Source organism: Phalacrocorax aristotelis, chromosome 10 (assembly GCF_949628215.1).
Source record: "Phalacrocorax aristotelis chromosome 10, bGulAri2.1, whole genome shotgun sequence".
In the NCBI taxonomy this organism is placed as follows: Eukaryota; Metazoa; Chordata; class Aves; order Suliformes; family Phalacrocoracidae; genus Phalacrocorax; species Phalacrocorax aristotelis.
This window is the reverse complement of record NC_134285.1, coordinates 4,599,308-4,707,043: the sequence shown is the minus strand read 5'-3', so window position 1 is coordinate 4,707,043 and position 107,736 is coordinate 4,599,308. Positions and strand designations below refer to the sequence as shown.

The following is a 107,736-nucleotide window of genomic DNA, read 5'->3' as shown; positions in this document are numbered from 1 at the left end:
AATAACCCCCATCCCCAAAGCCCCCAGCTTGCAGCCAGGGGCACTGGCAAGGGACACCTGAAGTGAACCATCAGTCCCAAAATAGATCTGTCTCAGAGGGCAAAAGGCAAATTGAATAAAAAATAAGTTACTATTTTTGAAGCCTGAATCCAGTTGTTATGGCAACCAAAGCCTCGCACATCGTGCTTGGGAATGGCTCCAGCCCCAGCGCTGCCTCCAAACCCTGCGGCCGGAGAATTGCAGGCAGATGGGAGCTGCTTGATGGTGGGGCGCGGAGATGTCCGTGCTCACACCACCCGTACCCTGCCGGGATGTGTCCCCTCCCCACATGGCAATTCCCCTTGAGTCCTTCTTTTCTTTCCTCCTCCATCCCTTGTTCTCTCCCCACCTTCTTGCAAAGATCTGAGCAACTGTAATGATGTTAGGAGAGCTTCCAAAATCCAGAGGGACCCTGAATGAAGTTACATTTTTGTAATGTCGCCAAAACAGGGAGGGCTTGCAGAGTTTTCCTTTAGAGGAGGAAGGGGTCATGAAGCCCACAGATGCTTCCTCCCCAAAATATGCAGGCCCAAACCCTGCAGGAGTCCCATAGCTGGAGACACCTCTGTGCATCGTCCCACTCCCAATAACAGGTCCCCGTGAGATCCTGGCTGTGATCAGTGTGAATATTCATGCATTTGGGTGCTACGGTGGTGGCACTGGGCTCTACCTGGCTGTAATCATGTTTCCCCAGAGAGGAAAGTTTTCCTGCACATGAAGCTGCTGGAGCCAGAAAAAATTTGAGATTAAAATCTGCCACCTCTTAGGAAAAACCTCCTCACAAGAGAGGAAACTTTGTATGGGTAGAAGGAGTTATGGGACACATGGTTGGGTTGGCAGCAGCTGTAGTGGAGGCAGGGGTGAGCATGGGGGGCAGCGTGGGGGGCAGGACCAGTTCGGGGTGGCCATGGGCCGTGGCAGGGTGGGCACAAAGCAGCAGGGTACTAGGGCAGGGCTGATTGGGTTTAAGTCATTTGGAGGAGGCTCCTCACCAGCAGCTGGAGGATGATTAAACTTGGGGGAGCCCAGAGGGTCCCTTGTATATCGAGGTGCCACCAGGCTGGTGAAGGAAGGTGGCTCCATCACTCCTCACCACTGCACATACATCACTCACAAACCCTCCCAGATCAGCCGGCTCCAGAGGGACGAACCCCAGCACCCTGCACGGCTCACTTCCCCCAGACCAACTCTTTTCAGGACCAAGACCTTGATTTTGATCAATTTTTTAGACTTTCCTAGTTCAGTTGCCCCTTTTTGCCTGCAATTTATATCATCTCCTGACAAGCCGCTCCCTGGATCCAGCAGCCTGTGACTCCCTGTGCTCTGAAATTGTCTCCTGCCCACGCCTGGCTGTCCTGCGAGCTGGGGACCCCCAAAGGCCGGTGCACCCCCGGCCACGACAAGGCCATTACACTCAGGCGTGAGCTCCCTGGAACAGCCTGCGCCCAGGGGCAGAGCCTAGGGTCCCCCGCTGTCCCATCCGCTGAGCCTTGGGGACCTCCCGTGGTACGAAGCAGAACTGCAGAGGCGCCGGGCGGGCGGGGACCGCAACCCTGTGAGGACAGTGACAGCTACGTGGGCGTCACGGCCAAGGCTGGGAACAGTGGAGACACGTCTCGACTAAGAACCCCCTCCCAGCCCCCGACCACTGCGGGCCCTGCTTAGCTTTAAAACACCGCTACCCGCCCCGCCCCCCAGCCCTTTTCCCAACCGAGTTCGGCGCCACTCCCGGAGCGCATGCGCGGCCCCTCCCACCGCGCGGGGCGGGCTCGTGCGCGGCGCCGGCGGTACGGTGGCCGGGAGGAGGGCGGGGCGGCGCAGGCGCGGGCCCGCTCCGCCTCCCGCGGCGTAAACAAGGGGCCGGCGGGGATGAGGAGGCCGCGGGTGCGCGGCGGGGGCCGCGGCTGTCGGGGCTGAGGTTTGCTGCCTGCTGGAGGTGTGTTCCAGTCCCACTCCCCTGTGTCCCGTCCCGTTCCGCCCCCCCCGCCGGACGGGGGTGGCGAGGCCCGTCCCGCCATGAACTTGGCCAGTCAGAGCGGCGACGCCGGCAGCGGCCATCTGCTCTTCGCCAACTTCAACCAGGACAACACGTAAGGGGGCGGCGCCTGGCCTGAGGAGGGGGGAGAACTCGGCCTGAGTGGGAGTCAGGTCTAAGGGGGAAGAGGGGGAGCCCGGCCTGAGTGGGGGTCCGGCCTAAGGAGGGGGCGGGGAGCCCGGGAGCCCGGCCTGAAGAAGGGTCAAGGAGTGGGCAGGGAGCCCGGCCTAAGCGGGGGGTGGTCTGGCCTAAGGGTGAGGGGAGGGGTCCGGCCTAAGGCGGGGGGAGGCCGGCCTGAAGGGAAGGGGGGGTCGGCCTGAGCGGGGGGAGCCTGGCCTAAGGCGGGGGCGGCCTGGACATGGGCAGTGGGCCCGTGCGAGGGCCACGGCCCTGAGGAGGCCTGGGTGGGGGGGGGTGGCGTGGCGGGGACCCCCACTTCTCTCTGCCCCTCTACAGCCTCTGCCCTCGCTGCTGCAGGGGGCGGGCTGGGGTCCCACTCACCCCTGCAGTGAGGAGAGCTGGGAATAGCTTCCCTCTCCCCTCTCGCTTGTGTGTGGATCTGCAGAGTGCAGGGCCGCCCTCACAGGGGCATGCAGCAGAGGGCTAATGGGCTGCTTGAGATGTGGTTGCAGCACGTTGCCTTCTCCCTCCACCAGGTTGTTGCCCTGGGGAGCTTTTTCTTCTTGTACTTGCAAGGTATTGCTCACTGTTGCTTTGGGAAAGGGAGAGAGGGCTCTTTCTGCTTCTTGATGATGTCCAGCCTTTAGGAGAGACTAAGATAATGTGAAGACTGAAGTCTTCCCGGTGCTGCAAATACTTTGTCCGAAAGCTTGTTATAGCTATCTTTTCATACAGCCTTTTCGTTTTCACCTGTTGTCTGTGTTGAAGCAGTGTGTCTTAGGCTTAAAGGTATTTTTATGAGCCCATGCTGCTTTTGATTTTGAAAAAGGCCTTTCCCACATAGTCCTCAAAATCACAATTACTTGCATTTCAGCTGTAGAAAGGGTCAGATAGTTCATGCTGCACATCTTGCAGTTATTTAATGGTTGTAGCATATTTAGATCAATGAATGGATATTAGTTTTTATATGGGGTATTAAAAAAGCAATATTTTTCAATTTAAGAAATCCCTAGTAGTTGGAATTAGAGCACTAAAGATCCTTTAAAGAAGGATTCGACTGTCTTAAATGCCTGAGAGATGAAACTGGGGCCAATAACTGAAAGAACTTGTACTTGAGAAAGGAGTTCTGTTTCAGGAAGTGAGTAAGAGGAAATGATCTCAGGTTGACATCACAGAGCATAATCCATGTGTGTAGTGGTATTTTTTTCTTTTAATGACTTATTTGTTCGTTTTGCAAGAAACGATGTCTTGCCCTCACAAGAGATCTCTGACTGTCTTCAGCATATACTGTAGCGTATGGGAATTGGGAAGACAATAAAATTATGGTGACTGCCAAGATTGAGGAGAAAGGTCACATTGCAGAAGGAAATACTCTGTTTGCTTTTGTGGCTTTTTTGGGGGTGAAGAGAGGGACAAGTGGAGCTGCATAGGCTTGAGACAAGAGACTTTCACAGTAAATAACTTTCTAAATGTGTGGGGGAGAGCAGCAGTCTTCTATGTATTTGTAAGTAAATCATTATCCGTATATCGATTCCAGCCAAAGACTTTTGCAACTGCTTTTCATGTTTTCCCATTGAGTACCATATAGATCTTGTGCTCCCATTGTGCATATAAAACATGCCTGTGTTTTGCTCAGATACCATCCATTTTTATCGCTAGATAAACCAAGTCATAATAACTAGGAAATCTATCACCTCTTTCTTTTGCAGTTTATAAAGACGATAAACCTTATACCTAAGGTTATAAAGTAGCTTAACTTAAAAACAAATATATGTAAGGTTTTAAACTGTGCTGTCCAACTTGGTGATCTAAAAGCTTTACTATTTCTCGTTCCTTAAAGCAACTGCCTGTTTTCTGTTGTACCTTAGCTTTGTGGAGAGCTGGATAAATTTAAAAGATCATCAAGCTATGACAAAAAACACTTATTCTGAAGAAGAGAGCTGCAGGTTTGACTTGAGGAAAAAAAACAAGACAGAAGTAAGAAGAAAGCAAATGTAATATAGCCTTATCTAGGTGGTCTTCAGCTTGTACACCTTGAAATCTTTCTTCAAGGAAGAGTAAAGCGGAATTCCTTTTTAACTTTGAGTTTATGGGAGGCATGTGAAAGGGACAAGTGGCTAATGATTTCTTCCTTGCTAATCCTCAACTGTGCATGCTACTCTGCTACTTTTCCCATTTCTGACAAGGGAATTTTGGTGGTGATTAGATTTATCTTTTTATGTGAGACAGACCTGGCCTATATATCTTTGTAATTCAGAGGCTTGGAATACAAAGCCTTTCTTGTCATCTTGGCATATTTTTGCATTTTCAGTTATCCATTATAGAAATTACATAAATAGAAAAAATCTCCTGTTGGTACTTTTTTTTTGTCTCGAATTTATGAGAATAATAGGCCACTTTCAGATAAATTAGATGATGTGAAATAAGTATCCCTTATTTCTAATAGCGTCTCAAAATAAATCTCTCCAAGAAAAATAGTAAGTATAGAACAATAAGTCTTGCAGATGTTTTTGCAAGCAGCTTACTAAAACACTTGTCTGATGTGGTAAGTGACCCAGAAAACCAAGTTGCATTCTAGTTTTTAAACTGAGTAGAACTTAGTGGTTGTGTAAGTTACTTATCAAATAAACTTTAAGAAAAATCACAGGTAGAAAAAAAAGTTAGTTTCTTGTTTGAATGGAGAAACAAGAAGTCAGCTCTCTGGGTTTATTAGTATACTATTCTAGATATCTAGATCGTTACCACTTACTGCATGAGAAGAGCTGAAAAGAACTTATTAGGAATGAATTACACTTTCCCGTGCTGGGCCTCAGAAAACTTGCTTATTTTCAACTTATATTACCAGTAACTGGAGTAATTTTCCAGACAGACAAGGTAAACAAACGCATGTTCTTTCAGCCAGTATATGAAAGACAGTTTTGTTTATGTCTTCCCAGTCAGTAGAGCTCGCATCATGCTTTAAGGTGTGCTTCAGTAATTAGAAAAATTGCTGACAGGCAAAACTGGAAAATAAATGACCTGGGTGCATTGTCGTTATTACATTTTAAGCTTTTACCTTGAACTTAACAAGGTGCCAGTCCCACTCATGCTCAAAGGTGTCCTGCTTACCTAGACAGCAAGAGCCAATTGCCCTGTATTAGGAAAAGATGGTACTTGTTGCTAGTAAAAATAGGTATTGGGTTAACTTTTCCTAGGCTTTATGAAGGATCAGTAGTTAATTTTTGTCTGCTGTAGGAAGGTGACAAGCTTCGTGGTGCTTTTAGTCTTGGGAAGTTGGATTGCTGGTAGTTAGAAAATGCTGTCAACATAGAAGTTGCTGTTGCAATCCCTGGTGACTAAAGCCGATATCCTCTATCTTTTAGTTGGGTTTTTTTCCAGACTTAACTTTTTTAAATGTTCATTCATGGATGTTGTACGTAGTGACAGTGTCTCTTGGAATAGTATCTACGTTACTGCAAGTGTCGTCTTGCTTCTTTATTCCTTATTGCCCTAAGCTTTATTTACATGAGAGTTTTGAATTACTGGCTGGGACTGGAACTCTGCCTGAAAACACTCCACCTACAATGCAGCAGAAGTGGTTGGTTTGTGGGTTCTCTTTGATATAATATGTTTTCATTAAGTTAAAACATGGAGAAGGTAATTTTCAGAAGATGTTAGTGTGCCTGTGTTGGACCTGGCCCTTTTCCCTAGTGAATCAATCATTGCGCAACTTAGCATGACTGGCATTCTCTGATTGGGGGGGCAGAAGCTCCAGCCTGCAGATAATATTGAAGTAACCGATTGGAATTCAGGTATTCCAGCAAAACCGTGCAGTGGAAGCTTGTAGCTGACCTCGGTGCTAGGTATGTTTTAGTAATTAGAAATCTTTAACAATATTTATTTGGTAAGAAGTACCACTTAAATCTGAGTGCTGTATTACTTCTGGGAAAACTACTAGAACTGAGCACGGATACATTTATGAAATTAAACTCATCTCACAAACTCAGACAAGCTTTAAAACCCATAAGGGAAATGCATAATAATAGAAGTATGTAAGTTTTTACCCAAAGCATAACTTCAAGATCTCGAAGTTTGCATGTATTTATAAAATAGGTAAAATTTTGTCTTTAACTTGTAACACAAATATTCCCAGAGAAATTCTTTTGGAAGAACTTAAAAATTAACTTCTATGGTCTTCAGATTCAATTTATTTAAAAACAAAACCAAACAAATCACCACCCAAAGAACCTACTTTTGAAATAATGCAAGTTGACAGACTGTAGAGAAGTCTTAGTCACCTTTTTAAAAATAAGTAATCAAGTGACAACACTTGGAAACAAATTAGTTGCTGTAGTTTTGAAAACAGACTCCTGATGAAACGACAAAACAAAGCCTTGCATCTGGATTTCTAATGAAAACACTGGTGCATACCTTATTTGCAAGGTCGTCTTTAGTCTCAGCTTTCATTTATGTATGGTGTTATGTGTGACAGGTGTCTGTTCATGTATCTCTCTTTTTTTTTTTGTTTAACTCTGTCCTTTTTTCCCCAAATAAATAAGTTAGCTTCTATGTTCTGAGCAAATGCTTGTAGTTCTAAAGTTGTGTGGCTTGCTTCGTGTTGCAGAAGCTGTATTATAATTCCTTTACCATGTGATGTTTGTATCTCTGTAGTAAATTATCTGCGGTGAGAGGAACAAGGGTTAGGTGCTGAGCATTCGCTCCTCTGCCTTTGTCTTTCCTAGGCTCAGGTGTCGTTCACCTGTGATCCTTGAGGACAAGAGAACTCTTTATTCCAACGAGGTTTTAAAGCTAAACCAAAAAAAATAAAAGGAAAGAAAGAGCAATCGCATAGCTCTCATGCTCAGGGAGGATAGCTGAGAGAAGCAGTCATATGTAGCGTTACTTGCTGTTGTTGCAGTGGAGCTAGCAGCTGATGTGGGCCTGCGTTGATGAACCTGGACCAGAGGAACGGTTCCTCAGTGTGTGACAGTTTGGTTGGGAATTTGGCCTATGAGTAGTTATATTTACTTGGATTGTGACGTTCCTGATGTCCCAGCCAATTGCTGCATGTTAGGTGGTGAGCAAGAGTGGGCTCCTTTTGCTGTAGCAGATTTAAGTTTGTGTTTTATTTTAGTATAAGAACAATGGGAAAAATGTCCTGTGGGTTGTTAGTCTTACTGACAGATCTGTTGAACATACAAGTTTTGTATTTAGCTCTTGTCCAAATAATGACATTCTTGACCTTTCTTTTAAGACATGTCTGTGAGACATTACAACTTCAGTTTTGGCAGACATTTGGGAGGGGGAAATAAAGCAAGTTTCTTTAGTGATTCTCTTCTTGTATCATTTCATTGATTTTTTTAATTTTATTTTATTATTATTTCCCCCCCCCCTCTTATTTTCCTCCTTTTCATCATAAGCCTTTGTTCACAAGATGTTTTGTCTTTGGGAACTTAAATTGGTTTTGAAATGAGGTGGAGCATTAGTATAATGCTAAAATGAAAGTAGAGTTAATTAACCAGTTATTTAAAATAGTAATGACTTCTGGAGTTGTGTTTATACTGCAGCTGCAATTGATTTTAATCTGAGAGAGCTGCCCTTAGGAGGTTCTTTCTGATTAATGTAGAATATTTCTGATTAATAGTTAAGGTCCCCTATGATACGGAAAGGGAAAAACTGGTTTTCTTCCTTCTGTATGTGTAGTAAAGAAGCAAAAGAGAACCTGTAAGACTCTAACCCATCTGAAAAAACTTGTTTCTAAAGAGCCAGAGAGATTGAACCAGCTGATTTCCCACTTGAGGTGAGTGCACTTACAGTGAATGTCAGCATCTTGAAATGAGTGTGTGAAACATCTCGCAACACTGCTTGCTTGATGAGGTTAGTTTTAATTATTTATGACAGCTGCTCTTGAAAATACTCTTAAGATTTTATGTAGTCTTGGGTTAGAGTACAGTATTATCTTTGGAAAAAGTGGGTAAACGCACTTTCATAAATCATGGTTATATTGGTAATCTTGTACTGAGCAGACAACCTTGATGAAGAAATAGCTCAAAGCCTACAATCTAAGGTGTGTAATAGAAGCTACACATAATAGAGCTAAAAAAACCACCTGTGTGTAGCATAATGTTAGAAGAAAAAAGGCAATTTTTGGATATTGATTTTATTTTCAATTTCAGTCTCTCATCGGCTTCTGAAAATTGGTGATAATAAAGGGTAACAACCATATTGTAAAAGGAGCTTCTGATAAACTGCAGTAGCTTCTTGTTGGCCGCTGTCTATTTGAGCGATAGCCGAATGGCTTATTGATCATATTTCTTCTCCATATGCTTGCACATTTTTTTGGAGGTGAGGTAATTTTGGCTAGATACTTGTTTTGTGGGATTTGGTCATTTAGATAGCTATCAGGTGTCTTAGGGGCTTAACTGTAATATCGGTGTGGGGGAAGATGGGGGATTTAAATCATTATGATTATGCTGGTATAACTCAGCCTAGTGAGTTCTCTTATTACATTTAAAAAGCCTTTTTCCAATAGTTTCGTAAGCAGTAATTTGAGAGTACATTTTAGAAAAACCAAACAAACCCAGACCTTCCAAAACCGAGAGTGTTCTTCTAGAAGAAAAATGGGTTGCTTTGCAGTTATGCTTGTATACTGAAATGGGTTTAATTATACCGACCCGAGCTGTTCTGTGTAAGCAAATGACTTGTGACTTCAGCACCTTGATCCTGAAAGAAATAACAAAAAGCAGTTGCCATGGGTGGAAAGGTCTGTTCTGTGCTTCTTCATTTTGGGTCTACTTGGTCTAATGATTTTTATCATGTATACAACTTGCTTTCACCATTGTCTAAAGCTTATTTAAATGAGGTATAGGTAGTCAGTAGGACAAGAAAAATGGTCTTGCTTACTGATTTCAGTGATAGTAAAACAGTGATACAGCAATATTCTGTATTTAAAGCTGTAAGTACAATACAGGAATCAATTCCACCTAGTAGTACACTCACAAATAGCTGTGATGTGGAATCCTCCGAGAAGAAATCATTCTGTGTCTTTTGTAGATCGTTTATATTGCAAGGAGTCTTGTGACCATTTATTTTTAACTCAGTTGAGTGCTTGTTTACCTTGTGAAGTGACAGTTTTAATGTAATTCTTTGTTAAACTTTCTTTTGAGGGAAGCAGTATATTATCTAAGAAAAGCTAACTCATAACTTTTTTTTCTAAATCAGTTTCATATTTTTTCACAGAATTTGGATTGTCATTGAGTTGTCCAAAAGTAATTGAGGAAAAACACTGAAGCGTCCTTGACTAACCAGATATAGTCTGCTGAACATACTGATTTTGTCTGAAGTAAAATTAAACTCGGTATTTCTAAGGTGACTTAGAGGAGCAGCAACAAAACTTTGTTTTATAGATGCTTCTCTGTCTCTAAGCCTAGTATGCTTTTTTTAATATCTTGGTTATTGAATGTGGAGAGGCTTATATCTCTTGCCTGGGTGGTGCATATTTTAATTTGAAGGTTTAAACTTTCTCAAATACAATTTCTTAACCAGACTGTGCAGGTTGAATTCTTTCTTTTCTAGAAGAGAAGGTCATACCATCATACAGAAGTTGATTTTTATAGCTTGGGATCTTAATTTCAGAGGGTGAGCCATTTGAGGGGTAATTTTTAATCTTTTGGGTACCTTGAAGTTTAAAAAGGGCTCACTTTGGAGCCATGAGAGGAAAATACAGAAAGAGCAAGAAATACAGGAATCTGTATTATATTCTACATGCAGAACTAATTGTTGTTGCATCTGAATTACAGAGAATCATCTTGCTGAGTTCAGGAGGGCATTTTGGCAGGCTGACAGCAGGGTTGGGTTTGAGCCTTATATTGAATGACTTGCCACAGTTCGGCATATCGAAATACATTTTATTGGAATTTAATTCATTTTTTCTCCATGTGTCCTGGCAGTAAGAAACATATGAACTATAAGCATACTAATACACTTCTACACAACTGTATTGACTGTTAATTTTCTGTGGCCTAAAATCATCCTCTGCACGGGGAGGGGAAAATAAGAATGTGCCATTGTCTGCTGCCTTGATGTGTAAAGACCTGCAAGACAAGCCTAAAGGTTTTTCTAGCTTAAAATTTAAGACCTGCCTTTGACTCTGACTGGAAAAGCAATTAAATGGACTGTGAGCTAAGTGTGAAAGTTGAGTAATGGAGGAAAGAAGGGTTTGTAGTTGTTTTTTTTAAATGTTCTTCTATTGTTAAAATCTGTTTAACATCAGTGACCGGCGTTTCTAAGAGGGCGCCCTTGATCAAAGATTCGGCATGAGTATTTGTAAGACTGAGATCTAACAATGTTCTTTGGAGGTGCTAGAATACCATCAAATAAAACCGGAGAAAATTAGAGTTGGCAGTCTTTAATTCCTTTTTATTTTTTTTTTTTTAATATGAAAGCTCTTTTGGGGTGGTTGGGGAAGGTTGCAGTATAAAGAGCAAAAATCCCCAGACAGCACAGTTTAAAAGGTCTTGGAGGTCACCTCTAATGATGAGGCAATGATGTAATTGGTTTGCATTACACTATTCAAGTCATCATCTTTCCTCCACACTAAAGCTTTTAGTTTGTGTGGAGAAATCATGAGTATGAACTAGGCAGTAGGCTTGCATTAAGCTGTGAACTCTCATTGCATAAAATGTGAAGCAGGATTCTACACCTGGGGTAATTCTGAAGCTATTTGGCCTTTTCAGAGTTGACTAAGCTATCTGTGTCGATTGTGGCTCCTTTGGTCAAGCTGTGTATTGCTCTTCTTACTGAGCTAACCCAACTGGAGTTTTAGAATAGGATAAGAATCTGTCCAAGGGTAGTCAAGGCTGACTTTGTTTATGTTCCTGACCTGCTTGTTTCTTTTTCAGATCCCTTGCAGTTGGCAGTAAATCAGGCTACAAATTCTTCTCTCTTTCTTCTGTGGACAAATTAGAGCAGATCTATGAATGCAGTGAGTATCTTTTTTCCTGTTTCATTTTTTTTTTTTGTCCCATCAGTTGGCTTAATCTGGGAAGAATAAGACATGTTTCATTTTTTTATATGAAATGTAAAGTTTGTTTGAAATTGGCATAAGAGGAACCTTAAGTGTATGATGAAATGCCACACAAATACAGTTTTACCCTGCCAGCAATCAATTGTTTTGTATGTCAGTGTTCTGTATTTAAATTTAGCTGGTATCTTGTGAAATTTGGTAATAGCTATGAGGAGAACTCTGCTTTTCTAATTTTATGTCCAATGGCCAGGTTATGTAGCAGCTGGGCATAAAAAAAGTTTACTGGTTTGATAGAGTCTCTTTTGGGTCTTTATACTGGCTATTGGGGCAGGCAACCACTAACACACATTTATCAGATAAGAAAACAAAGCCTTGATTCATCTTTCAGTCTAACATTTGCTCTTAGAAAAATACTTTTTAATGTGATAGCTTCAGGTTTACTTATCCAAATGGGTGAATAATCCAAATTCCCATAACTTCTCAGTACTGGTCACAGTTGAGTAGAATATGAGGTTGCATGGTGGGAGGCTTGGGGGAGAAGTGGTATTCCCAGTTTTGCCAGTGGTTCATAGACTTCCCTTTTTTGAGGTGCTAACAAGTAAACTATGAATGCTATGCATGAGTATCCTTGCTTTCTTGTAAACTCCATGTGAGCAGATGGTACCAACAGCTATGATGTCAGCATTTATAGTAGGATGCCGGTGTACTATGCTCCACAACAGAGTTGTCTTCAGACTCCATTCCCTAAGTGACCTGACCCTCTGGCATCTTAAATTTGAAAATGGTGTGTGATTCAGATCACCTATTGTCTGTGGTGGCAGCCTGATTCTGTATACAGTCAATGGAGAGAAGTGTGAGGTTGAAATTAGGCACCTGTGGTCAGGTTAAATTGTGTTGCAGCTCCGTCTGCCTCTTTGAGTCATGGTCTGGTTGTACTGGTTAATCGGTGGCTTGAATTCCATTTTATGCCGTTGAGTTTAGGTACCTGACCTCTGTAGTATGTTAGGCACTTACAGTATCTGGCCTCATATCACCCCGGGAGACTCGGTGAAGATGACTCCTCCTAAATGGGACACTGAATAAACATACTGAGAGAGACTGAACTAAGCTTTGCAGGACTGCTTCTAGGTAGTCCTTTAAAGAAAAAGTACAGATTGGATAAAGCACCTTGCTCAAAAATGGTGCAATAAACTGATAAAGCAGCTGGGATTAGAATTGAGACTTGCTGATTCCAGTCTTGTCTTCAAACTGTGCTGGGATGCCTATATTGGCTCAACCTCTTTGATATTTTAAGTTTTCTTCCATGAGTGTTAAGTCCATAAATACAGAGCACAGAATGTGAGGTAGCATTTAGTAGAAAATTTGATGTTGTGACCTCTGCTCAGTGGGCATACAATGTCTGCAGCAGACCTAAATATTTGAGATCTCTATTTTTTGTATGCAGTTAAATAATTTTCAGTCTTGGGCTTGCAAACCATGCCCATTTAAAACTTGATGGGGGGGTGGAGAGCTCCTATCTATTGGGTACCTCCTTTCTGCAAGGAAAAGTATCTTGAGGCCTCCCAAACATGTGCCTCCTGCCTCCCAATTTAGTTTAAGTGGGTCTAAAGACTTTATGTTGTTTTGAGTGAACACTTTTAAGGACCACTCCCTCTCACTGTAAGATTGATCTGCCAGTTCTTGTGTAGGTGTCTAAAGCAAACTAGAAAATGCTCCAGCTGTCTTGTGTTTGAGAGAACAACTGAAAAGAATGGGAGGTTACTTTGTCTGCTCCCATCACTGGCTTCTACTGTGACCCTGTACAAATTCCCAAGCTCGCTGCTCAGTTGATATCCACACACACCCCACACACCACCACCCCCCGGTAAAAATGAGGACTAGATTGGAGGGTGCTTTAAGGCTTAGTGAATGCTTAAACATACATGTTCTTGGATTAAAAACAGAATAAAAGCACAGCTGATCATAATCTAGCTGGTTCTAACCAGCTCTTGTCTGTGGTGCTACAAGCTTGTGTTTATGAAACTGTAATCTCATTATGTATTTGCTTGTTCTTCCCTCACTGCTGATACTTGAATCATTTTGCAGTGGTTCTTGTTATTAATGTATTTTGAATCTGAGTTTCTGGTAATGCTCACTTGTGTAAAGGAGAAAATACAAATAGGGAAAGAAAATTTAACAGCATTGCTATGGGACTTAACTAGTGCTTCTAAACATATGGTTAATTCAGGTCAGCTGGATGTAGGATGGGCAGTATAGCCTGGTACTCTACTTGAGTGGTTGCTCATTAGGAAGCATATATGACTAGGCAGCTGTGAAGAGATTTTTATCATTTCTTCCTGTTAGGGGAAGACAAAAGAACAGAGATACATCCTCTGTTTTTAAAGTGAATTTAATTAAAAGCCCATCACAAAGCCTTTCTCTACAGGTAACTGTATTATAGTAAGTCTTTTTACAGTGAGACTGAAGGATTGTCTGTACATTTTAAGCATTTTCCTTCTGTCTGTGACTGTTCAGTTCTTGATAGTGCTCTTCCCTGTGTGCCTTCCCTGCTGCCTACACTTCCCATCAGTGCAATAGGACAGCACTTCTTCCAGCTGAATCTCTTCTGCTGTTCCTCTGAAACACCAGTTCTCCTGCCTGTCTGGAAGAGTAACAAATCCCAGAAGCTGTGTCTTAACACAGTTGTCCCTGAATGGGGAAAGAGGCTGTGCTTTTTGGGTCTCTGTGCGCTGGTCTTCTGATTCTTGCAAAAGGATGCTGTTACTATGAAGGATGCCAGGTGTAGATGGAAAGCTGATAACCTGTGCTGTAAAATATTTGAGAATCTTTTAGGTTACTAGTGTGGTTCAAGGAATATGGACATCTGCATTTGAAAGTCTATGCATAGATTTATTAAAGTGGATTTTTGTATTTCTTTTTCATGTGTTGTGTGTCGCATCAGGAAAATGGAGAACAATTTCTTGGCAACAAAGCGATTGCTAAAATGCATTATCCCTGTTGCAGAAGTGAGGAAATTGACTTTACAAAGCCTCTGTGAGCTGTTTTGTCTTCTCTGGAAAAGTACCGTATTAAACACAAGATATAGATAAAAGTTGATTATGTTGCATGAAACACTGAAAACATTTAGTATAAACGTGCTCTGTTTCTATAAGGAGGCTATTTCTCTCAGAAGAATGTAGACCACTGAATATTTTCTGTTCTTTTTCTTGAAATAACTACCCAGAAAAAGCACTTTCAAAGCAGATATGTCACGCTGTGATGACATTGTCATATGCTGCGAATGTTGGACAGACCTTTTTTCAGGGAATTTCTGTCATTGGTGATAAGAACACTGCCAATTAGTTAATGTGTCTTGGCCTAAACAGAAGTCTTTAGAAACAAGCTGCTTTTTTTTTTTTTTACTGGTAATTTTATGCTTTGAAATGTGTTAAGCATTGAGCTAATCCAGATACTGACTTCTGAAAAGTTTGGTTGTTTCAATGAATCAAGGCCAAAGACTCAAGTTGCTTGTCTTGATTCAGTTCTGTAACAGAAGGGCAGATGTAGCCGATAGCTGTGGGAGAGCTGCAGAGAGTGGTAAAACTCTCCATCTTTCTCCTGCTGTAAAAATTATATCCACTATGTCTCTGGGGCTTTTGGAGGGGAGCTTCAGGGAGTGGGAGGGGGAAGCATACGTGCCAGGGCAACTGGTGGTGGGGCTTGGACTCCAGCCAGCTTGGTTCAATACTGTACTATCATCAAATGCATCAGTGGCTGAAGCAATCTTAGAGCAAATGAGTTTACCAGTTTGAGTACAGTAAGTTTTATTTCTTCATGGAGAGGTGTGCAGAAACTCACATCAAAAACCCTTCCATGCATAGTACAGCTTTAAAAACAAAGCAAAAACCACACCCAAAAATAAAACCAAAACCCCAAAACCCCTTTGCTTTCCTAGATTTTGGTATAGTTAAGAGAAGATTGAAAGATTCTGGAATTAGACAATTTGCTATTTTTTGTATCTTTGGGTTTTTTTTTCTGTGGGATCTTGGGCAGGGAGGAGTAGATGCTGTGTTCTGAAGCACAAACTTGCATGACACTTGCGCAGGGGGAAATATTTCTAAATACTTGGTAAATCAGCATTCACTGCATAGATTTTCTGCTTTAAAAACCTGTCATGCATCCCACCTTGACTCTGAGCTGCTGTGGCAGAATGTTTGTGGTGTTAGACTGTATTTTTCTTAGACAGTATTTCCTGTTGATGTGCATAATTATTCTTCCCTGAATTCTTCTGTATTTTGCCCTTGTTATTGTGATTCCTCAGCTGACACAGAAGATGTGTGCATTGTGGAGAGGCTGTTCTCCAGTAGTCTGGTGGCCATAGTTAGCCTTAAAGCTCCACGCAAGCTGAAAGTTTGTCACTTTAAGAAGGGGACAGAGATATGCAACTACAGTTACTCCAACACCATCTTGGCTGTCAAACTCAATAGACAGGTGAGTAGTAGTTTTGGCTAGGTGAAAATGAGGGAAAGGGTTGTGCATCTCATCCTGGCACTTTCTCTGCAGATTGATATCTCTGCCTTTGGTGACAGAATTGCTATTTGAAATTAATGTGTACTTTTTCCAACAGTAGCTTCTATATGGCATCTCATTACTCACATTTGGTAAAGTAGTTTTGGTTCTATGTTAATATATTTACTGAGGAAAATGCCCTGAGTAAGCTGGGCAAGCTTTGAGTAGCAGGTTGGACTAGAGACCTCCTGAGGTCCCTCTGTGTGAATCATCCTGTGATGCTAAATGTGAAAGTATGTGAAACCAGCAATTTCTGTTCAGGTCTAAACTTAAAGTTGTTATCTATTTACTTTTTGGTTTTTTTTAATACCATTTGCTGAATTCTTTTTAAAAACATTAAAATAAAAATCACTGAACAAGTGAAATTTTTAAATGCATGAAACCATAGTTGCCCTATTATTGAATCATTGTATTTGTAGAACAGGCTAATAGACTTCTCTGTCTTCAGGCAGTTCATTCAAAGTAGAGGGAATAGCTTCTGAAGGAGAAAATTTTAGTGTCCATCCCTGCCCCCTAAAAATCAGGCATGGGAGGATGGGATTCCTGTTTAAAAGCATAAGGAAAATAGTGGCTAATTTGATTTCTGGCACAGTGAGGTAGCATTAAATGAGTAACATCTTGTGAGCCATCCAGATGTAGTCTACAAAAGTGTAAATGAGATGTTGAACTTAATCAAAGTTTAAAAAAAAAAAAAGCCCCTTGCAAATGATCATGAGTAAGTATAGGCTCTATAAATGGTTTTAAGTCTTGTATGTTTTTTCTGTTTCGCCAAAGGAGAAAATTATTTCCACATGTGAATTGGCCTCTTGAGGGGGGGAAATACATACGGGAAGGTACAGAGTAAGAATTAAATAGCTTTAAATGAAGGTTTCTGGCTTGCTGACTTAAACTAGTAATGTAAATCACTTTCATTTAAATCAATTTGCGCTAGCATGGTTGAGAGAAGTCAAGTGCACCGGTCAGTTCAAGTGACCGAGTATAGTATTGCGCTGTTGAAGCCTTGTCAAGAGGTGTATCTTGTGTATCTTCTATCAGACTCTTATTTCTTCCCATCAGGTGGGTACAACCTTTTCTTGACTGGAAGGTACCTACTGCATTTTTTGATACAATTTTTTTAGGATTGATAAATTAATATAAACTCCAGTTTGATGTCAGCATTTTGTCCTCTTTCCCCCTGTCTAGAGGCTGATAGTATGTCTGGAAGAGTCTCTTTATATACACAACATACGAGACATGAAGGTATTACATACAATCAGGGAGACGCCTCCCAATCCCGCAGGTATGTATGTTGTTAGAAGCTAGCTTAACTCTGAAAAGTGCATTCTGTGTTAACACATGACATTTCCTACAGGGAACTGTAGCATTGTTAATTCCACTTACAAGTAAAATAAACAAATGCATAAATGTTGTCTTAAAGCCTACCCGTTTAAGCCAGGTGAGGTTTTTGAGAACAAATAGCAGACTCTGCCGTAAACTGCATCTTACTAGTATTGTAGTCTCCGAGCGGATGTGTTGAAATGTTAGAAAGAAGCGGTAGAGATAAAAACTGGATTTTGCCAGCACTTGGTATAATTAAAGGCTTTGTCAGGCTAATGATTTAGGAGTCATGGCAGACGTGGGAAGTTCCACTGCTTAATCGGTTATTGGAGCTCTATTGGTATTCTTCCTTTTCTACTTTATATTAAACTTTAACTTACATTAAATAGTTGAATATGTTGCAGGTTGACTCTGAGATTACTCATCCTGGTTCTGTTTCTGTTGATACCTTGTGAGGATAACCTGAGTTGTCTTTGTAACATTCAAACACAGAATCGGAAGGTTTTGCTGCATAAGTCTTGGAATTTGCCTCTTTCTAATTCTGTTCCTGCTTCTCTTCTAGGGTTGTGTGCTTTATCAATAAACAATGATAACTGCTACCTGGCCTATCCAGGCAGTGCAACTATTGGAGAAGTGCAAGTCTTTGACACCATCAATCTGGTAAGCATCTTTGTGAATGCTGTTTCCACTTCTAAAGATGCAGTTTTTGGAAGTGACTTAACTTGCTCAGAGAGGATTACTAGACACTCAGGTTCCTCTGCGTCAGTTTGCAGTATCTCATATAGCTAGGCTTCACAGAACGTCTGCAAACAAAATACAGATGCTAATATTAGATTTGATGAGTCGAGTTGGGCAAATTGGTGGAGCAAAGTAAAGTAATTTCTATTTGAATTGTCTTTTAAGTATCCTTCTACTGCTTGTACTCTCTATGCGCATGCCTCAGTGACAATTTTATGTACTTTTACTTAGCAGTTACTGAAACAAATATTGAAGCTGTTGTCCAGAAAGTAAGACCCATATTTGCCTTGAATGCTCTTAAATATGCAGTCTTTGGCTGCAAACATGTAGCTTTTAACCTGTACTGTACTAAGGCTATATTTTATTGATTCACCCCTGCAGAGAGCTGCTAATATGATCCCAGCTCATGATAGTCCCTTGGCTGCTTTGGCATTTGATGCGAGTGGCACTAAACTTGCCACTGCATCAGAAAAGGTAAGGTGGCGTTTTATTGACCTGACTTGATATTGACAAATGAAATTTGTTTCTAAGCATTTTAAATAAGTTTAAGCATGCACAATTCCACGTGCAAGTGCCAAAAAAGAAGGCTTACAGTTATAATGGTAAATCTAAGTTAAGAACTGTTAATGATATTGGACACAATTTCCATGCTGTGAAATGTTGGCTAATAAGGTTATTTAAATAAATACATTTTAATCTGGCTGTGATCAGGGCAATCCTCTAAGTGTTTCTCCCTTTAGTGCAGGATACTTATTAGAAATTAGTTGTCTTGCTTTGATGCTGTCTTCCTAATGAAAACAAGACAGTTAAAGTCAGAGAGAAGCAGCTTGCCAGTCTCTTGTGCACACAATGACAAATGGTCCATGTAAACTGTGTAAACTGGAAGGTCTGAAGCCTCTGCTCTTTGGGTAGTATGCTTAGAACCTAAAGGTGTAACTGATTGTATCTGATAAAGGCACAAAGACATCCAGAGGACTGTACTTGTGGTACTTGTCTAGTGTGGTCATTTTCATGATCAAATACAGTAAGAAGGGCTGTTCTTCATGCATAGCTTGTTCTCTACATTAGTAGCTCCCACCTCTTGTTGTTTCTCTACTCCTCAAACACATCCTACGAACAAGCTCCATAAATATTTCACGCTAGTATGTGATAGGCGTTAACAGCAAAATGGTTTGCTGCTTGTAGCTGTACTCTGCTCACTGGAGCTAATATACAATGAACAAATTTGAAGTGAAAAATTTTTTCTTTTTTTCTTTATAGGGGACAGTAATAAGAGTGTTTTCCATTCCAGAGGGACAGAAACTCTTTGAATTCCGAAGGGGAGTGAAGAGGTAAAGTTCAACTGGGCTAATTATCCAAAGCTCATTCCTTACGGTAGATCTCCCGTATGTTCTGCAATTGAGCTGGCATCCTGATTTTTGCCTGTTTTCATCTTCGTTCATCCCTGCTTGTACGCTTATAACAGTTTCAGCTTGAATGTCTTCCAATTTCACTCCTTTGGACTTGACTATTCTACGGATCAATCCTGTCAGAATTGTACTCCCTCTTGCCTTTTAAAAATTTATTGGCAAGGGAAGTTGTTTAAAGTGGGTCACCTTTTGTAGGATATATTGTATTCTTATGACAATTGGAGGCAGCACATCTAATACTCTTGCTCTCTTCTAAATCCTTCTAGTGCTCAGATCACTGATAGCCATTGTGAAATGGTACTGTGATTTGTGGTAGCAGTAACACTGTAGTTCTGCTGTACTCTATACAGAGGCAAGGCTAAATTCAGATTGTTACTAATTGACCCCCGTATCGGGTATACGTCAGAGTTGAACATCATTAATAGGGATCTTCTTCCTGAAGTACTTTAAGGAAGTACCAAATAATTCAGCATTATTATTATGAAAGTGTTTGCAAAGCACTAGTGACTAATAAATCTACTTAATTATTAATAAAGCCAAATACTTTGGCTTAATTGCAAGTCACCTGCAATCACTGACAGGAGCAGAGCAGGTGAGTCTACCATACAGCCACTGTTCCTCCCAGCTCTTGCAGAACAGTTTGTGTGAACATTATGGAGCTCCTCAGTGGTGAATGTGTAGAAAGACTCCTACCTACCAAAATGGTGAAGTAAGTCTCATTTAAGTAAATCCCCATGAGTTAGTTAAGGCTAGCTTTCTTCTTACACCAATCAGTACAGTACTAAATGTCAAAAATAATGTTTCATTGTTTTTCTTTTCTTTCTTTTTCCCATAGGTGTGTGAGCATCTGTTCATTGGCTTTCAGCATGGATGGCATGTTTCTGTCTGCGTCCAGTAACACAGAGACGGTGCATATCTTCAAACTTGAGACTGTGAAAGAAAAGTAGGTTTCAGAGGTGCCTTCGAGATATTCCGCCCCTCCTTCCCTCCCCCCCCCTCCCCCTCCCCGCCCAAGGAAGAGGCTTTAAAATTATACTCAACAAGATGAGTTCTCTAAAGTGTGGACAGACTTCTTTTGAACACTTCTGTAAGATAAAGGGCATAAGAAGTCACTTACGAATCAGCAACTGTAGCTGAGCTGTGTACTATTCTCCTAGTGAATAGAAAAGGTATTTCTGCAGAAGATGAATTGGCCGTCCTTGGCGGAGGAATGCAGAGCGGTTTTAACATTTTTCCATTATATTTGTGTTTCCCCTCTGCTGACATCCATGCGGGAAGAGCTGTCTCAGCAATGCCTTCCAGCTGCCTATGGGGCTTTAAAAGGCACCAAGTTGTAAATGTTCCTGTTTATGATTTGAGAGGACAGTCTTACTTAATTTCTGTGGAAGTTGTTGGAAACGATGATTTGCTTAGTGATAAACAAATGAATAAAATCTTGAAGTGTAGCACTTCCCAGTAGATACTGCTCTTGTATAATGAACCTTACAAATTGCAGTTTTATAAGCAGAAGTATCAGTTTACAATCAAACATGCTTAAATAACAGCCGAGGGTATTGTAGGACACACTGTGCCCTGTAGCATAAATGGAGTGCATTAGAGTTCTCAAGGGTGTTATTTCTGAAGAGAAACAAATAGCTGCTTAATGTATTTAAAAACAAAAAGATGCTTCAAAGTGTTTACACACCTCTCTCTAATGTGAAGGCACAGTCAATCCTTTTTTTCCCTTTTGACTTGTAGACCTCAGGAAGAGCCTACAACCTGGACAGGTTACTTTGGAAAAGTGCTGATGGCCTCGACAAGCTATCTGCCCTCTCAAGTAACAGAAATGTTCAACCAGGGTAGAGCCTTTGCTACAGTCCGTCTGCCATTCTGTGGGCACAAAAACATCTGTGCACTTGCCACGTGAGTAAAGAAACTGGGCCTGAATTCACCACCCTGCTGGGCTGCCATGTTGGGCTATGGAGATGCTGACACTGTAGAACATCAGCTCATCTCCAGCGGAACTGTAGTACGCAGAGCAGTGGATCCCCTGTAATCGTTTCAAAGCCTCTTCCAATTAAAGAGCAATGTGTTAGAGCTAACACCTCACAGTCCTGTGAGGGGAGGAGAGAAAGGCATAATATTTGGATGAGAATAGACTATTTCTAAGAGTTGTTTAAAGATGTCTCTTAATTTTGAAAGAAGACTGTTGAGAACAGACCCACGGGTTTACGGCATTTGCTTCCATTAGTGCTGGGGGAGTGGCACCCTGTTGTATTGGTGAACTGCAAAATTAGGCAATCCAGACTAACCATTACAGAAGTCTTTGAAATCAAGTTCATAATATTCTTGTCTATAAAACAGCATAGCATTCATTAAAGTTAATTTTGAGGACTAAATCTAATCTTTATTCTGTCCTCACTGAAGGCAGGTCCCACTGACACGGCTACTGAAGCAATAAGCTGAGTGGTACCAAACTTTTTTTGGGGGGGAGGGGGAAGGGCTGTAGTTTTTATGCTAAATAGACTTCATGTCTACTCGCTTCTCCGATCTCAAAGCACCCTTTAAGCAACAATTAAGCCTTGTAATGTTTCTGAAATAAGTAAATGCTTCCCGTTAGAATATTTGTATCTGGAGTTGCACAAAGCTCGGTAACAGGATGGTAACTTCTGAAGCTGTTTTATTGGCTTATATGTAAGTTGCTTGATTCCTGTGGCATCCCGTTAGCCCAAAATGTGGTTATGCCTTACTTCCTTTTACACACAGTTCTTTCCTAGGTGCTCTGCCTGTTAACAATGTTCCCTGTCTAGAAGCCAGTGTGTGGAAAATAATGGCATAAAATCATGTGAGGGGAGGAGAGCATGCTGATATGAAACTTAAGTTCTTATTAATCTGTTGCTCTCCCCATAACCTTTCCAGAATCCAGAAGATCCCCCGTTTATTGGTGGGAGCTGCTGATGGATATCTCTACATGTACAACCTAGACCCCCAAGAAGGAGGAGAGTGCACACTAATGAAGCAGCACAAGTAAGTCCACATTAGATGAGGTCTGTTGTGTTTTATTTTTTCACAAGAACGAGTTTGTTCTTAGACCTAGCGCTGTTCTGCAAAAGTTTAACTTAGAGCAGCTCATTTCTTCAAACTAATCTTTTTTTCCAGACCTCTGACATGAATGAGTAACTTCAGAATCCCCCTGCACCTTCCTGGCATCTACTACACTAAGCACCGCTTTACCAGCAGAAACTTAACACTGTCCGATTGCAGTGAAGGATCAATTGCTGTTAGCTGCAATCTTGTTTCCTCTTACTTGGCAGTTTGACTTGAGATACTTAAATGAGAACTTGAAACATCCAACACCATCCGCTTTGTCAATAAATGAAGCGGTTACAGAGATGAGGAAGAGATGTTACTCTGACTTCTCAGAGGGGAATCTGGCCTGTGAATGTCTGTATTTTCTCTCTACCAGTGTCCTTATTAAACTTCCTTGCATATAGGCCAGCCAACTAAAGTTCTGTAGCAGGACTGTAGAACACTTCAGGAAAATGTGACAAGGCATTGTTATTTTTTAATAAGGTTTGGCAGGAAGAGGTAGAGTAATGTAGTCAGATTACATAAATGATCAATCATAAAATCAAACAACTCATAATGATAATTCAGGTTTGCAGCTTTCGTCAAGCCATAATACTGTCCAGAAATCATACCTTTATATGAACATTTTAAGGTCTGACCTCTGGTTTTACTTGCAGATGAAGTGAAGTCTCAGAGGGAAGTTTTTATCAAGTTCTTAATCTCTGAAATGCTCTACTACCCTCACTAGAGGGTTTTTCTAGCATACGTGTATGGAGCAACTGCTTCTGTTGTCTTGAGCTCTGTCCACAATCTGTAATATTGCTGATTGGAATGGCTATTGTTTTTTTTAATCATGCACTCTCTTGTTTTGAGTCTTTTCTTCATAGCATCAGCTACTAGGATTTAGATTCTGATGCCATGTCAGAGGCAAGCGTGTCGCTGATGTGTTTCCAGTGTTACATACGATGTGTTGTCAGATGCCTTCCTGACAGTCCTCTGGAATGGAGGGAACAAGTTCCTCCTGTTGCATGTGTATGTGTATTATTCTTGCATGTCTAATGAGGTACTCTTCTGTAGCTGTCAACTAAGGCTGTATTATGCCCAGGCAGATCACCTCTCCCGCTAACCTCTCTCTGCTTGGTAGGCTCGACGGCAGTATGGAGCCAGCCAACGAAATTCTAGAGTCTGCATCCCACGACCGGCCGTTGGTAGCGCAGACATACAGTGCCGCTGTGACTAAAGGTACATACGTGCCTTCCTCACCCACAAGGCATGGTAAGGAGAAGGCTGGAAATGGGGCAGAGAGCACCTCTGCGTATTGCTTCATTCTAGATGGCTGCGTGAGCTCGTCTACTTCAACACTGAGCTTTTCATAACTGCGGGTGTGATGTGGAGCACTGGTGAGCAGTGGGAAAAGAGCGCTTGTGATCTACAGTAGCCTCCTATAGATGGATCACTCATCTTTGCTACTTTCTGAGTAGATCTTTGTCTCAAATTGTGGTTGATTACTGTAGTGATAGTTGCATTACTTGCCCAGTGGTTCTTGAGGTGCCCTAACACAATTATTTCATGGAGGAGTTCTGCATCCAGACCTCATGCAAAGCATCTGAATTACAGCATGTTGTCATCCTCCTCCTCCCCCCCCCTTTTTTAAACAAGGTTGATAAGTGCTCCTATTGTCCCTTTATGGGAACAGTGACCTCTTAGCCTGATTTGCTGCTCTGTTAAATTGAGAGGATGAGAATTTGGTTAATTCTGTAGCTCACTGAGTGGAGCTTCTACCACCCCTGTATGGCACTTGGGTTGGTGCTTCAGCTGCAGAGGAAGAGCAGTCTGCATGTATAGCATCAGTACTGCCATTGCAGCTGTAATGCATGGGTGGAGATTAAGAAAAACATCCACCTGCCCGAAGCACAGGTATGCATTGCGCACATGCAGAGTAGTTTAATTTTTATCATAAATTGCTCTTGGCTTGGAGAAACATGGTCATAATAAAAGCAAACGTAGGGTGGTGGTGAAACTGTCGCAAGTCATGTCTGGTACTTCAGCTTTTATCATTCACTTTGGGTCCAAGCCTTAGTTTGTGCTGCTGATCCCCCCCCCCCAACTACTTGTTCCTTTCTCTCCAGCCTATACGGATGACCTGGGTGCCGTGGGTGGAGTTTGCCTGGAAGATGAAACTAACTCACTTAGATTGGATGAAGACAGTGAGCACCCTCCCATGATCCTTCGGACAGACTGAACTTTGACCTGTGAACTCACTCCTGAAGCAGAGAACACTGGCTTGATGTTTCTAGAGGAATCTCGTGTTATGCTGCTATGAACTTCGACATGAGTTGGGAGAGAGGATGAGACTCTTACAGTTTTAAGTCGTAGCTGTAGTTCTAATTCTATACAATTGGAAAAATATATGGTTTTCAATTCAGTGGCTTTTAATCTTGCTTATCTATTCTAGCTGTGTTTATTTTTTTGTTGCCAAAACCTGCTGTTTGTGCAGCCCTCAGAGCCTATTAGCTTTGCATGCGTTCATGTGCCAAGCAAGCATAGGAGGGGGAGAGAGAGAAGCCACTTTATAACAAACCCAAGTTTGTATTTTTTTTATATATGTATATAATATTTAGCTGATATAAGGAAGGAGTAGAGAAGTGGTTCTGGAAGCTGAGACTAGTTCTGCACTGACAAAGGTCCAAATGGTTTCCTGTGCATGGGCTTGCAGGCATACCTAGTGACTGACATGCAACCTTTCAAATGCAACGGCCTGTGTTTTTTGGGTTCTCCCTCCCCTTTCCTGGACCATTTTGTTAATTAAAATTCCTTCTGAATGTTGTGTATTTGTGGGACTGTTCTGTTTGTTGGGATGGAAAACTGGAACTGTTTCCCTGCATAAGGATATAGAACATAGAAAGTGCCTTTACAGGGAAGAAAAGGAATTGCTGCAGGAGGAAAGCTAGAATGAAGGAGGAATTGCTAGAGACTCTTGTTTGTACACCTGTAATACTTGGGCGTCTGTAGCCCATACTGGCTGATAAGCTTGTGGGTTTTCTTTTAGAGAAGACTTGGAATGCACTTTCTTTCTCTCCTGTAGATTGTCTTATTTCCTTGGCAGGGTAGCAATAACCTTTTTTTATACTTCAAGTTATCTAAAGCAAGGATTCTGTCAGGCTGGATGGAAGTCCCTGTAGATTATGGCAGCCCTGCTCTTTAAACAGCCTTAAGGTTTTCAGCTGGAAGGCGTAGCTCTCAGTTCTTGCTTTTCTCTTCAGCCTAGGGCTGAGTGTATTGCTCTAATAATGAAGGTTCATTACTTTGTTTTTTTCCAGATACTGATGTAAATATAAATGATTTTGAAAGATTGTCTTCTGGGTTCTCTTCTGCTGGAGAACAGTGCTTTAATTTTTCTACTTTTTAAATTTTTTTTTTTATTTCCCGTTTCATCAGAGTACCTCTTGTGATACACTCCAAGGACTGGTTGTCTCTTTGGCAGTTTTGGAATAAATCCTTAACTGCCCTGACCCAGGCTAGGGCTTTCCAAGGCTGAGCAGTGCTGCAGACTATTTTTAGGGTTGTAATGTGCCTTCTCTTAAGTCTTGGATAACGGTTAGCGAGCAAGTGATTAGCAAAGTACTTGGTGAGTATTACTTTCCTTTGCCAAAATGAGCCTGCTTTGCCTTTTGTGTAGCAATGTGGGTTGCTTCTTTTTCCCTCTACTGACTGCTTGCAAAGGAATAAAAATGGACAAGGAAATTGCAGATCTTGAGAGGAGGACAGAAGCCAAGTACTCCAGCTACATGTGAACTCCCTACCACAACTAGACAGTGATGTGTTTTGGGGATTTGGTAGTGTTAACAAGTCTTCTCAAGCAATAGCAGGCAGGGGTCTTTGTCCCCAGAGCCCTCAGAGGGCAGGTGGGCTTCCCCTTCCTCTAAAAGTGACGGAAGATGGTGGCAGCCCTGCCAAGAGAGCTCCCTGTATCAGTGAGGCTAGTGTTAGTCCATGTATGTGGAAGATGTTCTTATACAAGCACATGTGGAAGAGAAGTGATCAGGCTTGTTTGTTCACTGAAAACCCTTGACTGTCCTAAGTAGTTGGCTGGAGTGGCTTGTGGTATCCTCTCCAGAACCCACCACATTCAAAACAAACCACTGAGCTGTGCTGAAATCTCACTTAGTCTCTTTAAGCTCTGGCTCACAACTAAATTCCGTGGTCTGGAGTTTTTTTCATGACTGCAAGTGCTATCAGCTTTGTGGAGCTCATAACTGCAGAGTAAAATACAAGTCCTGAAGTAAATACAAGCTCAGTGAGCTTTGCTGGCAAACTGAACTGCCCAGGAGCTGTCAGATGTCTGCTTGTTCCAGACTAAAGCTGGTAACATTCCTGATAATGTACTTGGAGACTTGGCATAGACTCCACAAGTAGAATTAGCAGTAAACACGCGTAAGCAACACAGGTCTGCTAAGCACACGGGTTTTACAACTAGAGTGTAACAAAGGCCGTGTTATGTAGTAAGATATAGCCTTTAATGTAATTACTAACTTCTAAAAATTGAGGACATTTATCGTACTAATTTTACCCCCTTAACTTTTACACCTTATCTTCCATAGGTGAGCTGGAAATCCTATATTCACTGTATTTGTGTCTTCCATATTCTGTAGTATGCTCCTACTCCTGAGCCACAGACTGACTGCTGAATCTCAAGTAGAAGCTGGAAGCCAGTTAAAGTACCTGTCTTGTGGTGCTGTTTTAACTGGAAAAATCCTTTTAGTGAGCAAGAGTATTAGTACCATGGGGCTAGTGACTGGCATGGAGCTAGTAGGCTGGAGCAGATGGCTTCTGGTCCCCACTGATAGTGTATTTAAGAGTAGTGACAGTAGTTTGTCTTAAGTTCATTGTATGGAGATATAAACTTTCTCAGATAAAATGACTAATTTTCCTCTGATGGCCTCGGGCCCTCGGTAACCACCCTGTTGTGGTATGCTACCAAAGTTAGAAGCCTTTCAGGTTGGGGCTTGATCCCAATGACACAAAGACTTTTTTTTTTTTTCCTTAAACATACCAGAAATGCTGTTGGCAGCTGCATCCTCACCTGAGTATGGAGCGTATGGTCGCACTGTTAAGCTCTGTGGATCAGGTGGTGTCTAAACGTTTCTGTTCTGGTGGTCTACCGGCCCTGGATTCCCCAGGGTAAGCCAAGGAGGCTCTGGCCCTGTGCTGTGGCCATGGGCTTCTAGCCAGGTGACATGGGAATGCATATACAGGAGGAACACCCTCTTATTTTGGACTGGCCTTCCTTGGCAGGACAGTGTTTGTTCTGTGACAGTGCGCCTCTCTCTAGGTACAGACTGCGCTTCTTGATAGCTTTTTTTTTTTTTTAACTCCATAGAGGGTTGGGGACAGACATAGACAACAGAAACAACCAAAGCTGTGGAAGGGGGAGTGCTATAAACTTGGAATCCTAAACTCAGGTCTTAGATTGCAGTGGGATCTGTTCCCAGTGAGTACCATAGGGAAGGAGCTATTTCTCTTGATGTGCAAATAGGTAGCGAGTGTATGTACCCCGCTGCTGTCTCGACATTTGTCTGTTTACCCTACTTTACTTTGTGTTTCTAGTTCTGAGGCAGAAAGCTGTTATCTGCTCTGGACTCTTCTCATGTCACTGTTTCCAAAACAAAAGTGATAGATACAAATCTAGCAGTGAAAAGCACTGGGCCTGGCAGAGGAGGAGGAAGTAAAAAGCATAAAGAGGTTAATAAAAGCTGTTTTTTCTGAGGCCCTGTTCAGCAAGACATTTGTGCGAGTGCTCCCTCTGCGATCAGATGTGTGCATGTACCTCGCCGCTTTAGGTCCTGCGTGAGTAAGTTCCTTGAGCCTGTTTTCTACAGAGGGTGGGCGTCGAGGTGGTGGCTTTTCAAGTCCTCCTGAATGCTCATAAATAGCCGATGAAGGCTCTTAATGCAGTGACAGGTGTCTCCACGGAGGAAATGTGCATCTGACCTATGCGTAATAGTAAAAAAGGAGGAATGAGCTGAAGAGCCACCAGCTTGGCGAGCAGGTTAGCTTAGAGCCCTGAGAGGCCGATCAGCAGAGCGCTCTTTGTTACATCCCATACTGTGCTTTCTGGGCTCTAATAATGGCATTAGCACCAAAGCAGCAGTAAGACGTTAGAATTTCTTTCCTTGTAGGTGGCTGAGCTATTCAGTATAGCACTCGTGTGTGCAGATGCTCTGTTGCCGCTTGCAGAGCAACAGGAGTCTGTCCGAAGCATTGGTGGGGATTAATCACTGCAGAGACTCAGATTTTTATTCTGTGCTCCAGCTGTCCTGGCTAATGGTCGCCTCGATTTAACCTGTTAACATCTGAGAGCAAGGCAGAGTGCTTCTCCACATGTGCAGAGCGGGCCTTTGTTTTTCTGGAATCTGTGCCATGAAAGGCTTGCAATGAAGAAAGCATGGCTCTGACTGTAAATAAATCCTCTCGGATTCCAGTTGCACAACCAAAGGAATTCAGCAAATTCCTATTTTTTTTCCTAACTGTAACATGCCTTCATTTTAACACACTTCAAATTGGCAAGTCTCATCTTACACTGCCTTGAAATAACAGACAAGAAGTCTTTATTCCCATTTGCAAATAGCTACGGTTGTGCTTGTTACAGATGTTTCAGTGCTGTGGCTTTGACCCTGCGGCTGCAGCAATCTGTACGCTGACTCCCCCTGCGCTGCCTTTGCATGCGTCCGACTCGTTTCTCAGGAGCGGGGAGTTGTTCCTGAACCTGTAGCTCTGGGTTTCTATGGGGTGTCGACTCAACCCTTTGCCTACCTGGATCTATTTCCTCTTGCATTTGCTTCCTCACGTGGAAAAAAAAAAAAACCCTGCATCCTGCAGTGCTCACTTAATCTGTTCGATATCTGTGTCGATAAGTGGAAACCTCTGTCTTAACATTCCACCTCACCAAGTGTCTGGCTCTCACTGCTAGCCCATCGCTCTTTGTAATTTTATAACTGCCTAAGAAATTAAATCGGTGTTGTGATAAGTATTCTGTGTCCTCTTCCTTTTGTTTGCTGCTTGGAGATAGGGCTGGATAAGATCAGGGTGACGCTACGTGTGTTCTGTACTCTGTGGCCCAAACCAAACCGCCAGCAGAAGCAAGCCCTCTGTCCTGGCTGTGCTTGGAGCTGCTCTCGAAAGGCACCACCAGCTTGGGTTTTGCAGGGATGGGAAAGAACAAGATGAGTTTTTCCTGGCAAATTTTGCTTGCAAATGTAATTTTACCCTCTTGTTCCTCCTTAAAGTTGCTCTTTTCAGGACTTGCACTTGTGTTTTCTCTCCTGCTCGTAAGGTGAGTTTAGATAACTTCCTTTATTCTTTCTTTTATGGGATGCATCTGAAGTGGCGCTTTCAAATACGCATCACACTCGCTGTGCTGTCACTCTGAGGTTGTTGCTTCTCACCTTCAAGCTCAGGAGGAAGACTTGGAGCGAGCCCATGTGGATAGGTGAGGAGGCATCTGCTTCTGTATGTGTCATTCCTTTTGCAAAGCCACAATAAACCCTTTAATAAGTGTGGACAAGAGGAGAAAAAGCCTTTCTGCTCTTGCTAGCAATGGTGGAGCATGCGATGACGGGACTCTCCTTGTTCTGTGTGACTGTTTCATAGCGAGGCCTCAGCTGTGAAGCTGCAGACGTCTCCTCCTGATCTAGCTCTGGAGGGCAATGCTGCCCTGTCCGCGCTGTTTGTGCACCTGCACGTGCTTCAGGCGAAATAGGTTATGTTAACTCAGATGAGTGTTTCTAAACTGTTCTTTCAGCAGCTGGTGACATTTCCAGTCTTCTGCCTGGAGCAAGCTGAGGATCTGAGAGAAGCTGCTGGTGGATTCAGTACGCGGCACCAACTTCCAGCTGCAGCGGCGATGCCAACTCAGCTGTCCCCCGCGCCCCTGGCGGATGCGGTCACTGGATCCACTGATGTTTCGGGAGGTCTGGCTGCGCCCCTGCTCCTGCCTGAGGAGAGCAGAGCATGGAAAGCATGGGAAAAATCGTCGAACCCAGCCCTGAACTAGGCAGCTGCAGTTGCATTCACATTGGCAGTCTTGCATCTCTGCTGCTACTGAATCTGGCCCATTACGCCTGAATTCCCAGGGAAGGGACTGAGAAATCTCATCTCCAATTACTTATCTTATTACAAGGGTAGACAGGGACTCGTGCTGGTTTTCCTTCCTGGTGCGCTTTGTCTTGGTGTAGCGAGTAGGCTTTTGGGCTGCAGTTGTCCACCAAGTGACCAGGTACTGAGACCCTGTGCTATTTTTTCTCACTTGTCACGTGGGACTTGAGCCGAAGATTAAGTAATTCAGAGCAAGAGCACAATTCTGGTGTAACCAGCCCAACTTCACCGGCCGTGGCTGTGCTGAGCATGCTGCCAGGAGCTGGAGGTACCGGGCTCATGCCGACTTCAGCCTTGCTGCTTTGCATGAAACCTCTGATGCAGCATCACTATTTTTTAGAGCAAGCAGGTAGAAAGCAGATGCTGGGGTGGTGCTGGGGGAGCAGCAGGCAGAGGTGAGCACCACCCCTGCTCGGGAGCAACTTGTCCCACTGCAGCATCTGCTCCTGGCTAGCTGCTCGCCCCTCCCTGAGTGTGCACACCTTGCATGTGCCACATCTAACCTGGGCCAGCACAGGGGTTGGCAAAGGTTTTGAGTGTGGTTCTGCTAGGCCCTTGGCAGTGACTTCTTCAGCTAATTAATGGTGTGGTGTGAGCTAATGAGGGCTTTCTGCCCAACTTCCTGGAGCTGAAGAAATCTGATGCTTGCTGTTCTAGCACCTTGGTATGTGTTTGGTGTTTCATTTTTTTAGCAATAAGTTGTATTAAGTTACAGGTTATAATAAAGGATTTGGAGATTGTGAAGTCCGGGTATGTCCATAAAATTGGCTAGAGCCTTTTTGACAGTATTTTGATGCTCTGGATGCTATTTTAAATGAAGGCCCTGGGAGAGGGAGGCTTGTGGTTGCACAGGTCAGGGGCGATGCTGGGAAGTACAGTGTGACACAGGAACAGACCTACCTTGTCCGTGTGGTGGGTGCAGACTGTCACCTTTGGGTGCCAGCGTGGCATGTACCTGCTTAGCATCCCCTGCTGAAGGGCGCGGGGTGCCCTACCTGCAGGCAGCACCCTTGTCGCTGCCTTCCCCTCCTACCCCTTTGGGGCAGGCGAGTGGTGCTCCTGGCACTTCACCATCTGTTTCCGCGGCAGGATCAGGGCTGGAGCTTATTTTTATCTGTGGAGGGCAGTCGGAACGACGTCCCAGCGGGAGCCCGGGCCTCTGCCTGTGAAGGGGGGGCTGGGGGGAGCCGCGCTCTGCCCCCCGCAGCCGCTAGATGGTGGTGCGGGACCCCTGCGCCTTCCCCGGCTGCATCCCAGCCCGCTTCCCCTGCAACATCCATCTTCTTTCCTCCCTTCCCCGGCTGCATCCCAGCCTTTTCCCCCCGCCCCCGGAGCATCCTTTCTCCTTCCCCGGCTGCATCCCTGCTCCTTCCCTTGTTTCCCCTCGGAGCACCCCTCTGCCCGCTTCTGCAGCAGAGCTCTGCAGCACCTTCAGTGCATGCTCAGGGCACCTTCTCTGCACTGGTGCTCCCTGAGTTGGAGCAGAACAAGACAGGAAAGAAAGAAAAATGGGTCTGTGTGCGCCCTCACCCAGCCAAAGCTGCTCGAGGAGGCAGAGGGCTCTTGGCTGCTCCGTGTGCCACCAGCATCCTGCCTGGGCAAGCTGCTGGGAGGCTGAGAAGCTTATCAGCGGCCGTGCCAGGCTGGGGGACCATGGTGGGGCCAGGACGTAGCAAAGCGGAGCTGGTTTTAGCTGTGTCTTTAAGCCACTGACTGCACCTATTCTGCCACATTTCCCTAAGCAAATCCTATCGCAGCTTTTGAAATTGGGCCCAAAAACTGAGCCCTGGCAGGAGGGGACAAAGCTGTGGGCTTCACCTGGCTCCACAAGCTCTGCTGTTGTCTGAAGTCTGCAGCAGGTCTGCTTTGTAGAGAAATACAAACCCTGTGCTGTGCCCCTGCCTGTGCCCCATCGGGGTACGCGGGTCGCTGCTCCAGGTGCCCATGGGGCCCCCCCAGCCCTTCAGCGCCCTGTGCTTGCTCTGTATGGGCATCAAGCACAGCGAAATCGCAGAAGGCATCTCTCTTCACCCGAAAACAATTTTGAAAATGAAAGCAGGGCTGCAGAGACGGGAGATGTTATCTCACTCACTTTTTTTTTTTTTTTTTTTTAACGTTTCAGATAGGAAACAGCCTTTCAAGTCTCCCAGGACGAAAGGCAATTTGCATTTCAAGAGGTCAGGATATAGCTATTTCTTTTTACCATCTGAAATTAGTTATTAAAAGTCTATTTGGAAACAAAACAACGCACGCATGGAAAGATGGCCTCTGCAGGCTCAAATTAACTGCTCCTGTCATCCCTGATTTCACTGGCTGCTGCTGGAGGATGCTGAATCAAGGAGGTACGGGCGCTGCCGGAGATGCAAACAGTGCAAAACCATGAGCTCCTCTGTACACTGGAGCTGCTCTGGCCATAGGGACCTGCAGGACTGGGGGGGGACAGGGGTGCCCCCGGGAATCAGGGGGCTTTGCACCCCGCTGCTGTGCACAAGCTTGGCTCTAGGAAGGGTGCTGTGGCAAGGATAATTCACTAACCATCTCCCTGTGAACCCTGCCTCCCTGCTTGCTGCCAGCTCCTGTGCTTGCCTGGGAGTGGGACCTCAGCCCGGCCCCGGCAATCTAATTCTGCCTAATAAAAAGCCTCTGGCAGCCCCGAGCAGCCCCCAAGCTTGGCTGGGGCTGGGGTTTGCTGGGTGCTGCTCGCTTTGTTTCCTCAGCTGCCTCCTCTGCCCTCCCCAAGCTCACCGCTGCCACTTATTTATATTGGAGTTTGCATTAGCAGGTGCACTCTGGGATATTCAATTACCTATAAAGAGCTGTAGCAACGCAAGCCTTTGCTGGAGCGATCAAGGGGGTCGGGTGGTTGTTTTTTTGTTTTTTTTTCTTGGTTTTGGGTGTTGGGTTTTTTTTAACTTGCTTTTAAGAGACGTGGGGATGGCTGAAGTAGTGGCATTGAATTAAAAAAAATTAAAAGTCGAGTAAAGAGGGGGAGAAATAAATAAATAATCCTGTTTATGAAATGAAATGGCCGGGTAGAAAAATGATCTCCGGGAAGAAAGCAGCTCCCAGGGCTATTTTTAGCTCTTCTGTTTCTTTTTCTCCCCCCGCCCTCCCCAGCGCAGGCTGGGGGTTTGGTGTATGTCAGTCCCGCTGTTCTCCCTCAGCTCTTGAGTGCCAGGTGATGCTTTTTTTAAAAAAAATTTGTTTGGTTTTTTTTTTTTTTTGCATGTCATTTATAGCAAGGAGGTGGGGGAAGGGAGGCAGCAGGCAGGGGCGGCTGCACCGGCATCGCCCTCAGCCCTGGCTGGGAAAACTGGGGGGCAAGTTGGTAGGGGGAGGGGTGAAGGGGGGGTGGGGGCCATGCCTCTCCTGCAGGACCTGTGTCAGCAGCAGGGTTATCCCAGAGCCAGGCTTGGGCCCTCCCTTTTGCTCCTCAGCAGCTTCAGGGGCTGTTGTAACCCCACAAACTCCCCTTTGCCCAGACCCTGGGTGGCTGCAGTTGCTGCGCTCGCTGCAGCTCTGGGGCAGGAGCCGTGTTTAGTGCCTTTTCATCCTTGATAAGCCCCACGCTGCTGCATCAACTAGGGCTGGAGGAGCCTTGGAGATCCAGCGAGTCCTTCTCCTCCCCCTGGGCACCATCGCTCCTCAACCCCTCCCAGCAAAGCTTTCCCCCGTGGCCCTCGAAGGCGCGCGGTGCTGCAGCCTTCCCCAGGCATCCCTCCCTACCCCATATCCTTCCTTGGCCCCCGATCTTCCATCACATCCCTCCTGGATGGTGCTGCTGCCCAAAGACCCCTCTCCCCACATCTCCTCTGCTGCCAGCTCCCTCTGAGCGAACATCCGCATGGGCTCCCATCTTTGTGCCTCTATGGAAGAAATACATAATTCTTTTATTATTCAATTAGGAATTTAACACACAATCAGGTGATCACTTTAAGAGGATTTCCTATAAGGCAGGATTTAAATAACGGGGCTACGAGTAATATATTCCCTTAACTGGTTTATTCCTTTATCAGATTTTTTTTTTCCCCTAAGCGCTTTAATGCATTTACTTTCCCATTGTCGACACTTTTCTCCGCACTCTTCCTCCCTCCCCAAGCTTATGCAAATCCCCCATAAGGCGTTTAACGCGCCGTGTGTGTCAATAGTGCCGAAATCTTCGCGACGGCATTAGGCTTCATGCATGCCCCGGCTGATTAAGAGGGGTGGTGGGGCCAACCCGGCTGCCCAAGCCCCCTTTCAGCCCACGCTGCGGGGCTGGAGAAGGGGCCCCCAGGCTGGGAGCTGCATTTTTCTAGAGAAAAGGCTGGAGCTGAAAGTAGCTCTTTTCTTTTGCAGGGTGAAACGTGAATAGGGAGCACAGGGCTGACCTGTCTGACACTGTTTGCTGCCCTGTCGCTCAGCTTTCGGGGCGCTGGGGGTTGTGTGGAGGTGTTAAACTGGTGAGGGGGAACGTCTGCGGGTGGGATGTGAGTGGAGGAGGAAGAGGAGGGTGGAAAATAACCTATAAGCCAATCTCAGCATCAATTTTCTTGCATGTTACCTGCTCCCTTGGCACCGGCTGCATCGCCCTTAGGTGCCCACACGCCTTTCAGAGCCCTATAGGAATGGCTTTGCACATCGCAGTCAGGAAAAGCAGATCTTTTTCCCCACTAATTGTGCTGCTGAGGGCTTAAGTCCGCTCAGCCCGTGGCTCTGCCCACTGCCATGGCACTGGGTGATGCTGCCTGACCTCCCTTGCACCGCCGGGTTGCTTTCCAAGGAGGTAGCGCCTTGCCAGCAGGCCTGGCTTACCGGCCTCTGGGGCTTGTTTTCGGGGGGTTTAAGAGTGTTCATGGCCATGGGTGGTCCTGACTGGCACTGACTCTGGGGGATGCAATCTCCCTGCTCACCTTGGTGGAGCGTTCACTCTGAAACCTACAGACAACTGCTTGGACACTGGAAAAAGGGAAGCACAGGGAGGAGGGTGGCATGTGGTAGCATGATGGGAGTAGCCAAGGGGCTGAGTTGCCTGTGGTTTCCCTGTTGCCAGAGGGGCTCTGGTTTTGTACTGCTGGAGAGGCCCTTTGTGAGCCCAGCATGGGGGGGAGGGAACCCATCCAAGGGTGACTGTCACCATTTTCTCCTTCCAGAGAAAAACCTCTTCTCTCAACCTGGCTCTTTAAATAGACCCGTGAGTGGGAGTGAGCTGAACCGGCCCTTCCCGGCTGTTGTTTCCTCTGCACCCACCACTGATTGTCTCCTTTTTTATCCTGTCCTGCCGGTCTGCCTGTGCGTGCAGCAATTATGCAAAGTTGCAATCAAGGAGCTGAATTAGCAGCTCATCTTGGATTAATTAGCGATGGATGCAAATCTCTTCCAACAAACGCGGGGTGGGGGGGTGGTGCGTGTAGTGCAAAGTGCAAAGGCTGTGGGTATCCTCCCTGGGATCCTCCAGTTCTCCCAGTTGGTTTAACTGATTTGGGGGTGGGAGGGATGCACAGAGTAACCCCTTGCAGGAGAATCAGGGCATCCACATAGAAGAAGTTGGTCCTTGTGGTCCTTGGCCCCAAAGCTGATGCTCAGCTCAGCTCCTACACCTTCTTGGAGCATTTAAACCCAGGGCTTTGGGCTTAGAGCAACTCCTTCTCCCACCCCAATCCTGTTGCAAAGCCTAGGGAAAACCCAGTTAATTCCTGCGACCCCCAGTGCCGAGCTCCTGCCACCACCAGGGATTTCTGTTCGCCTGCAATCGGATTGCGACAAACCCCTCTAGTTGCACTGAACAAATTCCCTGGCTACTCTCTGCTTCTTGCAGGCCTTGATAATCCCCCAAATGTGACTCCAGCCAAGGCAACAACATCCCTGTTTAATCCCCCCTGTCTCTGTGCAAAGCTGGCTCTGCCGAGGATGCTCCCGGTGCTGGCACGGCAGGCTCGGCTGGCATTGGGAGCAGACCCTGGGGAAGGATGAGAAGGCTGTGACGCTATTTAAAGGAGTTTTCCCAAGAGGGAATTGCAGGCTTGGGAACAGCCTCCCCTTCCATGAAGTGGAAGAGATGGATGCGCAGTGCTCTGGGAGCACTGCGCGGGGGCTGGGGGGGGCACAGTTGTTTCATCCCTTTCCCTGGTCCCCCCAACTCAGCAGTCACAGCTACAGTGTGACCCACTCTGGTGCAGAAGGGACACAGCATTGGGCACAGAAAGCCCAGGGCACCCTGGCAGGGTGAGCACAGTTAGGTTAAGGAGCTGGCGTTTGCCGCTCCTAAACCAAGGGACAGCTTGTGGCCGTGTCCACAGGGATGGGGACAGCAGGAAGAGCTGCTTCCTGCGGTCCCCAAAGGAGTAAATCCATGGGTTTTGGCAGCGCAGTGGGATGCATACACCTGAAAGGTCTCTCCTTCCTCTCACCTCTGCAAAAGCAATGATTAATAAAACCTGACTCGGCTGGAAGGGCAAAGAAAAAAAAAGCAATACAGGGGATTTCTGGAGACCGTCCTAATCCGACATTTCTGAGACAAATGAATCAGCAGTGTCTTATTCTGCCCGGCGGGATTAATCAGTTTTCGACCAGGCTCCAGGAAAGCGAGGTGAGGCTCTGAATAGCAAGGAGCTGTGGCGAGGCAGCCGCAGGGTGTTAGCTGGTTCACAGAGCAGAGCAAATCCCTCCTCATAAACCGGCAAATGCTGCCGGGATGCACCCGCTCGTGGAGGGAGCCGCCGGACAGCGGGGAGAGGCAGGAAAAGGGGAGAAGGCAAAAATACCTCGAAAAAGCTGTGGTGTGGGTGAGGGCTGCTCTGTGGCCCGTGTTATTGGATGTGGGGGTGCAGGGGGAGGCCCCAGGATGGGGCTGTGTGTGCAGGATGTACCTCCTGCGATGGGGACTGGGGGGTCTGGGCCAGCTTCATCCTGTCGCACTCGGAGCATCGTGCCTGGCAGGTTTTCCTGACTGTCAAAGTGGGTCAAGCAGAAACCCAAGGAGCACCCAAGCTCACCAACCTCAAGCCAGCTACATCAAAGCTGAATTATGCAGGGCTAGCTTAAAAAATTGAAGAACCCAGGGAGCACCCAGCTCAACTTAGGAAGAGCCCAGCTCTTTGGGCCCCCTCCCCATGCCCCCATCAGGCAGAGGCAGCTCAGCCTGCCCATGCTTCGAGGGGCACTTTGGGAAGGTGGAGGGTGTTGTTTGGGTCTAACACTGCCCTTGGGGATGGGGAAGGAAGAGAGAAAGCACTGGGAGAAGTTCATCCTGATGGATTCATCTCCCCGTGGTCCCCCATATCCCTCTAAGCAGTAGCAGTTTTTTCTGGTACCCCAGCACACCGTGTTGTACCCATAGCAGAAATAGGGAACCCCCCCTTGTCCTCCCAGGTGGGGATCAAGAGGTCATGTAATTATTAGACAGGACAGTAAAATTCAGGGGCTTGTTATTTGCCGCGAGGTGTTTGGTTGCAGCATCTCCCCACGGCTCAGGGAGCACCAAGTGCATTTGGGGGCCGAGATGCTCCCCTGAGCTCAGTCACTTTTACTGGACGCCCCCCCTCCCGCCCCCGGCTCATAGGGAGAATCCCTGCAGAAGGCAGTGAGTAATGCTGCCTGGCGAGCGCCGAGGCAGCGGGGCCTCGCCGGGGAGCTGTGAAAAGGCGAGTGCACATATGCCTCATCTTGTCCTGCTCTTTTCGTAGCTCACTCACGCTGCCTGGGTGCCAACTAGCATCAGGTGCAGCCGGGGAAACCCCGCCACAGTCACCCCCTTTTCTTAAATTTCAAGGTACCTGGCAGGGATCTGATGTAGGGCAAGGGGACACACTCCAAGAGGAGTGAGGTGCTTTTTGATTTTTACAGTGTCTTGCTGAAAACCTGACACTATCAAATCAGAGCTGAACAAACCCAGCCAAAACAAGCAGCCTGAAAAATGCCCCCCTTGCACTAGTGCGCTGAGTTTTGCAGGTGCTCAGCCAAGGTGGGAGCAGGGAAAGCTGAGCCCCGGCTCTGGGCAGGGCTTGGAGCAGCAGCCTGGTTTGCTCTGAGCCAAATTCAGGCTATTTCAGCCAAGGAGAAATGATGGAAATTTCCACCTGCCCTGTTCTCCTCCCTGTGATGAATTTGCAGGAGCCCCTGATCCCGGCAGAAGGGCGGCTGAGGAGGCACAGCCAGTTTTGTTTCTCATTTGCTCTGGTGTGAGCGGCAGCAGTACATCCCACCGGCCCCACGCGCTGATTTATACAATGCAACACTTATTGACTGCGAGAAGATTGTAATTCACAGCCCGGCACGTTGCAGCCACGGTGTGCGAGCAGGGACGATGCCTCTCCTCCTGGCCGCTGCTGCCATCCTCCCACACGCCGGGTGGGGAGAGCCCAGCAAGGACTGGTCCCCCAGGGCTCCCACCCTGCTTAGTGGGAGGGGGCACCCACTGTCCCCCCCACCCCATGCCTTGATGCAAGACAACCTGATAGCATCAAATCCCCGTGATGGCGCCTGCAGCCTTGGCCAGCCCACCCAGCTCGGGAGGGGTGGGGACAGCCTCGGTGTCCCTGCCTGGAGCACCCTCCTTGGGCACATGTCCTGTCCCTGGACAGATGTCCCCCCACCTCACACCGTTGGTTCCCTTCCTTCTCTGCTTCCACCCCCTTGGTTATGCGGGGGAGCAGAGGCCCCCCTACTTGCTTCCCCAAAAAGCTGAGGGGGGAGATTACTGTGTTCTGGTAGCCAGAGCTGCAATCCCTCCCTCCCTCCATCCATCCATCCATCCATCCCTCCATCCATCCATCCATCCATCCTTCCTTCCTTCTGGCCATCCATCTATTCTTCCATCTGTCCATCTATCCGTCCATCCACCCTATCTCTACACCCCTCCATCCATCCATAGCACAGCTCACGCTGACCCTGTCGGCTCTCTTATGCCGAAACCGTTCGCAGGGTGGGAAGGATGCTGTCCCTGCAAAGCTCACGTCCTAAAGGGAATTACCGCGGGTCCCTTTCTAATTAATCTCTTTGCAGTCAGCTCCAGGCCTCCGAAAACCCCACAAGCATCTATGGGAGGTACCTATAGGCAGTACCTATAGGCAGTACTTATAGACAGGTATATGAATATGGACTGTTCACTAGAGAATCCTTTCCTGTTGCCCCCGGGGCTCCCCCAGCTCTCGCCCGGCGGCCCGGGGGAGGCGGGGGGGCTCGGGGTGCCCCGGCTTCAGGTGCTCCCCGCCGGGGGGGGAACCCGGGGGGGGCGGAGGAGGAGTGAAGGGGAGGCGGGAGGATGCGGGAGGGCGGGAGGCAGGGCCGGGGCCGCCTCTTGCTCCTCGCTCGCAGCCGCCGCACTCGCTGCCGGCCTCCCCCCGCCCCCCTCCCCCGGAGGAGGCTCCGGCATGGCGGGGCCGGGGGCCGGCGGCCGCCGGTGCTGAGCGGGGCCGATGCCGCAGAACCGCCGCGGCGGAGGGAGGTAAGAGCAGCCGCCGACCTGTTGTGCACGGCCGGGACCGCCTGTGTGCGGGGGGCGAGGTGCGGGGAAATCCCCCCTCCCCGAACCCCCTGCCCTCCCCGGCTCCCGAGCATCCTCCCCCGGGCGCGGCCGGGCTTCCTCCCAGCTCCCTCCGGCGAGGAGCGGCTCCTTCAGCCCGAGGACGGGGATTAGGGAATTCTCCCCGTTTATTGCAACTTCGCCGCTTGCAAGATGTCGGGGGACCCTTTCGCCAGAGCAAAAAGGGCTTCTTTGCCCTGACGGGGAGGGTCTGCCGTGCCCCGGGGACCGCGGCACCGGGGTGCAGCGGGGCTGGGGTCCCCTGCTCTGCCCAGCCCCGGGAGTTCCCTGCCCCTGGGTGAGACCTCCCACCCCTGGTGTGATGGAGGACCCCCCCCTTCCTCTCCCACCCCTGGTGTGATGGAGGACCCCACCCCCTTCCTCTCCCACCCCTGGTGTGATGGAGGACCCCCCCTTCCCCTCCCAACCAGCGTCCAGAGGGGCGGCAAGGCCCGAGTCCCCTCCCGTGTAGACGGGTGTAAATCCAAAGGGAGGGGAAAATCTGATTTACTGCAGCACAGGGATGCTCGGAACAGGCGAGATGGACGGGTGCTGGAGGGCTGGTCCAGCACCGTGGCCGTGCAGCGCAGCCCGCTCTGCTCCCGGCCCCACGGCATCAAGAAGTTTGGGCCACAGGAGGTACGGGGTGTTTCCAGCTGGCGTGTTCTCCAGCTGGGATCTCTGCTATGGAAAAACCCTGCAACAGGCTTTCCCGGCATCCCGGGAGATGCTTCCCACTGGGTTTTATCGCCTGGGGTAGCATCAGGCACGGGAGGGTGTTCGGTGGAGGGGAACACAGCCAGCTCCTCCATGAGCAATGGGACAGAGCAGTGTCCCCAGCCGAAATGTGCCCCACTAGGTTGCCCTGCCTGCGGTCCTCTGGAATGGGGGGTCTTGGGGCCCACCCTAGCACGGTGCAAGGTGAGGACCCCAGCCTGGCCCCGTCTAGGCCTCCCCACAGCCTCGGGGCCATGGCAGCGCTGCTCTGTGCCACCAGTCCCTGCAGCCAGCAGATGCATTTTTGGCTCTAGGATTGTGCTTACAGGGTCCGTGGGCACCACGGGTGCTACCCACCCCGGGGGCCGCCAGCATTCGACCCATCCTGGCAGCCGGGGAGATGCTGGAAAACCTCTCCGCTCCTGCAAATGCCACGTCTGGCAGGGAGACCAGAGAAATCACTGTAATTGATTTTTCTTCCCTTGCCTGCCTCAACCTGCTGCCTTGGAGGAGATTCCCCCCCCGCCCCCAGCCGGCTGGGTGGTCTGCGGGCAGCGGGCGCGGAGGCAGGCTGGCATCTAGCGACTGGCGCCGGTAATACAGAGCGGCCCCGGGGCTGCTCCCCAGAGCTTGGGCTGGGCTGGCCCCAGAGGGATGAACCACGTTTTGCGTGGGTCTGGTAGGGTCGCTGGAGGATGCCAGGTGTTTTGGGAGCTCATTTTGGGATGCATTTGGTGCGGACCCTCAGGCATGCTGCTGGGGTCTCTCTGGCAGTTCTCCCAGCATCATCCCAGTGTGCCATGGACCCTCAGAGAAGCAGATCCAAAACGCTGACCTTAAAAGCCAGGTTACATCCCATCCTCTCCTGAAAAGGCTGCAGGAGTGTGTCTGCCCGGGGCGGTGATGCTGCCCCAGCCCCAGGCAGCAGAGGTGCTGAAAAAAGGGCATAAACCAGAGTAAGCGTGTGCTGCCTGCAGAGAGCAAGGGCTTCCCGAGGCAGCTGGGATCTTCCCCGGCAGCCACCCTCTGTGAGTGGTTTTCACCCATTAATTTCTCCAATTGCTTTTGGAAAGCGTGGTCGTATTAGGCATTGTAGCATCGCGGCGAGGTGTTGAGCCGGCTGGGGTGAGTGTTGTGCCTTGGGGGAAGCTTGTACGGACCCCCGATCACCACTCACCACCCCAAATCCAAACACCTGCCAAGGTGTTTCTTGTGTTTCCCACTGCTCTGGGAAAGCATCTTTCCAGGTGGAAAAAACATAGGAGCCAGCAGTGGCACAGTGGGGTGACGAAGGCTCAGGGCCAGCCACATGCCGGCCATCCCTTGCAGACTCCTGGCATCACCTGGGGGACAATCCCTGGGGGGGGGACACGGGAGCTGTGCCGCAGGGTGTCACCGCTTTCCCTCCCAGGTCGGCTGCGATGGGCTCAGTGGGAGCCGAGCGCTTCAAGGAGCTAAGCCCGGTGGGGACGCCGGAGGGCAACGTGGTGATGAGCTTCAGCTTCGACAGCTACCAGCTGGAGGAGGACGAGCTGCAGAGGGGCAGCCAGGCCAAGGCCGTCCTCACCTTCATGGAGGCGGGTGAGGGCAGGCACAGCCCCAACCTGGAGCCAGGTTTCCTGCTAGTTTCCCACCCATTTAGGAACTTCCTGGGACAGGTTTAATAGCCACGAATGGCCTGAAATTACATAAAATTGCCTAATGCCTTTTTTTGGACCTGTTTGTACCCATGTGAGCTGCACAGCACCCTGTGGTGGTGGTGGGCTCCGCAGATTGGCAAGGAGTTGAGGGTTCATGCCCTGGCTCTCCTGCCCGGCTTACCCCCGGCCTGCAGCTTCACCCTTTTCCGTGCAGGACTCAGGGATGCACCTGGGATTTATCCCAGCCCTGCTCTACATCCCAGGGCATCCCTGTCCTCCTCCACACCCCTCCAACCCTTCCTGTGCCTTGGCTCTGGCTGTTACCTACACTGCCTGGCTCTCAGGTTATTTGGCTGCTATAAAACCCATCAGCCCCCAAAGCCCAGGTGTTTTTCTGCCTCCTGGGTCTCTCATTGAAATGCCTTTATTTAGGGAAGGAGTTTTTTGGAGCTGGGGCTCTTTATTCGTGAGACCTGTGGGGCGCTGGGCTGCCTGCTGTGGGTGCCCTCCTCATTTGCTGTAAATCGCCCCATGGCTGGGGTCTGCTGCAGTTCCCCTTGGTGCAGCAGTACCCCTGTCATGTCTTTTCCTCTTTCTTTCCCCTTTTGGGCAGTTTCTGAGGATCCCGAGCCCCAGGATCGATACCATGGGATTTATTTTGCCATGCTGCTGGCTGGGGTGGGATTTCTTCTGCCGTACAACAGCTTTATCACCGATGTGGACTACCTGCACCATAAATACCCAGGTAGGTCTCCAGCAGCTGCAGCACTTCCCAGCCACACCAAACCTGGGGAGAACTTGGCCCCACTTCCAGGGGAGCCGGACCCCTGCCACCCCCCATCACCTGCCTCTCCGCAGGGACTTCCATTGTCTTTGACATGAGCCTCACCTACATCCTGGTGGCCTTGGTAGCCGTCATCCTCAACAACGCGCTGGTGGAGCTGCTGAGCTTGCACACACGGATCTCTGTGGGTGAGTGGGGGTCCCCACAGCCCCCTGGCAGTACTGGCCCCGTGTTGCCCCACCCTACCCGCCTCTGTTTCCCACCCGCAGGCTACCTCTTCGCCCTGGGGCCCCTGCTCTTTGTCAGCATCTGCGACGTCTGGCTGGAGCTCTTCACCCGCAGGCAAGCCTACGCCATCAACCTAGTCGCCGTCGGGGTGGTGGCCTTTGGCTGCACAGGTATGCGGGACAGCGGCTGGTGCTGGGACAAGCACAGCCCTTCAGATAGGGGCGGGAAAACATCCCCATTCCCAAGAGCCACGGTCTCCTAGGACGACTTCTTGCTCTGATCCCTATAACCTGTCCCTCATGTCACTGCTCTGTCCCCTCCACCTCTGCCCAGGCACCGTGGGACTGGACAGGGGCACCAGCACCAAACCATGCATCAGTCCCCAACACCACAATGGCTTTGCCATTTGGGCCACCATGGTGGCTTCCCAAGCCCTTGTACCTGGTGGCCACTCTTGGTGGCATGGTGGGGCATGCAGGGAGGGCTAGAAGCCCCTCCACTTCTGGGGCAAGAACGCTTGGGGTGCTGCATCAGCTGTTCAGGAAGGGTACAGCTCCCAGGTGGCATGGCACGTGAGCCCACACTGGGGTTTCTTCCCCGTCTGGCATTTCGGCTGCGGCAATAATCTCTCCTTCTCCCCTCGGCACATGTCTCCTGAAGTGCAGCAATCCAGCTTCTATGGCTACACGGGGCTGCTGCCCAAGCGCTACACGCAGGGAGTGATGACGGGCGAAAGTAAGTACCTGCATCTGCATCCGTGTTCGACTGTGCGGGCTCACTCGGGGGGGACCCTCCTCTACTGTCTCCCAGGGCCCCGGAGAGTCACACCCAGGGCCCTGCTGACCCCACCACAGCCTGCCCAGGTTGCCAGAAAATCAGGGACACCCCAGCGTGCTCCCCAGCAAACCAGGGTGTTTAAAGGTTTGTAACTCACTTGCAAGACCCACTCCCATTGCCATGTCAAGTTGTGGGTGGGGGTTTCTGCCAGGAGCTGGCTCCACTGCCCCAAAAAGTCATTGTTTGCAGCTACTTCACACCTGGAGGCATCACCCCCATCTGGTGCGGGGCTTCTGGGGGTCCCCAAGCTGTAGGGCTTGGCAGGACCTGGTGTCAATAGCTTTCCTATGCCACCAGGCACTGCCGGGGTCATCATCTCACTCAGCCGCATCTTTACCAAGCTGCTGCTGTCAGATGAGAAGGAGAACACGGTCATCTTCTTCTTCATCTCCATCGGCATGGAGCTGACATGCTTCATCCTCCACCTCCTGGTGAAGCGCACACGCTTCGTCCGCTACTACACCACCTGCTCCCGCAAGGGTCTCCCCGAGCCCCGGGGGGCTGGTGACCGTGGGACAGGCTACCGCATCCACCACGATGTGACTGCCGAGGACATCCGATTTGTAAGCCACGGCGGGTTTCCTTGATGCCCCCTAGAGTCCCTCCCCCGCTGGAGCTCAGCACTGGTGTCCCCTCTCTCCCCCACACAGGAGAACCAGCTGCGGGGGCAGCCAAGCTCCCCCCGGGGCAGCCCAGGTCCTGAAGCTGAGCTGGCCGGCAGTGGCACCTACATGCGTTTTGATGTCCCTCGACCCAAAATCAAGAGGAGCTGGCCCAGCTTCAGAGGTGGGTGGTGGGCTTGGGGGGAGGGGTGTGTGTGAGAGTTGATTTTGCAGCATTTGTGGGGCAGGAGTGATTGGTGGCATAGGGCTTTGGGGAAGGGTCATTCCTTCTCAAAGCACCCAAAACCATGGGGCAACCATGTCTTTGGAAGCCACTGGTGGGTTGCAGGCAAGACTTTCAGGCTCTGCAAGGGAAGGGCTGTGGGTTTTGGCTGAGCTGTGCTGCCCGTACCTGCCAGACATGCTGCTCCACCGCTACGTCGTGTCCCGGCTCATCTGGGCCTACATGCTCTCCATCGCCATGACCTACTTCATCACGCTGTGCCTCTTTCCTGGGCTGGAGTCAGAGATCCACAACTGCACGCTGGGGGAATGGCTCCCCATCCTCATCATGGCCATCTTCAACCTCTCCGACTTCGTCGGCAAGGTAGGAGAGAGGCCAGCTCCAACGCGGTGGGCCGTCCCTTCCATCATGCCTCCTTTTTTTGTCCTCTCAAAGCCACTTGGCTCCACCAAGGGTCATCTCCACCCCATGGGTTTCTAACTAGTGTGAGGTTGCTCACCAGCAAGGCTGAGGTTGGGCTCCTGCAGCAGCTGGTCTTGCCACCATCTCATCTTCTCCTTGCTGCCCCATTTTGGGCACCATGTTGCCCTCCCCAGCCTCCTTGGCCCCCACGGTTTGGTCTCTGCCCCTTGCTGCAGATCCTGGCTGCCTTGCCCTATGACTGGAGAGGGACCCACCTCCTTGTCTACTCCTGCCTCCGTGTGGTCTTCATCCCCCTCTTCATCATGTGCGTCTACCCCAATGGGAGGCCCACCTTTGGCCACCCTGCTTGGCCCTGCATCTTCTCTCTCCTCATGGGCATCACCAACGGCTACTTCGGCAGCGTTCCCATGATCCTGGCCGCCGGGAAAGTGAGCCCCGAGCAGCGGGAGCTGGCAGGTAGGACCAAGCCCTCCTGGGGACCCCATGCCGGGTGTCCAGAGCACCCTCACACCCCATGTCCCTTCCTGCAGGGAACACCATGACCGTGTCCTACATGACGGGCTTAACGCTGGGCTCAGCCGTGGCGTATTTTGCCTACAGCCTCACCAGTACGTCCCACAGTACCTGTTTCTACACTGAAACCTCCAATGGCTCCTTTATGTCGGGCTACTGAGCCCCAGGGCGGGGCGACGGGGACAAGATGGGACCTGCTTCCCACCATGGTCCCCACCGCCCTGCTTGGCCCATGTCCCTCCTCAAGGAGGGAGCCTGGAGCCAGAAAGCTGCCCAAGGGCAGACAGGGACCTGCATCCTGTTGGCATCCCAAAATGGCCCGTGCTGCCCATCCAGGGCCACTTCTTGGGGTGATGTCCCCACCATCACCACAGGGGATGGTCCCATTGCTCTTGGGGGGGGGCTCCCCATCAGTGATGTGCAGCTCTCCAGTGGGGATGGGGGGAGGTCTTCTGTTTGAGCCAAGCCATTGCCAGGAGGAAGAAAATACTGCCAAATTCCCAAGGGAATAGGACCAGCGCTGGGGAGGAGGGTGATGGAGGGCTGGTGAGGAAGAGGAGGAGTAAGAGAGGAAGGAACCACTTCTTCAGGCCCTGGTGGCTCTGGGAAGGTGGGTCTCAGCTTTCACTGATGGTGCTGCAGGTTTTCACCAAGAATGGCTTGAAATCACGATCCCTCCCCAAATATACCTTTCGCTGTGAAAAAGACCCAATTTACTTCTGCTGGCTGGAAAGAAAAAAAACCCAATTTTTTTTTTTGTTGGTTGTGTCTTTTTTTGCCCCCCCCCCCCCCCACCTGCAAGAGAGGCAGGGTCTTACCTCACCCCCACCCCACGCTGTGGGTGTGACCCATCACCTCCCTCTTCTGGGCTGCAACAGGGCGGAAGGGGATCGTGCTGTCCTGAGGAGGGGTCTTGAGGCCACAGAGCTGTGGATGCCACCCACGGGGCACTGCAGAGCTTCAGGATTTATTGCAAGGGATGTAAATGAAGCTGATGCCAGATTAAATGTCTTTGCAACGATGCCTGGTCATTACCTGTGCCACCAGCACTGCAGGCACTCAGCTGCGGGTGATGGGCTGGGCTGGCCAACACACACAGGGGATTGCCTGCTGCCTGTGCTGTGGGGTTTTGGGGTGCCCCTTGTGCTGCTCCCCATCCCCAGGGTCCCCTCTGTCACCTGGAGCAGCTGGATTTGTCAGCAGGTCCCATCGAACCACTGCCAGCCTGCAAACTGCTGCTGAAGTGCAACACCTTTGCGGGCAGCAAGCGGGCGAGGGAAGGGGCTGAGCAGAGCAGAAACCACCTGGAGACAGTGCCAACACCAGAGGCTGGGTATTTTTGGGACGGGCTGCACCTCGTTGTGCCAGGAGCCAGCGGGTGCCACCTCCCAGGGAAGCAAAGCCCAAGAGCTGGAGGTGGGGGGGAGCAGGAGGCAGTGAGCACCGGGCTCGGCCCCCCCGACCCAGCCCCACCAGCACCAGCGAGTCTCGCCTTGCCAAGCCCCTGGCTCGTTGAAGCACAGCTCACACCAAGAAGAGCAAATCCAGTGTTTCATCCTCAAAACATCGTCCCTGCGGGGCTCAGGGTACGGGAGCTGGCCTGACCTCGGCTGCAGGGCAAGAACTGATACCTCGGGCTCCACGGGCCCCAGTTGCAGAGACCTCCGCTCCGGGGTCCCATCCCATCCGTCGGTGCCACCCCGCAGGGGGACTGTCGGATGGATGGGGGCTCCCCGAAGGGCCACGCAGCACCTGGGTTGGGTCTTTCCCCAAAAACGAGGCAGGGGCTGAGCCAAAAAGCGACCGTTGCCACCAAGGGGAGAAAAACCCCGCAGTCAGGACAAGCGAGACAAAGAAAGATGCTTCGTTGGGTTGCTTTTTTTCAATTAATTTTTTTTTTTTTTATGAAAAAAGATCACACGGAGTTCTCCAACAAACAGAACGCCAAAAAAATTGTTTTAAACAAAACATAAACAAAACAAAACAAAAAAAAAAAAGACAAAAACCTGGCTCTCCTTTCCTCTCGATTGTCTGAAATATCCTTGTGTTCCATAGAAGGCAGTGGGTTTTAAGTGCTTTCTATTTAACATTAGCATAAAATCTCTCTCGCGCGCTCTCTCTCGCTCTTTAAAATATGCTCACACAATTTGCTTCTAGAAGTACAGTACACTTTGAGCGTGGGGGGTGTGCCTGTTCCCAGATCATTTACAATCACAATCCAACAGGAAATAAAAAATAATATTCTAAACGTCAGACTGTGTTCATTTCTGTCGGTTTTTTTCTTTTTTTTTTTATAATTTCATAATTTTTTTCACAGTTTTAAAAAGTTTATATTTATATATATATATTTATATTTATATTTATAATTAAAAAGTTGAATCCATTTAAAGACTTATAATACAGGAGGGCTAAAGAGTCTTTTGGTACATTAAAACTGTACAGGCTAGAACCGTCACTATCTGCCGCGCCGAGGCGCCGGTGGCCCGGGGTGGAGATGGTACGAGCTCAGCACCATGTGGTTCGTTTAAAGGACGAGGGGTAACTTCACAGGGGCGTCCCTCTCCCCTGAGCCCCGGCCTCCAGTCTCTGGTACGCAGCCAGTACCAGGGCGGATAGTTTCCAATCTGTCCTTGTCTCCCCACCGGAGCCTGGGCCACTGCTCCCGGCTGAGCCGGGCCCCACTCCGCGTCCTAGCAATCTGTAGTGCGAGTCGGCAGTTGCAAAGATCAGTGCGTCTCTTGGAGTTTTTTGTTTAAGTGCAAGGATGTTGCATCGTTGCGTCGTTCTCCTCCAGTGTCCCCTCCAGCCGAGCGCAACCCTGGTGCGGCGGCGGTGATGCCACAGGTCCGGCGTGTGCCCAGCGGGAGATGGCGGGTCAGCTCCACAGAGGGAGTGCGGAAGAGACTGTGGTGGTTCTCCAGGAGCTGTTGGGAGGTTGGCTGGCTGGATGGAGCAAGCTGAACGGTCCCCTCTGTGAGCCCAAGGTGGCAGTGGGGCTCTGGCTGTGGAAACGCCACAGGCAGGCATGGCTGGGCTTCACACTCCATCCCCATTCCCTTCAAATGAGGGGTGAGGGCTTCCCAGCAGCTCCACATCTCTGCTCAGGCAAGGCATGGGGGGTAAAGCTGGGCGAGGGAAGCCAAAATCCAATGGCCTGTGGTCTCCTCTGCTCCAAGCACCAAGCAGCAGCTTTTCCCAGTCATTTCCTGCCCCCCCTTCACTGCACGCTCCAAGACGAGTTCTTTGTTCACCAAATGTCAGCCCCTGGCCATGCACTTGCTCCCCCCAGCACCATTCCTGGGCCAGAGGGAAACGAAGGGATGGTGAAGGTGGGTTCAGACCGTTTGTTCAAGGCAGTGGGAAGGCACCATCCCAGACTGGATATTGGCTCGTCTTCCACCTGCCTCCTCCCAGCCCAGAGGACTCTTCTGCCATCTCCATGCTGGGGCCAGCTCTGTCCCTTCGTGCTCCACACTGCCAGCCAGAGGCCTCTGGGGAAAGGGAACCGCAAAAAGGCGCTGAGAGGATCGAGACGAGGCGCTGAGAGAGACTCATCTCCTTTCTCTTTCACCCTGTCCTTCCTAAAGGGTCATGCGAAACTAAGCAGGAAAGGGAATATAAGGACGGAGAGGAGCGTACGCAGAAGGCTAGCGGGTGTCCTTCCACGCACAGGCAGCTTCCGAGTTACTGATGGGGGCAAATGACACAAAAGGGATCCCTCCTGCTGGGGGGTCCCGCTGGTGAAATGATCACGAGACCCATGTGCTTTCCTGGACCAAAAGGAGGAAGGGAGAAGTTGGTCAAGTGTCACCTTACTTAAGGCCACTTCCAGAAGAGCCTTGGGGTTCAAGCATCACCACCACCACCACCACACCCCAGCGGCATCTTCCTCAAGCCCTGTAACGGCTTCCCCAACCCCGTTCTTCAGCCCTCTCCTTCCTCCTCGTGTCTCTCGCGCTCTCCTGTCTGTAGTGTGACACAGAAGTCATGAGCATTGAAAGAAACAATCATGTCGTCTGAACAGGCACGTCCTCAGGTTCGTCCTGTCCCTTCCCAGGGGTGGCACGTGTCCCCTGGGCGGTCAGCAGATGACAGGGACCCCGTCGGTGTTGAAGATCATGCCCGTAGTGGGCTCATAGGTCCCCGCAAGGTAGTAGAGGTCCTCACTGTCTTGGTATTTCTTCGTCTTTAGCATCTGCTCATATTGATCCAGACCAACAACAAGACACTTGTGTGAGATGGTCTGAACATCATTTTCATCCACATGAGAGGACTGGTAGAGGGCTCGCTGCATTACAGGCGCAGAAGGAGGGAGACAGAAAGAAAAGGAGCGATTAGATCTTAGCATTTACAGCATCATCTTCAATATTGAGGAAAGACATCCATCACAACTGGCCAGGGATCGTGCTCACGCTCAGGCAGAACTCCCCACTCATCCCCACTGACACAGCGGAGGGACACTGGGAAGCTGTGCTGGCCCACAGGGAGCATGGACACAGTCTGTCCAGTGCACTAAATCTGAGCCCTCGCTCTCACTTGCCTCCCACCGATGGGAATGCTGCGCTTGCCGAGCGCACGGACAGGGGAATATGCAGGCTGGGAGTTTGTCATCCTCACCTCAAGGATGTAAATGCAAAGATGGATGCTGGCCACCAGCCCTCTGTTCCTCTCAACACCCAGCACCTGCAGCCACTCCCGCCCTCCCACAAACACCCATGCAAAGTCTTCGATACTGCTGACTTGGCAGCCAAGGCAAACGGCGAGAGTCAGAGAAGCTTTGGGGGGGGCATTTCCTAGCCTCTCTTGGCATTTGTCATGGCATCCCCAGCATCCCCTCGCAGCCCGCCCCCAACCTCACCAACCTCCATGAAGTCCTTCCTCTGGCTGGATGCCTGCAAAGCTGTGGACAGACTCCTGCCTGATTTCTGATCCCAGCGCTGTCCCGGAGAGGAAGAGAAAGGAGAAAACAGAAATAAAAAGCCAGTGGATTAATTGTTTTTCCATAATATCACCTCCTGCCCACCACACATGCCTTTACAACCTCAACCCCTGTCCACAGCCACTGGTAATAAGTACTAAGAGCCTACTGTAAACCACACTGCACACCTGTGCAAAATCCAGTGTTTCTGAGTGGCAGGTCAGTCATTCTTACACTGTAAAAAGACTTAATCTGGCTCTTGACACTTTTTGGACTGCCACAAAAGTTTTTATTTCCCGGTATGATAAAATCCAGCTCTCCCCTGCTCAAGGGGTAAACACGAGGCTTGTCCACACCACAGGCAGCCCCCATGACATGAAACGATGGGGCCACCCCTATTATGATACCAGTAACAGACTGGGCCATGGGTGTTTTCCTTATCCTTGGAAACAACTGGGAATAAGCAGATTTGCAGCCCTCTTGGCAAAGGAGACCAGCCTACCTTGCCTTCGTTGAGTTTCTTCCCAGGGTTGGTTTCTTCTGGATGATAAAACCATTTGACTCGGACCACCATGTTGTTCCCCCACGACTCCCACATGCTCTGTATCCGGCCGATGTAGGGCAAGTTGGGGCGGCCGGCTGAGAGGAAGACCGCACAGTCTCCGATGCGGATTATCTCCTTGCCCCGGACAATGGCCTTATAGAACAGCTTTCTGGCCTTCCCTTTCATTCCTCGTCTCTGCCAAGAAAGGATCACACAGGTGAGCAGCCTGGGATTGCCCAGGTTTCCCCCACCCACCACCGCTTGCACCGTCCCACACCCCACCCTTTGCTGTCAGCAGAGTCATGGCATCTGTAGGCATTCCCACAAGGAAGAGGGCAGAGGGACACGCCACGCCAGATGGTTCCCCCAGACACAGCAAAGGCCAACCCCAAACTCTTTGCAAGCTGGAGACCTTGGCTGGGGACACACCATACCAGTGGAGTTTCACCACCCCAGGAGAAGGGAAAGGGCAAGGGTAAGAGGCACCACAAGGCAAATGCCAGCACGGAGCACTATGGAGCGGTGGGAAAGACTCTGTTTACCTGTGTGGGTTTCCCAAACCACTTCCACAGCTGCCGTGCGGGGAGGAAAGCAGCAATCTTGGGCCTGTTCTCCACCGACGGCAGTCGCTGGCGCTTAGCCAGCTCCTTGGTGGTGGGCAGGTGGATGCCCTCGCGCTTTTTGGGCCTGCTCTTGTTGCCGCTCTGCTGTGGGGCCGGCTGTTGCACCGGCTGCTGCGCCGGCTGTTTCTGGCTCTGGGGGTGGGAGGACGCACGGGATTTCCCTGCCTGCTTGGTTTGCTTGGGTGGGAGGGTTTGCTGCACCGAGGAACTTGGCTGGGCCTCAGCCACTTCGTCATCAGAGCTACAGGAGGAGTCTTCATCCGTAGTGGAGGATGAAGAAGAGCTGGAGCTCGATGAGGAAGAGGTCGATGAGGCTGAAGAAGAGGAGGAAGAGGAGGATGAAGAGGAGCTGCTGCTAGAAGAGGAAGAAGAGGAGGAGTTGGAGGAAGAGAGAGGGGTGGATGCTCTTGAGCTGGCTGAGCTGCTGTCCTGGGCTTCCCCTCGGTTCTTCTCAGCCTCCTCTTCTCCCTCTGACTCTGAGCTGCTGTCACTGCTGTTGCTCTCAGACTCCTCCACAGCTGCTGGAGCTGCTGCCTTTTCTTCCTGGTCCTTCGAAGCAGTGAGGCTCTCCGCTGAGCCATCGAACTTTCCTCCAAAGCTGGCAGGGGAAGGGTCTCCCTCAGCTGCTTTGGCTCGGGAAGATTTCTGCTTGCCCTCCGCACCCACTGCAGGGGAATAGCCTAGCCCCAAAAGACCCTTGCCATCTCTGCGACTGGCCAGGTTCGAGTCCTCCAGCATCCTCATCGCCTCCTTCATCTTCTTTGTCTTTGGAGACATCACACCCTCATGGTCCAGCTTGATCAGGATTTCGTTGTCATGCTTCCTCTGAGCCTTGACCATGGTGCCAAACTCCTGCGTCTCTTCTGTAGGTCGCCCTTTCTTGGCCTTAGCTTTCGATGCTGAAGCATCGCTGGAGCCAAAGGCTGCCAGCGTCCCCGGGAGGTCACTGTAGGGCTCTGTGCCAAGGATGCTGCCAAACACAGCAGGCTGGTAAGCGGGTTGCGGGGGGCTATGCAGCTTAGTGGAGATCTTCATTTTGCTGGCTTTTGACCGTTTTTCCTCTGTGGGGGCAGGAGAGCCTCCAGGTGGCAGTGGTTGCGATTTTCGTGACCCCTTCATGCTTGCCTTGCCCAAGCAGGCTGGCTTCTCTGGGACTGAAGAAGTAACAGGTGAAGATTCAACCTGATCCTTCTCTTCTGGCAAGGCAGCCTCTTCTGCAGAGGGAAAGAAACAAAAAGGCATGATGGTATTCATCCAGATGGGCACTATTACCTCAGACACAACCAGACACCAATGCTGACTGGTCCATGGCCAAGGGTGGCTTGTTCCCAACTGTGCAGGTATCCCCATAGAGGCACAGGTCCTCCCTGCTCACTGAACAGCCTTACTAAGCAGCCTGGCCTGATGCAAGTGCCTCTGAGCAGCTGATGAGCAATGCCCAGGGATGCTGCTTCGACTGCAGGGGAACCAAACTGCAGATCTCCTGCATCTTTGGCCCTACTGATGGCTGCTGAGATGCTCAGCTGAAAAAAGGATCCTGCTCTGCAGTGCTGACTGAGAGAGGGAGGCTCTTGCAGCACAGGCCAGCTTCTGAGCCAGCCTCCTGCAAACCATAGCCACACCACAGTTAGCTGATGCATGGATGCCCTCCAGTCAAGCAGTGCATCCATTCCCCTTCAGATCTTGCCCCAAGCAACAGCCCTAACTTGGGGAGAGTGGTGGGGAACTGTGCAAGGACTCCCTCAACTCCAGGTCTGGCAGTGGTGACAACCTACCAGCTTTCGCCTTGATGCTTGGCTTTCTCCCTCGCCCTTTGCCCTTTGACACAGGCTCCTCTGACCCCAGTGTAGCTCCCTCTTTTCCTTCTCCAGTGTCTTTGCTGGATTTACGGCTACGGCGCTTGGTGCTGGGCACCAAAAGGGCTGGGGAAGGTTCAGCACCTGGAACAGGTCAAAGAGATGGTCAAATAACACATAAAACAAAGATGCAATAGAGGGAACCTATCCCTACCAATTCTGCAATAGGGACTGGGCCTTTTTCCCTACAGGTTACATCCCACCCCGGTTCTGCATGTCCATAAATCATGGTGTGATTTTTGTGATTGAAGGTCTGTAAACTCATCCCAAAATGAGTTTGGGCAGGTGGCCCCAAACTCCTTACATTTCATAGTGGGAAGTGCCACGCAAAAAACTGGGCAGCAAGACTCACACTGGATCTTGTAGTCAGGTGGAAGAAGCCGAATGTGAGACAGTGGGATACGTCCCGTGTCCCCGTCATCAAACTCTACTGTGATGAGATCACCATCTTCCTCCAGATCCAGGGCTCCTGTGGGTTGGGGGAGCAAAAGATGGGATTAGGGACAAATATCAGACTACAATCCCCTTGTCACGGAAGTGGGGACATGGGAGAAGACAGGGATCTTGCATCAGCTCCAACCATCCTGTCCCACCTTTCCTAGGCTGTGCAGGGGGCACAGAAGGCTTGCTCTGCAACGGAAAGTCCCTGGTAATACTAAACCAGCTCACCCAGTGTAAAATTTCCCAGTCAGTGGCACTGCTCCAGAACATAACAACCATTCCAGTTTGACTTTCCACCTCTTTCCCCTATTTCCCTCTATTCTTGCAGAAATTAACTTTTCTGTTTCACTGCAGTATCTTTTTTTTTTTTTTTTAACCTGCATTTTGTAACTACTCTCAGCGATCACAAGCTGCTGCTTTTCACCTTCTCCCCACAAGAAATAAGGTGTGTTCCCACACTCTCTTCTTGCATCAGCATCACTGGTCTCTAAGTAATTCTTCTCTTATATACACATAGTGTGACCAAGAGCCCAAAAGCAAGACCAGCCATGGTAGAACTGTCCAGGGCTCTTCAGTGGCTTTTTAATGGGACCAGATAGGGGATTTGATGTGTCAGAAGCAAAGCTATTAGTGTGCAGGTGATTTAGAAACCTCCACAACCTCAGAAACCTTTCGTACCTGGAGTGAATTCTGACTTTTTGAAGTGTGTTGAATTTCCCTGGTATTTTAAGCTCCTGAATTGCTCACACATCCTCCTACGAGACCACATCTCCTGAACTAACAGGATGTTGCTAAACCAGCACCATAACTGAGTTTGGCATGACCCGGAGGAGACGAATGGGCCAGGCTCTGGCCTCCAGGACACTAAGAGCAGACCTCCGGGCTTCCCCAGACAAGCCTGACATTCCTCAGGACACGTAGGCCTGAAACATCCCTAGTTCACAGGGCAGAGCAGCCAGAGTGACCTTACCTCGGACAACTGTCCCTGGATAGAGGCAGCGATACTGCTGGCTCCAGTAGGCTGCAATCCTTGTGCCCTCGGGCAGGAATCGCACTGAAGGTGGTTTCACGTCGATGATCTGCTCAGGGCAAGAGGAAGGCAATTACTGATGTTCTTGGCACCAGCACCGACCATCCCACCACACTTTGCGTGTAGCAAAGCTGCTCTGGAGAAGGCAAGGGACAGTTTGCCTGCTGGGAAATGGCCTCCTGTCTGCTCACAGGGCAGCATGAAGGACTATCCCTGCTGATATACAGGCCTAGTGCCCACTGCCAGTGGGGGAGCTCAGCCACGGGGACGCAACCCACACCAAGTGGAGCTCTGCCCAGACTGGCCACAGAGACAGCACCAGGGCATCCCTGCAGCCCCAGCTGGGGAAGAAGGAGGCTTCCAGCTAGCCTCCTCCACCCCCAAACAGGGCTCAGGCACCAAGGACAGGCAGCCTTTGGCTTCACATACCGCTTCCTGCAAGAGCTGCTCCAGGCAGTAAATGTGAGGACGGTTTCCCCTCTCGCCTTCTACCACCACACGGTATCTGAAACACAAAGGCCCAGTCAGACATGGCACATGGAAGACATCACCCCAGTCAGCTAACACCTCCCTCTGAGCCCTACCACCAGTTTATTTGAGAGCATTTCATGAGAGGTAATTGGATTTTCCTCAGCGCTGATAAACCAGAGTAAACTCTCTTTCCCTCCCTGCCAGACTGTCATTCTCTCTCTAGCCAGGTCTACACAACCCCCAAACTGGTCCCCACATCAGCTACATCCCCATTCACCAGCAGAGCCTGGGTGGATACGGTAGCCCCTTAACTCACATGTCTGGTGAATGCACTGTCTTGACATGCCCAGCATAGAGCAGCTTGTCATCCATGGGGATGAGGACACGCAGACCATCTTTCAGCTCATCCTTGTCAATTATGCAGGAGCGGGGAGCTGTGAGGTGTTAAGAGGGGGATTAGAGAGCACCATACATGAAAAAGTGACAGCGAATGGAGAAAGAAATCTCATACTCCCAGCACTCCCTCCCCTAGGAAAAGGCCAGTAAGCCCTTTGCAGAAAAGCCTCTCTCTGGCTGCCTCCTGTCAGAGGAAAATTTTGCCCTCTTGGTAATAATAATATACCAGTAAATGAAAATAGGTCAGCTCAGAGTCTGGGCTTCATCTAGATGTCACAGTGGACCACTCTGATAAAGCTTGTTTTTGGCAAGCCAAATTGACTGGAAAAGCAGTATCTCCACCCCAAGGACTCATGGCTTTGGATGAGGAATGTGTGAAAGCAGCACAGTCATCCCCTGAGCAGCCCTGGGAAACGTGTGGGCCCCTCTACCTGTATAATTAGCCCCCCGGCCCCTCCTGCCCTCACCTGGCGTGGGTGGTCTCTCGACCAGCATGCTCAGTGGGATGTTCTCATCCTCTGAGAAGCTGCTGTCTTGGTTGGGTTCAAAATCCTCCTCTGCTGCCATGCTCTCCATAAGCTTGCTGACAGCTCCTCCCTTCCCTCGGTTCTGCAGGAGAGCAAGCAGCACATCAGCTGGATGACAACAGGCAACAATCTGATCCCATCCCACCTTCCTCCAGCGAAAAATAACCTGAGGATATCGGGACAAACCTGTCTCCACCCTCAGCAATGTTAATCACAGATAGTTAAGTGAGTGTACCCAAACTTGCGTTTTGGTTGAAAAAAGACCTTTGTTTTTCTGAGTTTATCCTCAAGCATCATTGACAGCTGACCAAAAGCTACTTCACACATCCTAGCCACACCTCACTCCTGGCGGTTAGGAGAGATGCTGTGGAGCAGACAGCTGTAGCTTTGCTCTGCATTCACCACCTCTCTGCAGTGTTCCTGAGGCCTGACCTCACAAACAGGCGGCAGCCACTGTTCCTATTTCTTCTGAAAGCCCCACGATCTGTTTCTTGCTGTTACACACAGGCTAGAAGCATTACACTCAAAGAAATTATGTGAGAAGATGCAGTAATCGGTGTTATGAGAGAAGACAGGCTACAGCAATAGAGCAGAAACCAGTTGTGACCTGGCTCACCCAGTGAGCAAGGCAACTCTATCACAATCTCCTTGGTCCTTGCTATCCATGAAGGCTCTCCCTCCACCCTGTGGCTGCCTTAAGAGAAAATCCTGCCTGCTCATTAATTTGGGGGATGAAGGCAAACAAACACCAGATGGTAGCAGCAGGTAGTACCTGACACTGCAATGGTCTAGGAGAAGAGCAGGGCTCTGCCAGCCACCCTCCAGTTCACCCAGACTAGAACCAGCCCCTCACCTCTTTTTTCACCTCCTTGGCCTTCACCTTGGCTTTGCTCTTCTTGGTGGAGCCCAGGGCATTTGCCAGGCTGACACGAACATCAGATGGGGAGCTAGGGATGCCAGGAGGAGACATGGACGAGGAGGAGGAGCAGCAGGGTGTTTCTTTACCCTTCTTCCGCTGCTAAAAATAGAAAGAAAACACTCCCATCAGTAAAGAGAGGACTGGCAAAGACCTGGGCCCAGGGAGAGGGGAAAGGTGGAGCAAAGCAGGCTGTGCACAGGTAGGATGAAATTAAGTCAGAAGTTAGTTCACTGCACCATATCCTACATCTCCCAGGTTGATGTGAGAAAAAGCTTTCAGGCTTCACACATTTTGGGGAGAGCTTGTCATTACCCTGGAGAGCAACTCCTGCCCATCAAACCCTCCCCAAAAGAGCTCCAAGAAGATCCCAGCTGGCCTCGTGCCACAACTAAGTTGTCTAACTCTCCCCACAATCAGTTCTCCTCCATAACACTGCCATAAACTAAACTGGAGCAAGAGGGAGCTGAGCTTTCAGCCAAGATTATCTTCAGCAACCCAGAGACCACTGACACCACCAGCCAGGGACAGCCCTCAGAAAACACCATATAAAAGGTGAACAGCCTTGAAGGCCAGTGTGGGGGCCACAGCTCAGCAAGCGGGTAAGGTCATGCAGAGAGCAGGAGAGAGATTTCACAGATATTTTAAAGCAAGATTGTCCACTCTGGCCAATCCAAGCAGGATGGATCTGGGACATGGATGGTGACACAAGTAACCTGCCCTGTTGAAACATGAGAGGCTTTTACCCCCTATGAGTCAGATCCAAGCCTGACAGCTCCTCCAGGCATACATGGGGCTGGCAGGGGTGACAAGGGGCAGCCAGACAGCACTGGGGCAACTGCTGAGACAGGACTCAACTTTCCTCTGTCCTAGTGGAGTTAACCACCCTTCCCAAACCCTCAGCTTCCAAGGGTCCCACACCAATTCTGCCAGCACATTCCTCACCTTGCTTAGCTCCTTTCTCTCCTTCCCCTTGCTGCCCTCCTTTTTGGGGCTCATGGGTGCCCCCTTGCCACAGCGCCCAGGCTTGGAGACAGGAGTGGAGCTGGCAGGCGCCGCGGAGGTCAGCATGGCCGAGGACATGGTGGCATCGTGGAGGAAGATCCGCTCACTCCGGCGCCGGTTCCACAGGTCATCATCACTGGCCTCCAGCCCGAACTCAAAGCTCAAGTCCTTAGGGGACTTGAATTTCTTCAGCTTGCGGCCTTTCTCAGACCCAAGCTTGGCCTTGTCGGCATTCCCAGGTCCAGAGTCCAGGCTGCTTGGGGCCTGGTTTGGCGGGATGCTGCTTGTCTCCAGTGGCCCCTTCTTTCCCCGCAGCAGCCCTGAAGGTGATTTCTTCCTAATCTTGATCTCACTCTCAGAGTCGGTGTATTCAAACTCTGTCCCTAGGTGCAAAGGATTTAACCATCAGTCAAAGCCCTGGCTAAGCCAAGACAGGCCACGTCCCACTGGAAGCTTTTGAACTCCATGGGAGATGCCGTGCCGGTTCAACAGAGCCCTTGGTGTTCCCCTTTCTAATCCTCACATCCCTCAGATCTGTATTTCCACCCCATAAAACACTGGCTTCCCTGAAAGTAAGTCTCCCCACCCCAAACCAGAGTCCACTTATTCAGGCAGTGTGTTCCCTGCCTCCATTTTCTCCCTTCTCCCACAAACAAAACCCTGCGGTGAAGATCGTAAGATAAAATATCCTCTAACATTTGCCCCTCCACAAAAAGGAGTTCCTCAGCTGAAGAAAAGCACAGACCCCACACACTGAGCCTTCCTCCCCTCCTGCTGGGAGTCCTCTCCAGCCCTCATCTTCGTTTCAGGAGAACAACCTCTTTAACGAATTGAATAAACCCAGTTTTCATGCTTTTTTTTTCCCATTGGCCATCAGACACCACACATCTTTTTATTGGCTCAGGTAATCGCCTTGAAGTCAAGAGAAGTAAATGATCTTTTGTCTGTGGCAAATGGAAATCCCCTCACATGGGCCTCTGCTTAGCACAACGGGCACAGCAGTACCTAGAGGCTTGAAATATTGTAGTAATGCCAAGATGTTCACCACCTTCAGTGTGCTCCCCAGAACCTGATAAAGGAGAGCAAAATCATGTGTTTCCAGGGACAGAAGGGAAACTGAGGCAGCACCTACAAACCCAGCAACATGGGCAGGAGGGTAGGCACAGCACCATGGCTGCACAGGTGCTGTGCTGTCAGAGGGATACAAACAGCCAGGAGGAAACTTGCCCCAGGTCTTGCAGTAAGTCTATGTTGGAACAAGAAATGTGTAGAAACATCAGCAGAACCTGGTTCTCCCTTTCGAAAAGATACCACCTCTCCTGTATACTCCTCCAGCCTGCTGTGGATCTGCCCTCTCTGCACTCTTAGTTGTGTGACTCTGCCTTCAGACCAACAAGGTCCAAAATCATTGGCAGAATCTCTTCTCAAGCCCAACAGTGAACAGCCCCTGCTGACATAACCACTGCTTGCCGAAGACCCTTCAGAAAGGACACACAGGACCAAACAACATTCATGTAGGTAAGTGAAAACACATGGCACAAGCATGGAAAGCATCTTCTCTCAGTCCTTCTCTCAAATACGCTCACTTTCCTGGGTAAATTCAACCTGCTGTCATATTCTAGCCAAACCTCTTCCCCTGAGACAGCCCCAGCATGAGCAGGAAAAGAGCAAGCCTGTCAAAATCAAAGCTGGCAAGGCTCAAAATGAAAAACCCACTGGAAATTACAACACCCCTTCTCCTCTCTCACTGCTGCATGAGACAACTTCTAGACGCTTCCAGTTTCAAGGAGGACAGGTTACAAGACGATAAATTCTTAACACAGACTGTTGGAACAAGTTGGCAAAAGCCTAATATAGCATGGAAACAGTGCTAAAACAAGACAGGCTCCCAAGGAAGACATCATTTTCCATTCTGAAGCATGCTATAAATTCCATTATCACTTAATAAATATTAATAGAGAATTTATAAATGGAGTCTATATAGATCTGTCTGACCGGGAACGATGTCACCAATGGGCACTTGTGCAGCCGGGCATGGGGAGGGGAAGAAGTTAAACTGCCAATTATGTGTAACACACAAACCGAGACAGAGATGGAGACAGAAACACAGAGCCTGGCACCGCAAACTCATGAGCAGAGGATGGAATGCTTGTTTCAAGTCTCCTTGGCTGGTTTCTATGAGGAAGCTGATGGGATGGACTGATTGAAGAAGTTTTTCTTCTGCTTGGGTGTCTCCACTTCTCTCGAGTATCTAAGATCAGCTGCATTTAGCACATGCTTCCTTCCATAAAATGTAACAGCACTTCACTGCCTTCAGCACTCTGTCCAAGGGGACACAGTATCCCATCGCTTGCCTCTGCAGCACGACTACCCAGGATTCAGCAGGTAGGAAAGGAGGAAACTTTGAAGAAGCCATAGGCGCCTAGGGACACCATGGCTGCAGCTGCTAAACCTGCCATACCCATGACTGGTTCTTGTTTTCTCGCGAGGCGATTGCCCCCACCTTCAGCATTAGGATGAAGAAGCCAAAAGCAAAGAAAGGGCAGGACAGTTTCTGGGTAACAACCTGCTCTCTTGCAGCACAGTAGCACCTCCTGTACCTTCTGTTTTGCCCCCACGGTGCCAACCCTAACCACACAACTCACCCATCAGGCTCTGCCGCTCTTCCTTCTTCTTTGCCTTCTGCTTGGCCTCCAGCTGGATGATGGAAAGCGGAGGGGGAACGATGGGGCTGGGCATTGCACTGGCGGCAAACCTTGCTAGAAGGCCCAGGCCGCTCTCGTCAAGGGCAGGCGATGAAAGCCTGTCAGTGCCATCTATCCCGTAGTCCTCTGCTTCCTCCTCTTCCTCTTCCTCCTCCTCTTCCTCTTCCTCCGAGCTAGAATCTAGCACGCAGAAAAGAGGGGGCCCATTACAAATCTCATGGAGTTGTGTATCAGCCATATTTCCACCCCAAACCAATAAGTCTCCTGCTGCTCTGTGCTCACCTAATTAGCACTGAGCTACCCATGAGCTGAGCCAGATGTTGGCCACAGACACGTGTCTTTGCAGCCATACAGCCGGTATGACCCTACCTACCACCACCCTTGAAGGACACAGCTATACAGGGTTCAGCAAAGAGGACCCATTCAAGGTGAGGGAGGGAAAAGCTGGGTGTTGGCAGAGATTTGAAAAGGACACCACGCACCCCTTCCCTGCATCTTTCAGGAGGAATTAAAAGCTTAATTCCTTTGAAAATCCCAACCTTGGAGCTGTGGGATTCCCCTCCCGCCCACCACCTCCTCCTCCATAACGAAATCCATTAGTGTAATCAAAATCAGAGATCAGCAAGGAAGGGGAATACCAGAGATCAGCCTGCGCCACGGTGGAAGGCAAGGAGGACACAGAGAGGAGAAAGGGCAGGAGGCAAAAATGCAAAGGGGGGGAGGGAAATAATAATTTGGAAGCAATGGATTTGGAATGCGTAAGGGGGGAAAATGTAGGCAATGTTGGAGACAAGGAGGAGTGTTGAAACGCTCTGCCTCAAAACACTCTGTGCCTTTCATTTCCCTCTCTACAGCTCAGGCTAGGGAAGCCCAGCTCAGCACAGGCAGGAAAAGCTGCCCACAGCCCAAAATCTTAATCTGGCAAAGTAATCAGCCTTGCTGCTTGCCTCGGCTGACACTCGCAGAGAGCAGTAGGCTGGGGTTTTCCTTTATGGTGTGTATATACAGCAGGTATTTTGGGGGTAGATGCTCTGAGAATGGCACCCCTCCCTTCCTACAGCACTTCCCAAGAGGCTGTCACCAGCTCAAAGGCAATTAATTTTAACGGCATCTCATCCAGTTAGTGCTGGTGAGCGAGAGTCACTACACAAATGCACATATACCACACACACATATACCACACACACATACATACACACACATATACACACACACATATACACACACACATATAGAAGCACATAGAAATATACCTAACTGCAAAAAGTGGGTCTGGAAAAGATATTTAATTTCTCTTGAAATTGAGGGCTTAAGTAGGATCATTGAGGTTGCTGGAAAATTTCTACCACTAGCAGGAGCCCTGTTCTCCCTGACTGAGCCCACTCGCCAGTTCCCTGCCAGCTGCTATCCCTGCGTCTGAAAGCCAGCCAAATGAGAAACCAGATCCCTTCAAAATGAGCTGGAATGAACATGAAAATCCTTTTCTTTTCACGTATGCCCTCTGGGACAGATAAAAATGTCCTCAACACTTGGTTGTTTAGAAAAAAAATTACAATAACACAAGTGTTATTTTTCAACTTTGGATTATTTTTCTGTGACATTAGAAATAACAGGAATATCAGAAAACAGTGTCCTCATCCTTGCATTTTATCAACCGAAGTAATGGCCAGCTATTAGTTTTTGGTTGGGTTTTTTTGGGTTTGTTTTTTTTTTTTTTTTTTAACAAGGAGACCTTTCCTCTGTAGCATACATTAGATAGTCACAGAATACTAATTTTTAACTGCATAAAAATCCCTTCCCCATTTCAGTTGCTCGGGCCAGTTCTCTGTGATATAGAAGTGTTACTAAACTTACAGTTCTGTTGTAAATACCAAGAAATCCACAGCCCTGCTCACTCCATGCATAAAAACCACATGCAAAAAAAAAATCCGCAGCAAAACAGGATCAGATTCCTTCCTTTATCAGAAAAGGGGGCACAAATGCTGTTTTTCTACAATATTTTGCCAAAAACAAAACAAATCCAGATGACCCTGACTATTCTGAGACCCAGAAACCACCTGTCTGAGAAGCAGCAAAACCGTGCCCGAGTTCAATGACACACCATGGGGTACTGAGACCCCCTCCACACATCTCATTTGGCCCCGAAATTCATTAATTCTCAGCAAAACCAGGAAAAAATTTTAAAACATCAACTTGTACAGCCCCTCATGCCAGACCTAGAGAGACAGCTGAGCAGAGAGTGGCTCACTAAGCAGCTGGGGAGGAAAACAGGCCAAAAAAGGGGAAATGTTTGCAGGAAAATCCCTCCATGACCTGTCCCACACGAATCCCCTGCAGCACCCGTGGCTCAGCTGTGCTGACTACCCAGGGGCTGTGCCGAGCACGGGCAGCACCACTCCTTCGGCACTTAAAGACTCTGCTCGTGTGAGGGCATAAGGGTGCCCAGCAGCTACAGTATTTCAAATGCACCAAGGTAAAACAGATTTAAAAGCCAGGATGAAAACGGCTATTACTCACGCTACAGAAAACGTTCGATACAGTAACGTACCTGGCAGTTATTCTAACCTCTTTCAAATATATGCTGTCACACTATGGAAAGGCAACTGAAGATAGCCTCTTGTCAGCATTTTTACCAGAACATTTACACTTTTATCTGCATGAGATACGATTTTCAGCCTGAAAATAAACACATTTTAACACATTCACAGCACAGATCCCTCCTCCTCCACCTCTCAAGGCAAGGGCAGATCCCGCTAACTGCACGTTACATGCACCACACAACCCCTGCTCCTTTTGCTCCTGATCTTCCAAGGGACAAAAACTAACAAATAAAACAAAAAACACATTTGGGGCTCTGCTCCAAACCCACATGCTGCTAAACTAAGACCCCACATTTATGGTCATGATGGCAAATAAGCTGCTGGTGCTCTACGGCCATCTGCACGGCTTCTTGGAGAGACTCATGATGCCTGTATTTAATGTGAAGCAGGAGTTTTACTCCTCCTGTACCCAAACTATGTGTGGGCTTAAAGTGCAGTATGCACAGATGCCTTTACACAATTGAAGCCTCAATTTTTTTTCTCCTGAAAAGGTGATTTTTAGTTAACGATGGGGAAAAAGACATTTAAAAATTTATTTTCTCCTTCAATTGTAATTCTGTTAACACTGAGCAAGGGTAAGGGAAAAATATTCAAAGTTAAAAGTATCTTTTCTAATTGACATTTTTAAGAGCATGTATATGTGTGTATATACCCACACACGCAACCACACGTGTACATACAACTCTACACCCAAAACAAACAATAAATTCACACTTAAATGCTACTGATGCCAGATAAACTGGAGCCAAAGAAGATTTTTTTCCCCCCTAAAATTTTTACCTGCATTAAATTAAAAACCAAACCCAATTAAAAATACTAAATTTTCTCATTGCTTTTAACAGCTAAGCTGCCATGGTATTTTACTGTAGGAGAGCAGTAAATGAAGATTTGTTAATGATGAACAGAAATAGGTTAAGCAATTTGTTTTTTAAAGACTGATGTAACAAGACTTGATTGAGGGCGGTGTGGAGAGGAAAGGCTTGGGAAGGGGGGAGTAAAAACACACACTTAAAAGAGTCATTTCACATTGTAAAAAAAATAGCATGATTTTCTCGTAACACCAAGCAGGCCTACAGCATACAAAGCAGGCTAAGTACAGGCAGACTTTAGACAGCTACTGGGTCATTGACATCAGATTTGTGTGATCTGTCCAAATTCTGGAGGTTATTTTTTTTCTCTCCAATTTAAGATTGTACCTTTTTTTTTTTTCTCTCCAAATAAGCCAATTCTCATCATTGGAAGATTTTCCACCCCCCATATGTGCTGTGTTGCTGACTCCAGAAGTACTTTAAAAAATTAAAAATATTACATCTATCACATGACTGTGTAGGGAAGCGGTTATCCCTTGCTGTTTTTTTTTTCCACTGGGGTAAAATCATCCTCCAAGTCAGGGAAAGGAGAGCAGGGAAGAAGGTACCCATTACTTACTAAGAAATCAGTATTAACTTTTCAAGGGAAACAGTATTGAGGAGGAGAAGTATTGGTCTTCGGCCTCAGAAAGCTCATGGTTTTACCTATCTGATGGGTTTCAAAGGTCCCATGTGGTTTTGGCCCACATTAGCAGTTTCCTCTACAAGGTCACTGAAAGAAAAACCACAAGCTTTGCCCGTTATCAGAACAGCAACGTGGTGTTTGGTCTGCAAGAAAGCAGCATGTCCCTACCTCTTCTATCTCAAATCAGATGAAAACAGGTCTTCCTGCACCTACTCCTACCTCTTACATAGATATTGGCAGGGCCATGGACAGCCAGTTACCCTGATACTAGGACAGTTTGCATCATGGCCCAGAAACCTTTAAGGACAGTGGTAGAGCCCCTGCAGGCAGCACAGTGGCTTCTCATCTTGGACCCATCCGCAAATCCTTCCCTTTTCTGGGTTAAGGCACTCTCCAAAGGAAGGTCTGCAAACAGTAAAGCATTTCTGGAGTCCTCAAACACATACACACAAGCAAATCTTCCATGCAAGACTCTTCATGGACAGAGGAAAGTCAAAAGTAGACAGCAATCATCTCCAAAATTAAAATAACCAAAAGAATGCAAAGAGCTACGTATCATTATTCATGGAGGTAACATCGAAACATCTGAGGCTGACAGATGACATAAAGAAAAGGTATTTTGCCTACCTACATAACAATGGTCAAGGTTCAGGTTCATGGCTAGTGACCCTCGCTGAGAAGTGTCTGCCCTACAACCAGCCAACCACTTTGCTTCTTTAGTGCAGCGTGAGAGCAAATGCAAGAGACCGACACAGACATTCAAAGCATCATGGATAGGGGCAGGGGTGAAAGGGTTGGTCAAGCAGCTGCAAGGAGAAAGCGAGCACTTCTAGAAAAGCTGAGGTTATTAATCGGTTTAGTATCAGGGAAAGCCATTAGAAACCCTATTACCCAAATATCCCTTCAAGTAATGCTTCTGAGAAAGAACAACCAAAAAAAATATCATTTGCAGAAAAAACCAAAACTGTAACCAACAATCCCTCCCTGCCTCCCCCTCCATGCCCACCTCCCGCCCCAGGAGGTTTGCATCTTTGGGTTCCCCACCATTAAATGACACCCCAGCGGGATTTACAATTCATTTCCCCATTTGTTCCAGATTCCCCAACCTCCTCCCATATCCCCTTCCCTCCCCAGACTTTATCCCATAAAACTGGGATTTTTTTTTTAAAGCAGACAGGTTACTTGCAAAATAGACAAAGCCAGTTAAGGACAAGTTACCTATCTGCTTACCTGAAGCAAAACCAAAAAGCAAACCCAAAAAACCCTCAAGAACTTGGCACCTAAAAAGGATTGATATCCTCAAAATTTCCAACAGCAGCAAAATAAACAAAGAAAAGATGCAGGAAGGAACAGGGAAGGGAAGAATGGAAGTTAATGCAGACTCTTCATGGAAATGTGGCAATCTCACCCCCTTACATAAAATCCACTGTCCCCAGAACTGTTTAGCTTCTCTAAAGAACAATTTTTTTTTTTGAAACATGTATTTCTCTCTTTTGGGTTTTCTTTGAAATGCATTGGTGGGTCCAGCCCAGAGCCACATCAAACCAAATCAGTGTTTTGTATCTTTCTGCTGTGTTTGATAATTTTTTTTAACTTTAATTATCTTTCTTTGGATATTGGGTTTGGAGGGAAAAAAAAACAAAACAGGTACATGAAGGAAATTAAAATCAAAAAAACTAAGAAAAAACAAAACAAAAGCAAAACTATCCAGCCCTGTTTTCAATTAACAGCAGTCTGAGCAGTATGAAATACTAAAAGAATTTTGCTGTGCTACATCCAGATCTGCCATGTAACTTAGATTATAATAACTGGGGATGCTCTTGCTTAGCATTCAGCCCAGACGAGCTACTTTCTTTTGGGAGCCGAGGGCTCATTAAAATGACCTTTCCCCATGATTATTATTTAATGAGTGCGCTCTAAAACAGAAACCCCTTGTGTCTCTGGAGGAAAAGTCTCAAGTAATCTCTTTTCCCACTGAAGTACTAATGACAGGCTGACAAAAAAAAGCTGCAAGAAGAAAATTGGGGTGAGGGTGAGGGAGGGAAACTGCAGAGTCAAATTTAATGCAGTAATTGCCACATCCTTGAACACCGTGGGTTATGTCTGGGCATCTGAAAAAAATTACCACCCAAAAAGAATCGTAAAAACTTGCCATATACATTTTAAAAAGTGAGGAAAAAGATTTTCTAGCTGTTAAATAATGGGGACCTTATAGACAGCACCCTCCTGCAGCAGCCACAAGGACCAAGTGTCCCCATATTTAATCTTCCTACCTCGAGAGAATCTATCAACACAGGAAACAAACCAAAATAAGAAAAAAACAAAACTGGGTGAACAAAATAAAAAATTAATTAAAGGGGTTCGGGGGGGGAGGCGGGGAAAGGCCTAGGCTTAATCTGGACAAAGGCAGCAGGGATATTTGAATAATAGAGAGTACCCCAGACTAGGTTAATTCCAGTTCTACTCATGGGGAGTGGGAGCAGGAGGGGGATGCAGAGCAGGATGAAGTGAAGCGGCAACCTAATCGCCTGATAAGAGACACAGCAAGAGAGACAAGGTACACAGGTTTAGTTAAAAATGAACTCGATATGTTTAATAAAGCTTGGTATACCAAATCGCAGTACAAACATCAAGTCACACGGCCACACAACAGTATCCCGGTATTTTAAAAAAAAAAAGAAAAAAGAAAAAAGAGAAAAAAAGTAAAGTAATTTAAAAAAAGCTCCTTTCAAACTTCTATAAGGCTCATGCCAAAATAAGATAATAAGAAATAAAATAATAATGGTAATAATAATAATATAATGGTGGTGGTGGCAGCAAGGAAGAAAGTGAGGGAAAAACTGAAGGGAGGAAGGGAACAGGAAAGCAGGGAGAGGTGGACACTAAAACCCAGTTGATAGAAAAGCTCTAAAAGAGCCAGCCAGTAATAATATCACAATGATACAGGCACAAAAAGGATAAAAAATAAATGTCGGGCTGATAAAGCAGGCTACGCTGCCAAGAACAAAGATGGCCGCCCTGGCTCCGACCATCAAAATGGCTGACCCCGGCCCGCCAGGCCCCTCGCTCGCCCTCCACCCCACCTGCTCCCACACAGACATGGCAGAGGGGTGCGTTTGGGGTTGCGTTTGCTATAAGCTAGTAACCTTGATCGAACGAGTCCTCCGAGGAGTCGCTGAAGGAAGATCCCGCCTCGGCCTCCCGCAGCAGCAGGCAGAAGGGCTGCTTCCGGCCCACCGCCGCCTTTGGCTTCAGCGGCCGCCCGGCCGCCGTGCTGCGGGGGGCCGCCTTGGGGCCACTGGCCACCCGGCCACCCTTCCTGGCTGCCACACTGTAGAGACTGGGCGGCCGCGGCTTAGGGGCGGATGGGGGCTGCGCCGGCCACTCGTCCCTCAAGGATCCCTCCTCCTCCTCCTCCGAGTCTGTATCTGTGATCAAAGTGGGTGGGAAGAGCATTATGTCAGAGAATGGGGGTTTGGGGGTTTTGGGGTGGGTTTTTTTGGGGGGTGCTTTGGTGTGTTTCTTTCTGAACAGGCTGTAAACCAGGAGGGGAAAGCGGCTGCAGGAGGGGCTGCGTGCCACCATTTTTCCAGCCCTGCCAGGTCCCTCCATCACAAGGCTTGGGCTCAGCAAAAGTGGGAGGCAAATAAACACAGAAATATGTATTTCCTTCTTTCAGTCAGAAATAGACACTCTCCACCTAGGCCAAGCAACTCCTGTCCTCCCTTGAGACAGGATCCAAGGGGTGTTTTCAGCTCAGGAGCAGAAAACTGAGGTAGACTTTTCTGCTATGAAGATGTCCATCAAAGGCACAGCAATGCCAACAACCAGGCCATCGACCTGAATTAGTCTTAACCATGGTTATGGTCAACACTATGACCTAAATCTCCTTTTCTACATGAACCCAACTCTCCCAGAGGATTTTCCACAGAGGCAGCAGGAGTGAGCCCAGATGCCAAGCAAGCAAGATGTCTAACTCCAAACGCCTAACTCCAAACATGCCACCTCAGATGCTCTGCAGTGTGCAATACAAAGGACACTGAGACGGAGCAGGGACGAAGCCGCTCTTTAGTCCATGAACTGTGGCTTTACAAAGCTGCCAAGCCCCACGGGCAGTGAGAAGTTATCCAACAGTCCCCTCTGGCATCTGATGAGTGAAACGAGAAGTATACAGTACTCCTGGATGCAATAAAAAGCAGGTATGAATTGTCACCTCCTGGCTCATAAACGCACCACCAGCTCCACAACGTTACAGACATTGTGGCGGCGACCGTTCCAGTCTGTGAGCAGCAGCAGATGTTCTCTGGTGTCAGCCCAGGTCAGCCATTACTCCCCACCTCCACTGAATTTGTTGTAGAGATGAAGGAACAAGGAATATCAAGTTTAGGAGGCCCAAAGCCCAAATACACAAATTATTTTGGCCATCTGACTTCTGTAAAAATCTCTGGGAATAGGATGCTCAGCTCACCCTTTGGATCTATGCCCAAGGTTTTCAGGACTCCAGCTAGAAAATCATGAGGTTAGGAGGCAGAAGTAGTTGGCACCAGTCCCACTTCTCCTCCGCCACAAGAGCAGCCCACCAGTCATGGGAGGTGCTGCCATATGCTCGACCTGCCTCCCCAAATCCATCACGCTTGAGTGACCAAATGACAGGCTAAAGCCCTTTCCTTGAACCTGCACACAGCTGACAAGTCATGCACCAAAGCTGAGCCATTTCAGAGTTGGTCCCTCAGTGACAACGACCCTCCTGCACTGAGATTCGTGTGGTGAAAGGGCACCTTCTTACACCAGGAGGCTTGCTGGAGAGGAGAGGGGTGAAACAGCAGCTCCCTTAGCTCTAGGAGGGAGGTTTTGTTCATGAAACCACAGTACCGAGTGCCAGGCACACCAAAAGCTCCCTCTGCCACAGGCCAAGGCTTTTTGCTCCAGCAACAGCCCGTACCTCCTATCCCCATTAGCTCCACAGCTCCCAGTTTAGGAGCCATGTGTCTGTTCTTGGGAGCGAAGCACATTCAAGAGCAAAACTGTTGAGTGGTGCGTATAGCACAACCAGCCAAAGGCTGTGTTCAAGTCCAGTGGACACAACGACTCCTATTTTGCCATGTAAATGGCTACTTTCATGCCAAACATTTGTTCAGCTGGAGAATCACTAGCTTCTCCATTAGTGAATTTTCTAAACCGGTGTTGCACCAAGAGATACATTTGTTATGCATACAAACACCCCACAAGAGTTTTAACATGGGACTTAAAATAGCTGCAAGCAAAGGAAAAGATGCACATGCAAGTGAGCTAAGACAATTACACAACCAGGCCTCAGACCACAAATTCTAAGACCCTCTCTGCCCTGTTGTCTGCCTGAACCATTAAAGACTCTTCTACCCCTGGTTCTACCACCCTCCCAACACCATCTGCAATTCAGGTTTTTCCTTCTCTGACAGGGAAGACAGATGGGAAGGCTGAGCACAATCAGCCAGGAACCAAGCATGACACTGAGGAAGGGCAGGAGGAGGCTTACGAACATCAGTGCCCCTTGGCAGCCTTTGCCTTCTCCAAATACCTCCATGGCATAATCCTAAGACCATTCCTACCCAACTCACCAAGGACCCTGAAAGTCAACCATTAACCACCTCCTGGAGCAGAGGCTATGAGTCCTCATCTGACAGGTAGATGGAGAGTGTCTACTCCCACCAAAAGCAAGGACATAGATCAACTTCTATTTCAAAGTGTTTTTCCCCACTGATGATCAGTACCACACAGGCCAGGAAGAGATGCACTGATATTGTTTAGCTCTTGGATGGCAAGTTGGGCGGACAACTCACACTCACCCCAAAGACACAGTAGCATTGATTAGGCATGGAGGAGGTCACCTTTCACTCATGGGCAAAACTAGATGCATAAAAAGACCCCTTCCAAGAGGCCATAAACCCCCACCACAAGCCCCCACAACAAATTACACCATAAGAAGAGATATGAGAGAGATAAATCAGGGGTTACTTACTATAGGAGTAGCTGCTAACTTCAGATATTGCTGGTGAATGGGAAACCTTGAGCTGATTTTTGACTTTTAACCCCACCTCCATCTTCTTCATTTTGGCAGCCACTTTGTTTTTACCTTCCTTGGTGGTTTTCAGTGACAGGCCCAGGCTCTTGGCCAGACTCTTCTTCTCATCCTTGCTCGGCAGAGCCTCATGGGGTGGGAGGTACCTGCTGCCACCTCCACTAGCTTTCGGCTTTCCCCCAGAGCTGTCGGCAAACTTGAAAGGGGATTTGAGCTTGTCTTGTTTGGTGAGTGACAGGGCTTTGTCAAGCTTGCTGGCCAGCTGCTCCTGGTCCGATGGTACCTTCTTCTTCTTGAGCTTTAACTGCCAAGGTGAAAGGAGGAGACACAGGTGAATACAGAGCAAGTATGGCAGACCTGAGAGATTTTACTAGCCCTCATAGAAGTCTCTCGTGCACGCTAGTTAATAGGGCCTCAGAATGACGGTTTTAAGCCCCAGTCACCATAACGCACCGTGGTGCTATGGAGGAAGATGTCAGCAAACAGCACAGCTTTATCCTTATCAAGCACTACAAAATCTCAAGATTAGCTTAGAAAAATTGAATTTTCTTCCAAAAGAAATACGTTCATAGAACATGTTTTGGAGTTCTTTTTTCTGAACACCTTCTGGTTTACAAGACATGTTTGGGTTGGTTTTACAAGCTTTTCTCTAAATCATGGGGATTAAAAATCTTCTTTACCCAAACATATATGGATTTCCACATAATCAACCAGCTCCAGAGGCTGGGATGCCAAAAAGACCCAAACACCTCTCAGCAAGAGCATCAGCACCACTGCATTACAGCCAGGGCTGCTATACCCTTTTCAGTATTTTCTTGCTTCTTGAAAAAAGTAAATATACTTTGCATGTGCTACAGCTAGATAACAGCAGCTGTAACCCAGTACTTCGCCTGTATGCATTTTGGATTTCATCAGCAGCTTAAAGCTCCAGTAAATATCTCATTGCCTCAACAGGAGCAGAAGAAAACCCTGCCTTTAAAATAGCAAGGTTGCGCTCCCTTTCCTCCCTCGCTTTTGGAAGTCCATTCCCCTCCACTGTCTCAACAGGCAAAGGGGTAAGACAAGCACTGCTCTGGATTCAGAGGCTTGAAGGCACTCGCCTCTCTGCTGCCTGCCAAAGAGGTCCAACCTCTGTAAGCCAACGTTAGCCTTTGCAAACACCCCTGTGCTGCACACACTCCTCTCATGAAGAGCTTCTAAACCCATGTGAACTGAGCGCAGATGCTCTGAGATCAGGACAAATTATCCAGTGCAAGCCAACACTAGCAAAGCCAGAAAAAGAACTGCTTTTGATCCATGGTTCCATGTTCCCCATGAGGGCACTGACCTCGTTTGAGAAGCTAGGAGCCGCATCATGCTCTTCCCAGCTCTGGTTCCTTCCTTTCATCTTGCCACCGCTGCTTTCCACATCCTCGTCCTCCTCCGGGAGGGCCCCTTTGTGCCTCTTCTTCATGCCCTCACCAGTCTCAGAGTCTTCAGAGAGCAACAAGGACTTGCTCAGTCTGCAAGCCAAGCACAGGATGGGTCAAGATGGGAGGCTTTCCTCCCTGTGATCCCCACCAAGATCAAACGTGAGGTTAAATGCCTCCTAGGACAGTGGGGATCCCTCAACAGGAGCCATGTCCACTGTGAAGACAGCAGTTTGGAAAAGGTTTTCCACCAAACAGGAGAGCCAAGGAGTCCTTCTTGTACACTCTCGGCCACCAGTACAGATGAGGGTGCCTGAAATCAGAGACCTGCAAGGTGGTCTCTGAAATGAAGTATTTGGTGTCTTGAGTAACAGCCACCGAAAAGTGCCTGATTTGGTACAGAGCAGCAGAGGGAAGGATAGACAGCTGAGCTGGCCCTGTAGGTCTTTTCCTACATCTACTTTCGAGGACTCTGCAGGTGCAGAGGGAGATCCCGAGGTCCAGGGAGGTGCTTCACTGCCCAGACACTTGTTCTGTTTGCTCAAGTATGAGCATGGAGGTGGTAAGGAACAGCCACACTGGGTGGCATAGAGGGACAAGGGCACTACAGGGACTGGCTTGCTCAAAAGACAGGCAATCCACTTTACAAGCCTGGCCCCTCTGTGAGAGGCTTTTGTGATCTGCATCTTTGGTCTCGCTTCAGGATTTGGGGGAAAAGGAGAGGGTAAATAAATGATTAAAAAAAAAAGAAAACCAAAAAATAAAGTAGGTGAGACTACAAGCACATCTTTCACTGCTCCCCAGCTGTGTCCAGTAACTATCTGATGGATAATCAGACAACACCTCAAGACCTCTACCAAGCCTCCATTAAAAGCTCTCATATGCCACCTCCTTCGCACTAAGCCTGCTGGCCCCAGTCATACCACCACCACCACAAAGCCAGTGACATGGGGCAGCCTCCTCAGCTTCCAGGCACTTCTCATCCCCTCCAGCTGCTCTGCTGACCTCTGTAGGCAGCTAAACCAACACCTCAGGCCCTGGACGTTGGCTGAGGGCACATCTCCATCTCCCATGCCAGGTTGCTCAAGCATTCCTGGAATGTGGTGACACGCACACACAACACAATCACGCACACACACATGCATAACTCCAGCCACCTCTGGATGCCTCCAGCCTGTCCAGCCATCCAAACAACAGGAGCAAAACACAAAGCCACCGAGAGGACAGATTTTCAGAAGCCCATGGTCAGTGGGAGCTGGGCACCTGAATCTAATTTTTAGTCTTGAAAGGACATTTGCAAAAATACATAGCACACAGGGAGACGGCTCGCAGGTGCCTTCCCATTGGAGGGACTGGGCCATCTACAGATGGTTAGATGGCCAATACTGGTGAGATCCAGGCATCCAAACAAGCGCAGCTGGACTTCCAAAACAGAAGAAAGTGGAGGACAGAATGAGAGGTCAGGCAAAACCAGCTCCCACTGATTAAGGGAACAGGAGATGAAGACAGCAGAAACACAGCAGAAAGGCCCTACGAAGTAGATAACCTCGAACAGTCCTGTTCTTCCAGTTTTTGATATCAGCATCAATTAGCTCTACAGCACCTGCTTGCACCATCCACTCTCCTGAAAAGACACAAGGATGTACTCGCTGACACCAAGAGCTTGCCTCCAGGTCCCTGCCCAGTCAGCTGCTCCTATCACCTCACCACTGCACAACTCAGCCTGTCCTACTTGCACGCAACACCACAGACACGTGCTCTACCAGCAGGGAGGGAGGAGGCTGGCAGTGTACTCCCACTGCAAGGACACACTCATGTTAAATGCACACACTTCCACAACACCACTGCTGCCAGAGACCGGCCTGCCAACACAATGCCACGGCGAGCCCCCACTGCATCCGAGATGCTCTCCCCAAGTAAGACCCTGGTGCAGCGACCCTGCCATTTTCCCCTCTTCCCCAGATTCCAGCCTTACTTTCCACTCTTGCTGTCACTCTTCCCTCTCTCCTTAATGGGTGACAGAGCGCTTGATCCAAGTTTCCTCTTCCTGGGCCTTCCAGGGCCTCTTCTCGCCAAGCTTCTACTTTTCTCGTCATGCTTTTCCCTTTAAAAAAACCACACGCTTCACTGTTAACCAAGGCAACAAAAAAAAGGCAAAGAAAAAAAGCAAAATCAAATTTTGCAACCAAAAAGCAAAATAAATAGGAAAGAAAAAATAAAGGAAATAAATCCAAAAAAAACCAAGAAAATGGGAAAAAAATTAAAAGAAAGCAAGCCAGAAGGGGAGCCAACCCAGAACCTTCGCCTGTCACCAAACTGCTAAACTGAGCTGCTGAAGCCAAGGTTGTCTCTAATACGGTCTCCCAGCTGCATTCACCAGTGATCAGGTTGTTGTGTCACATAGCCTAGGAGTGTGTTGTGCAAAGCTCTGGCGGACCATACCAGGAGGAGAGGAGAGGAGAGGAGACAGGGAGGGATGAAGGGCTGTTTTCTCTCCCGGACCAAGAGGCAGTGAAAGTGCCCAGCTGGAAAAAGAAAAGACCGAGTGAGCAGCCTGCGACTTACTCGGAGTCCCTGCGCCGCTGCAGCTTCACCAACTCCCGCTGCTTCTCCTTGTACCGGCGCTGCAGCTCCGCCAGCCTCATCCTGTAGTCCAGCTCCATTGCATCCATGTTCTCAATGGCCGATTTGATGGAGTACATCTGGGGTGGGAAGACAGGAGTGGGCAAGAAGGTCAGGACATGTCCAGGCCCCTACCTAGAGTGGTGTGGCGCACACCTGGATGCCCTTGCGATGGCCAAGATCTGCAGCCTGCCAGGGAAGCCCTCCATGCTTACAGTGGAGCAGAGCACCCTCACCCACAACAAGCACGGTCCTAGAGCAGTACCCGGGCAAAACCAGTCAAGCAAATATTTTCTGTGGCTTGTGCATGGGATGGTATCAGCTTTGAGGGAGAGCAACCCTGGGAAAGAACCTGCAGGATAAAATACACCCATGGAGTCTCTTTTCCCTCATTTAAAAAGACAGATCAAAATATTCCGTCTTGGAACACTTACTTGCTGGGTATGAAATAATTTGTCAGTCTCTCCCATAGGGAAGAGTCAGCAAAGACAAAACAAGGAAAAACCCTTCTGCCACTATCTTTATTTATCCCTCCCCACCAAAGTAGTAACATCTGAGTTCCTGCTGGCTTGGTATTTTAAACACCGCTTCTAGGGCTGCCGAGGGTCCTGCTGAGATCAATGGTGTTGATTCACAAACAGGGGAGGAAGCTAAATTGCACCACACTGACTCCTGCATAGCTATGAACGTGATGCAAGGGAAGTGCCGGCTCGCTTTGCTGAATGCAGAAGGGCAACACAAGCCAGGTGGCAAACTGCGGCTGGAAGAGCAAGCTGCGGTGAATGGATGCACCGTGGCTTTTCAGGCTCAGCCACACTAGGAGCTACTTACGGGTTCATCTTTCTTCTGCATCCAGCTGTACTTTTTGTTGGGATTCAGCTCTCGAGGCAGCCGGATGGTTTTCAGACTTTCCATAAAGGGGGTGGAAAGTACTTCCATGAGCATGTGGGTGCTGGCAGCCAGCAAACTCTCCAGTGTTGGCCGGACAGGGAAACTCTCTGGACCTGCTGAGGACAGAAAAAAAATGCTGTAGAGGTTCACTTTCCAAGACTGCTCCTCCAGCAGGCACAAAGGGAGGCTGATGTCCCTTTCTGGACCATGGCAGCCCAAGGAGCCTCCCAGCCACCCTTGGCTCCCACTTGAGACCTCTTGTTGTGCCCAGCCGTGGTGCAACTGGCAGTTCCCATCACGTCTCGCCTCAGGAAGTTACTGGAAGGTGAGATCTTTTCAGGACCTGCCAAGCTCTTGGAAAGCATCATCTGGAGCTACTGGGGCCTCTTGTGCCAAACCCCAACAGACTGTAGACTCAGTGCCTGCCAGAAGGGTGTTACCCTGGCAGCTCCCAGCAAGTGGGGCTCCGTTTCCGCTACACATACCACAAACTGTCTAGACATGGCGAGGGCCTTTGGAAGGGGAGAGCAGTACAAAAGCTACACGTAGCTCAGCCTACTGCAACAAAAACCCTGCTCCAACCCCATCCAAACTACCCGCCGCTCCTGCAACTCAGGGCAATGCTCTCCTTGTTGCCTTGGCTGAAGCTGCAAGAGATCCCACCTCTGTCTCTGCTCCTCTGCCCGCACAGGGAGTGTCAGGGCCATATGCAGGGAGACCGAGCCTGGCCCAAGGCTGGCCAGACTCTGCACTCACTACTTACTTTGTATTTCTTGCTTCCTTTTCTCCAGCTCCATCTCTGCAATTTCACTCAGCAAAGTGATCCCTTGCAGGAAGGAGTGCTCCAAGGCCTGGTCAGGTAACACCTCCACCTTCATCTGCGACGGAGTGACGCTGGCGGTAGTCAGCAAGGAACAAGCCTGAGGCATTTCTGTGGCAGCCACCAAAGCGTTCATCCCAGCCAGCGGATCACCCGGCTTGATGTCCAGAGCTGGGATTTGGCAAGAGATTGCCTCTTCCGTGTAGGAAGGGATCTCTGGCCCCTGCTCCCCCTCTTCAGGCGGCAGGTTGGGAAACTCCCTCCCCCGGGGCACATCGGCACTCTGCAGATCCATGGCTACAGAGGCCTCCTCCCGCTGGGGCGTCAAGTCCATCTCAGGTGGCTCGTTCTCTGCATGCACGAGCGAACCGTCATAGTCCATGTGCACAGAGCAGGCTTCTGCTCCACTCCCAGTCTCTGCTTGGGCCTCTGCTTCTGCAGGGCAGGCCACAACCTGGTAAGGAGGTGGGCAGCTCTGGAGGCCTTCCTGGTCCTGCTCCATAGTACCCAGGGCTTCACCTTGATGCAACAGGAGATTGCAATTGTCCACATTCTGCACTGGGACGGCTGCAGAGGTGGTGATGTTCAGAGTCCCCATGTCCTGCTCACAGATGCCTTCTTGGCTTTCCTCCATCTGCACTTCTGATTTCACCCTCTCTTCCAAGGACTCCTCTTCTGCTGCTGCTTGGATAGGCTCTAGCATTTTGGATGGAGACAGGTGGATGGGCTTGACCTCTGGGGAAAGCTCCATGTGCTCAGAGCCTTCAGCAGGCAGCGGGACATCAGGAGCCAGGCCATCTGCATCAGACGCTGCGGTGGGCTGGAGGAGGTAGGGGTAGTGTCTTCCAAAGGAGGGAGGCAGGGACTGGAATGGATATCCTGGGGGGATCTCTGCAAGACATCAGAAGGGACAGGCTGTGTAATGGCCAGCTCTCCAAAGCACCTCCTTCACTAAGGCATAGAGACAGGTTCCCTTCATCTCATCTCTTCCTATTCTCAAGCAGTGGCTGCTTTGGGCACCTCTCTCCTGGCCAAGCTGCCACAGGCATCAGCACCCCAGAGGTCCCTTCTGCACTTTTCCAGCACTTTCTCGCAACTGGAGAGAGATCTGCCTCCTGCATCCTTCTTCCACGGAGACTTCAGCCCTGGAGGAACCAACCCAGGCTCGACCCAAGGGAAGAAGACAGCCCACAGCCCCAGGTGCCCCTAAGACCCAGGCATCAATCCAAGTCCATCACACCACCCCTGGTCCTTGTCTCTCCCCTGCCTTTTAGAGGAGCTATACAGTTTTCTCTAGAGGAAGGGATGGAAGCAGGAAAGAGCTGAGGAGAAAAAGGGAGGCAGGCAAAAAATAAAACGGGACTCTGCCAAAGCAGGGCTCTCTTACCTGGGAACAAGGCCTGATATGGACCAGCAGCCTCTTTTTCCAGCTCCAGGTCTTTCTTCTCCACGGTCTCGGGCACCTCTTCCTTTGGAGGGATGGCAGGGGCAGGGGGTGGAGAGGCAGGGGGCGGGCTGGAAGGATGGGAGCTGGGGGTGGCAGGGTACGAGTAGGCTGGCTGCGAAGGTGGCTCCTCCATCTTTTGGATCACCTCAGCTTTGAGCACAGACACGGGCGAGGCCCTGGGAGAGAGGGGAGGTGGACTCACAGCCTTGCTGTAGGACGTTGAGGCGCTGGGAGACAGCACAGGTGGTTTTCGGTGCACCAGTCCCGGGGCAGAGGAGGAAAGGCCTGATTTGGCACTGTCCAGGCTCCGTTTCGTCACCTTCTCCTCCATATCTGCACGCTGCTCGTTTGCCTTCAACCTCTCCTGCAACAAGAACAAAGCAAAACTCAGCACAACATCTCCACCTGCTTCTGGAAAGCGCAGATCTACCACCAAACGAGACTAAACCATGGTCTTATCAAACATGGAATGGGATAAACCACATGTTCCTCAGTGCAACACCATTTTAAGGCTAATGTGATGGAGGGGGATGCTAATATGTAATAGTTTTCTTCACAAATTCCCAGCTCCAGGAGTCACATGAAGGGTGTCTCAACTTTCACTTGCAACCAAAGCAAACCACTTCTATTTCTATGTCTCCAGCCTAGCAAGCACACATGTAAAATGAAGGCTGAAAACCAGATGACCACTATAAAAATGAAATGGGTGTAAAACACCCAAACGAAAGCTCACAATTTCCAAAATCATTTGGTAAATAGGAGCTGGCTCCAGGACCCAGTGTTATTGCTGCCAGTATTGCAGCTGCTTCTCTGAGCCACTCAGGTTTTTTTGGGAGCTGACCAGGGATGAAACCACTCAACTAAACAGAGACATCCCTAGGGAAGGAATCCAGGTCACACTGCTGCTGGGCAGCTCTCCTGACAGCACTGCTCAACAGCTCTACACCAAACCCCGCCAAAACCCACCCTGACTGTGCAGGATGCACTGAATGCATCATATCCCAGGGATCAGGGCAGGATCGCTCAATGCATCTGTACCCTTGAGACATACTTGCAACACTGACACAGCTGCTTTTTACCACTGGACACCCCAGCTTCAGGCTCATTTCATGTCCAAGCAAGAAGCTCTTGAAAACATACCACGAGCTGGGCGCTCCTCTGTAGTTCCATGGCATGGGCTGCTTGCTGCTGCAGAATGTACAGCTCATGCTGCCGCAGCAGCTGCTGATGGGAGAGGAGCTGGAGCTGGTGAGCATGCTGGAGGGAGCTCCTGGTTGGGGGGTACATTGCAGGCCACAGTGGGGGTGCCCGGTCCATCAGCTCCGCTGGGGAATGAGCAGAGATGCCGTCAGGGAGGCAGGAGGATGGGGATGGCTAGAGAATTCAGGATCATGCAGGGCAACTATCTCTACCCCAATCCCAGGGTGTGGGGGACGCCAAACATCAGGCTATGCAGAAATGCAACCAGAAGTGCAGAGGGGAAAGGGTGCTGTCTTACCTTCAGCAGCCCCACTCCCACCACCCATGGGTCCTAGGGCCACCTGACTTGCTTTGCTCCCTATGCACCCTTGGTCTGGCACACCCTGGCTGAGCCCACGAGTAGTTTCTCCTAACCAAGGACCCAAAGTCTACAGGGTCCTGCAGGGGATGAGGAGCCACTGCTGAAGATTACACATTCCTGTCTCTAAAACAAACCTAACAAGAGGCCCACTCACACCCACCCTACAGCTGCGGCTGCTGGTCCCCACAGGTACATATGCTCCTATCTAGCCCTCTCCAAAGCCTATGTCCTCCACAACTGTCAAGGCACAGTCCTCAGGGACGTGCTCGCATCCTTACCAAAGTGTGGCAAATGCTCGCTGGGGATCACAACAAGCTGCCCTGACTGCGGGTCTCTGGCAAACTGGTAAGCAGAAGGCAGGGCTCCCCCCATGGCAGGGGGGAAGCCTGGAGTCATGCCCTGGTGCAGGGAAGGATGACCAAGTCCTGGAAGAAGAAACACCACAGTCACAACTCAGGGGATGCAGGAAGCTCCTCTACCCACGCCAGAAGTCATTTACCATTTGATTGCTCCAAAATAACTCCTCCCCTTTCCCCTGTGATCAGACAGCAGCCTCACCGCAGACTTAGCAACACCTCTCCCTGAATTGCCTCAGTGCAAACAGCCCATGGACACATGGCTCCCCTCCAGGGCACTCACCGTAGGGGTGGCCAGCCAGCCACATGGAGGGGCTCCCCGTCCTGGGGAGCCAGGGGTGGGCTGCCAAGTGCGAAGCCGGGTCTGCAGACCAGCGCCCGGAACCTGTCAAGGCTGGGCCTCCCGTCACCATGAGGTTGGAGTTCAAACCATTCGTGGCGCAGCCGGAGGAGTGTATCCGGGCAAAATCTGCCAGCTCCTTGCTCTCTCTGGTCATGGGGGAGGCAAGAGAGAGAGTGAGAGAGGGTCTGAGTGCTGCAGGTAACTGTGCAGCTGCAGGAGCCCAGGGTTATGGACCAGTCTGCAAAGCAAGCATGTTTGCAAACTAGGGACAGATGCTCAAGGAGAGCTGTGACAGAGGTGGTTAACATCATGTCCAGACTAGAACAACCCATCTCTCCACCTCTCTGGAGCAAGCGTGGATTTGCAGCAGTCCATTAGGATTGCTCTGCTGCATGTTCGGGATCTCCCCAAAACCCCATGGTACCCCGCTCAGCACTCCTCTCCGCACCAGCAAAGCTGGCGCCAACAGCTTCACCAGGATGGATGCAACCCTGTCCCTCCTCCAGACAGGCTGTCCCCAAGCATGGCTTGTGGCACTGCAGCAAGAGACCCTGTCCTCCTCCAACCCTCACCTGAGCAGCTTCTCCTGATCCCGCTCCAAACGCCCTGCCAGGAGGTGGCTGTCCCGGTGGCGGCTCCTCTCATCCCCGCAATCATCTTCTGAGCGTCCGTGCCCTAAGAGACAGCCCAGCACCATCAGACATGAGAAAATGCCCAGGGAAAGCTGTCCCCTCTCCTCTGGGCATGGAGAGGCAGCACCCTGGGAGCCAGCACACCCAAATGCCACTGTCCCCAAGACTGCATCAGGTTCAAGCCCTAAAGGACAAGGCAACGCTGTCTATGTGATCAACATATTCTCACTAAGGCAGCTCCCGGTAGCACCCAGGTGTATGTGGTTTGAGGTCTGTGTCTTCAAGCCATCAAGGGACACACTCGCCAGGTCAGGCCGGTCTCCCACGACAGGACAGGCACCAGCCTGGGAGGAGCAGGACCAACAGGACCATTTTTGCTGAACAGTAGCAGATTTCCCATCTCAGGAGGAGACGAGGCCCGGCTACATCCCTGCATCAAACCACACAGTCCCGCTTAACACATCTCGCAGGGCAGGGATCTTATCTTTGCACCTTCTGAAGCACCTTCTGCTCTTGTAAACCAGTCTGGGAGCACTGGGTATGCTCCGAAGCCCTGCCCTTCTGCAACAGGCAGAACCAACACTATGGACTCGCACGAAACCAGCGTGCTCCACTCTGTAATTCAACCCGTTAGCAGGAATCTGCACTCCCACCCCAAGCCATGCAACAAGAAAGGGTCTGGCGAGGCAGGGGCACATATAGCAGATGCGGGCAAGAGTCCAAAAAGCGGGGGCTGGATGTTTGGCTCAAGAAACGGCTCATCCAGAATCAGAACAGCCTTGCAAATACACCTTGCACAGTAGCAACCACGTCTGCGAGAGGTTAAGAAGCACCTTCACAGGAAGAAACAGCAGCTCCTCACTGGCCATGGCAGGACTAGGTATTGGGGCCACCCTTCCCTTATTTTATCCAAGTTCTTCACCCCAGCTGCCTGACTTTAGGCTTGCTTTTCCCTAGTCTTCTCCCTCGCTTCTTTCTTACACATGAATTTTTCCATGATTCCCTGTTGCCCCTGTCCATGGTGATATGACCTGCTCCTAAATCCCAGCCCTGCTTGCTGCCAGCCAGTCTAACGGGACCAGGAGGAAGGTGTTTGCTTCCTCCCAGCTCTCGGTGCACCCTGCCAGCATATCCCCTGCCCAGGTGATGCTCTACACCCCACAGGGCTCAGCAGCACAGCATGGCCTCACACAGTTGCACCCCGGCTCCTGGCAGTCCTTTCCAAGGTCCTCCACTCTCCCGTCTGGATAAGGTTTGGCATCTCAGAACATTGAGTCTGTTCTGCTGACAGGCAGTCTTTTCAAGGAGGGCTCCACTGTGTATTTCCACAAACCTGGACAGCCCGTGTTTTTTTTGCTGTCAAGTCTCCAATTCCCTCAGCCTTTACTGTCAGAAGGAATCCAGGAACAAGACAACACCTCTCCCCGCTCCTCTCCCCAAGGCTCCTTCCATGGGCTTCAGGCAGGAAACAAAGATGCTTTAAAACCTGGCACACACCTCTCCCCTCCCCAGTGACTTTCCAGGGTCACCACGTTTCCCTCGCAGCCTGCCAGGACACCGCGTGCATGCAGTGGCTGTCCCCAGCCAGCCCCTCCTCGACCCACTGAATTACACCCCATGCAGGCTCTGCTGCTCAGTTTTACCACCCAGCTTCCAGGGCACAAGGCACCAGGGATCATAAATCCCTCCAGAGCCCCAGCATCCCTCCCTGCATCTCTGCCAGCATCCTCACTCACACACAAATCCCCTTCCACTCCCCAGCGCAGGTTTTCCCCTTTTAGAGCCCCTTTTCCTATTTATTTTCCCCTGTGGATGCCCAACTGCCTCTTCAGTGTCAGCACTATTGAGCAAGCCCTTGGTTAACTCGCAGCCTTCCTCCCCACATTGGCACAAGGTAAGTTGACACCCCCCCAGCCTTTTATTAGAAACATATTATTTTGTTATTTTACCTCCGCTCCTCCCTCTCCCATCTACATTACTTGAGCTCTGTTATTTATAGACGGGTTTATCATCTTTTTCTCATCCCCCATCCAAACACACACACTTTCTTATTCGTCTAATTCCCGCCTAGCCTCAACCCTGCCAACAGGATGGTCCCTTTTCTGTACAGACCGATGATTGTCCGGACAGTGAATGATCATTTTGTCTATATATATGAACATGACGCACGGACCGCATAGAAAAATTCAATCAGTTATGCATGGAGGAAAGGCTTAGGTCCGTTTCCTTGACAACCAATGCCCAGCACTAAATACTTGCATTTTACTTGCCAAATACTACAGATTAGCCAACTAAAGCCTGCTTTCTCCTTCTTAAAAGGTCTAAACATTCAAGCACCGTCCACTCAGCGCAAGCAAGCTAATGTTATTAGACGAATATCTCCTGGCACACAAAGGGGGGGCAGCATTTGGGGGGCGAGAGGAGGAGAAAAGCAGTCTTGTTTTCTGTCTGAAAGCCAAGTGCATCACTTAGCAACGAGCCCGGAGGCCTGCCAGAATTCAACCCTTGTTTGCAGCCTTTTAGTTCAGCTCAGTAAATTACATTTAACGCAAGCTGGGAGGGTCTGGGACGATTGAACGGCTGAACAAACAGCTCCCTGTGCTGCCCACGAGGTCCTCAGTCAGCTCCCGCCCGGCCGTGCGGAGGACGAGAGGAGGCAATGGGAATGGAGAGAGGGGCTGCCGGCTGAGAAAAACCACCTATCGACACTGAGGTTTGGGAGAGGGGGGCGAAGGCAGCAAAATGGGAAAAGCAAAAGCTAAAAATGGAAACACAACCATCGCTCGCCAGCCACTCGCTTTGGCATCATTCCTTGGCACGCCACAGCAGAGCTCTCCGCGCGCTGGGCAGCCCCCAGGCGTTATCTTGCTACCAAAACACTCAGCAGAGCCATCCCCCTCCTGCCAGCACCATGGCTTAAATCAAAACTATGAGACTAAAACTTCAGCACACAGGTGGATTAAGGGGTTTCTCTGTCACTCCCTTCACTATCGGGAATCAAATGTGGAGAAGGGTTGTCCTCAGAGGTGGGCAGAGGGGATGGCATGGGGAAAAGGGGACTCCCTCTTGCTGTGTGAGTCCTGCTCCCTGCTGTGGCCTACAATGTGCCCTTGGCTGGGAACAGGAGGCAAAGACAGCTGAGGATGCCAAACTCAGCTCATGCCACACAGCCTGCATTGGGTGGCTCCTCTCCCCAGGGAAGAGATCCCACAGGGGAGTCCCAAGGCAGGTCTGGGGAACCTACCTTTGATGCTGCTGAGGGACAATGAGCGATCCCGGTCTGCCAAGCTGGGCCCCAGTTTGCTGCTGCTGCTGCTACTGTTGTCCTTCTGCCGGGCCACAGCCACAGCAATGCCAACAGGCAAGTGCCTCACCTCCACCTCGCCCTGGGAGCCAATGCTCTCACGGCCAAAGGATTTGGCACTCTCAGGTCTCTCGGGGTCCCTCTTCAGCTGCTTCGCTGGCTGCTGCGACAGCAGCTGCTGCACTTTGGAGGTGCCCAGCTGCGAAGAGTCCAACTTCATGTTGCCCAAGCCACCGAAGGGGCTCTTCTTGCCACAGCTCTGCCGGGACGCAGTCTCCTTGGCAAAGCTGCCACTGTACTTGATGAGGCTCTGCATGGCTGACCCTTCGCCATGGGAGGCGGGGTGGAGGACATCCGCAGCGCCCCGCGAGCCCACCACCGAGGACCGCGGCAAGCCACTGGGGTCAAGGTAGACCTTCTTGGCTTCCTCCTCCGCCCGGGTGACGTGGTTGTGCTGCGCAGCCAGCACCGCCATCTGTGTGGTGGCAAAGTTGCCCATCTCAAAGGGCTTCCACTTCTGCTCAGGCGGTTTCAGCTGACCATGGTCTAGGTGCTGCCGGGAGGAGTCTAAAGTGCCATAGACTTTTGCCGCTTCTTTGGAGCTGGATCGCTGGAAGCGGTCCCGCTCGCAGGGGCGATGCTCTGCCTCCGGACTTGGCTTCAGCAAGTCCTTGGAGGCCAGGAATTCCCTGCTCTCCGGAGAGCCCAGCCCCGGCCGGTTGAGGAAGGGCTCTGACGTGACCTGTCTCTTCAGTGCCATGGAGTTCGCCCTGATCACTGAGCCCTTCTCCCTCAGAGCCTCCATCCTTTTGGCATCACTGTGGCAAGAAAAGTCCTGGGACAAGAGCGTGCGGGAGGCGTCCACAAGGCACCGCTCCGTGGGTGACTGCAGCACCCCCACCTTGCCAAGGTCCTTGTCTTTCGCCTTGTTGTCACGGGCCTGCGAGGCGATTTGGATGGGCCCACTCCTCTCGTCGTAGGCTTCGACCGAAGGCACGAAGGTGGGGGCGATGACTTTGTGCTCCCTCCCCAGCTCCTTGGCCGGCGGGAAGATGGTGTACATGCTGGAATGGACGGGCTGCGGAGGGAATGTCGTGGCCGGCGTCATCTTCCCCGGCTGCGAGGGGTGCGGGGATGGGCAGCTGCAGGAGACGTGCAAAGCACCCACGGAAGGCAGGAGGGGCTCCCCCCGCTTCAGCCGCTCAGCGTGGGCATGCGCAGAAGGCCTCACGTTCTCATCGTGCCGAGCAGGATCCTTGGCACAGCGGTCCTGCTCAGCACCCAGGACCTTCAGCATGGGGTCCCCCCCACCGTTGCAGTTGCTGAGGGAAGAGCTCTGCAGTGGGTTCTTGGACTTGGGTTCCCCACCACCCACGCCCCGATTTGGCATGTGCTCGGCCAGGAATGGCGAGAGACGCTCGCCAACCTTCACTGCCTTCTCCACCACACTCACTTTCCGGTCACTGTCGGGCTTAGTGTCCTGCGTGAGGTCTACCACACTGCGGGGCCGGGGCTCCTCCTTCGGCTTGCCCTCCTTCTTGGCAAAGGGCAGGGGCAGATCACTCCTGCATGCCCGCTCCTTCCCACCGGGGTCTTTCAGGACTTCTTTCGAGCTCTTGTGCAGCTGCCCAAGGTCCTTCTCCCGGAGCAAAGTGCTCGATGTGTGGTTGCCCGCGTTCCTCGAGAGGGGAGGCTGCGGATGCAAAGCGGACTGGCCCGCGTGGCTGGACAGGTAGAACCCATCTGCAGAGCAAAACCAAACAAAATTACCATGGGCCTCCAACCCCTTCAGCCCTACACAGAGACAGGTGAGAGGTGGCAAACCAGTATGGAACAGGTTTCAGACATGGCCAGGAAGGACTAGGGCACAGAAGACCTGGCAGGTACCTCCACATGGCCCAGGTGGGGACACAGGACAGCCCTGTCTCTGACACATGCTAAGACTTGCAATGCAGCAGCAAGTTGGGGCTCCAAGGAGGGACCTGGACCAGGTTGCTTCCAGCATAGCCACATCAAAGACCTCGGTATTGTGAAGACATCCCTAGATGATAACCCAAGGGGGTTCCTGCTCTTCCCGCTCATCATCCCAGCATCCAGCAGCTCCAGCAGCCAAGCAAGGCCCAAGGACAGGGCAAGCACCCAAGGGTGACGAAGGGGAAGGGTGCACAAGGACCCAGACTCACCTTTTTGTGACTCGAAGAGGCTGTGCTGACCCAGCTGGGCCAGGAGAGGACTGCCAGCGCTGGGGGGCTCAAGGTGGCTCAGGGGAATGTACGATGGGTAGAGCCCATTAGGCAGATGGGAAAAGCCTGCAGAAAATGGGAAACAGAAGAGGAAAACATGTTTCAGCCCAAGCAGCACGCCGCCTTGGAACGAGCCCTGCAGGAGCACAGACTGTTGTGGCTGTCGGTCCCTCGCACGCCAGGAGCAGCGGCTGCAAGGACGCGTGTGGCAATGCACACAGCCCACAGCAGGGAGTGCTGCTTGGGTTCCCCACTTCAGGTACTGACCCCCCACTGCAGGAACCCCAGCATGCCCCTTGCACCTCTGCAGGGCTCTAACTTTGCAGCCGGTGGGTTGCAAATAGAGCATGCTGCTTTCTGAGCAGAGCCTTAAATCTGCGAGTTAAACGACCAAACCACCTGGCCCATAAGCTGTTTTATCACAAGTACAGCGACCTGTGGGTGAGGGCACTCCCCAACATGCTTCCCAAGCAGCGATAAGACCCTCTTGCCAGCACAGATTTGCCAACACAGCCCGTCCCCACTGCAGCTGCCCCGCACCAGGTACAGGCTTTGGGGAAAGCGTGAGAGCATCCTCCACAGCAGCACACACGAAGCATAGTTTCACTTGCTCAAAACCAACATCTTATCCCTGAGGAAGGCAAACCAGAGGAGAAAACCTATTGCCTCCCCACGAGCTGATAAAAAGGCAGTGTGTCCCCAGGGCCACGCTGCCAGTGGTCTGGATAATGTCCTGGACACTGGGGCCCCCTCCAAGAGCGGGGCCCCCAGCAACGTCCTCATGCAAATCATCATCATCATCATTTCATCAGTGAATACGATCACCATAGTAGTGGTAATAACACACAACCTCTGGGCTACAGGCAGTAATTCCTCTGCAACACTGCCACCAAACGGCACCCATGTAATACTACAAACCCCACCATTCTGCAAGAACCAGCTTCCCAGTTGGTGCCATCATTTAAAAAACTGATTAAAAGCCATCAGGAGAGTCTGAAGGAGCCAGTCAAGCCCTCTGCAACCCTCCACCCTTCCCCTCAGACCCCATTAGCAACGAACCTCCCCAAAATTCAACAATCCCACTGAAAGCAACCAGGCAATGAGCTTGTCAAGAGTTCAGCATTCAACTGGATCAAAACAACATCACACCAAAACCCAACAGGAGACAGAAGTTCAGTCCTTGAAGCTGCACGTGGAGCACCATCTGTGAGAGCTAGTCAATATTTCACATTATTTAGACAGCCGGGATCTCTTTCACATACATGTTTGCATCCTGGCACATGTGCTTCATCGACACGATGCTCCCCACAGCTCCTGGCCCAGATCCATCGCCGACAGCTCCCAGCGGCATCACCTGCGCATGCCAACCCTCCAGCAGCAGGACCAGGGGAGATGCTGCACCCATGAAGTTCAATACAGAGCCCATTCCCAGTAGGTAAAATTCACCATTTAATCTTGTGCAGGGTGCTATAAAGGCACTGAGTGTGCACGCACATTTACACCTCTGTTTGGTCACCCCGAAACCTTCATACAGCAGCATTTCCAAACACACTTTCTTATTCCAGGGCTGGAGAGTGCTGCGTATCACCCAGGGGCACCTACCCTGGGTTAGCTGTGAGTAGCTCCACTCCACAGCATGTGTGCCTCAGCTGCGCCACCTCCACCGCACCGCTCTGGCATGGCTGGGCTGGCAATGAGCCAGCGTCTGGAGCAGGAGCGACGCATTTCCAAGGGAACTCAAGTCCCATCTGGCAGAGCACATGGTTGCAGCATGGCAAACCCCCGGAGCACCCCATACCATACCAGCCCGGCAGGACCAGCCTCAGACATCCCCACATGAGCCTCTTCTCCCAGCCAGACCTCGATCCCAGCTGCAGCTGCTCCAGCAGGCAAGAGGACCAGCACGGAGGTTGCAGCGAGACACATCCCACGCTGCAGACACCGCCATGGGCAGATACCCATGGCACATCCCTATTTCCACATGGTGCAAGGACATGAAGCCACCTTCAGAGGTCCAGAAAGGGAACAGGATCCAGCAATATCATCCAGCACACGGACACCTGCACACAGTTTAAGCTACTGGTACTCAAAGAGGCATTTTGGCACCAGTTTGACTCCTGGTCCTACGGGGGCACATCCTTGCCTGCGGCATCTTATCCTGCCCAGGGGTAACACAGGGCCTGTCCTAGCTCCAAATGCTCCGGGGCTTCCTCCACAATCAGAGCTATCACATCCCACCGTGGGGATCCAACCCCAGCCCGGGGCTGCAGGAGGAGTGGGAAGGTCAGCCAAAAGAACAAGAGGACAAGAAACTGTGGGATGACAGTGGCTGAAGGGCAGATATAACCCCTCCAGCTTCCCAGTGTAGAATGAGCTGTCACAGAGGTTTTCCAGCTGCTGTGGTGGAGCAGGGAGCAGAGCAGCAACAAGTGGCTTCATGTGCACTCTGAGCTGGGGACAGGTTGAGATGGACAAGCTGAGGACCCTGCAGGGCAGTGTAACCAGCTCAGCTGGGAGGCAGCAGCAGAACCAAGCTGATGCCACCAGCCAAACCACAAACCCACCTTGCACTGGGCAGCCCAAGCAGCAGCTGCTCCTGGGAAAGGCATAATCCCAGTAAGGGGGCTCAAAGCCCATCCCAAAGCTTTGCAGGTGGGGAAACTGAGGCACAGGCAAGCACAAGGACCTGCCTGCATCACCCAGCTGACCAGCAGCAAAACCAGAGAGCCACCTGAACCCCAGTCTCTGGTTTACCAGCAACACTGTTTTCCCTTCATAAATGCCCGGAGGGAGAAGCTGCCAGGTCTGTATTTACCTGGCCCATTCCCTGCCAGGAACCAGAGCAGGGGCAGGGAGGAGGGATCCAAGCCACAGCCTTCCTGGGGTTGAACCCAATGCAAATCCAACCCTGAGGCACTGCCAGAGTACCCCTTCCTCCATACAGCCATCCAGCAGCAATGCTGATGGGCTGGAGTAAGCCTCGCATACAGCCCAAAACCTGCTGCCCCACTCCCCCAGGCAGGACCTGGAGGTGAAGCTGCTCCTTCATGCGCTAAGTAGCTGCATTTGCAGGAAGCGGCCGCAGGCAAGTCGCTCCCTCCTTGGATCTCCACGCCAGAAAGCGATGCCAAGGGGAGAAACTGCAGTGAGCAATGCACAGCTCACCCCAACCATGGGCTACTGCCAGGGGAAAGGGAGGAGAAAGGGAGAAACCACAACCATCTCTGCCCAGGGCCAGAGTGTTTGCTGAACCAGCGCAACATCCTTTTCGCCCAGGGACATGCCGACAGGTCTCAGCAGGCTGAGCCACACTCCTCCAGCTGACTGCTCGCCCAGAGGCAGGCTGGCAGCACGGCGCAGGCAGGGAGGTGTGAGTCGGCAGCGCTGCCAGCACCAGACCAGCTGTGCCCCCCTTCCCTTCCCTGCCACGCCATGCCAAACACGTGTGCCCATCAGCACGGCCTCTGGCTGCCCGAGAAAGGCAGCACCAACAGAAATCCCGCATGGGCGCTTTGCTGGTGTGGGCACACATGATCCAAAGCAGCCCGGCTCAGAGGGTAAAAGGGTTTAAGGGGCACAGAGATCGTCCTTTGAGCCACCTTAACCCTGGTGACACCAGGATTCAGGAAGATGACAGCCTGCAGCCAAAATACAAGTCTCTGCTCGGCTTCTCCTGCGATGCTTCAGTGGCTGTAGTGGATTGGCACAGAGTGGGGACGCACACCCGTCCCCTCCTTCCCAGCTCCAAGATGAGCTGGTAAAAATGTACCTGCTTTGCACGATTGAGACATAAATCACTAAGGGCTGTTATTAGAGGAACTTGGTGGGTGCAGATGTGTCAGCCCAGTTGAAAACATCTTCATCTTTGCTCAGCTCTCCAAAGCAGCACGGGGCGGGGAAGAGGTATGGCCGGGTGACTCACCACCGAGAGGGGATGTGACTGATGGGGAGGTGAGATACCAGCAACCGCGCAAACCACACACCAAACGTCTGGAGGCTGGAGGTCGTGCCCAGGGAAGCGGGCCCCACGTGCTCAGCCTGCTCGGGGCTTGCCCAAAGCTCCCCGGGAGGAGGGAGCCACCAGAAAACATCACCTGGCCGAGGCAGCGAAGGCAGATGGGCAGGCGGACCGGCCCGCATCACAGCAGGCTGCCGCACGCCACCAGTTGCCCAGAGTTTTTAACCTGTGGGCTCTCTCCGCCTCGGCCCCCTCGGTTCCTAGGCCTGAAATTCAGCCTAGGCTAGAGGAGTTGGCCATGCCTGGGTTGTGAAAGAGCAGGGCAGAGGGGGGACATGCTGGAGCTGAATGCATCTCCCCTGCAGACACAGCTCTGACTGACGAGCTAGCCCACACACCTGATGAGACCCATGTGTGTGCCACCGCTGGGAAAGCTGCTCCACTTCAGCCTGGCTGCAGGCGACTGGCCAGCACCTTCACAGCATCCCCACGTTGCCCTCCATGCCGGCGCAGAGGTGACAGCTCACTCAGACACCCACAAAGGGTCAAGGACAGCAAACAGGAGCGAGACAGAGACACCACTCAATGGGGAATTCAATCCCCTCGTCCAGTTTTCCAAACCAGCCAGCAGCACCGATGCACCAGGGAGAAGTAGCATCCGCAAAGCCTCTGCTCACGCCTGGGGATGGCTCTCTGGTCCCTGCTGTCACCTCGAAGGGAATCACAGAAGACACAGCCCTGTGACAGCCCAGTGGCCTGGATGGGCAAGCAGGCAGCCACGTGCGATGCCGGCTGCAAAGCGCACCCTGAAGCAAAGCCCCGGGCATGAGCCGTCTTTGCCCAAGAAGCCACAGCCCTGTCACCGGAAGACTGGTGGCCTCCAGCGCCACAGGAGAAGTGAAGTAACTCTCCCCCATCGGCCCCGTCTGCCCGTTATGGGTTTCTGCCACTTATGAAATATTTCCAACTGCCGGCATCTCGCCCCATCCTCCCTGGGCCATGATTGATGGACACACTGCCAGGAAGCAGCCTGGCACCATGCAGCGCTGTGCAAGGGGCTGTGGCCAGAGGGGCCCCGAGCCAAAAAGCCTGGCCCCGTGGTCCCTCCAGTCCTAGCCCAGAGGGGCTGGGAAGCACAGCAGCAAGGATTTAGGTTTATTTCCATGGGACATTTTCAACTCTGGGCACCCATGGGAAATTTGCAGCCCCATTGCAGCCAGGATCTCAGCTGGCTGCTGGGCTCTGGCACGGAGCAAGAAGCTGCAGCTGCCTTTGGCCGCAAGCACGGTCACCTCTTCCCCAGTCCAGCTCGCAGTCCTCACAGGCAGCCAACTGGGACACCAGTCCATGCCACAAACAGCTGGATAAACACTTACGTCCTCACGAGTCCGCTTTCCCCGGCAGGGAGGGAAGGGAACCAGGAGAAGTCCAAGCACAGCCAGTACCCACTGGCCGCCAGCCCCCATGGGGCCCCCTCCTACCGCTGGCGGGACGGCCGCTGTATCAACACCAGCTGCCCGTGCTCACCATCGTCGATGCATCCCCGACCGTCTCCCTGAAGAAGCTGCAGCTTCCCAGGGGAGCCTCTTTTAGGGCCCCCCACTCCCGCACACACCTCCCCATCTGCCCCACGACCCAGAGGCACGCAGCACAGTGAGGCACGGCTGCAGCTATTTCTCATGCACACATTTATGGCTGCAAACAGCTGAGAGCCAGGAGTGCTGACAGTGTAAATCTTTGCCGCCTCCTGCCCTGTCTGCCAGGGCAGCTCTAGTGACACCCGAGGCACCAGAGCTGCCTTGACTCTGTGCCACACACGAGACACCAGCAATATGAGCCCCCAAACATGCTGGCTGAAACCAAAGCCCCTGGATCAGATGTGCCTGGACCGTAGCAGCGGCCAGTCCCCATCCCCGCAGCACCAAGCCGCTACCATCGTCGCAACCCACCGCCCTCCACCCCAAAACCCGACCCTGCCATATTTACACCCCGTACCGCGAGGCTGGCAGTTGCTTCAAAGCCTTAATTTACAGCCTCGATTTTCCGCATCCCCTGAATGCCTTCGATCTCATCCCCCAGATCCAGAAGAGCCAGGTCAATTTCATTCCCTGTTTTATCTTCTAAGGGCCCTGGCAAGCTTGGAGACAGAATCCTCCAGCAGGGGATCCACACGCCCAGCCTTTGCCGGCTTGAAAACTGCCACGCCGCTTACCTTCAGCTGCAGAAATCACTATCTTAAAAGCCAAGGTGAGTTTCCACCCCTCCCAGCTCAGTGCAGCTCTCTATTGTTTCTTTTAATTTTGTTTTATTCCACATGGGACTCTGTGTCCAGGCTGCTTTATTTTTAAGTGGCTCTTGCTCAATATTTACTATTGCTCGCAGCTGCGTCAGCACAGAAACACCGCGTGCTCCCGCCGGGTTTCCAAAGAGCCATCCTGCAGCCATTACCCCGTGCCGATGCCGTGCCACGATTTTACTGCCATGCTACCCTCGTGCTGAATCACCACGCTGCCAGGCATCCCCGCAGCCAAGGCACACTAAAGGGCAGGGTGATCGCACAGGGCACAGAGCAGGGGTTCCCTGCTTCTGTGGAAATAAATATCATCAGGCTGAGCCCTACTGCTCACCTCCTCCTCACCCAGGAGCTGGAACAGCCCCAACGCCCTGGAGATGGCGGTGGAAGAGAAAATGGGAAGAAGTGGCTGCAAGGGCTCAAGGGATCAGTGCTCATGCCCCAGCTCTGCCCCCGGCATCCTGCAGACTCATCCCGTGCCTCAGTTTCCACTGTGCAACAAAGCAAATGCAATCCGAGGTCTACCAGTGCATCAGGGCTTGGGGCCACAGAAGGACACCAATGAGATGCCCTGAAGATCTCCCGCGAGGTCACCCACCAGCAACCTGCTGACAGTGTCTTCATAGGGGGCAGCAAGAAGCCACCCAGGTGAGGACACAAATCCCTCTGGCAGAAGGAAGGTGGCTTTTCCTCTCGCTGGAAGGGCCAGGATGGAAACCATCCCACTGGGACCCTTGACATGATGAGCAGCCAGCCTGCACAGGCTTGAATACGTGGTCTGGGAAGCACCGACCCAGTCCCACATTAATCCTGATGCACAAACACTCAAACCAGTGTCAATGCTGCCGGGTCACTGCTGGCTGCTACAGCAGAAGATTCTCCTCTGCACCCCCAGCCCAAAATCCCCCACATCAGATGTCTATCCTTTTCCACTGGCATAATTAAACCCAACACCCCAATGGGATCCACCACAACCTCCAGGCTCTCACTATGCACCCACACAGCTTTCCTCAAACAGCAAGAAGCAACCCAGTGGGGTCTTCAGCTCTACATTTACTAAGATGCTGTATGGAAATGAAAAAATAATAATTTTAAGTCCTCAACTTATTAGCAGAATCCCCAGGAATGCAGAACCTGGCTGCTAGACTGTAGCCTTGCCTTCCTCTCCTGACTTGCTAGGACAGCATCAAAATGCATTTGCTCTGGTCCATCCTTCATCATGGCGAAGGCCCTCCAGCCACTGGTGGCTGGCACAGGGGCCCTAAGACTGACTCTGCTCCTAGCACCAGACACACACCTTCATTGCAGGTGCTCCCCTTCCTTCCTAAGCACAGGAATTTATCTCACCCCATTTTTTTTAAAAAAAACACCCCAAACTCAGTGCAGAAGATGTGATGCAAACAGGCGAGCCCCCGCTCCCCTCAGGCCAAGCCCTGCCCGTGCGATTAACCCAGCAACACCCACACACCGGCTGTCCCATGCCTTCGTTAGAGAAGAGCTCGTTACCCTTTGTTGCCAGAGTTGGGAGAGCTACAGGCGCTCGGAGGGGGGAGGTTATTGCGGGATGGCACGGGTGCCGGTCCCCACATCACCTGCACCGAGTGCCTGCCAGCAGCAATTAAATCAGCCTTCAAAGAGCGATCCCAGCTTTCCCAGCGCCATTAGCCGTGCCCTGGAGGGAACACGGTCTATTTTCAGCCACAATGACTTAAGACCAGGTCACCAGCAGGTTAAATGGGACTGTGCAGCATTATCTCTGTGCCCTCCCATTGAGAAATTAAACACCGCTGCGTGATGAGCAGCGGCTGGCCCTGCGGACGCACTCCAGGGCGCCCACCAAAAGGTAAATGCCACCTGCCCTCTCCTCCCCTCAGCTTCCCATTGCCGGCCGTGGCTGCCCGCTGCCCTGTCTGCCTTCCCTCTGCGTGGGGTGGTGGGCCACCATGGGTTGTTTGTCCCTGCCTGTCCTCCTGTCCAGCACGGTGAGGGCTTGCAGCCAGGACGGTCCCCACCATGCCCAGGCATGCTGGAAGGAGCCTCAGCACCCCCCATTCTGCAAACCCAAGCCCACACAGCATCAGACCAGGGCTGCTCATCTCGCCCCTTCCTCCAGAAACCCCGTGGCCCGACTGCAAGTCCCTAGGCTGGGGACTGCCCCAAGCCACAGGTTTCGCCAGGGTTTCACCAGAGCCACTGGAGAGGTGGCATCTCCCCCTGGCAGCTCAATCCACTTTGCCAGGAGGGCCACCACCAAAACCCAACCAGCCACCCCACCACTAACATCTAGCGGGGAGGTGGCAGCTGGATGAGGGATTGTTTTGCCTCCCAGGCCCCTGCCGGGCACAGTCAGCACGAGCCAGGATGACTCAAAGCCCTGGAAGCCACGGCCTCCGTCACTGCTTATTTTAAACCTTGTTTGCAAAGTGGCTGCCGTGGCTCAGCACCTCTTGGGGTGCTTTGCAAAGGGGGTGGCACCACAAGGGGAAACTGAGGCACGGAGCAGCACGGCACCCCACTCTGGCCTGAACACCACAACGCCAACATGTGTGCACTCAGTGAACAGCCAGCAACCACCACACAACATGGGGGTCTGGGCAGTGAGAGGGGACCGGCTCCAAGAAACACCCCAGGGCTGGAGGGAGGGCATCGCCGATGACCCAACTGAGTCCAATTGGCTCCGGCTTTGTGTTTCCCGCTTGGCCAGGACAGAGCAAGCGTGTGGTGAAGCTGGCAGCGCCCGTCTGTACTGCTCCATGTGCCACAGGGGCAAACGTATCCCTCTCCCAGAGCCCGACGCTGGCCTGCACAGCATCTGCAGGGACCCAAACCACCCCGGGAGAAATTCAGCAACAGGCTGCAGACATCTGGGGGTGGAAGAATGAGACCCGCAGAAGCAGCACGATCCCATAAGCTTCTTTTCCTTAGGAAACCAGGCTCAAAAGATCAGCCTATGCCCAGCCTCTCCCTGCAACCCCACGTTCAGCCCTTTTTCCTTCCAGAGGCTCCAGCCCTCCCCGCATCCTCCTGAACATCAGCCCACATCACCTTTTCTGCACCGAAAAAGCACTGAACCATGAACTGAAAGGGTCTCTGCAGCCGGCGAGCACCCAACACCTCCCCGCCGCCAATAACGGGAGATAAACCGCAGAGGCAAATATTATGGCAATGTGGTTTAACTCCTGATGAATTATGCAAATCCATATTCAAATTGAAGCACAACCCTTGGACTCCTGACAAACTGCCAACCTGACCCCGATGTCACAAGGCAGGGACAGCCAGCCCTTGCTGGGTGAAGCACTAGATGGATGCCCTATATATGTATATATAGGCACACATACGTGTTTGCACATCTCAACTAGGGAGACCAAGGAGCACCTGCAAGAACGATCCAAGAGCGACTTTTTGCGTTTCTCTTTCCTCTCAGCTGTATTTAGCCTGGCCAGGGAAAGCCACCAAGCTTTCGTGTCCTCCACAAGATGGAAGCGGCTTGGGTAGATGGCGAGATTCAAAGCAGGAAAGAAGACAAAATTGACCATGGCTGGGGCTGAGAAGGAGGGGAGGCAGAGCGGGGCGGGAGGGGAAAGCCTAAAACACTTGTGCTAATATGAATGTCAGCCCTGAAACCGAGGAAAGGAAGATCTGTCCACAAAACAGTCACAGAGACAGCTCATCTGATGAAAGTAGGAATTTCCGATCCCACACAAACCCCGAACATCTATTAAAAGCAGCAGCAGAATCGCCGCTTTGTGTTGCTAATCTCATTAGGGAGAAAGCCCCGCTGTAGCGCTGCGATTGCAAAGGGGAACCCCAGCACGCTGCACCCACGGGGAGCCTGGCGCAGTGTGCCTGCCCAGCGGAGCAGAGCCGGGAGAAAGGTGTGCTGGGCTTTCACGGGCACCCCGGGAAGGCTCCTGCTCCCATCTTTACTCGCCTGCCCAGATCTTTACTCACTGGAGTATCATCCGCTTGGTTTGCGTGTGACACGGCATGTGGGATGCCTCCCCACCTAGCAGACCAGGACACGAAACACCAGAATTGCACACACTGTGCGGCGATAACACGGGCGCTATTTCAATCACACGCCACTACCGGCACTGCCTGCAAGCAGCAGAGAGCTGAATTCCTTCAAAACCCTTCCTCCCAAGCACGCTGGCCATTTCAATTACTTTTTTTTTTTTTAAATTAAAATCAATTGAACCAGGTGTATTAAAAGCATATTTAAGCCACAGGGAATTCTGCTGTAAAGGGATTGGGGGCAGAATGGGAAGCAGGGGCAATATATCTAACCACCAAACGTAAGAAAGGATCTTTGCTCACAGTAACATGGCAGGGTAAGATGGATGGTGGCAGGCACAAGAGCAACCTTTGCAGAAGTTGCCGGGGATACAGACCCAGAGAGAGAGGGCCGAGTGCCTTAAAATCTCCATTATTCCCCTAAAAAGGCACGTTCTCTCTCAAACATACCATGTTACTCCTTCCCTTGCTGCCGAGCCCACCATGTTCGGCTTGCCTGCCTGCACCCAGCTCCCGCAAAATGGCTCTTCGGCCACTCCTGCGCTGGCAATAAAATTTATTCCCAAGGTCACTTCACTCTTTTGCCACTATTTCAAGTCGTGCTGGATTTAAACAAAACCCAGCCTCAGAGATACCGAGTCCTCCCTCAACTCCTCCTTTCTGCCCATCACCTCCCTGATTTAGAGATACCAAACTCTCAACTACCTTTTGCCTCCCATAACCGTCAGCAACAACAGCTGGAGAGGAAAACCGGAGCATATTGCGCACCCAACAGCTGATCCTCACGGCGCGGGGAGAGAACCCAACTGTCACCGCCACGGTGCTGCCGTGCGGCAGGGCTCCTGCCGCGCCGTCCTCCCCAGCCAGCGTGGTCGGGGACGGGCATAAAGGGTTTGTGCGGTTGTCGTTCCCTTGGTGTTTAAGAGCTGGAGAGAAGCGAACGATAAGCAAAGCAAATAAATAGCAGGGAGAGACAGTGAGTGTTTTTCCCCAGCTGGTGGGTGCGTCGCGATGCCTGCAGACATCCAGCTGTGCCATCCCAGAGCGAAGCCAGCCAGAAACCCGGCACTGGGAGAAAACGCGGGGAAAAGGAAACTCCCAAATCCTCATGGCCGGGGACAGGCAGCACCCTGCAGGGCAGCTGCACCAGAGCGCTCCCCTCCCAAACTTTGCTTTTTAAAGAGCATTCCCAGCTGGAAAAGCCAGCAAGGGTCTGCCGTGGCTGGAGGCAGTGCTGGTCTCTCACCCCGGCCCTGCAGGCACGGAGCTGGGGGCTGCCCACGGTTTTCCCCCACTTCCCCAACCCTGCCTGCTTTTTCAGGTCGATTCAGGGCCCACCGTGCTCTCCATTTCAGCAACAAGGCAGAACAAAGCACGCCCTTGTCCTCAGCACCTCAAGCAGGCGATCCTGGATCACGTTACCTAACCCAGACCAACATCTCCTCGTCCCGGCAAGGCAGGTTTCATGTCAGCACATGCCAGGCTGGCCCCGATTCCCTGCACCACCTCCCGCCCGAAGCTTTAATTGGACCAGTTTAGTACACGCTGAAAACACACGGAGCCTTGTTTCAACTCGTCGGGCGCTAACCCCAGCTAAAGGAGGTGATCCGACACCCTCCTGCCGGTTGCAGCCGCGGCCGAACCGCAAGGCGCTCACCTGGAAGGCTGCCGTAAGACGTTAATTCCCCTCAACAATGTTCATTTCCATATTCATCAGAAGATGGTGAAATGACAAGATGGGGGGTTATTTACTATATAATTATAAACTAATTTCAGCTTTACCCTGGGTTATCCTAGGAAGGAGATCTAAAATTTCCTTACGAAAGCCCTGCTCTGCTAACCACGTCTGCAACAAGATTAATTCCCGGCAATTTCCATTTCTCCAACAGCTGCTGTGCTGGGAAAGAGCAGGAGCTTGTCCCCAACACCGGGGACCTGCCCGGTGCCCCGAGCCATCCCAGGCTAGGATTTACAGCAGCGGCACATCCTCCGGATCAAATTTTCACTGGCATACCATCAGTCAGGGCTGGGACCCGGGGTTGTCCAACCCCACCGAGGGGACTCAGCGCTGGGTGGGGGACAAGGCTTGCTGGGGGTAGGAGAAACGCTGCCAGAAACCATGTGAATAAAGCACATCTTTACCAGTGCCGTGCATCAGAGGCACGGCCAGGCTCCTACCCGTTCAGCTGGGGAAGGTGTTGGAAACCCTAACACAGCGGAGGATCCCGCAGGACCTCACCCCGAGCAAGTTTACGTCACCACATTGGCTCTTGGGCTCTCATCTGTGGTTCCAGCTCAGGGCCCCTGTCACCAGCTACCGCCATGGGGATGAGAACTTCACTGGGGGGCTGCAGGACAGGTTGGAAGCTCCTTCCCACCCCTCCTGAAGGATGAGGATGCCACCCCACAATGCACCCCACCACCAGGACCTCGGGTAGACCACCGGGACATCAGGGAAAGGAGTCCCCAGCACCCCAGGAGCGCGTGGTGGGAGACTCTCAGAAATGCAGAAGCCCCTTTCTTCCCCCCATTTCATCCCCAGTGCAAAACCAGAGACCACTACCGCCTTGCTCACAGCCTGCAAGTTGGCCACAGGCCCAAGGGAGCTGCAGGGGCATCACTTAATGGCCGAGCACTTCCTCCACCCCTGGGGATGCCGGGTGTAAACAGGAGAGCGTGACGGGTCCGAGCACAACATCCCTGCCCGGTGCAGGCCAGCATCACCTCCCCAAGCCCTACCGGGACAAGCACGTCTGCTGATCTGCCTCAAAACACATACCAAAAAGCATCTAATTTCACCAAGGCCTCAAGGGAAGAGAAACATCTCCCCAGGCAGGTCTCCAGCCAGTCCACATTCCTCCCGGTTACACAGTGAGCCCCTGCCCCAAGGAGCCCCCTGCGCTCAGCCCCTCGCACCACCCCCTGGGCGGGCAGGGAGGGGGAACGCGATTTCAAGGGCTATTAAACACCGATGGTATTTTCCTTGCAGCATCAAAACGTGACCGAAATGAGCCGTGCCAAACCACAGCCAAAATCCCACCGCTGCTCTGGGAGACCCCTCCTCCCCAGCGCAGCTACAGGGAGGAGCAGGGCACAGCTTGGTCCAGCAGCACATCGGTGCTATCCCGGTATCTCTATCAGCAAAGCGATTTTAGCGTGGATGCAGTTTAGATGAGCAAATTGTGCTTCTGCTGGCACCGCGGACGGCAAGGCCTCCTCCGCAAAATCTGCCGGCTCAGCAGAAGCACAATTTGGCCATTATAAGGATGGCTACAGTGGGATTTTGCTGGCACAGCAAAGCTCTCTGGGGCAGGATGGGGGGGGGTGGGGGGGGTATTTTGGTTTTTTTTCCTTCGTTCCTACCTGGCCCAGCTGTCTGGAAAAACTTCTCCCTGGGCACAGCAGGCCTGGAAGCAGGGATGATCTCCAATCCGCCTTAAATCCCTGCATTTGAATGCACATGCTAATGTGGAAGTAGGAAAGCAAGCAAACCAAAATCTCTCCCCTCCGCCTGACTGCCTTTCTTTCAGCCACAGCTCTCGAGCTGGGTTTAACACAAAGTCAGCTCTGCTTGAACAGGTGTGTCCCTTTTCCCGGGCACAAGTAAGTGTTTCTGAAGCATATTTTAATGGAAGAGGCTGGGCATCCTTTTATACAAACGTGAATCTGTTCAGGTAGCACCCCCATACACATCCCACCCAGGAAAGGATACCTCAATACATGGCGAAAAGCAGATTTTTTTATTATTATTATTATTACTTTAAACTCGGAGAGTCTTTTTTGCAGACAGCCCCGCTGCCTGGCAGGGACGCAGTCCCAGAGCAGCCCTTCGCAACTGAGTCCACGGGAGCCTTTTCCACCTCCCTCAAAACACAGAAGCTGCCAAGAACAACGCGCCCACCGCGGGATGGAGCCAAGACCAGGACACTCGTTTGGACCTGAGGACAGTGGGGTAGGGAAAGAGCAACACTCTAAACCCCCCCATATTTTGAGCTGCGGGCTGCAGAGCAGAGCGAACTCAGCCGCCTGACTCCATCGATTGCAGCCTCTTTTTATACAAGGTTTTCCCAGCAAGCTCGGCTGCTGCCAGGGATGAAATTCCATTGCAAACAGTCACCTTCCTCCCCTGGCCCTCGGCAGGGCCCGTCGGGAGCACCCCGCTGCTCCCCGGCCCCCATAACCCCCCTGCCCTCCTCGGGGACGGGGACATGGCGATGCCCAAGAGCACCCAGGGTGGGGGGGGACGCGGGCTGGCAGCCCGCAGCGGAGGGCTAGCTCACCTCCCGCCTCGGCCTCCAGCTCACTCCTCCCTCCGTGCGCTTCCAACAAAGGGGCTTCTGTCCCCGTCCCCCCGGCCTGCACGGCGGTGGCCAAAACACTACCACGGAACAGAAACCCCCCAGAGAAGAGCCAAGGGTCCGGGGGTCACTGGGAGCAGCCCAGGCGCTGTATTTTGGCGCTGGGGCAGAGCCCGACTGCCGTAACGAGCAGAGGCTATGAGAAAAATAAGAAGTCGGTGCCGACGATAACTGGATCTTCAAATATGGCAAATCATGCTATTTTTATAGGGGCGTATTTATTTTAGGAGGACGCTGGGACAGATTCAACAGTCTCTTTCTTCAGCCCAGCGGTATTTAAAGATCGGTTTGAACTGGCTCTATTTAAAGGCTTCGCCTCCTGCCCACTTTTCTTAACCCCTTGCACAAGCCTTTGCTTTCCACCCCTCCAAACTCCTCCTAAAAACAAAACAAACACAAAAAAAAAACCCAACACAACAGAAACGACACACACCAACATCAACCCTGCAAACGCAAACCTACAAAAGGGCCCCACCGTAGGAGGAAGCAATCATCATTTCAAACGATATTGTTAAAGCCATTAAAAAAAAAAAAAAATCCCTGCCTATGCCACGGCCTGGGTGTAATGGAAGTTTCGACTTGATTGTACATATCTTTTGAACGTGGTCTAGCCTGGTTGCGAAGTGCCGCGCCGCGGCAAAGCCGATCTCACAGAGCGAGCTTTGCGAGCGATTGTGGTGGGGACCGCGCGGGGGAGAGCCGGGCACCACGGAGGGGCAGGCGGGGATGGGGGGCTTCAAAAGACTTCAGAGAAGGGAAAATAAAAATAAGAATATATTTAAAAAAAAAATAAAATCTGAGGGATCACAAAACCTGTTCCCTCTGTGAGGGGCCCCAAACGCGAGGCTCGCTCCCAGCGCAAGGGCTTGCGGCGCAGTGGGAAAGCTCGCGGACGGCGGCGGGGAGCAACGCTTTGTCGGCTTGGCTTGGCTGGAGCTCGGCGCCTCCCTCCCGGGCTGCCTGGATTTCAGGAAAGCACCAGAAAAGGAAACTTTGGGAGGGGAAATAAAACAAAACAAAAAAAAAAAAAAGAAAAAGAAAAAAGAGAAAAAAATCACCCAATAGAAAAAAAAAGAATCAAGAAGAACAAAAAAAAAAGAGAAACAACCACCCGCACTCGGTTTGGCTTGAGATTGTCCAGACGAATTTTTGCAGAGATCGTATTCTGTTTTTGCAGGAGGTGGAGGGGGGGGAAATACCAAGGACAAAAAAAAGGGAGGGGGGGGGAAAAAAAAAGACAAAAGGGAAGGAAAAAGAAGGTGTTTGCCCATGTGCTTGGCTTCATAGCCGTTCCCTTTACACCTCTCCTCTTAGCACCTGGGAAATTGGCACTGCCACCTAGTCTAAAACTAATAAATCTTTTTCCCTCGATTCGGGCTGCTTCCTTCTCTGCAGATGTTGGCAATCAGGTTTGCAAATTTCAAAGTCATTCATCCCGGGCGGCTGGGAGAAAAGCAGGTTTATTATTGCAAAACCTGTCACCCTCCCAACGCCTAAAGTAAACTCCGAGTCACCCCTCCACACCCAGGGGAAAGAAAGGGAAAAAGGAAAAAAAAAAAAGAGAGAGAGAAATCAAACGGTCAGAAATGCCTCAATCCCAGGGCAAGCTCGGCAGCAGCCGGGCAGGAGAGCGGGGGCAGCGTCCTCCCGGCGGCTGCCGGACCCCGCGTTATCCCACCCTGCGCCTGGCTGCGAAAGGGAGCTCGGAAAGGGGGGGAAAATCCAAATCCCTCCCCAGAAAAAAAAAAAAAAGAATTTAGGCAAATAAATAAAAAGCTGACTGCGGGGGGGGGAGTAAACACCGTACGTTTCAATATCTGCTTGTTGTTTTAATGGAGAGGCAGCCGTGAGGCTGCCTGAAGCGCGTTGGGAAGGGGGGAAAAAAACCACAAAATCTATCAGGCGGGAGCAGCCCCTGCATGGAAGTTTTGTTTGCAGGTTTAAAAAATAATAATTACCAAAAAACAAAAAAAAAAGAAAAAGCCAAACAAACCCACCAAATCCCGCACTGCCGGCAGCGGGTCCGGCACATTGGGAAATGACCAAAACTGCCCCGGTTTTGCCACTTTTTGGATTTTCGGTTGGGATTTTTTTCTTTTTCCTTTTTTCCCCTGGCCACGAAGCTCCCCGTGGGGCAGCGCAGCCACTTCCCCTCTGCACTCCGACCTGCCTCTCTCCCAGCTTTCCCGAAAACAGGATTTATCCCACAAAACACCCGCAACCGCCTCGGCGGGGATTTCTTTTTCTCCGTCCCAGCAAAACTGCACTTGAGGGGGAAAAGTGTAATTTTTCCCCCCCCCCATTCCCCTATTTTTTCCCCCCAAATCAAAGCAGGGCGAGGCAAAACCTTTGGGGAAAACATGCGAAAAGGCTGCAAGCGTACATATATAGAGAATTATTACATTTTTTTGCGGTTAAAGCCCCACCGCCCGTCGGGGTGCAGGGGAGGGGAGGCGCGGGGGGCTGCCGGAGGGGGGGTCCGCGGAGCCTTACCCGGGTGGGAGTGGAGGCTGATGCCCGATGCGAGGAATTTTCCGGGCTGGAGGGCGGCGGGGAGCCCGGCGGCCATGGGCCCGGCGGCGGGGGCCAGGCGGCCGGTGGCTCCCAGGCGGTGGCTCTCCATGGCCAGCCCGGAGAGCAGCGGAGGGGGGCCGTGCACCGAGCGGGGGGGCCCGAAATCTCGGCCATCCATCATCCACTCGCCGGCTTCAAGGAGTCTCCCGGATCGCTGTCGGTGCCCGCCACCGCCTTCCCCCCCCCTCCCGCCCCCCACCCCCCCCCTCCTCCTCCTCCTCCTCCCCCAAAAAATCAGATGGTTTTCAAAAATAAGGCGTCCAAGCGTCCCATGGCGCGGTGGAGGGAGCCAGCCCCGGCGCGGCGGTCTCGGCGCTGCCTGGAAGAGAGAAGAGGGGTGCGGTGAGCCAACCTGCCCCGACCCCCCCCCCCGCTCCCGGCCACCCCCCAGCAAACACCCCCCAAAAACCCACCCTCACCTTCCCGACCGGGTTGGGGTGGGGGGTGAAGAGAAGGAGGGGGGTGAGAAAAAAATAATCCAAGGAAAACTTGTGGCAAAGGGCGGGAAATAAAAAATTAAAATATTTTTAAATAATTTTTAAAGAAAAGTGTTAAATTTGTCACCCGCAAAGCCACCGCCGGGGCGGGGAGCGCCCCGCCGCAGCGCCCGCAGCCCGGCTCCGGCGGGACGGACCCGCCGGGGAAGCGGCGCTGCTTTTCTCCCCGAAGCGCAAGAAAACAAACACCAAAAAACTCCCCCAAAAACAATTAATCCCCCTTCCAATTTTCCCAATTTCCCTTTTTTTTTTTTTCCCCCCTCGTTTCCCCGGGGCTGCTTTACCCCGCCGAAAGCCGCCCCGCCGCCGCCGGCGGCGCCCGCCGAGGATGAGGCTCCGGCGGCGGAATCGCTCCCCCAGCCCCGTTTCTCGCCTTTTTTCCCTCATTCCCAAAGCTCCAAAACCGCCGCTTGGCCTTTGGGGTTTTTTTATCCCGTTTTCCCAGCGCCGCTCCCGCTCGGGAAAAAAAAAAATCACGTATTATCACTTCCCGACAGAAAAAAGAATAGATATATATTTTAAAAATATATATTTGTACTTGCAGCCTGACGAGGCGAACCCCCGCCCGCCGGGTTTTGCACCGGGATAGCGACAAATAAACACTGCGGGGAATAAAGTGGGGTTTTCTTTCCCCCCCCCCCCCCCCCGACTCCGGCGCTACCGGAGCCCCGGGAGCCGCCGCTCCGCTCCGCCCCGGCCCCGCCGCCCTTCCCGGCTCCGCGCCGGCCGCTGCCAGCGCGGGGGAGGGGGTGCCGCCCGGCCAAGAAATTACTAACAAAATTAAAAAAAAAAAAAACCGGGGGGGGGGGGGGCGAAATGCAAAATAATGAGAAAAAATCCCACCGGCTTGGTCTTTTTTTTTATTTGGGTGAAATTTGAGAATTTCATTAAATCCTGCCTGCGTGGCTGAGCGGCGCGAGCCTCACCCCGGGGCTGCGGGAGCGGCCGGATCCCGGCTCGTAACTACTAAAAAAGGAGGGGAGGGAAGGAAAAAACGGCGAAAAAGGGGCAAAAAGCATCTTTTGGGGACTCGAGGGAAACGGGGGGAGGGGGGACGGGTCCTACCTCGGCGCGGTCAGGCCGCCGGGTCGCGGGGCATGGCGGCGGTGCGGGGCTGGGGCGGGGGGTGCCGGCTCGCCGCCCTGCCCGCCGCCCGGCTCCGCTCCGCTCCGCTCCGCTCCTCAGGGGCAGCGCGGGAGCGAGGCGGCGGCCGCGCCATGGAGCGGCGGGGCCCCGCCGAGCTGCAGCATCGCCTCCTCCACACCGCCCCCCCGCCCGCCCGCCCCGCGGCCGGCCCCGCGCCCGGCTCGGCGGCGCTCGAAAAAAAAAAAAAAAAAAAAAGGAGGGAAAAAAAATTAAAAAAAATTAGAGAAAAAAATAGAGCGCGAGCGCGGGGCGGGAGGGAGGAAAAAAAAAAAAATAAAGGAGGGGGGAGAACGGCGGCGCCGGGCCCATGAAACACGCATTGTTCTCGGCGCGATCGGGGCGGGCTCGCTGCCCGCCCGCGCCGCCCGATTGGTCGCTTATTCTGTCACTCACCGTCGGGTAAACAGGCGGCCGTTTCGAGGCTCCCCGCTCGCCCGCCCCTCACGGTGCGGCGCTCCCGCCGCCGTTTCCAGGCTCCCCTCCCCGCTCTCCCGCTCGGAGCGGGCGGGCGGTTGGCGGCCGCGATCCGCTCGGGAGAAGCGGCCTCGGGGGCGGGGGGAGGGGGGGCGGGTGGGTGTCGTGTCGTGTGTGTCGTCCCCCCCCCCCCTCTGGGGAGGCTGCCAGGGGTGTGAGGCCGCCTCACGACACCCCCTTACCCTTTATTATCTGTGGGGTTTAAATCCTGCCCGCCCGCCCCCCCCCCCTCCCCGGCGGCTGAGGGACGTGCGGGCCCCCCCGGGCCGGGCTGAGGGGAAGCGGCGGCGGGCCCTCTCCCACGGCCCCGCCGCGGACAAAGCCGCCTTTGAGGGAGAGGGGGAGCGCCGGGGGGGACGGCGGCGGGACAGGGGGAGGGGCCCTTCCCTCCCTGCGGGCCCCGCCCCACAAAAAATTTAAAAATAGGGTGAAAAGGAAGGCCGTAGGGCGGGGGAGGAGACTCCCCCCCTCCGATTTAACCAAAACTCCGTTTTTCCAGCTGGGCGCGAGAAACGGGCGGGAGAAGCCGCCGTCCCCGGCGGGGGGGGGGGGGCACGGCCCCCTCCAGCCCTGCCCGCCCGGTTCTTCCCCGCCGTCCAGCCCAACTTTTACTTTTCTTTTTTATATATATAATTTATTTTTCACTTCTACACCCAGCCCTGTGCAGCGCTGACACCCCCCCGGGGGTGGGGGACACCCCATCGCTGCCAACGCCCTCCCCCAGAGCTTCCCCATCCACCGCCCCGCTTCTTTCATATTTTTTTTTAAATCGGCTTTTAGAACGAAAGGGGGGAGGAGAAAATCTAATTTAATTCCGGTATAAGTGTAAAAAAATAGTAATAATAAAGCCCCCCCCCCCCAACCGCCGCCTACGCCCGGGCAGGAGAGTTTCGAGGCGCCCGTGGCGGCGACCGAAGAACGGGAGAAACTGCCCCAAAAGGGGAGGCCGGGACCCCTCCCCACCCCACCCCCCCCCGACACTTTCGTGCTTTATTTTTAATGGTTTTAAGAAAAAAATACAGCGCAGCCTTCCTCGAAAAGCTCTCACGCTCCGAAAGGCGCTGTTTAACGCGAAAAAAAAATTAGATATATATATATAAAATGTGGGTTTATTTATATCTAAGAGCACAACCCGGCTGCGTCAGAGGCGAGGGCTCAAACCCCCCGGCTTCCAGGGGGAGGTTTTTTTTTCTTTCCCTGTCTCTTTTAGTAAACTAAAAAAGGGGGGAATGGGGAGGGGGGAGAGAGAAAAAAATATTAATGGCTTAATCGCTTTTATGTGGCTTTAAAAGCATATTTTATAAATGT

The 107,736-nt window shown here is 50.9% G+C and overlaps 3 protein-coding genes and 1 long non-coding RNA gene across 15 annotated transcripts; 3 read left to right on the top strand and 1 right to left on the bottom strand.

The window, feature by feature from the left end:
• Positions 1-1,833: 1,833 nt before the first annotated feature.
• WIPI2 (WD repeat domain, phosphoinositide interacting 2) lies at positions 1,834-25,085 on the top strand. 6 transcript variants are annotated; one of them, XM_075104835.1, is made up of 14 exons: positions 1,886-2,129; positions 7,877-7,973; positions 11,074-11,156; positions 14,140-14,231; positions 15,499-15,668; positions 16,929-17,025; positions 17,626-17,723; positions 18,183-18,275; positions 19,062-19,132; positions 20,046-20,153; positions 20,948-21,112; positions 22,109-22,216; positions 23,403-23,533; positions 24,388-25,085. In XM_075104835.1, exons 3-14 carry the CDS (start codon positions 11,152-11,154, stop codon positions 24,498-24,500), a joined length of 1,251 nt encoding a protein of 416 aa, XP_074960936.1. In that variant the 5' UTR covers positions 1,886-2,129; positions 7,877-7,973; positions 11,074-11,151; the 3' UTR covers positions 24,501-25,085. The 6 variants fall into 6 exon arrangements, with proteins under 6 accessions (XP_074960933.1, XP_074960935.1, XP_074960938.1 ...); XM_075104834.1 differs by lacking the exon at positions 7,877-7,973 and having other exon boundaries at positions 1,854-2,129; XM_075104837.1 differs by lacking the exon at positions 14,140-14,231 and having other exon boundaries at positions 1,854-2,129.
• Positions 25,086-25,810: 725 nt separating this feature from the next.
• On the top strand, positions 25,811-31,156 carry LOC142062463 (uncharacterized). Of its 2 annotated transcripts, none has more exons than XR_012662451.1 (2): positions 25,811-29,747; positions 30,063-31,156. It is a non-coding gene; the product is annotated as an uncharacterized LOC142062463 (long non-coding RNA). The 2 variants fall into 2 exon arrangements; XR_012662452.1 differs by having other exon boundaries at positions 26,007-29,747; positions 30,060-31,156.
• A 1,290-nt stretch (positions 31,157-32,446) lies between these two features.
• On the top strand, positions 32,447-48,141 carry SLC29A4 (solute carrier family 29 member 4). 2 transcript variants are annotated; one of them, XM_075104831.1, is made up of 11 exons: positions 32,447-32,754; positions 42,043-42,212; positions 42,885-43,016; positions 43,130-43,243; positions 43,325-43,453; positions 43,944-44,018; positions 44,418-44,683; positions 44,771-44,906; positions 45,142-45,329; positions 45,605-45,845; positions 45,920-48,141. In XM_075104831.1, the coding sequence occupies exons 2-11, from the start codon at positions 42,053-42,055 to the stop codon at positions 46,060-46,062; spliced, it is 1,584 nt and encodes a 527-aa protein (XP_074960932.1). In that variant the 5' UTR covers positions 32,447-32,754; positions 42,043-42,052; the 3' UTR covers positions 46,063-48,141. The 2 variants fall into 2 exon arrangements, with proteins under 2 accessions (XP_074960932.1, XP_074960931.1); XM_075104830.1 differs by lacking the exon at positions 32,447-32,754 and adding an exon at positions 39,712-39,836.
• Positions 47,763-104,506, bottom strand: TNRC18 (trinucleotide repeat containing 18). 5 transcript variants are annotated; one of them, XM_075104824.1, is made up of 28 exons: positions 104,231-104,506; positions 87,055-87,180; positions 84,812-86,614; positions 81,508-81,610; positions 80,876-81,081; positions 80,515-80,661; positions 79,816-80,000; positions 78,616-79,039; positions 77,172-78,119; positions 76,349-76,524; positions 75,461-75,597; positions 74,871-74,999; positions 72,814-72,988; positions 71,427-71,790; positions 68,575-68,856; positions 61,275-61,514; positions 58,570-59,012; positions 57,562-57,726; positions 56,649-56,790; positions 56,102-56,219; positions 55,744-55,819; positions 55,255-55,363; positions 54,196-54,312; positions 53,763-53,927; positions 51,907-53,201; positions 51,323-51,559; positions 50,765-50,839; positions 47,763-50,190 (listed from the first exon to the last, which is right to left on the bottom strand). In XM_075104824.1, the coding sequence occupies exons 1-28, from the start codon at positions 104,430-104,432 to the stop codon at positions 49,984-49,986; spliced, it is 8,796 nt and encodes a 2,931-aa protein (XP_074960925.1). In that variant the 5' UTR covers positions 104,433-104,506; the 3' UTR covers positions 47,763-49,983. The 5 variants fall into 5 exon arrangements, with proteins under 5 accessions (XP_074960925.1, XP_074960927.1, XP_074960928.1 ...); XM_075104826.1 differs by having other exon boundaries at positions 57,562-57,723; XM_075104827.1 differs by having other exon boundaries at positions 71,541-71,790.
• Positions 104,507-107,736: the final 3,230 nt, after the last annotated feature.

Excerpts from the sequence above, each read along its gene's own strand:
- WIPI2 (XM_075104832.1), top strand. The coding sequence starts at position 2,056 with ATGAACTTGGCCAGTCAGAGCGGCGACGCCGGCAGCGGCCATCTGCTC. Across the intron at positions 17,724-18,182 it reads TCTTTGACACCATCAATCTG|AGAGCTGCTAATATGATCCC; the intron begins GTAAGCATCTTT and ends TCACCCCTGCAG. Across the intron at positions 22,217-23,402 it reads ACACTAATGAAGCAGCACAA|GCTCGACGGCAGTATGGAGC; the intron begins GTAAGTCCACAT and ends TCTGCTTGGTAG.
- SLC29A4 (XM_075104830.1), top strand. The coding sequence starts at position 39,808 with ATGCCGCAGAACCGCCGCGGCGGAGGGAG. Across the intron at positions 43,454-43,943 it reads GGTGGCCTTTGGCTGCACAG|TGCAGCAATCCAGCTTCTAT; the intron begins GTATGCGGGACA and ends TGTCTCCTGAAG. Across the intron at positions 44,019-44,417 it reads GGGAGTGATGACGGGCGAAA|GCACTGCCGGGGTCATCATC; the intron begins GTAAGTACCTGC and ends CTATGCCACCAG.
- TNRC18 (XM_075104824.1), bottom strand. The coding sequence starts at position 104,432 with ATGATGGATGGCCGAGATTTCGGGCCCCCCCGCTCGGTGCACGGCCCC. Across the intron at positions 76,525-77,171 it reads AAGGAAGCAAGAAATACAAA|CAGGTCCAGAGAGTTTCCCT; the intron begins GTAAGTAGTGAG and ends TTCTGTCCTCAG. Across the intron at positions 54,313-55,254 it reads TCCAGGGACAGTTGTCCGAG|GAGCCCTGGATCTGGAGGAA; the intron begins GTAAGGTCACTC and ends CCCAACCCACAG.